Genomic DNA, 144,179 nt, shown 5'->3' with positions numbered 1-144,179 from the left:
AACACCTCCGCAACCTGGAGGAGGTGCTACGCCGATTGGAACGGGTAGGCCTGTGACTGAAAAAGGCCAAGTACGTGTTTTTGGCCCCAGAGGTCGAGTTCCTGGGCAGGAGGGTTGCCGCAGATGGGATCCGGCCTATTGAATCAAAAACTGAGGCGATTCGCCGGGCGCCCAGGCCCGGCAACACGTCGGAGTTGCGGTCATTCCTGGGACTCTTGAACTATTTTGGGAACTTCCTGCCGAACTTAAGCACATTGTTGGAACCATTACACATGCTCCTCTGTAAAGGTTGTGAATGGTCTTGGGGGGATTGTCAAGAACGGGCTTTCACTAAGGCGAGGAACCTGCTGTGTTCCAACAAACTGTTGACTTTGTATGACCCCTGTAAAAAACTGGTTTTAACATGCAATGCGTCATCCTACGGGGTTGGGTGTGTTTTGCAGCAGGGTAACGATGACGGCCGATTCCAACCGGTGGTTTATGCCTCTAGGTCGCTCTCCCAGGCAGAGCGTGGATACGTCGAGAAGGAGGCACTGGCGTGTGTGTACGGTGTGAAAAAGATGCACCAGTACCTTTTCGGTAGACGGTTCGAGCTAGAGACGGACCACAAGCCGTTAACATCCCTGTTGTCCGACAGCAAGGCTGTCAACGCTAATGTGTCAGCTCGCATACAGCGATGGGCCTTCATGCTGGCTGCGTATGACTACACCATACGGCACCGGCCAGGCACCGAAAATTGCGCTGATGGGCTCAGCAGGCTCCGACTGGCCACCACCGAGGGGGCGTCGGAGCAGAGCGCTGAGATGGTCATGGCCGTTGAGGCGTTTGACACTGCGGGCTCCCCCATTACAGCCCGTCAAATCAAACTCTGGACCAACAGGGACCCCCTCCTATCCATGATAAAGAAATGTGTCCTGACCGGGGACTGGACGCCCGCACACAGGGCGTGCCCCAAGGAAGTCAGGCCGTTTCAGAGATGGATGGATGAACTCTCCATCCAAGCCAACTGCCTGTTATGGGGCAGCCGGGTAGTCATGCCCCAGAAAGGAAGGGAAGCGTTCATCAGGGAACTCCACAGCGAGCACCCTGGCATCGTGTTAATGAAGGCCATTGCCCGGTCACATGTGTGGTGGCCGGGGATTGACTCAGACCTGGAACACTGGGTTCGCAGGTACACGACGTGTGCCCAGCTGGGCAATGCCCCCAGGGAGGCCCCACTCAGCCCGTGGCCCTGGCCCATCAGGCTATGGTCACATATTCACGTGGACTATGCGGGCCCGTTCATGGGAAAATGTTCCTGATCATTGTCGATGCATACTCGAAGTGGATCAAGTGCATCATATTAAACTCGTGCACGACATCCATCACTGTGGAGAGTCTGCGTACGGTTTTCGTGACCCACAGCTTACCGGACATCCTGGTCAGCGATAATAGCCCGTGTTTTACCAGCCGTGAATTCCAGGAGTTTATGTCGGGCAATGGAATCAAGCACGTCCGGACAGCGCCATTCAAGCCGGCCTTCAATGGCCAGGTGGAACGGGCGGTCCAAGTCATAAAGCAGGGTATGCTACGCATCCAAGGACCCTCCCTTCAGTACCGCCTATCGCGTCTCCTGCTGGCCTGCAGGTCCCGGCCGCACTCGCTCACGTGAGTCCCGCCAGCGGAACTCATGAAACGCACGCTCAAGATGCAGCTGTCCCTCATTCACCCAGCCCTGGCAGACATTGTTGAGGGCATGCGCCAGTCCCAAACCGAGCTCCATGATCGAGGCTCAAGGGGGAGGTGGAAAGAAATAGATGACCTGGTATTTATTCTTAACCATGCTTCGGGACCTAAATGGCTTGAGGGCACCATAATTGGCAAAGAAGGAAACAGGATCATGGTGGTCAGACTAAACAATGGGCAGATATGCCGCAAACACTTGGACCAAGTAAAGGCAAGGTTCAGTGCAGACACGGAGGAACCTGAAGAAGAGCATGATGAGATAGCACCCACACCACTGCCAGCGCATGAGCAACAAAGACAGCCCTCAGCATGCACAGTCCTTGCGACAAGCCCGGACAGGCCGAAATCACCTCAAGTGACAGAGACGCGTGCTGAGGCTCAGCCATCAGAGCCACAACTGCGGTGCTCCACAAGAGAGCGCTGACCACCCGATAGACTTAACCTCTGAAACTAAAAGACCTAAGGGGGAGGTGATGTCATGTATTTCACCATCTTGCAATGACTGTAAGTATGTAACTGTAACTCATGCATACTGTACCTGTACCCTTGTAATGCACCCCCTGACCACAGGGAGTGAGCTCCTCACCTGGGCTTCCAGGTATAAAAGGGGAGGTCCCACCCAGGATCAACACTCTTCAGTCCTGGAAATAAAGTGAAGGTCACAGAGTGACCGTGTCTGATATATCCATGCCTCGCGTGAGTTTGTAACAGGTGCAGAGACACTACAAGTTCCATCTGTACATGTCCACACCAATAATAGGCGACAAAGTGTGCGTTCAACCGTGAGTGCCTGAACATTGCATGTACTTTCATGTCATGAGCGTCGCTGACACCAGAGATGAGTATAACCTTACCATGCGGTAGCACCGGATCTGCATCAATGTCTGTGGCTGCACGGTGGCGGTCATCCACCACTGTCAATGCACGCTCCTCCAGCCTGGTCATTTCAACCACCTCTTCTGGGCCCCCTCCAGTCACACTCTTGATTGGCTGCTTGTTCTTGCTGCACAAAGAAACATTGCAGCCTTTAGCCCCTTTGTTTATGCCCCCCACACACACTCACACACACACATGTGGCGCACAATGTTTTTTGCCTTGGAGAGGAAGGGGGCAAATAAATTTGTACTAACTCTAGCTACCGCCAGCAAATCGTTCCAACATTTGCGTCATTGGTCCCCATCCCGCTCAACGTTGCCCATTGCAGTCACCATCTCACCCATGTCCATCTAAAGACGTTGGTATTGGGCTGGTGGAAGCTTGCCACGACCATCCTGGGTGAGGTCGTTGTACCTGCGCTCCACCTCCATTACTAGCTCCTCCAATTCCTGTTTATTGAACCACGGAGCTCTGGGCATGGTTTTGGCAGTCTTCATTGAAGATTTCTGGTCACTCATCCTCAATGATGAGAGAAATGGCTGCTGAAGAATTTGTGGGTTTAAATTTCTCACACTGCCCCCTCTGCAACTCAGACTGCCCCCTCTCCAATGCCATCTCTCTGCTCTCTAATCTCCAACTCTGTCCTCTGTAATGCCACCTCTCTGCTTTCTAACCTACAACTCTGTCCTCTATAATGCCACCTCTCTGCTCTCTAACCACCAACTCTCTCCTCTCCTCTCTCACACTCACAGGTGGAATAAAGTGCGCATTCCCCAATCAGCCTCCAAGGGCCAAGAAAGGACTACACGTTGGATCAAGAAATCTACAAAAAAAACAAAATCCGAAATCTCGTGCATGCACAGTGGAGGTCCTCTGAAGATCCCTGAGAGCAGAGGCCTCCAACTGACGAACAATAGTGACCTTGGCCGTCGAGTCCTGCTCCCAGCCACCGACTGCCGTCGACTGTCGCTCCCGCTGCCGCCCACACAACGGGGCCAAAAATGGCTCCTGACAGGAACCGGCAGCAGTGGGCGGCAAAATGAAACTTCCGCCCAGGGGCCGCCAAGAAATCGGCGGACCGTAGCCAGGACCAAATTCAAGCCCTATGATTTTATATCATAGGCAGTCCCTCGGAATCGAGGAAGACTTGCTTCCACTCCTGAAGTGAGTTCTTTGGTGGCTGAATAGTTCAATACAAGAGCCACAGACTCTGTTAACAAGTGGGACAGACATTCGCCGAGGGAAGGGTTGGGTGGGACTGGTTTGCCGCACGCTCCTTCCGCTGCCTGCGCTTGACCTCTTCATGCTCTCGGCGTTGAGATTCGAAGACCTCAACGCCCTCCCGGGTGCACTTTCTCCACCTCGGGCGGTCTTCGGCCAGGGACTCCCAAGTGTCAGTGGTGATGTCGCACTTTACCAGGGAGGCTTTGAGGGTGTCCTTGTAATATTTCCGCTGCCTACCTTTTGCTCGTTTGCCATGAAAGAGCTCCGCATAGAGCATTTGCTTAGGGAGTCTCGTGTCTGGCATGCGAACCATGTGGCCTGCTCAGTGAAGCTGATCAAGTGTGGCCAATGCTTCAATGCTCGGGATGTTAGCCTGGACGAGAACACAAATGTTGGTGCGCCTGTCCTCCCAGGTGATTTGCAGGATCTTGCGGAGATATCATTGGTGATATATCTCCAGCGACTTGAGGTGTCTTCTATCATCGTCCATGTCTCTGATCCATACAGGAGGGCGGGTATTACTACAGCCCTGTAGACCATAAGCTTGGTGATAGATTTGAGGGCCTGGTCTTCGAACATCCTTTTCCTCAGGCAGCCAAAAGCTGCACTGGCACACTGGAGACGATGTTGAATCTCCGCATCAAAGTCTGCTTTTGTTGACAAGAGGCTCCTGAGGTATGGGAAATGGTCCACGCTGTCGGGGGCCGCGCCGTGAATCTTGATGACTGGGGGACAGTGCTGTGCGGAGAGTACAGGCTGGTGGGGGACCTTTGTCTTATGGATGTTAAGCATAAGGCCCATGCTTTCATATCCCTCGGTGAATGCATCGACTATATCCTGGAGTTCAGCCTCAGAATGTGCGCAGACGCATGCGTCGTCCGCGTACTGCACCTCAACGACAGAGGTTGAGCCATGGTGAGACCGCACCTGGAGTATTGTGTACAGTTTTGGTCTCCTTACCTAAGGAAGGATATACTTGCCATCGAGGGAGTGCAATGAAGGTTCACCAGGCTGATTCCTGGGATGGGGGGATTGTCCTATGAGGAGAGATTGAGTAGACTAGGCCTATATGCCCTAGAGTTTAAAAGAATTGAAACATACGAAATTCTTACAGGGCTTGACAGGGTAAATGCAGGGAGGATGTTTCCTCTGTTTAGGGAGTCTAGAACCAGGGGTCACAGTCTCAGAATAAGGTGTCAGCCATTTAGGACTGAGATGAGGAGAAACTTTTTCGCTCAGGGGGTGGTGAATCTTCGGAATTCTCTACCCCAGAGGGCATGGAGGCTCAGTCTTTGTGTATAATCAAGACAGAGATCGATAGATTTTTGAATATTAAAGGAATCAAGGGATATAGGGACAGTGCAGGAAAGTGGAGTTGAGGTAGAAGATCAGCCATAATCTTGTTGAATGGCGGAGAAGGCTCAAGGGGCCGAATGGCCTACTCCTGCTCCAATTCTTATTTTCTTATGTAATGTAGAATGGATGCAGCTTTGTGGTTCTGTGATACACTATGAATTTCACTGTAACCATCCTGAGGCCTGAGCCATTTTATGGCACTGGCCTCATTTACATGCAGCCAGCGAGTTGCACACATCAAACCAGTGTTCAGAGGCAGCTCACTGGATGGAGAGAAAAAGACTCGCATTTATATAGTGCTTTCCACAACCAAAGCACTTTACAGCCAATGAAGTACTTTTTGAAGTGTAGTCACTGTTGTAATGTAGGAAATATGGCAGCCAATTTGCGCACAGCAGCGTCCCACAACCAGCAAATTGATAAATACTAGATGATCTGTTTTTAATGATGTTGGTTGAGGGATAAATATTGGCCAGGACACCGGGCAGAACTGCCCTGCTCCTCCTCTAATAGTGCCATAGGATCTTTTACAACCATAGAGTCTCGGCTTAAAGTTTCATCCAAAAGTTGACACCTTCGACAGTGGAGCACTCTCTCATTAGGACCTCAAAAGTAGTAATCTCAGGATTGCTACCAGTGCCACGTGCTAGTCAGAGTAGGAATCGCAGGATAGCTGAGATGAATACGTGACTTGAGGAGTGGTGCACAAGGGAGGGATTCAAATTCCTGGTACATTGGAAGCAGTTTTGGGGGAGGTGGGACCAGTACAAACCGGACGGTCTGCACCTGGGCAGGACCGGAACCAATGTCCTAAGGGGAGTGTTTTCTAGTGCTGTTGGGGAGGAGTTAAACTAATATGGCAGGGGGATGGGAACCTATGCAGGGAGACAGAGGGAAGTAGAATGGGGGCAGAAGCAAAAGATAGAAAGAAGAAAAGTAAAAGTGGAGGGCAGAGAAACCAAAGGCAAAAAGCAAAAAAGGCCACATTACACTAAAATTCTAAAGGGGCAAAGTGTGTTTAAAAAGACAAGCCTGAAGGCTCTGTGCCTCAATGCGAGGAGTATTTGGAATAAGGTGGACGAATTAACTGCGCAGATAGCAGTTAATGGGTATGATGTAATTGGCATCACGGAGACATGGCTCCAGGGTGACCAAGGCTGGGAACTCAACATCCAGGGGTATTCAACATTTAGGAAGGATCGACAGAAAGGAAAAGGAGGTGGGGTGGCATTGCTGGGGTTAAAGAGGAAATTTAATGCAATAGTAAGAAAGAACATCAGCTTGGATGATGTGGAATTGGTATGGGTGGAGCTATGGAATACCAAGGGGCAGAAAACGCGAGTGGGAGTTGTGTACAGACCACCAAACAGTAGTAGTAAGGTTGGGAACAGCATCAAACAAGAAATTAGGGATGTATGCAAGAAAGGTACAGCAGTTATCATGGGTGACTTTAATCTACATATTGATTGGGCTATCAAACTGGTAGCAATGCGGTGGAGGAGGATTTCCTGGAGTGTATTAGGGATGGTTTTCTCGACCAATATGTTGAGGAGCCAACTAGGGAGCTGGCCATCCTAGACTGGGTGATATGTAATGAAAAACAACTAATTAGCAATCTTGTTGTGCAAGGGCCCTTGGGGAAGAGTGACCATAACATGGTAGAATTCTTTATTAAGATGGAGAGTGGCAGTTAATTCAGAAACTAGGGTCCTGAACTTAAGGAAAGGTAACTTCGATAGTTTGAGGCATGAATTGGCTAGAATAGACTGACAAATGATACTTTAAAGGGTTGACAGTGGATAGGCAATGGCAAATATTTAAAGATCACATGGATGAACTTCAGCAATTATACATCCCTGTCTGGAGTAAAAATAAAATGGGGAAGGTGGCTCAACCGTGGCTAACAAGGAAAATTAAGGATAGTGTTAAATCGAAGGAAGAGGCATATAAATTGGCCGGTAAAAGCAACAAACTGGAGGACTGGGAGAAATTTAGAATTCAGCAGAGGAGGACAAAGGGTTTAATTAAGAGGGGGAAAATAGAGTACGAGAAGAAGCTTGCTGGGAACATAAAAACTGACTGCAAAAGCTTCTATGGATAAGTGAAGAGAAAAAGATTAGTGAAGACAAACGTAGGTCCCTTGCAGTCGGATTTAGATGAATTTATAATGGGGAACAAAGAAATGGCAGACCAATTGAACAAATACTTTGGTTCTGTCTTCACGAAGGAAGACACAAATAACCTTCCGGAAGTACGAGGGGACCGAGGGTCTAGTGAGAAGGAGGAACTGAAGGATATCCTTATTAGGCGGGAAATTGTGTTAGGGAAATTGATGGGATTGAAGGCTAATAAATTCCTGCATCCCAGAGTACTTAAGGAAGTGGCCCTAGAAATAGTGGATGCATTGGTGATCATTTTCCAACAGTCTATTGACTCTGGATCAGTTCCTATGGACTGGAGGGTAGCTAATGTAACACCACTTTTTAAAAAGGGAGGGAGAGAGAAAGCGGGTAATTATAGACCGGTTAGCCTGACATCAGTAGAGGGGAAAATGTTGGAATCAATTATTAAGGATGAAATAGCAGCGCATTTGGAAAGCAGTGACAGGATCGGTCCAAGTCAGCATGGATTTATGAATTTTATGAGGATATAACTAGTAGAGCGGACAAGGGAGAACCAGTGGATGTGGTGTATTTGGACTTTCAAAAGGCTTTGGACAAGGTCCCACACAAGAGGTTGGTGTGCAAAATCAAAGCACATGGTATTGGGGGTAATATACTGACGTGGATAGAGAACTGGTTGGCAGACAGGAAGCAGAGAGTCAGGATAAACTGGTCCTTTTCAGAATGACAGGCAGTGACTAGTGGAGTGCCACAGGGCTCAGTGCTGTGACCCCAACTCTTTACAATATACATCAATGATTTGGATGAAGTAATTGAGTGTAATATCTCCAAGTTTGCAGCTGACACTAAACTGGGTGGCGGTGTGAGCTGTGAGGAGGATGCTAAGAGACTGCAGGGTGATTTGGACAGGTTAGATGAGTGGGCAAATGCATGGCAGATGCAGTACAATGTGGATAAATGTAAGGTTATCCACTTTGGGGGCAAAAACACGAAGACAGTATATTATCTGAATGGCAGCAGATTAGGAAAAGGGGTGGTGCAACAAGATCTGGGTGTCATGGTTCATCAGTATTTGAAAGTTGGCATACAGGTACAGCAGGCGGTGAAGAAGGCAAATGGTATAGAAACATAGAAATAGGATTCAGGAGTAGGCCATTCGGCCATTCGAGCCTGCACCACCATTCGATAAGATCATGGCTGATCATTCCTTCAGTACCCCTTTCCTACTTTCTCTCCAGACCCCTTGATCCCTTTAGTCGTAAGGGCCATATCTAACTCACTCTTGAATATATCCAATGAACTGGCATTAAGAACTCTCTGCGGCAGGGAGTTCCACAGGTTAACAACTCTCTGAGTGAAGAAGTTTCTCCTCATCTCAGTCTCAAATGGCCTGCCCCTTATCCAAAGATTGTGTCCCCTGGTTCTGGACTTCCCCAACATCGGGAACATTCTTCCCGCATCTGATCTGTCCAGTTCCGTCAGAATCTTATACGTTTCTATGAGATCCCCTCTCATCTTTCTAAACTCCAGTGTATAAAGGCCCAGTTGATCCAGTCTCTCCTCAAATGTCAGCTCAGCCATCCCTGAAATCAGTCTGGTGAACCTTCGCTGCACTCCCTCAATAGCAAGAATGTCCTTCCTCAGATTAGGAGACAAAAACTGAACACAATATTCCAGGTGAGGCCTCACCAAGGCCCTGTACAACTGCAGTAAGACCTCCCTGCTGCTATACTCAAATCCCCTAGCTATGAAGGCCAACACACCATTTGCTTTCTTCACCGCCTGCTGTACCTGCATGCCAACTTTCAATGACTGATGAACCATGACACCCAGGTCTCGTTGCACCTCCCCTTTTCCTAATCTGCCACCATTCAGATAATATTCTGCCTTCATTGCCCCCAAAGTGGATAACCTCACATTTATTCACATTATACTGCACCTGCCATGCATTTGCCCACTCACCTAACCTGTCCAAGTCACCCTGCAGCCTCTTAGCGTCCTCCTCACAGCTCACACCGCCACCTAGTTTAGTGTCATCTGCAAACCTGGAGATATTACACTCAATTCCTTCATCTAAATCATTAATGTATATTGTAAATAGCTGGGGTCACAGCACTGAGCCTGCGGCACCCCACTAGTCACTCCCTGCCATTCTGAAAAGGACCCGTTTATCCCAACTCTCTGCTTCCTGTCTGCCAACCAGTTCTCTATCCACGTCAGTACATAACCCCCAATACCATGTACTTTGATTTTGCACACCAATACCAAAGTCAATGCATGCCACACCCACTCTATCCAAACAATAATATATGATGGAAGATTTCTAAAATTGTCCTATAAATAATGCTGGCCTAATGAAAATCATTGCAATGCAGAATGTGTTGATGGTCATGAAATGTGATGTCTGTGATGATTTTGATAGCGGTGGTACTTTTGTCGTGCATATGCTGTGTATATTCCAGGTGGGGCCTCACTGGTAAATGATACTTAAAGGGTTGACGGTGGATAGGCAATGGCAAACCTTTAAAGATCATATGGACGAACTTCAACAATTGTACATCCCTGTCTGGAGTAAAAATAAAACGGGGATGGTGGCTCAACCGTGGCTAACAAGGGAAATTAAGGATAGTGTTAAATCTAAGAAAGATACATACAAATTAGCCAGAAAAAGCAGTAAATCGGAGGACTGGGATAAATTTAGAATTCAGCAGAGGAGGACAAAGGGTTCAATTAAGATGGGGAAAATAGAATATGAGAGGAAGCTTGCCGGAAACATAAAAACTGACTGCAAAAGCTTCTATAGATATGTGAAGAGAAAAAGATTAGTGAGGACAAACGTAGGTCCCTTGCAGTTGGATTTGGGTGAATTTCATAGCTAGGGGATTTGAGTATAGGAGCAGGAGGTCTTACTGCAGTTGTTCAGGGCCTTGATGAGGCCTCACCTGGAATATTGTGTTCAGTTTTGGTCTCCTAATCTGAGGAAGGACGTTCTTGCTATTGAGGGAGTGCAGCGAAGGTTCACCAGACTGATTCCTGGGATGGCAGGAATGATATGAGGAGAGACTGGATCAACTGGGCCTTTATACATTGGAGTTTAGAAGGATGAGAGGGGATCTCATAGAAACATATAAGATTCTGACGGGACGGGACAGGTTAGATGCAGGTAGAATGTTCCCGATGTTGGGGAAGTCCAGAACCAGGGGACACAGTCTTAGGATAAGGGGTAGGCCATTTAGGACTGAGATGAGGAGAAACTTCTTCACTCAGAGAGTTGTTAACCTGTGGAATTCCCTGCCGCAGAGAGTTGTTGATGCCAGTTCATTAGATATATTCAAAAGGGAGTTAGATATGGCCCTTACGGCTAAGGGGATCAAGGGGTATGGAGAGAAAGCAGGAAAGGGGTACTGAGGGAATGATCAGCCATGATCTTATTGAATGGTGCTGCAGGCTCGAAGGGCCGAATGGCCTACTCCTGCACCTATTTTCTATGTTTCTATGGAGCGTGAACCTAGATTAGGTGCTCAAATCTCTGGAGTTGGGCTTGAACCAACAACCTTGGGAATCAATGGCTCCTACGTGAAGGCAGTCGACTAGTTCCACATAGCTTCACCAAAATCAAAGTACTTTTTTTTTAAACAGTCCCCCATGGCCCCTTTCAGAACCGCTGCTTAGACTGTGCAACATGTCACAGGGTCCCGACATGCATCTTAAAAGTGGCCTCCCACCTGAAATAATCAGATGCTCTGGCTGCCTTTCTCAGGACCCTATTCAAGGATGCCAGAGTGCCAGCATAAACAAAGTGACTCGATGCCATTTTCAGACTGCTACCGACCCATTTACAGTGGTCAGAGTCAGTTAAAATTGTGTCCCTGGTTCTGGACTTTTTGACCATTTTTCCATGGAAAAGATCTAGATAAGAGTTATTTTAAAAGATGCTTTTTAATTTAATGCTTGCTTTAACGAGGTTAAATTCACAGAGCATCAGGGTTAGTATTAGGTTTCAGATGGGGCATCTGAACCAAAATCTTGAAGATAATGAAAGATAATTTGAAATTCCAGCGACCATTCACACTCATTAATGGTGTGACCATCCTATTAATTTGAACTCAGCAGGTATCATTACCAAATTAGGTTGGTGGACTTCCCTCTTGGCAGGAGGGTAGTCATTTTTGATTAAAAGCTAACACTGCAGTCAGGCTTTAAAAAAAAGAAACCAACACCAAAAATTGTTTGGCTTTTGGAATCAGAATGCTGCAGAGGTAGTCAAGCAGCAAATGGCTGCAAAGAGAGAATATTCTGCCCTGGAACTATTGAACAGAATGTTTAAGTTTAGTAAGACAACCCACTGAGGTGGGATAGTATCCTGCATTCATTTTTCTTTTCATGTCATTACGCAAAGTCATATTGATCGAACTAAGTGACTAATTATACCTACTCTGTTCATTTTGCCTTGCCTTACTGTGGAATAAAGCAACTTACAATTCAAACCAAATGTTGCCTCATCTAGTGTTAACTCAGTCTGCCTTTGGTAACATTGAAGAGATAGATGTGCAAAGTACATGATTATCTGATATAGATCAAAGAGGGATGCTATTGTTACATCCCTAGGTTATGTTATCATAAAAGTCAATATAGGGTAGTCACCCCCATAAAAGTAAATCATAGAATAGTACAGCATAGAAGGCCATTTGGCCCATCAAGTCTGTGCTAGCTCTTTTGAAGAGCAATCTGGTTAGTTCCACTCCCTTACTCTTTCCCAGATCCCTGCAATTTGTTTTTCCTTCAAGTGTTTATCCAATTCCTTTTGAAACCTACTACTGAATCTGTATCCCCCACCCTATCAGTCATACCACTTAAAGGAGTGACTAAACCTGAGAAGGTACTGATGGCAGACCTGAACTCATAACATCTGGATACACAGGAGAATGATCTGAAACATGCAGAGATTGGAGATACATATGTGCATGGGTTGTGGTGTTTAGCAACAATTATGAGAGTGGGTGCTAGGCTTTTGTAATGTTAGGGAGCAGTTCTTGCATGTAGTTGCATTGTAGGGGGAACATGGGACTAGATTTTCTACTTTACTTGCATGCTTAACGCTCGTTTAGCGTCCATTTTACTGCTGAAATGACGTAAAAAGCCCATATATCGCCCATTTGGCCACAAAATGGAAAGTGACGGGCATTTTTAGGAAACTTATCGTCGAGGATTACTTTCCCCATGTGCTTAACGCTGGGAAAAAATAATATCGCCCTCCCACTTTTTTTGGACGGAATCATCAGAATGTGCGAAATCAACGCCCATAATATCGCCCAGCGTTAGTTTCCGCTCGGAATTATCGCCGAGAATCAGTAATACCGCCCGCCTACTTTTTTTTGTCGTAAAGATCACATTTGCCAAAAATAACAGCCGTGAGATCGCCCAGCATCACTTTCACCACCTCGCACACATATCGCCCACAATATCGCTCGCCCAAGAAACTGCCCGGAAAAAGTGAAACTAACCGGAACTAATCACAGCATTATGGCCGCCATGTTCCTTTAAAAGGCTGCTGTGCTTCAACCTCGGGGGAGTTCGGATGTACTCTGGAGGTCTTTGGAGGTGATGTGAACATCTGTACAAACATCTTTACCCTACTGTGACCGATTGGAATTGAATAGGTGTCTTCGTTGGGACATTCATTGTTTGTGATCAATTAGTGGAAAACAGAGAACTATTGCAATGGGGCCTGTCCTTTCTCACCCTCTCTTGATGACCAATTACATGCTGCAGACTCGAGATGGCCGAAGGTATGCTCCACAGCATTCTGTGCCCAATGTAAGACATGCCAGACTGATGAGGAGGACCAGCCGTTACACCCCCTGCAAGTACAGGGACAAGCGGTCTTACCTCGACTTGTCCAACACCACCTGCCTTCGGAGACATCACTTCCACAAAGAGGTTATCACTGAGGTATGTCAGCTCATAAGGGGAGATCTGCAGCCTACCAGCACTATCAGTACTGCACTGTCCGTCGAGGTCAAAGTCACTGCGGCACTGTCGTTCTACGCATCGGGTTCTTTTCAGGCCTCTGCTGGCGACATTTGCAGTCTGTTGCAGCATGCCATACATTGCTGCATTAGACAGGTCACTGAAGCCCTGTACACATGCAGGAGGGACTTGATCAGCTTCCCTATGACCAGGGAGGCACAGAGTGAGAGGGCTCTAGGATTCTCCAGAATTGCAAACTTCCCCAAGGTGCAGGGAGCAATAGACTGTACGCACATCGCGATGCGGGCACTTTTTCAGGATGCAGAGGTTTTCAGGAACCGCAAGGGATTCCACTCCTTGAATGTCCAACTCGTTGTCGACAACCAGAAAATTATAATGGCAGTGAATGCTAAATTTCCGGGCGGCATCCATGATGCTCACATCCTGCGTGAGAGCACTGTATCTGATTTGTTTAACAATCAATGCTGGATGCTTGGTGACAAAGGATATGGCCTCGCCACCTGGCTGATGGCCCCCCTATGTGACACCCACACCCGAAGCCGAGAGGTGATACAACGAGAGCCACGGAGCCACTCGCAATATCGTGGAGAAAATCATTGGAGTGCTTAAGCAGTGCTTTAAATGCCTGGACCACTCAGGAGTTGACCTCCAATACCACCGTGAGCAGGTAGCTCAATACGTGGTGGTGTGCTCCATGCTGCACAACTTGGCTATCAGGAGGGGACAAGAATTGCCTGAAGCGTCTGACAGTCCACCTCACCACAGAGAGGAAGAGGAGGACGAGGAGGTGGATGCTGACATCGGCCCAGACAATCAGGCTGAGGCTGAAGCCATGACCCCGCCCCCCCTGTAGACCACATGAAAGGGCCTGTGGTGGCATGATAGCTGCAAGAGCCTTTTGTCAGGAGCTCATCAATGATCGCTTTGCCTGAAAGAACGTTGGTGGTATTTACAAGGCTGACACACTGCTGGGTGTGCAGGTCATACATCAATGGTGGGCATCACCTTGGTGACAGTTAAAGTTTAAGTTGATTGAAGTTAAGTGTCATTATACCCTTTGATGTTAAGGAATCACCAGCATGTAACGGTGAAGCTATCTGAGCCAAAGCGCAACAAGGTTTTGTTAAATAAAAACCATTTAAACCGAACATTTGTCTGAAATCATCAATATTTCTGTAAAAACCAACAACCGCACCCCCCCCAACCGCTTCTTCTCCCCACCGCTACTCCTCCCCCTTCCCCTCCTGACTCCAAGCTGCCTGGCCAAGAAGCTCCTCAGGCGATGCTTCATTGGGGGGGGGGATGGGGTGGGGCGGTGACGGCCGAACCGCTACTTGGACGGATACGGGAGATGACCCTGTCCCGAGGTGGGAATGTGCTCTGAGCCAGAAGCAAGATATTGCTCCTGGCTGTCGTGTGGTTGGCAATAGGGATGCGCACCTTGGGGTGCAGTGCCGCACTCCATGACCACTGGGAGCCCACTGCCACCAGTGTTCCTGGCTTCCAACTCCATGGCCTCCACCATCCCTTCCATGTTATATCTTATTTGTTGGACAAAAACTCGTTGCCAACTATGTTCTTGTTGCTTAGTAGGCTTTTTCCTGCTGGTGAATCTCCCTCATGCCTCCCACAACAGCCAAACAAGCACATGCCACAGCCACAAACGCTTTCAGTCCCTCTCAGCTCCCTCTCTCTGTCTGTCTCCTCTTCTGCGCATGTCATGATGACCCTTCTGAATCGCGGGAACCGAGCATTGCCATGCCACTGCTAAGGACGGCGACACTTTATTGCAGAAGGTCAGAGAGATTTAAGGCTACCACCCATTTCATATCGCTCGTGGTAATGCCCAATTTCAAAAATGGAGACTGGGTGCTTTGAGAATGGGTGAGAAGCCGGCGATCTGAAAACCCATTTTTACCGCCCACGCCGGAAATAACGCCCGTTTTGGGGCGAACTGCGCAAAAGTATAAAATCTAGCCCCATGGTTTCGTAGCACAGCAGGGTGTTATTTGGGGTTTGAGGTTATTGGTAATTCATGGGATCTGATAATGTTGGAGTTTGCCAGGGTTTGGCAGCATTGGGCAGTTGTCATGAGTCAAAACAGTATTGTGGGAAGAGGTCCCGTGTCCTGGGAGCATTGAGGAAAGTAATGGAGTCTGGCATCATGTGGAGGATCCAAGATATAGAAGCATTAGGGAGGGTGCTAGAATCTGGAGCACTGAGCGTGATCCTAAAAGTGCACTGGAAGATAATGCTGGATGCTGGGAGCACTGGGACAGAGTTCCTGGGCTCAGCAACATAGGAATCCCCAAAATCAGATAGCACCAGCAAGGAAGTAGGCTTATCCAAGAGAATGTGATCTTTCAACCCTAATCTGCTATTCCTGACCATTGCCCCCTCTTCCCCCCTCCCTCACTGCCCCCCATGTTCTGGCTATTATCCCAAGGTTCTAGTCTGAAGAGAGGTTTAAAATGTACTTCACTTTAATAGACGAAGGGTCATCGACCCAAAATGTTAACTCTGCTTCCTCTCCACAGATGCTGGCTGATCTGCTGAGATTTCTGGCATTTTCTTTTTTTAATTTCACTTTTAATACTTTATTTGCTGTCTGTGCTTAGTTATCAAATACAGTATTAAGACATGAAGACTGGTAAAAGCCACCCCTGTCTCTCTTTCTAAAGCATTGTTGCCATTAGTTAGAATGTTTACATGTTTAACAATTAACAAAATGCAACTGATCAAAGCTTTACCTAAGATCAAAGCTTTACCAAAGATCATACCTATATAAGGTATTGGTGAGGCCACACCTGGAATACTGCACGCAGTTTTGGTTACCATATTTACGAAAGGATATACTTGCTTTGGAGGCAGTTCAGAGAAAGTTCACTAGGTTGATTTCGGGGATGAAGGAGTTGACTTATGAGGAAAGGTTGAGTAGGTTGGGCCTCTACTCATTGGAATTCAGAAGAATGAGAGGTGATCTTATCGAAAGGTATAAGATTATGAGATGGCTTGACAAGGTGGATGCAGAGAGGATGTTTCCACTGATGGGGGAGACTAGAATTAGAGGGCACGATCTTAAAATAAGGGGCCACCCATTTAAAACAGAGATGAGGAGAAATTTCTTCTCCCAGAGGGTTGTAAAGCTATGGAATTCACTGCCTCAGAGACAATGCTGGGACATTGAATAAATTTAAGACAGAAATAGATAGTTTCTTAAACGATAAAGGGATAAGGGGTTATGGAGAGCGGGTGGGGAAGTGGAGCTGAGTTCATAATCAGATCAGCCATGATCTTATTGAATGGCGGAGCAGGCTCGAGGGGCCGTTTGGCCTACTCCTGTTCATATTTCTTATGTTCTTTTGGTTATGGTTATGTTTTTTCAGTTCACCTGGGGACCTTGTTGTTTTGGAAAAAGAACATTTAAATTAGGGTAAGCCATTTAGGACTGAGATGAGGAGAAACTTATTCACTCAGAGAGTTGTTAACCTGTGGTATTCCCTACCGCAGAGAGTTGTTGATGCCAGTTCATTGGATATATTCAAGAGAGAGTTAGATATGGCCCTTATGGCTAAAGGGATCAAGGGGTATGGAGAGAAAGCAGGAATGGCCTACTCCTGCACATATTTTCTATGTTTCTATGATTCTATGTTTCTATGAGACCTCCAAACAGTAGTAGTGATGTTGGGGAGGGCATCAAACAGGAAATTAGGGGTGCATGCAATAAAGGTGCAGCAGTTATAATGGGTGACTTTAATATGCACATAGATTGGGCTAGCCAAACTGGAAGCAATACGGTGGAGGAGGATTTCCTAGAGTGCATACGGGATGGTTTTCTCGACCAATATGTCGAGGAACCAACTAGGGGGGAGGCCATCTTAGACTGGATGCTGTGCAATGAGAGAGGATTAATTAGCAATCTCGTTGTGCGAGGCCCTTGGGGAAGAGTGACCATAATATGGTGGAATTCTGCATTAGGATGGAGAATGAAACAGTTAATTCAGAGACCATGGTCCAGAACTTAAAGAAGGGTAACTTTGAAGGTATGAGGCGTGAATTGGCTAGGATAGATTGGCGAATGATACTTAAGGGGTTGACTGTGGATGGGCAATGGCAGACATTTAGAGACCGCATGGATGAACCACAACAATTGTACATTCCTGTCTGGCGTAAAAATAAAAAAGGGAAGGTGGCTCAACCGTGGCTATCAAGGGAAATCAGGGATAGTATTAAAGCCAAGGAAGTGGCATACAAATTGGCCAGAAATAGCAGCGAACCCGGGGACTGGGAAAAATTTAGAACTCAGCAGAGGAGGACAAAGGGTTTGATTAGGGCAGGGAAAATGGAGTACGAGAAGAAGCTTGCAGGGAACATTAAGACGGATTGCAAAAGTTTCTATAGATATGTAAAGAGAAAAAGGTTAGTAAGACAAACGTAGGTCCCCTGCAGTCAGAATCAGGGGAAGTCATAACGGGGAACAAAGAAATGGCAGACCAATTGAACAAGTACTTTGGTTCGGTATTCACTAAGGAGGACACAAACAACCTTCCGGATATAAAAGGGGTCAGAGGGTCTAGTAAGGAGCAGGAACTGAGGGAAATCCTTATTAGTCGGGAAATTGTGTTGGGGAAATTGATGGGATTGAAGGCCGATAAATCCCCAGGGCCTGATGGACTGCATCCCAGAGTACTTAAGGAGGTGCCCTTGGAAATAGCGGATGCATTGATAGTCATTTTCCAACATTCCATTGATTCTGGATCAGTTCCTATGGAGTGGAGGGTAGCCAATGTAACCCCACTTTTTAAAAAAGGAGGGAGAGAGAAAACAGGGATTTAAAGACCGGTCAGCCTGACCTCAGTAGTGGGTAAAATGATGGAATTAATTATTAAGGATGTCATAGCAGCGCATTTGGAAAGAGGTGACATGATAGGTCCAAGTCAGCATGGATTTGTGAAAGGGAAATCATGCTTGACAAATCTTCTGGAATTTTTTGAGGATGTTTCCAGTAGAGTGCACAAGAGAGAACCAGTTGATGTGGTATATTTGGACTTTCAGAAGGCTTTCGACAAGGTCCCACACAAGAGATTGATGTGCAAAGTTAAAGCACATGGGATTGGGGGTAGTGTGCTGACGTGGATTGAGAACTGGTTGTCAGACAGGAAGCAAAGAGTAGGAGTAAATGGGTACTTTTCAGAATGGCAGGCAGTGACTAGTGGGATATCGCAAGGTTCTGTGCTGGGGCCCCAGCTGTTTACACTGTACATTAATGATTTAGACGAGGGGATTAAATGTAGTATCTCCAAATTTGCGGATGACACTAAGTTGAGGCTGCAGAGTGACTTGGATAGGTTAGGTGAATGGGCAAATGCATGGCAGATGAAGTATAATGTGGATAAATGTGAGGTTATCCACTTTGGTGGTAAAAACAGAGAGACAGACTATTATCTGAATGGTGGCAGATTAGGAAAAGGGGAGGTGCAATGAGACCTGAGTGGCATGGTACATCAGTCATTGAAGGTTGGCATGCAGGTACAGCAGGCGGTTAAGAAAGCAAATGGCATGTTGGCCTTCATAGCGAGGGGATTTGAGTACAGGGGCAGGGAGGTGTTACTACAGTTGGAGTATTGTGTACAGTTTTAGTCTCCTTACTTGAGGAAGGACATTCTTGCTATTGAGGGAGTGCAGCGAAGGTTCACCAGACTGATTCCCGGGATGGTGGGACTGACCTATCAAGAAAGACTGGATCAACTGGGCTTGTATTCACTGGAGTTCAAAAGAATGAGAGGGGACCTCATAGAAACGTTTCAAATTCTGACGGGTTTAGACAGGTTAGATGCAGGAAGAATGTTCCCAATGTTGGGGAAGTCCAGAACCAGGGGTCACAGTCTAAAGATAAGGGGTAAGCCATTTAGGACCGAGATGAGGAGAAACTTCTTCACCCAGAGAGTGGTGAACCTGTGGAATTCTCTACCACAGAAAGTTGTTGAGGCCAATTCACTAAATATATTCAAGAGGGAGTTCGATGAAGTCCTTATTACTAGGGGGATCAAGGGGTATGGCGAGAAAGCAGGAATGGAGTACTGAAGTTACATGTTCAGCCATGAACTCATTGAATGGCGGTGCAGGCTAGAAGGGCCGAATGGCCTACTCCTGCACCTATTTTCTATGTTTCTATGTTTCTATGTAAGTTACCACTTCTCCCTCTTTAGGCTGTCATCCATGGCTCAGTTGGTACCACTCTCGTCTCTGAGTCAGTAAGTTGTGTGTTCGAGTCCCACTACAGAGATTAGAGCACAAAAATCTAGACTGACACTCCAGCACAGTACTGAGGGACTGCTGCACTGTCAGAGGTGGATGAGACATTAAACTAAGGCCATACTTGCTCTCTCAGGTGGACATAAAAGATCTCATGGCACTCCCCAAAGTCATGGCCAATACTTATCCTAAATCAACATCACTAAAAGCAGGTCTGGTTATTATCATATTGCCATCTGTGTGAGCTTGCTGTGTGCAAATTGACTGCCATATTACCACTGTAAAGCACTTTGGGACATCCTGAGGTCATGAAAGGCGCTATGTAAATGCAAGTCTTTCTTTCTGGCCATCTCTGAGTTATATTGTCTTCAACAGTTTATAAAATATGAAAAAAATCATTCTATCTTTTTGTTATGTATTTAACCCCTTTTAACCTGTATTACATTACCACCAGAGGGCCTACCTGTTGGAGTCCCAAGGGATCCCAGCGTCCCTTGGGAGCATGGTATATAAGCAGGCCACCCATGAGGTATCTGCACTCTGGAGTCTTATTAAAGAAGTTAAGGTCACACTTGCTCATTGTAAACAGTACTCAGTTGCACCCTTTATTGTGAGTGAACCAATTGGCGACGAGGTAACGAACAACTGCTCAAAAATGCAAAGAACAGTTGGTATCCTGGAGAAGTTCTCAGAAGGGGATGATTGGGAGGCCTTCATGGAGAGACTCGACCAATACTTCGTGGCCAACGAGCTAGAAGGGAATGAGAACGCTGCCAAACGAAGGGCGATCCTCCTAACTGTCTGGGAGGCAACAACCTATCGCCTCATGAAGAATCTCCTAACTCTGGCAAAACCAACAGAGAAATCCTTTGAAGAATTGTGTACACTGGTCTGGGAGCACCTAAATCCTAAGGAAAGCATTTTGATGGCGAGATATCGGTTCTACACGTGTCAACGATCGGAGGGCCAGGAAGTGGCAAGCTATGTCGCCGAACTAAGGCGCCTCGCAGGACATTGTGAATTTGAGGGATTCCTAGAACAAATGCTCACAGACTTTTTTGTACTGGGCATTGGCCATGAGACAATCCTTCACAAACTGTTGACTGTAGAAACTCCGAATCTAAGTAAAGCCATAACGATAGCCCAGGCATTTATGTCCACCAGCGACAACATCAAAAAAGATTTTGCAGAGTAAAGAGGTTTCGGCCAGTACTGTGCATAAAGTAACGCCGGTTTCGAGCAGAAATATACATGGCAGAACGTACACGCCGGCTGTTGCTGCCCGACCTCAGATGACCCAGAGTCCGCCATCAATCGCTAATGCGAGGCAGTTAACACCTTGTTGGGGCTGTGGAAGTGATCATCGGCCCCATCAATGCCGCTTCAAGCACTATGGGACACCTCCAGCGAATGTACAGGCGAGCTGCAAACCCTGCAAACCACCATGTTGCAGAGGAAAATCGATCCACTGTGGATCAGGCTGAATTGGAGACTCGTACGGGGTACACACATTCACTACGAAATGTCCACCAATAATGTTGAAAGTTGAACTGAATGGAATTCCAGTATCTATGGAACTGGGCACAGGGCACAGGTGCAAGTCAGTCCATAATGAATAAAAAAGCCTTCGACAGGATGTGGGGCAAAAAGGCACACAGGCCCAAGCTCAGCCCCATTCACACCAAACTAAGGACTTACACCAAGGAACTCATCCCTGTAATTGGCAGTGCAGAAGTCAAAGTCTCCTATGACGGAGCAGAACACGAACTCCTGCTGTGGATTGTGCCAGGGGATGACCCCACATTGTTTGGCAGAAGCTGGCTGAGAAAAATCCACTGGAACTGGGACGACATCTGAGCGCTCTCATCCGTCGACGACGCCTCATGTGCCCAGGTTCTGAGCAAGTTCCCATCGTTATTCGAGCCAGGCATTGGAAGCTTCTCGAGGGCAAAAGTGCAGATCCATTTGGTTCCCGGTCCTCGACCCATCCGCCACAAGGCACGGGTGCTACCGTACATGATGCGTGAGAAAGTGGAAATTGATCTGGACAGGCTGCAGCGAGAAGGCATCATCGCGCCGGTGGAATTCAATGAGGGGGCTAGTCCGATTGTCCCGGTACTTAAAGAGGATGGCACGGTTAGAATTTGTGGGGACTATAAAGTAATGATTCACCATTTTTCGCGACAGGACCAGTACCTGCTACCCAAGGCAGACGACCTATTCGCGACCCTGGCTGGAGAGAAGACGTTCACCAAGCTGGACCTGACCTCGGCCTACATGTCGCAGGAGCCGGAGGAGTCTTCGAAAGGCCTCACCTGCATCAACACGCACAAAGGTCTGTTCATCTATAACCGGTGCCCGTTCAGGATTCGGTCGACCACGGCAATCTTCCAGCGGAACATGGAGAGCCTGTTAAAGTCAGTTCCTCGCACCGTAGTTTTCCAGGACAACATACTGGTCACAGGTCAGGACACTATTGAGCACTTGAAGAATCTGGAAGAGGTTCTTAGTCGTTTGGATCGCATGGGGCTCAGGTTGAAACGCTCCAAGTGTGTTTTCCTGGCCCAGGAGGTCGAGTTCTTGGGAAGAAGAATCGAGGCAGACGGCATCAGACCCACCGACGCCAAGGCGGAGGCCATCAAGAACGCGCCGAGACCACAGAATGTGATGGAGCTGCGGTTGTTCCTGGGACTCCTTAACTATTTCGGTAATTTCCTACCTGGGTTAAGCACCCTGCTAGAACCTCTACATGTGCCACTACGCAAGGGAGACAACTGGGTGTGGGGGAATTCACAAGAGGCTGCCTTTAAGAAAGCCAGAAATCTGTTGTGTTCAAACAAACTGCTTTTGCTGTATAACCCTTGTAAAAGATTAGTGCTAGCTTGCGATGCATCGTCATACAGGGTCGGGTGTGTGTTACAACAGGCTAACGAATCGGGGATCTTGCAACCAGTCGCTTATGCATCCAGGAGTTTGTCTAAGGCCAAAAGGGCCGACAGCATGATTGAAAAAGAGGCTCTGGCGTGCGTTTACAGGGTAAAAAAAATGCACCAGTACTTCACTTTCGAAAGCTTCAACAGCCATGACCATCTCAGCAGCATGCTGTATAGCCCCCTCAGTGGTGGCTAGTGGGAGCCTACTGAGTGCATCGGCGCAGTTTTCGGTGCCCAGTCTGTGCCGAATTGTATAGTCATAGACGTCTAACGTGAGTGCCCACCTCTGTATGCGGGCCGATGCGTTAGCATTTATGGCCTTGTTGTCGGCCAAAAGGGACGTAAGGGGTTCGTGATCTGTCTCCAGCTCAAATTTCCTGCCAAACAGGTACTGGTGCATTTTTTTTTACTGCATATACACATGCAAGTGCTTCCTTTTCTACCATCCCGTAGCCCCTTTCTGCCTGGGACAGATTCTGGAGGCATAAGCTACCGGCTATAACTGACCCTTGGCATTAACATGCTGCAACACACACCCGACACCATAGGACGACGCATCGCACGTTAAAACAAGTTTCTTACATGGGTCATATAGCGTTAACAGATTGTTGGAGCATAACAAATTGCTTGCTCTATCAAAAGCCCTTTCCTGGCTGTCCCCCCAGACCCATTCGCGACCTTTGCGTAGGAGCACGTGTAGCAGCTCTATCAGCGTGCTCAATTTGGGAAGAAAGTTACCAAAATAGCTCAGGAGCCCCAGGAACGAACGCAGCTCCGTCGTGTTACGGGGTCTGGGTGCTCTCTGGATCGCTTCCGTCTTGGACGCAGTAGGTCTGATCCCGTCTGCTGCTACCCTCACCCCCAGGAATTCTACCTCTGGAGCTAGGAAGACGCACTTCGCCTTTTTCAGTCGCAGCCCTACCCGGTCCAATCTGCGTAGCACCTCCTCCAGGTTGTGGAGGTGTTCTTCAGTATCGCGACCCGTGATGAGGATGTTGTCTTGAAAAACCACAGTCCCTGGAGTCAATTTGAGGAGGCTTTCCATAATTCATTGAAAGATCGCGGCGGCCGAACGAATCCCGAACAGGCATCTGTTGTACTTAAACAACCTCTTGTGTGTCGTGATGGTGGTCAGCTTCTTCGACTCACTCACCAGCTCCTGGGTCATGTAAGCTGAGGCCAGGTCCAATTTTGAAAAAAGTTTGCCACCGGATAGTGTCGCAAAGAGGTCCTCCGCTCTCGGTAGCGGGTACAGGTCTTGGAGTGACACCCGATTGATGATCCCACCCTCATCGCCAATAATATGTCCTTATTATACAGTATGAATGCACACGAAGTCAATGCTTGAGAGAAGGTCTCTCTGTGACTAGTAGCCTTTATTTGCTAGCACTCAAGTGATGAAGGTGGGTGGAGCTTCCCCTTTTATATCTGAAAGTCCAGGTTAGGAGTGTCTCCCACAAGTTCACCACCTAGTGGTCATTGTTCTCACAGTGTATAACTTAGGTCAGTTTATACATGGGTTACAATGATAGTTGACTACATGACAGTAAGTTTGGCTTCGTGGTCAACCATGATGTCAGTTGCCACTTGTGTGTGTGTTGGAGAGTCAAAGTTGGTGGTGTCTTCTTCGGGTTGTTCGTAGCTGTTGGTGAACCGCAATTTGATTTGGTCCAAATGTTTTCTGTACGTTTGTCCATTGGCCAATTTGACCCGAAACACCCTACTCCCCTCTTTGGCTGTGACCGTGCCAGTGAGCCATTTGGGACCATGTCCATAATTGAGCACAAACACAGGATCATTGATTTCAATATCTTGTGACAAATTTGCGCGGTCATGGTACACACTTTGTTGATGCCGCTTGCCCTCCACATGATCATGGAGATCAGGGTGGACAAGAGAGAGCTTTGTTTTTAGCGCCCTTTTCACGAGCAGCTCGGCTGGGGGAACCCTGATGAGTGAATGGGGTCTGGTGTGGTAGCTGAGCAGCACTCGGGACAGCTGGATCTGCAGGGAGCCTTCTGACACACGTTTCAAGCTTTGCTTGATGGTCTGAACTGCCCGTTCTGCCTTGCTTTTGGATGCGGGCTTGAACGGGGCAGATGTGACGTATTTTATCCCATTGTGGGTCATGAATTCCTTGAATTCAGCACTGGTGAAACACGGCCCATTGTCGCTGACTGGGACATCAGGCAAGCTGTGTGTGGCAAACATGGCTCGTAGGCTTTCAATAGTATCCATGGACGTGCTTACAGATATTATCGCACATTCAATCCATTTTGAGTAAGCGTCCACGACAACCAAAAACATTTTGCCTAGAAATGGGCCCGCATAGTCCACGTGGCTCCTCGGCCACGGTTTGGCGGGCCACAAACACAAACTTAGCGGTGCCTCTCTGGGTGCATTGCTCAGTTGAGAACAAGTGTTGCACTGGTGCACGCATGATTCTAAATCTGAATCGATGCCGGGCCACCACACATGGGATCTGGCTATGACTTTCATCATTACAATGCCTGGGTGGGTGCAGTGCAGTTCACATATGAACGTATCTCTGCCTTTCTTGGGCACGACCACGCGACTGCCCCACAACAGACAGTACGCCTGCAGGGACATTTCGTCTTTGCGCCTGTGGATCGGCTTAATCACCTCCTGCATCTCCGCTGGGACACTGGACCAGCTCCCATGGAGGGCACAGATTTTTATCAAGGACAGTAAAGGACCTGGCTGGTCCAGGTTCTGATCTGGCGGGCTGTAATGGGGGACTTTTCGTTCTCGAATGCCTCCATGACCATGAGCAAGTCCGCTGGCTGTACCATTTCAACCCCGGTGGTGGGCAATGGCAGCCGACTGAGAGCATCTGCGCAGTTCTCTGTGCCCTGTCTGTGGCAGATTACATAGTTGTATGCCGACTGCGTGAGCGCCCATCCTTGGATGCGGGCAGAGGCATTGGTGTTAATCCCTTTGCTCTCAGAGAACAGCGATATGAGCAGCTTGTGATCAGTTTCAAGCTCAAACTTGAGGCCAAATAAGGCTCACCCGTGACAGCCCATCAGATTAAAGTCTGGACAAATAGAGACCCGTTACTGTCTTTAGTCAAGAAATGTGTCCTGAATGGGGACTGGGCAGCCACGTACGGGGCATGCCCTGAGTAATTTAAACCATTTCACAGGCGCAGGGATGAACTCTCGATTCAGGCCGATTGCCTACTATGGGGAAACCGTGTAGTCATGCCCCAGATAGGCAGAGAAGTGTTCATCAGAGAACTCCACAATGAGCACCCGGGCATTGTCATGATGAAGGCAATTGCCAGGTCACATGTTTGGTGGCCAGGGATAGATGCAGACCTGGAACTTTGTGTTCGCAGGTGCAACACCTGTGCCCAACTGGGCAATGCGCCGAGGGAAGCCCCCCTTAGCCCCTGGTCCTGGCCCGCCAAGCCATGGTCACACATCCATGTGAACTACGTAGCTCCTTTCATGGGAGAAATGTTGTTGGTTGTCGTAGACCCCTACTCCAGATGGATCGAGTGTGACATTTTAAATTCAAGCACATCCTCGGCCACGGTAGAAAGTCTACGGGCAATGTTCGTCGCCCATGGTCTACCGGATGTCTTGGTCAGTGACAATGGCCCGTGTTTCACAAGCACTGAATTCCAGAACTTCATGGCAGGCAATGGAATTAACCATGTCAGAACAGCACCGTTCAAACCGGCCTCAAACGGCCAGGCGGAACGAACAGTGCAGATAATCAAACAGGGGATGCTCAGAATCCAAGGGGGTTCCCTACAAAGCCGCTTATCACGGCTCCTGTTGGCCTACAAATCCCGACCACACTCAATCACAGGGGTTCCACCCGCAGAGTTGCTAATGAAAAGGACGCTCAAAACCTGGTTATCCCTTATACACCCCACCATGAAAGAAATTGTCGAGAGCAGGCATCAGTCACAATGTGACTACCATGACAGGAAGGCGAGGGCGTGAGATATCGATGTCAATGACCCTGTATTTGTCCTCAACTATGCTGCAGGACCCAAATGGCTCGCAGGCACTGTGATTGCCAAAGAGGGGAGTAGGATTCTGGTAGTTAAACTTACCAATGGACAAATCTGCCACAAACATGTGGATCAAACAAAAAAGAGGTTCAGCAATCCCATAGAAGAAGCAGAGGAAGAACACGATGTAGAGTTCACTCCACCACAGGTGACCGAACACCGGAACCAAGTGGAGGAGAGCCCAATTACTGTGGGCAGTCCGGACAGGCCTGAGGCACCGCAAACAACAGACACTCAGGCAAGCGCCCAACAACCGGAACCCCAACTCAGGCGCTCTACAAGGGAGCGTAAACCGCCAGAGAGACTCAACCTGTGATCCCATTAAGACTTTGGGGGGGAGGTGATGTCATGTATTGAACCATGTATGAACTGACCTAAGTTATACACTGTGAGAACAATGACTACTAGGTGGTGAACTTGTGGGAGACACTCCTAACCTGGACTTTCACCCAACTTCATCACTTGAGTGCTAGCAAATAAAGATTACTGGTCACAGAGTGACCTTCTCTCAAGCATGGGCCTCGTGTGCATTTATACTGTATAGTAAGGACATATTACTCACCATCCCCAGCAGCCCAGCAGCTCAGTGAAGAACTAACCAACTCACCCACACCTGCATTTGTACCGAGACGATCGACAATGGAACGAAAAGCCCCAGATCGTCTCACCTTGTAAATAAGAGTACTGTTGACTTCACGGGGGAGTGATGTTATGTATTTAACCCCTTGTAACCTGTATTACACTATCACCAGAGGGCCTACCTGTTGGAGTCCCAAGGGATCCCAGCATCCCTTGGGAGCACGGTATATAAGCAGGTCACCCACGAGGTACCTGCAATCTGGAATCTTATTAAAGGAGCTATGGTCACACTTGCTCATTGTACACAGTACTCAGTTTCACCTTTTATTGTGAGTGTACCACTTTTGATATGTACTAACAAGCTGTGATTAATTAGAAGAATTCCATTTTCTAACCATCAGCAAAACACAGGTGATAGTAATCATAGCCTTTGTATGTACCAGAAAAGTCTTCAAAGTTTAATTTGTGGAGTGACAGAAACCTCTTATAAGGAAGAGTCCCAAGTCCCCAAAGGTCCTGAATGAATCCATTGGATGAAAAACCTTCTGAAGAGATGTTTGCGAAAGTGCCCGTATGAACTTATGGTTGTGAGTGGATTTAATTAGGATTTCTCAGTGTTGATCATGAACCCTAGGGCTGTACTGAATGAACAGACTGTCTCAGCAGCAGACTTCCTGCAGGGAGTTTGCATGCACCAGTCCACCAGCTGCAGATGTTCATGAAGATGATGGTGCCTGAGATACGCTGTAACGCTGTAATGGTTAATTGGCACATTGTGAATGTCCTTGGTACTGCTGACAGGCCAAATGGATAGCTGTGTCCTCCAAAACTGAATTGAAAAAACTTCTGGTGGCATGGTTGAATCATCACATGTAGGTATGCTTCTTTCAGCAGTATGACTGCCAGTCAATGCCCCAGGCATACAGCCTGAATTATGTGTAGGTATGAACAATTTTAACCTTTCTCGTTTTATGCAACATTTCAAGCCCTGAGATCCAAGATCTGTTGAACTCTCCTTCCAATTTCTTAAGAACCACAAAATATCTGAAATGAAAATCCACTTGGTGATCCTAGGGGCAAATTGTCTCTACTAAACTGTTTGCATCCTGTCCAGATAGTGCTGTTTTCATGATTAAATTCTGGGGATGGTCTGATTTGATCACAAGCTAGATTTCCATGGGTTAGTTTACAACATGAAGGAAGTCACCCTCTTTGACAGTTTCTAGAATACACATATCCCATTTGATAACTGACCACAGTTATCTGAGAATCCACAAAGAGGGGAAATTTGAGAACTTGAGCCTTGGGTAGTGCCCTGTCAGAAGCTTCCTGAAGAAGCAAAAGGATCAGGTGTTTGGATGATTTGGAGCATGAGATTATTTAAATCCAACTGGCACCATGACAGGGCTGTTGCTACAAGAGTAACTGTCAGTATCTGTCTATGTACTATGAAGCACCCCTGACAGGAGCCCTAACTCTAATTGTCATTTTTGACTTGGTCAGTAGGTTTTGCTAATGTTCCATGAAGGATCCCAGCAATGCATCCACCTGACCATTAAAAACAATTCTGTAGTAATTGTTGATGTAGTTTCTTCAGGAAGTCATGCCAAACCCAAAAATGCTAATCTGAGAAGTGCAATACCAAAGATCATAAGTCTGGGCCTTGAGTCATTGCCACAGATGGCTAAGATATGGCATCTTGAAACTGAACAAGCTGAAGTGCTCTCGCAGAGAGTTGGCATGGGCTTTATGGGCCGAATGGCCTCCTCCTATGCTGTAACCATTCAATGGGCTAGATTTTACACTTTTGTGCAGATCGCCCAAAAATGGGCGATATTTCCGGCGTGGGCGGTAAAAAAGGGTTTTCAGATCGCCGGCTTCTCGCCCATTCTTAAAGCACCTAGGCTCCATTTTTGAAATTGGCCGTTACTGCCTGCGATATGAAATGGGTGGTCATGTTAAATCTCGCTGATCTTCTGCCGTAAAGTGTCTCCATCCTTAACAATTGCATGGCAACGCTCGAAACCCACGATTCAGGAGGTCAAGGGTCATCATGACATGCACAGAAGAGGAAACGGACAGATAGGGAGCTGAGAGGGACAGAAAGCATGTGTGGCTGTGGCGTGTGCTTGTTTGGCTATTGTGAGAGGCACAAGGGAGATTCACCAGCAGCAAAAAGCCTCCTAAGCACCAAGAACGTAGTTGGCACCGAATTTTTGTCCAACAAATAATATATAACATGGAATGGATGGTGGAGGCCATGGAGCTGGTAGCCAGGAACACTGGTGGCAGAGTGCTCCCAGTGGTTCCGGAGTGCGGCACTGCACTCCAAGGTGCGGCGCCCCCATTGCCAACCACACATGGTCTTGCTTCTGGCTTGGAGCACGTTCCTACTTCGGGACCGTCCTCTCCCGTATCCATCCAAGCAGCAGTTCGGCCGTCATTTCCAGGGTTGCGATGGGGATGACGCTCCTAGCTCTGGGGCGATGGGGATCCTCCTCCTTCCCTTCCTCAGGTGGTACTGCTGGCTCGACCTCTAGCGGCTGTCCCCTCATAATGGTCAGGTTGTGCAGCATGCAGCAGACCACAACCATTATGTAGACCCGTTGAGGAGAGTTCTGCAAGATGCCACCAAGCAGCCCAGGCACAGGAACCTCTGCTTAAGGATGCCTATGCACTGCTCGCTGCTGCACCTACTGGCACAATGAGCTTCATTGTATGCATGCCCTGGCGCTGTCCTGGGGTTCTGCAGTGGAGTAAGAAGCCAACTGGACAGGGGATATCCCTTGTCCTCAAGGAGCTAACCGCAATCCTGATTTGGACTGGTGAAGACGGTGGGTACACTGATCTGGCGCAGAATGAACGAATCATGGCTGCTGCCACCCTTGCCCGTTGCCTCTCTGCACGGTGCTGACGGCGACGCCTTCTCCTGCGTGCCGCCCTGTGTCTGACCAGGTGTACCCTCCAACACTGATCCCATCCTCAGGGTGCACCCTGCCAAGCAGGTCTCTAGAGCCCAGAATGAAGTCTACAGGCCTCCACTAAAGAGTCAGACCTGAAAGTGCTCCAAAAGTCTCTCAAAACCTCTGAGCAGCATTCAGCAGGTTCAAAGGAGGCAAAAAAAAAAATCCACTCCTTTATCATTATACCTGCAACTACCAGGATAGTAGAAGTCAAAATAGATGGATGTTAGTCTTTTTTTTCAAACAATTCCTATGGGCTCAATTTTCCCCAGTCATTTGCGGCGTTTTTTTGGTGCGAGCCGTATTTTTTTGGCATATTTTTTTTTCCCAAGTTTCCCTCTGCGATCTGCGCCGACATAACTGACTTAGTTACAATTTTTCTAGGCCAGTTTTTTTTTTACGTCAAGGGGGGGGGGGGGGATTCCCTCATGTCTGCACCATTTTTTTCAATTTTTCGCACTTTGGCCAACATTTTTTCCTCCTAGGTCGTTGTTGCGTATGCAATAACTCAATAAGCTTAGTCCTGTGAACTCAATCAGGTGCGACCTGACTCTACTTTATTAGCTCTCAAAATGAAGATTAAACATGGAGGCTTTTTTTATATACAAGGGCTGCACGTGTGTGTCTGTGGCCCAATGACCTCCAACGGTTGCTCCCCCTGGTGGCAGATAAACCCAGGCATAAATACATTCCATCATTCTCCCCAAGATCTTGGTATCAGTCCTATTTAAAAATTGAGACGGTCCGGGGCTTTCCGCTCCCTAGTTGATGGTCTCAGTTCAATTCCAGATCTGGGTGAGCTCTCCGAGTCATTCATGACTTGAGGCTGGGTAGCCGATCTAATGGGAGTGGCAGTGTCCATGTCAGGGATTGAAGGTCCAAATTCATTGACAACAGCAGGGTCTTCTGATGGCTGAATATGAATCGGTTGGTCATTGATGGTGTCTTCTTCAAACTGTTTAGGTTCGTCTGTGTGCCGCAATTTTGTCTGATCAATGTGCCTCCTGCATGTTTGCCCATTAGTGAGCCTGACAATAAGCACCCTGTTACCCTCCTTGGCCGTAACAGTGCCAGTGACCCACTTGGGGCCTTGACCATAATTTAGCACATACACAGGATCATTAATAGAGTTGTCGCGTGACATGGCAGTGCGATCATGATACCATTGCTGATGTTGACGTCTGTTTTCGACGTGATCATTAAGATCAGGGTGGACAAGCGAGAGCCTGGTCTTGTGACCTCGCTTCATCAACAGTTCAGCAGGGGGGATCCTGGTAAGCGTGTGGGGTCTTGTCCTGTAACTAAGCAGTATGTGTGACAAGCGAGTCTGCAAAGAACCGTGAGTTATGTGTTTCAGGCTCTGCTTGATGGTTTGGACGGCCTGCTCCGCTTGACCATTGGACGCGGGTTTGAATGGTTCTGATCTTATGTGCTTGATACCATTGAGTCTCATAAACTCTTGAAACTCCAAACACGTGAAGTGCGATCCGTGGTCGCTCACAACGATGTCGGGCAGACCATGAGTGGCGAACATGGCATGAGGCTCTCAATGGTGGCTGTGGATGTGCTGGATGACAGGATTACACATTCTATCCATTTGGAATACGCATCCACCACCACCAAAAACATTTTGCCCAGGAAAGGACCCGCATAGACGATGTGGATCCTCGACCATGGTTTGGATGGCCACGACCACAGACTTAGCGGAGATTCCACTGATGCATTGCTTAACTGCATGCAAGTGTTGCACTGATTCACACGACTCCAAATCAGAGTCAATGCCAGGCCACCAAACGTGAGACCTGGCAATGGCCTTCATCATCATAATACCGGGATTGGTACAGTGTAAATCCCATACAAATCTCTCCCTGCCTTTCTTACCCCATAGCAATCAATCAGATTGAATGGATAGTTTGTCTTTGCGATGATTGTAAGGTTTGGTCTCATCACACACTTCCCTGGGAATGGCCGATCAATCACCACTAAGGACACAATGTTTTACAACCAATAAGATCGGATCCTGGCTGGTCCAGGTCCTAACTTGTTGAGCAGTGAAAGGCAACCCTTCACTGTCAAAGGCATCCATGATCTGTGGGCTGTGGCGTTTCCACCTCTGGCGTGGGCAACAGTAAACGGCTCAATGCATTGGCAAAATTCTATGGTGAATTACATAATCATAGGCAGATAATGTCAACACCCACCTCTGGATGTGGGAAGACATGTTGGTATTGATACCTCTATGCTCTGAAACCAAAGATATGAGCGGCTTGTGATCGGTTTCAAGCTTAAAAGGAAGCCCAAACAGATACTGGTGCATCTTTTTAACCCCATATACGCAGGCTAAAGCTTCTTTCTCTACCATGCCATAGGCTCTTTCCGCTTTAGACATGCTTCTCGACGCGTACACACCGGGTTGTAGTTTGCCCGACTCATTGGATTGTTGGAGTAAGCAACCAATCCCATGTGATGAAGCATCACAGGCCAATACAAACTCTTGCACGGGTCATAATGTATCAGCAATTTGTTGGAACAAAGCAGATTTCTAGCCTTCTCGAAGGCCCTGTCTTGAGATACATCCCAAACCCAGTTGTCGCCTTTTCTGAGCAGCATGTGCAGTGGCTCTAATAATGTGCTCAATTCAGGTAAGAAATTACCGAAATAGTTGAGAAGACCAAGGAACGAATGCAGCTCCATCACATTCTGGGGTCTAGGTGCATTTTTGATGGCGTCTGTTTTTGAGTCAGTAGTCCTGATGCCGTCTGCAGCAATCTTCCTTCCCAGGAATTCGACTTCCTGTGCCATAAAGATGCACTTTGAGCGTTTCAGCCTGAGCCCCACTTTGTCCAGATGATGTAGAATCTCTTCCAGGTTGTGCAGGTATTCAGCAGTGTCACGACCTGTGACCAGAATGTCATCTTGGAACATCACAGTTCTAGGGACGGACTTCAGTAAACTCTCCATGTTACTCTGAAATATGTCTGCAGCCGAGCGAATTCTGAAAGGACACCTGTTGTAAATGAACAACCCTCTATGCGTATTGATGCACATAAGTTTCTTCAACGATTCGACAAACTCCTGTGTCATATAGGCTGAAGCAGATCCAATTTGGTGAATGACTTTACCCTGGCTAGCGTTGCAAACAGGTCATCAGCCTTTGGTAACGGGCACTGATCCTGTTTTGAACTTTGTTGATCGTAACCTTGTAGAAACATAGAAACATAGAAAATAGGTGCAGGCCATTTGGCCCTTCGAGCCTGCACCACAATTCAATAAGATCATGGCTGATCATTCACCTCAGTACCCCTTTCCTGCTTTCTCTCCATACCCCTTTAGCCACAAGGGCCATATCTAAGTCTCTCTTGAATATATCTAATGAACTGGCATCAACAACTGTCTGCAGTAGAGAATTCCACAGGTTAACAACTCTCTGAGTGAAGAAGTTTCTCCTCATCTCGGTCCTAAATGGCTTACCCTTTATCCTTAGACTGTGACCCCTGGTTCTGGACTTCCCCAACATCAGGAACATTCTTCCTGCATCTAACCTGTCCAGTCCCGTCAGAATTCTATATGTTTCTATGAGATCTCCTCTCATTCTTCTAAACTCCAGTGAATACAGGCCCAGTCGATCCAGTCTCTTCTCATATGTCAGTCCTGCCATCCCGGGAATCAGTCTGGTGAACCTTTGCTGCACTCCCTCAATAGCAAGAACATCCTTCCTCAGATTAGGAGACCAAAACTGAACACAATATTCCAGGTGAGGCCTCACCAAAGCCCTGTACAACTGCAGTAAGACCTCCCTGCTCCTGTACTCAAATCCCCTAGCTATGAAGGACAACATGCCTTCTTCACTGCCTGCTGTACCTGCATGCCAACTTTCAATGACTGATGTACCATGACACCCAGGTCTCGTTGCACCTTTTCCTAATCTGCCGCCATTGAGATAATATTCTGCCTTCATGGTTTTGCCACCAAAGTGGATAACCTCACATTTATCCACATTATATTGCATCTGCCATGCAGTTGCCCACTCACCAAATCTGTCCAAGTCACCCTGCAGCCTCTTAGCATTCTCCTCACAGCTCACACCGCCACCCAGCTTAGTGTCATCTGCAAACTTGCAGATACTACATTCAATTCCTTTGTCCAAATCATTAATGTATATTGTAAATATCTGGGGTCCCAGCACTGAGCCCTGCGGCACCTCACTAATCACTGCCTGCCATTCTGAAAAGGACCCATTTATCCCGACTCTCTGCTTCCTGTCTGCCAACCAGTTCTCTATCCACGTCAATACATTACCCCCAATACCATGTGCTTTAATTTTGCACACCAATCTCTTGTGTGGGACCTTGTCAAAAGCCTTTTGAGAGTCGAAATACACCACATCCACTGGTTCTCCCTTGTCCACTCTACTAGTTACATCCTCAAAAAATTCCAGAAGATTTGTCAAGCATGATTTCCCTTTCATAAATCCACGCTGACTTGGACCGATCCTGTCACTGCTTTCCAAATGTGCTGCTATTTCATCTTTAATAATTGATTCCAACATTTTCCCCACTACTGATGTCAGGCTAACTGGTCTATAATTCCCTGTTTTCTCTCTCCCTCCTTTTCTAAAAAGTGGTGTTACATTCGCTACCCTCCAGTCCATAGGAACTGATCCAGAGTCGATAGACTGTTGGAAAATGATCACCAATGCATCCACTATTTCTAGGGCCACTTCCTTAAGTACTCTGGGAAGTAGACTATCAGGCCCTAGGGATTTATCGGCCTTCAATCCCATCAATTTCCCAAGCACAATTTCCTGACTAATAAGGATTTCCTTCAGTTCCTCCTTCTCGCTAGACCCTCGGTCCCCTAGTATTTCCAGAAGGGCATTTGTGTCTTCCTTCATGAAGACAGAACCAAAGTATTTGTTCAATTGACCTGCCATTTCTTTGTTCCCCATTATAAATTCACCTGATTCTGACTGCAAGGGACCTACGTTTGTCTTCACTAATCTTTTTCTCTTCACATATCTGTAGAAGCTTATGCAGTCAGTTTTTATGTTCCCAACAAGCTTCCCCTCATACTCTATTTTCCCCCTCCTAATTAAACCCTTTTTCCTCCTCTGCTGAATTCTAAATTTCTCCCAGTCCTCAGGTTTGCTGCTTTTTCTGGCCAATTTATATGCCTCTTCCTTGGATTTAACACTATCCCTAATTCCCCTTGTTAGCCACTAATCCTGACAGTGCCATCACTCTTCAGCACTGGAACAATGGGCCTACCCCATTCGTTAAATTCGACCGGTGAAATGACCCCTTCAAGATGGAGACTGTCCAGTTTAATTTCGACCGTCTCCCTCATCATGTATGGGACTGCCCTGGCTTTGTGATGGATGGGTCTTGCATCCGAGTCCAGGTGGATTTGCATCTTGGCTCCCGTGAAGTTGCCGATGCCCGGTTCAAACAGTGAGGGAAATTTGCTCAGCACTTGAGCACATGAAGCATCATCCACTGATGACAAAGCTTTAATATCGTTCCAGTTCCACTTTATTTTTTCGAGCCAACTCCTGCCAAACAGCGTTGGACCATTGTCTGGAACGATCCATAGTGATAGATCATGAACCGCCCCATTGTACGACACCTTGACTGCTGCATTGCCAATCACTGGTATGAGCTCTTTGGTGTAGGTACGCAATTTTGCATTTACTGGACTCAGCTTGGGTTTCACGAACTTGGTGTCCCACAGCTTTTCGAAAGTCCTCTGGCTCATAATTGACTGACTCACACCCGTGTCGAATTCCACAGATACCAGCATGCCGTTCAATTTTACTTCAATCATTATCAGTTGGCTCTTTGTTAGGAACAAATGTACACGATACACTTCCTCCTCGGGTATCTTGGGTTGCATTGCCGCATCCGCTCCGGATCAGTCATCATCATCCACGTGGTGTGTCGCAGCACGCTTGCTGAGCTGCAGACACATCTGCTGAAGGTGCCCCATTTTCGCACAGCCTCTACAAATATACTGTCTGAAACGGCACTGATGAAGCCGATGATTACCCCCACAACGCCAACTGGGTGAAATCAGATTCGTGCCCAATGATGGACTTCGAGTAGCTACAGGTTTCGCAAGCACAGTTGGTAGCTCCTGCCAGGTGCAGTTCTGCCAACCGATGAGACAATCTCGTGCACAGTGCTTGCCATGGAGTTCCGACTCTGCGAGGATACCTGCTTTGTACTATCGACCGTGGTCAGGCAAGCCTAGGCGATCGTGATGGCCCTACTCAGATCCAGCGTTTCCGCAGCCAGCAGCTTCTGCAGGATCACCTTGTGGTTTATGCCTATTAGAAAAACATCGCGCAGCATGTCATCCAACGCGGTTCCAAACATACATGGCCAAGCGAAATTCGGCAACAAATTCTGCCACGTCCTGGCCCTCAAAACGAGCATGCTTGTAAAAGCGATATCTCGAGATAATGATGCCTTCTTTAGGTTTGAGATGGTCCCGAATTAGAGCGCACAATTCCTCATAGGTCTTTTCCGTTGGACGTGCAGGTGAGAGCAGATCCTTTATGAGGCCATAGATTTTTGGACCACAACGGGGAATTATAGACCGGTTAGCCTGACATCAGTAGTGGTGAAATTGTTGGAATCAATTATTAAAGATTAAATAGCAGCGCATTTGGAAAGCAGTGACAGGATCGGTCCAAGTCAGCATGGATTTATGAAAGGGAAATCATGCTTGACAAATCTTCTAGAATTTTTTGAGGATGTAACTGGTAGAGTGGACAAGGGAGAACCAGTGGATGTGGTGTATTTGGACTTTCAAAAGGCTTTTGACAAGGTACCTCACAAGAGATTGGTGTGCAAAATTAAAGCACATGGTATTGGGGGTAATGTACTGATGTGGATAGAGAACTGGTTGGCAGATAGGAAGCAGAGAGTTGGGATAAATGGGTTCTTTTCAGAATGGCAGGCAGTGACTAGTGGGGTGCCGCAGGGCCCAGTGCTGGGTCCCCAGCTATTTACAATATACATCAATGATTTAGAGGAAGGAATTGAGTGTAATATCTCCAGGTTTGCAGATGACACTATGCTGGGTGGCGGTGTGAGCTGTGAGGAGGATGCTAAGAGGCTGCAGGATGACTTGGACAGGTTAGGTGAGTGGGCAAATGCATGGCAGAAGCAGTATAATGTGGATAAATATGAAGTTATCCACTTCGGTGGCAAAAACACGAAGGCAGCATATTATCTGAATGGCGGCAGAATAGGAAAAGGGGAGGTGCAATGAGACCTGGGTGTCATGGTACATCAGTCATTGAAAGTTGGCATGCAGGTACAACAGGCGGTGAAGAAGGCAAATGGCATGTTGGCCTTCATAGCTAGGGGATTTGAATATAGGAGCAGGGAGGTCTTACTGCAGTTGTACAGGGCCTTGGTGAGGTCTCATCTGGAATATTGTGTTCAGTTTTGGTCTCCTAATCTGAGGAAGGATGTTCTTGCTATTGAGGAAGCGCAGCGAAGATTCACCAGACTGATTCCCGGGATGGCAGGACTGACACATGAGGAGAGACTGGATCGACTGGGCCTGTATTCACTGGAGTTTAGAAGAATGAGAGGGGATCTCATAGAAACAAATAAAATTCTGACGGGACTGGATCGGTTAGATGCAGGAAGAATGTTCCTGATGTTGGGGAAGTCCAGAACTATAGGACACAGTCTAAGGATAAGGGATAAGCCATTTAGGACTGAGATGAGGAGAAACTTCTTCACTCAGAGAGTTGTTAACCTGTGGAATTCTCTACCGCAGAGAGTTGTTGATGCCAGTTCGTTGGATATATTCAAGAGGGAGTTAGATATGGCCCTTACGGCTAAAGGGATCAAGGGGTATGGAGAGAAAGCGGGAAAGGGGTACTGAGGTGAATGATCAGCCATGATCTTATTGAATGGTGGTGCAAGCTCGAAGGGCCGAATGGCCTAATCCTGCACCTATTTTCTATGTTTCCACCATTTAATAAGATCATGGCTGATCTGATCTTGGGCTCAGCTCCACTTCCCTGCCCGCTCCCCATAACCCTTCACTCCCTTATCGATCAAAAATCTGTCTCTCCTATCTCCACCTTAAATATATTCAATGGCCCAGCTTCCATAGCTCTCTGGGGCAGAGAATTCCGCAGATTTACAACTCTCTGAGAGATGAAATTTCTCCTCATCTCAGTTCTAAATGGGCTACCCTTTATTCTCGAAGGACCGAATGGCCTACTCCTGCACCTATTTTCTATGTTTCTATGTTTCTATGTAAACCGTGAGGAAAACCACCCTGCGCCTAACTGCATCAGCGTCTTCATCCATCTTGTTGGCCACGAAGTACTGGTCGAGGCGATCTGTAAAATACTCCCAGTCTTCTCCCTCCAGAATCACTCCAGGACTCATTTTTTTTTTGTGTTTGAAAGTTCCTATTGTGCCTTGTCGCCAAATGTTGCAAATGCAATAACTCACAAGGCTTAGTACCGTGAACTCAATCAGGTGTGACCTGACTCTACTTTATTAGCTCTCAAAATGAGGATTAAACATGGGGGCTTTCTTTATATACAAGGGCTGCACGTGTGTGTCTGTGGCCCAATGACCTCCAACGGTCGCTCCCCTGGTGGCAGATAAACCCAGGCATAAATACATTCAATCATTTCCCCCCAAGATCTTGGTATCAGTCCTATTTAAAAATTGAGACGGTCCGGGGCTTTCCGCTCCCTAGTTGATGGTCTCAGTTCAATTCCAGATCTGGGTGAGCTCTCCGAGTCATTCATGACTTGAGGCTGGGTAGCCGATCTAATGGGAGTGGCAGTGTCCATGTCAGGGATTGAAGGTCCAAATTCATTGACAACAGCAGGGTCTTCTGATGGCTGAATATGAATCGGTTGGTCATTGATGGTGTCTTCAAACTGTTCAGGTTCGTCTGTGTGCCGCAATTTTGTCTAATCAATGTGCCTCCTGCATGTTTGCCCATTAGTGAGCCTGACAATAAACACCCTGTTACCCTCCTTGGCCGTAACAGTGCCAGTGACCCACTTGGGGCCTTGACCATAATTTAGCACATACACAGGATCATTAATAGAGTTGTCGCGTGACATGGCAGTGCGATCATGATACCATTGCTGATGTTGACGTCTGTTTTCGACGTGATCATTAAGATCAGAGTGGACAAGCGAGAGCCTGGTCTTGTGTCCTCACTTCATCAACAGTTCAGCAGGGAGGATCCTGGTAAGCGTGTGGGGTCTTGTCCTGTAACTAAGCAGTATGTGTGACAAGCGAGTCTATAAAGAACCGTGAGTTACGTGCTTCAGGCTCTGCTTGATGGTTTGGACGGCCCGCTCTGCTTGACCATTGGACGCGGGTTTGAATGGTTCTGACCTTACGTGCTTGATACTATTGAGTCTCATAAACTCTTGAAACTCCAAACTCGTGAAGCGCGATTTGTTTCTGTTTTTCGCACTTTGGCCAACATTTTTTCCTCCTAGGTCGTTGTTGCATATGCAATAATTCAATAAGCTTAGTACTGTGCACTCAATCAGGTGCGACCTGACTCTACTTTATTAGCTCTCAAAATGAGGATTAAACATGGAAGCTTTCTTTATATACAAGGGCTGCACGTGTGTGTCTGTGGCCCAATGACCTCCAACGGTCGCTCCCCCTGGTGGCGGGAAAACCCAGGCATACATACATTACAGTCGGCATATCTAACCACTCCCGAAAAACCTTCTGGGCACTTAAGAAAACCAGTGCACATTCACAAATCGTCGCTGAAAGACGCCATTGTTTTTAAATCGAAGATTTTGGAGGGATCAATAACAAAGTTCAACTTTTTTTTTTACCTGTCAAGTGTAAATTTGTTGCATTTCAATAGTTTTCTCATTTTCTTACTCACTCACATGCCACCACCGAACGTCTTGAAGCAGGGCTGGAGGGTCATTGTTTTGGCCGGCAGAATCGGCCCCGCACCCGGACACAGCAGCTCGGGGCTCGGCTACAAAACAAGCCGTGGGGGCGGGGGAGGAGAGCGAGAGCGAGGTGCTGATCGGAAGGCTTCTGCACTGAAGACTACAATGAGTGGGCGGGGGGGGGGGGGGGTGGGGGGTGCGTAGGGAGGGAGAGAGAGAAGGGGGGAAGGCACAAGACTACAATTAGTTAAGGGGCTGGGGGAGGGCGGGGTGTGGAGAGAGGAGAAGTCACAACACCTTTGTGTGTGGTCCAGCCATACAGACCTTGGGGAGAGAGAGAACTGCAAACCTGTCCTGCCTGCCTGCTTTCCTGCCGTGTTGAGCTTCTTTCAAAGCCTAAATTTAAGTAAGGGGACAATACTGACAATGCCATACCTTGTGCGAGCCTTCTGCATCATGGTGCTACGTAGGGGACAACTGATTTGACCTCATCGCACCAGGAACATCAGAGCTCGTAGGGTGCTGGGCAGGAGGCCTTACCCACCTCGGGTATATCGAGGCAGGCGTTCGTACCTCCACCTGAATGATGCAGACTGTGTCAGAAGGCTGCGTTTCCGCAAAGAAGTTGTAAGTGAGATCTGTGAGTTGGTCAAAGCCGACCTGCAACCTAGGAGCATCAAGAGGACTGCTTTGTCAGTTGAAGTGAAGATTACAGCTGCACTTTCATTCTATGCATCCGGCTCGTTTCAAGCTACAACTGGGGATGTGTGCACCATCTCTCAACATGCAACACATTTCTGCATTCACCAGGTGATGGCTGCACACATCCCCATGACCGCCCAAGCAATCCATGACAGAGCTGTGGGCTTCTCCAGGATTGCTGGCTTCCCAAAGGTACAGGGCTGCATTGATTGTACCTACATCGCCTTGCAAGCACCTTTGGAGGATTCAGAGATGTACAGGAACAGAAAAGACTTCCGCTCCATTAATGTACAGCTCATGTGTGACAACATGCATCATATCATGTCAGCCGATGCAAGATAAACTGGGAGCACCCATAATGCGTTCATACTATGCGACAGCGTTATATCTGCCATGTTTCAGCAGCAGCCAGAAGGGCAGAGCTGGCTACTGGGAAACAAAGGGTATGGCCTCACCACCTGGCTCATGATGCCCCTACACGTAACCCAGATGGAAGCTGACCGTGAATACAACATGTCGCACATTATGATGTGCAGCATCATAGAGAGGACCATTGGCATCTTGAAACAGCGTTTCCGATGCCTGGACCATTCCGGAGGCTACTTGCTGTACTCACCTGAGATTGTCGTTCAGTTCACTGTTGTGTACTGCATGCTGCATAACTGAGCCATCATGAGGCAGCAGCACCTGATAGTGGAAGACCCACTTGCGGTGAGAGTGGCTGAAGATAATGATGTGGAAGATGCAGGTGATGAGCAGGAGGAGGAGGACGACGAGGATGAGGAAGCCAGGCAAGTGCCTGAGGCTGGAGTACAACAGCGGAGGAGGGCGGGCCATCATGTCCCTTTAATGATTGCTCGAGCCTTGTGCCAGCAGCTCATCTGTGAACGCTTTACTGATGCCTGAGGGCTCAGCGACAACTATTCCACATGGACATGTTTACTGTTTGGAGTTGTTCCATAATGTTGTATTGTGTTAATGGAACATGATTCAGTTTTAATGTAAAATATATTTTATTCAAAAGTTTACAATGTACTTAACTTTAATAAAATTATTCTTGTATCAAACTTTACTTTAAGTTCACTTAAAAACTTTAAGATCACTTATAAACTTGTAAATTTACATAACTTACAAAAAACTTTTAATTTGAGAACAGTTACAACTGTAACAATAATAATAACAACAACAGCAAAGAAAGTCTGCCCCCGTCTCTCCTCCCCCTTATTCTAAGACTGCTTGCTGCGCTTGGTCTTGCACACTCCACCACTCCTGTTCGCAGGTGGTGGCGCAATGTTTCTGAGCTTTGTACCAAGCTTATTCTTTCTAACATTTTGGGTTTTGCGCACCTCTTGAGGGCGGGATGGGGGGGGGGCGCGGTGGTGGGCTGGGGTGGGGGGGGTGCGCATCGTCGTCAGGCGGCAAGTTGGAGAGCCCAGCGGCAAGTTGGAGGGCTCAGGCGGCGTGTTGGAGGGCCCGGCTTTGGACTCTTCAGAGGCTGGTGTGGGGATTGGAGTGGGAGTGACAGTTGCTTCTGTCAATGGGCGCGGGGTCTGGGCGTGTTCCCTTACTGCAGCAGCTAACTCTAACATGCCGTCCCTCATGCGCCCTGACAGTGTCTCAACGATCTGCAACATTCCCTCCCTTATTTTGAGCAAAACTGTCTGAACTAACAGCAACATTCCCTCCCTCATGGTCAATGATATGGCTTGCACTATCTCTGACATTCCCTCCCTCATGGCTACTATTCCCTCACTGATGGTCCCGGATATCATTCCCATTTCTCGTGTCATTGCTGTTACTTCTCCCGACAGTCCCGCTACCTCATCATTCACCCCACTGATGGCATCCAGGAGTGATTGGGTAAGGTCAATGCTCTCCGCACTCAATTACATCATCTGAACCACATCTGTTAGATCCTGCGCCTCAGGAGAGCGCGATCGAGCTCTCTTTCCCCTTCTCCCCATGGGTGTGCCTCATTGCACCCCACCACAGGGACCCGCAGCTTCAGAAGGTGGGGCCCTGGGTGTGCCCTGCTGCACCACACCACTGGGACCCGCAACCTCGGAAGGTGTAAAACCATGGAATGTCCCACCAGCACTTAAACCACTAGTCACGGAAGGGGCTGTCAGCTCCGTGAGCGGCACCTCCTCCAACATCAGTACAACAGTGGGAACTTCATCCAGCTCCATCCCCTCCCCCTCCCCCTCCCCTTCACACCCATGTTGGTCTGGAGGGTTGGATTGGAAGATGTTCTCCTCTTCAGGCTCAGTCGTGTCTGAATCTTCTTCTGCATTGCCAGGGTTGGCCTCAAGTTCTGCAAAATATAACAGAACAGTCAAATGGTTAACAGCAGAGGAGGGGGCAGGGTGGGTGGCATGAGTATGCTCACACATCGCAGGCCAGGCAGCTGGCTGATTTGAAAGACCACGATGAATTTGCAGGACTTACCCTCTTCCCTCGAGTGTGGGCCCTGCTTGTGCAGTACTGATTGCTTTATTCCAGGCAGGACCCATCAAAGCAGCGACCCTCTTTTCCAAGGGTGTCAGTGGGTGCAGATTTGCTGGGCCTCCTCCTGTTCGAGTTCTTTCCCTTTTATTATGTGCCACCTTCCTCTGCAAAGATATGAAAACTTAACTTTTTAACCAGGGTCTTTCTACTGTATGGGATGGTCACATTTACAATTGCAATTGCATTGAATAAATGAAAATATTACTTACACTAACTACTTGACCAAGGTCCTGCCACTTTTTACACAGGCCTTCAGATCTTGTGGTGGTCACCATTGCACAGTAATCTTCTGCAACTTGGTTCCAGCGTTTCTTCATTTCTTTGGGCAGAACTTTTATGTGACCTCTGCTGGTGTCCAGCTCCTGTCATCCGTTCTCAATCACAGTAACTAGTGCCTCCACTTCTTCCTGTAAGAAATCTTGGTCCTTGTACTGCGTTGCATCTTGTACTGCTGCAGCTACGATTTTTCCAATGGTCTCACACAGCACTCAACGTTCTCACACACACAACTAGCTCTTTAAAAATGTCCGATTGCCAAATCCGAGCTGTACTGAGCATACACATCCATTGCAACAACGTCAAAAACGTAAATTTTTTACCGCGCATGCGCAGAAGGTGCGGCATAGTTTTTCAGCGCAGACAGCAGGCTCCACCCCCTCCCCCAAGGTGACTGGACACGCTGCGCGGTGCCAAATTCGAATTATACATCAGGGAAACTTTGGAAAATTATTTCTGGCGCATTTCTGGCCTAGAAAAACGGGCGTAACTCTGGCAATATGCCAGAAAACATTTTTTTGAGAGAATTGAGCCCTATGTTTCTAAAGCATTTTGCCTACTCTCTCCCGTCATTCTTTTCGTGATGATCTTAAATTTGTGCCTTACAATAAATAACTCACAGACCAGTGGAAATATTTTTTTCCTAGTTTACCGCTGGAATCCCTCTCGAGTTGAATATGGCTCAGGAAGGAAAAAACAACCAAACATGGTGGCCGTTCGATTTTTTCAATTGGCCGCCCAATCCCCGCGGTAACTGTTCCTTCAGGGACAATGAACTTCGGCCCCAAATTGTTTACATAAGGCTGATGGGTACGCTGATAATAATAAATCTAAAACAATGATACCGATACCAGAAAATTATGAAAAGGAGGAGAATGACAAGATGGAAGAGACTAGATTGCAGGCAGTTAGAGTGAGACATCACAGTAGACATTTGTTCCCTACACAAAAACCCATTCACTAAGGTTTACAGACCAAGAAAGTCGATGATATTTTGAACGGTCACTGTCTCAGATGACTGTGCTTTCCCCCAGAGGCTATTGGGGAAATATGTCAATTGCTCACTTTCACCGGGTGAACAGCATTATCTTTACCAGTCAAGGTCACCACTACTTTCAATTTATTTGACACTGGGTCCTTCCAAGCAGCATCTGGTGACCTTTGTCACATTAATCAGATAGCTGTTCACCACCACGTCAAGAAGGTCATCACTGCTTATTCAATAGGAAGATACAATTTATATCCTTCGGAATGGAACCAGAGAAACAAAGCTACCCTGTTCCAAACACTGGCAGGATTACCACAGGTGCAAGGAACAATTGACTGAACACATGTGGCACTGAAATCCCTTCAATTTTATGAATAGGAAAGGCAGTTTTCAACCTAACTGGTAGCAATGCGGTGGAGGAGGGTTTCCTGGAGTGTATTAGGGATGGTTTTCTAGAGCAATGTGTCGAGGAACCAACCAGAGAGCTGGCCATCCTCGACTGGGTGGTGTGTAATGAGAAGGGACCAATGAGCAATCTTGTTGTGCAAGGCCTCTTGGGGAAGAGTGACCATAATATGGTAGAATTCTTTATTAAGATGGAGAGTGACAAAGTTAATTCAGAAACTAGGGTCCTGAACTTAAGGAAAGGTAACGTTGATGGTATGAGGCGCGAATTGGCTAGATTAGACTGGCAAATTATACTTAAAGGGTTGACGGTGGATAGGCAATGGCAAATCTTTAAAGATCGTATGGATGAACTTCAACAATTATACATCCCTGTCTGGAGTAAATAAAACGGGGAAGGTGGCTCAACCGTGGTTAACAAGGGAAATTAAGGATAGTGTTAAATCCAAGGGAGACATACAAATTAGCCAGAAAAAGTAGTAAGCCGGAGGACTGGGACAAATTTAGAATACAGCAGAGGAGGACAAAGGGGTTAATTAGGAGGGGAAAATAGAGTACGAGAGGATGCTTGCCGGAAACATAAAAATGACTGCAAAAGCTTCTATAGATATGTGAAGAGAAAAAGATTAGTGAAGACAAACGTTGGTCTCTTGCAGTCGGATTCGGGTGAATTTATAATGGAGAACAAAGAAATGGCAGACGAATTGAACAAGTACTTTGGTTCAGTCTTCACAAAGGAAGACACAAATAACCTTTTCAATGTACAAGGGGTCTGAAGGTCTAGTGAGAAGGAGGGACTGAAGGATATCGTTATTAGGCGGGAAATTGTGTTAGGGAAATTGATGGGATTGAAGGCCGATAAATCCCCAGGGCCTGATAGTCTACATCCCAGAGTACTTAAGGAAGTGGCCCAAGAAATAGTGAATGCATTGGTGATAATTTTCCAACAGTCTATCGACTCTAGATCAGTTCCTATGGACTGGAAGGTTGCTAACGTAACGCCACTTTTTAAAAAAGGAGGGAGAGAGAAAACGGGTAATTATAGACCAGTTAGCCTGACATCAGTAGTGGGGAAGATGTTGGAATCAATCATTAAGGATGAAATAGCAGCACATTTGGAAAGCAGTGATAGGATCGGTCCAAGTCAGCATGGATTTATGAAGGGTAAATCATGCTTGACAAATCTTCTGAAATTTTTTGAGGATGTAACTAGTAGAGTGGACAAGGGAGAACCAGTGGATGTGGTGTATTTGGACTTTCAAAAGGCTTTTGACAAGGTCCCACACAAGAGATTGGTGTGCAAAATCAAAGCACATGGTATTGGGGGTAATGTACTGATGTGGATAGAGAACTGGTTGGCAGACAGGAAGCAGAGAGTTGGGATTAACAGGTCCTTTTCAGAATGGCAGGAAGTGACTAATGGAATGCCGCAGGGCTCAGTGCTGGGACCCCAGCTCTTAACAATATATATTAATGATTTGGATGATGGAATTGAGTGTAATATCTTCAAGTTTGCAGATGACACTAAACTGGGTGGCGGTGTGAGCTGTGAAGAGGACACCAAGAGGCTGCAGGGTGCTTTGGACAGGTTAGCCTACTCCTGCACCTATTTTCTATGTTTCTAAGTGGTGGAGGGTACGCTGACTACTACTGCAAGCTCCCTCCATATAACCTGAAGCCCCTTATGAGGCCTCCTGCCTTCAGTGCCCAACAGTCGATTCCTTCTTGCTCTGACTTCAACCAGCGACACCTCCACGATGCATCAGGGAATCATGGAGCCCTCTCTATTCTCCCTGAGTCTTCAGCTCCTTCCAACATCACTCTTTGCTGCTCAATAAGTGACGTTATCCATAAACTGGCTTCAGCCTTTTAAAGGCTGCACCTGAATTGTATTTCCCGCTATAAGGGAGTAAACACTGTTAGGAGCGTAGGAAGTCAATTGAGCAGGCGGTAGTCCATCTCCACCTTCAATTACCAACAGGAGGAGAATCCAGCCCTTTCTGTTAAAGAATTTATAGTGACTCTAAAAAAGACACCAGATGATTATGTAAGGAGTGTCAAATATCATTTCTTAAAAACATTGCTTAGGCTAGGAAAATATGTGGAAAATTTTCCTCCTTACAAATCTAAACTAATACCTCCTTTATACTATATTTTGATACGTTGTTGCATATACCCAAACAGTAATTTCCTTCTTTTGAAATATGAATATAGTGATTTATTTGTGAAGTATTTAATTTTAGCCTCAAGAATATGAAATGATTGCAAAAACCACAATATACAATGCAAAACTTTGTTTTTTGTAGATTTTTCTTCATTTAAAAAAATGTAAAACAGAGAGAATTTTATCCTTCCCCTTTTGTGATCGTTTTGTGCCACGCACCATCTATGGTCAAGAAGGGGACTCCCACAGCTACCTCGCATCCTGTAAGGACTCCATTCCATTCCCAGTTTCTCTGTCTCCGTCGCATCTGCTCCGATGATGCCACCTTTCACACTACTGCCTCTGACATGTCTTCCTTTTTCCTCAACAGAGGATTCCCCTCCGCCGTGGTTAACATGGCCCTTAACCGTGTCTGTTCTATTTCCCACACCTCTGCTCTTAACCCTTCCCCTCCGTCTCAGAACCATGACAGGGTTCCCCTTGTCCACACCTTTCACCACATCAGCCTCCACGTTCAATGGATCATCCTCCGCCATTTTCGCCACCTCCAGCGTGATCCCACACCAATTATATCTTCCCCGCCCCTCCCTCTCAGCATTCCGAAGAGATTGCTCCCTCCGCGACACCCTGGTCAATTCTGCAGTCACCCCCAGCACTCCCTCCCCTTCCCACAGCACCTTTCCGTACAAGTGCAGGAGATGCAACACCTGCCCTTTTACCTCCTCCCTTCCCACTTATCCAGGACCCCAAATACTCCTTCCAGATAAAACAGCGATTTACTTGTACTTTTTTCAATTTAGTATACTGTATTCGCTGCTCACGATGAGGGTCTCCTCTACACTGGGGAGATCAAGCATAGATTGTAGATTGGATGACCGCTTTGCGGAGCACCTCCATTCAGTCCGCAAGTGTAACTCCGAGCTTCCAGTCATCTGTCACTTTAATTCTCCACTCCATTCCCATTCTGACCTCTCTGTCCTCGGTCTCCAACGAAGCTCGACGCAAACTCGAAGAACAGCACCTCATCTTTCATTTAGGCACTTTACAGCCTTCTGGACTCAACATCAAGTTCAAAAATTTCAGAGCGTAGCCGCTGCCGATCTTTGGCTCCCTTCACCAGCCCCCACCCCCGCCCCCCTCAGAGCCTGTTTCTTTCTTTCTTTTTTGCTCCTTGTCTCTAATGGTAGTTGGTCATTATCCCATCATTCACACCCTATCTTGACTAATGTTTTTCTAACTCCTGGCATTACCATTTGAATTTGGCCCATCATCCCTTTTGTTTCTCTAATCTCTCCTGTTTTCCAACCTAACACAGACCTTTTCTTTCCTTCTTTCTTCCCCTCCCCCTTTCAGTGCTTGTTAAGAATCTGTTCTTTCTGAACATTCTCCAGTTCTGACGAAGGGTCATTGACCCGAAACATTAACTCGGCTTCCTCTTCACATATACTGCCTGACCTGCTGAGATTTCCAGCATTTTCTGTTTTTATTCCAGATTCCAGCATCCGCAATATTTTGCTTTTGTGTCAGTGTTTAATTCACTGCCACTTCTCTTCTAGGAATGCCAACCTTGAAGAAGTTCTGCTCTTCCCTCAGACAGGATTTCCGTTTGTCTCTTTTAACTTGTTCATCTTCTTTGCTTTCTGTTTCCCTTCTCATGTTTGAGCAAGTATCTGCCAAGACTCGTTTCACAGCCACATCTCTTTCCTCAGCAACTGTCTCTGCCTTGGACTTAATCCACGTGGATTCCAACTGAAATTCCACCCTTCATATTTTGGATCCACCCAGGATTACAGATATCTCCAAGATATTCAGCGTTCCTCAAACCACTGCTCTCGCCGCATCCTGGGATCCACACTCAACGCTATGCGCTGCCACATGCACGCTCTCGACCTCTCTCTTCAGCAGCACCGACTCATTCTATCTCTCAGCTGTCCTGGTCTGCAGTTCCATTTCATCCCTCGCCTCATCCAGCGCTTTAACCAAAAATGTTTTTCCTTCCTTTCAGGTGTCAAGGATCGTAAACGTCAACAACTCTTGGACACCAACGCCCCTCCGGAACCTTCTTCTCCCACACTTCCCTCTGATCCCATCCCTTCTTCCAATCTCACCCCCTCCCATGTTTGCACTATCCCCTCTGACCTTCCCTTCTCTGACCCCGAACGACCAGTCCTCAGCAAAGGCCTGAGCTTCATCCCCTTACGCCCCCACCTTAATGGATTTTGAGCTCGGCACGATGCTGAGCTCTTTTTCCACCGCCTTCGCCTCTGTGCTCACTTCTTCGATCAGGACTCTTCCCCCCGCACAGCTGACCCTTTCTCCCGTTTTCAGAATTATCACTCTACTTGAACCCTCCCTCTGGTCTCTTACCCTCTCTAGACCTCTTCATTGCAAACTGCCGCCGGGACATCGGCCGTCTCAATTTCTCTGCTCCCCTCACTCACTCCAACCTACCTCCCTCTGAACTTGCAGCATTCCGCTCGCTCAGATCCAACCCTAACCTTGTCATCAAACCTGCTGACAAAGGTGACGCTGTTGTTGTTTGGCGAACCGACCACTACCTTGCAGAGGTTGATCGCCAACTCTCTGACACCTCCTCCTACCTCCTCCTGGACCATGACCCCACTACTGAACATCAAGCCATAATTTCTCAGACCATCATTGACCTCATCTCCTCTGGAGATCTTCCCTCCACAGCCACCAACCTCATAGTTCCCCAACCCCGCACAGCCCGCTTCTACCTCCTGCCCAAGATCCAAAAACAGGACTGCCCGGTAGACCCAACGTTTCAGCTTGTTCTTGCCCCACAGAACTTATTTCTTCCTATCTCGACTCTATTTTTTCTCCCGTTGTCCACTCTCTTCCCACCTACATCTACGACTCCTCCGACACCCTCCGTCACTTTAAGTTTCCAGTTTCTTGGCCCCAACCGCCTCCTTTTCACCATGGACGTCGAATCCCTCTACACTCCCATGCCCCACCAGGATGGCCTGAGGACATTCTGCTTCTTCCTTGAGCAGAGGCCCAACCAGTTCCCATCCACCATCACCCTCCTCCGTCTGGCTGAACTTGTTCTCACATTGAACAAATTCTCCTTTAACTCCACTCACTTCCTCCAAATTAAAGGCGTTGCTATGGGAACCCACATGGGTCCTAGCTGCTACATATGCATACTATAGATATACTCTCGGCATAGTCACTGTATGATTGCATAAGATGGAGACTTGTTTACCGGAGGTACCATCAACAAGGTTCACACTGTATACACTATGCTGGCACCACCAGAGGGTGCAACTGGTGGAGGCCCAGGGATCACCTGCACACCACAGGTACCCAGGTATAAAAGGGAGTCCACCATGTGGTATCCTCACTCTGGAGTTATATTAAATGGACTAAGGTCACTACAGTTCAAGTGCAATACTTTGCCTCGTGGAGTCATTATCAGAGCATCTAAAGACATAACAATTGGCGATGAGATTACGGACTTTCACACGAAAATGGCTAACTTTGGTACGTTGCAGCAGTTCGCCGATGGAGATGATTGGGACGCCTTTGTGGAGAGGCTTGACCATTTCTTCACAGCAAACGACCTGGCAGGTGATGATCCAGCCTCGATGGCTGATAAGCGCAGAGCTATCCTACTAACCAGTTGTGGGCCCAACGTCTATGGCCTCGTCAGGGACTTGCTGGCACCAGCGAAGACAACGACCAAGACAAACAAGGAGCTTGTAACGCTGATCCTAGAACAACTCAAGCCCAAAGAGAGCATCCTCACAGCCAGACACCGGTTTTACACCCACTGACAGCCCGTAGGCCAGGAAATCGCGAAATATGCTGCAGACCTCAGGAGGCTGGCGGCAACCTCACCGAAGTGCTGCGGGATATCGTTGTCATCGGAATCGGCCATGAGGGCCTTCTTCACAGGCTACTATCTGTGGACACCACAGTCACACTGCAGAAGGCCATCACCATGAGCCAGGCATTCATGACCTCGACCTGCGGCTCTAGGTGGATGACTCATCCTTCGGACTCAAACCCGGCAAGTACTGTACACAGACTGGCACATTTTAGAGGCTGGACTGTAGAACGTGAATCTCCTCAGGGGAGAGCGAACAGGCCCCCGAATCCCTTAAATCTGAGTCCGCTGAGGGGGGCTAATTGGTTAGCACCATGCTGGCGTTGCGGAGGAAATCACCAGGCTCACCAGTGCCGTTTTAAGGACTATGTGTGCAAAGGGTACAGCACAAAGGGCCACCTCCAGCGAATGTGTAAAAGAAGTAGGACTCACCGTGTTGATGAAGAGTCTGCAGAGGGCCATGAATCCAGTGCGGATTATGAAGAGGTGGTCAGAAAGACAGCTCAGCCCCACGATGAGGTGTACGGAATGTTTACCTGCACCACAGAATGTTTCCCGTTGAGAATGGAAGTCGAGATAAACGGTGCTCCAGTCTTCATGGAGGTGGACACGGGGGCGAGTCAGTCAGTAATGAATCAAGAAGCCTTTGAGAGGCTATGGGACAATCAAACTGAATGACCCAAGTTGGTCCTGGTTCAAGCAAAGCTGCCCACCTACGCCAGTCGCTGGTAGTGCAAATGTTAAGGTACTCCATGATGGCACGGTGCACAAGTTACCACTGTGGATTGTTGCAGGTGATGGACCAACGCTACTTGGAAGAAGGTGGATGGAGAAGATCCATTGGAGCTGGGAAGATTTCATCTCTTCAGCAATTGACGTCCCCCGTGCTCAGAGGCAAAGCAAGCCCCCACCTGAGGTTGGATCCGGCACCAGAGAGCAGACCAGTACAGCACTCGAGCCACAGACTGCTCAGCATGACTGCGCGGAGATGATCCAGCTGGGACGACCCGAACACACCTTCCAGGCTCCAGTGGCAGGACTCCGGAGGAAGAAAATCAGATCAAAAGGCAACTTCCCAGCTTCGGTGGCAGAACCCGGGGAGGAGAGGATCACAGCAGCCGACATCGTGGATGGAAGAAAGATGGCGCCCAGACCACGAGGTGAAGCGCTGAAGGAGCAACACGTGGTACGAAGCGAAGAAGAGGATTGGGGTAAAGATAGCAAGGCTCTCTTAAAGGAGGCCAGCAACCCACCACTCTTAAAGGGACAGTCTCACATTCTCACACAATGTATTAACAACTGTGAGCTAAATGTAAAGCTTGTAATTGATGATCAGAGTTTTATACATGTAATAAGCAAAGAAAAGTCGGGCGATTGCGATCGGAGCTACAGTTGATCTACAATAAGCAATGAAACGTTGTGCGATGCAGGATTTCAACTGTATTCTGATTATGTAGTGGGTAAACATCATCAGAAGCACACAGGTCCAGCGGGCTACCCGATGCAGTAGCCTGCGCCCCTGGGACCAGGGTGATGCACCACGGAGTGTGGCCACAAGCAGCTAAAATAGACAAGCTGCAGGTCAAGTGATCTCAGAAGGCACCGGTATCGATACCCTGCCCCCGATCGGCTCCAGCTCTCAGGCCATGAGCCTGAAAGAGCAAACTGCGCTAAGTCGCAGCCCCCAGACCCCATTGCCACCAAGGCTACGCTCGGGAGCGAGGGGTCATCTGTGGCGGTCCTCCCAATTGGGACCGGGACCAGCCAGGATCCCAAACCAAATAACACCCAGGCAAGCAAGTTAGCAGGCATCTGTGAACCTGCCTGATGCTAGGAGCAATGGCAAAGGCCCCGAGAGCGGGAAACTCGAGTCAACCGGGCTCCCACTGCCAGCACCGGGCAACGCGCCGCTACCAGGCTGCCTGGACACCATCCACGAGCTCTGCAATTAGCCTGTCCTCACGCACCGGTGCTGACCCCAGCACTGATCCCAAAGATGTACCATCAATGTATCTTACCAGTCAAATGTATTTGCCTCACAACTGTACCACAAATGCAATGATGTAAATGCAGATTTCCTTTTCTGGACTTGAATGTATGTGAATGTATATGAATGTGATGAGCCACTGGCACGATCTACATGTGGGGGGAAAATGGATGTATGTAGCCATGGACACTCACACGGATCACACCCAGAACCCACAGAAGTCCCACTGCATCATCGAACCATCCCAACTGATAACCACTACCCAACGTTGTGGCAATAAGGACTTGGGGATTAACAGGGAGAGAGCCAAGCCAAAGCATAGCCAAGGTGCAAAAGCTATTGGCACTTAAGTCTGGGAAGAGCCAAGCCAGAGCACATAGTGCAAAGATATTGGCACAAAAGACTTGGGGGAGAGTGATGTTATATATGTATACTATAGATATACTCTCACTGTAGTCACTGTATAGTTGCATAAGATGGAGACTTGTTTATCGGAGGTACCATCAACGAGGTTCACACTGTATACACTATGCTGGCACCACCAGAGGGTGCAACTAGTGGAGGCCCAGGGGTCACCTGTACACCACAGGTACCCAGGTATAAAAGGGAGTCCACCATGTAGTAGCCTCACTCTGGAGTTATATTAAACGGACTAAGGTCACTACAGTTCAGGTGCAAAACTTTGCCTCGTGGAGTCATTATCAGAGCATCTAAAGACATAACACCAGCTATGCCTGCCTTTTCGTGGGATATGTGGAACATTCTTTGTTTCAGTCCTACTCGGGTCCCCTCCCTCACCTCTTTTTCTGGTACGTTGATAACTGTATTGGTGCTGTTTCCATCTCTCGTGTTGAACTTGAAAATTTCATTCACTTTGCATCCAATTGACACCCTTCCCTCGCCTTCACATAGTCCATCTCCGACTCTTCCCTTCCCTTCCTCGACTTCTCCGTCTCCAACTCTGGGGATAGGCTTTCGAGCAGTATCCACTATAAGCCCACTGATTCCCACAGCTACCTGGAGTACACTTCCTCCCACCCTGAATCCTGTAAGGACTCCATTCCATTCACCCAGTTTCTCCATCTCCGTCGCATCTGCTCTGACAATGCCACCTTTCACACTAGTGCCTCTGACATGTCTTTGAATAAATTTAAGACAGAGATTGACAGTTTCTTAATCGATAAGGGACTAAGGGGTTATGGCGAGCAGGCAGGGAAATGGACCTGAGTCCATGATCAGATCAGCCATGATCATATTAAATGGCAGAGCAGGCTCGAGGGGCCATATGACCTACTCCTGCTCCTATTTCTTATGTTCTTATGTCTTCCTTTTTCCTCAATAGAGGATTCCCCTCCGCCCTCGGCCGTGACTGTTCTATTTCCCGCACCTCTGCTTTCACCCCTTCCCCTCCCTCCCAGAACCATGACAGGATTTCCCTTGTCCTCAGTAAGATAATGGGACTAAAGGCAGATAAATCCCCTGGACTGATGGCTTGCATCATAGGGTCTTAAGAGAAGTAGCAGCAGGGACTGCGGATGCATTGGCTGTAATTTACCAAAATTTTCTGGATTCTGGGGAGGTCCCAGCAGATTAGAAAACTGTAAATGTAACGCCCCTATTTTTAAAAAGGAGGCAGACAAAAAGCAGGGAACTATAGACCAGTTAGCCTAACATCTGTGGTTGGGAAAATGTTGGAGTCCATTATTAAAGAAGCAGTAGCAGGACATTTGGAAAAGCAACATTCGGTCAGGCAGAGTCAGCATGGATTTATGAAGGGGAAGTCATGTTTGACAAATTTGCTGGAGTTTTTTGAGGATGTAATGAACAGGGTGAATAAATGGGAACCAGTGGATGTGGTGTATTTGGACTTCCAGAAGGCATTTGACAAGGTGCCACATAAAAGGTTACTGCACAAGATAAAAGTTCACGGGGTTGGGGGTAATATATTAGCATGGATGGAGGATTGGCTAACTAATAGAAAACAGAGAGTCAGGATAAATGGTTCTTCTCGGGTTGGCAATCAGTAACCAGTGGGGTGCTGCAGGGATCAGTGCTGGGACTTCAACTATTTACAATCTATATTAACGACTTGAAAGAAGGGACCGAGTGTAACATAGCCAAATTTGCTGATGATCCAAAGATGGGAGGAAAAGCAATGTGTGAGGAGGACACACAAAATCTGCAAAAGAACATAGACAGGCTAAGTGAGTGGGCAAAAATTTGGCAGATAGAGTATAATGTTGGAAACTGTGAGGTCATGCACTTTGGCAGAAAAAATTAAAGAGCAAGTTATTATTTAAATGTAGAAAGATTCCAAAGTGCTGCAGTACAGCAGGACCTGGGGGTACTTGTGCATGAAACACAAAAGGTTAGTATGCAGGTACAGCAAGTGATCAGGAAGGCCAATGGAATCGTTTAGCGAGTTGGTCTTACCGCAGGAAAAGGGTACAAAGCCAGATAGGGAATGGATGACGAACAGGAAGAGCAGTGCAAGGAAGGTAGTGCAGGGATCCCCGGCGGTCATCCCTCTGCAAAACAGATACACCGCTTTGAGTACTGTTGAGGGGGATGACTCATCAGGGGGGAGCAGCAGCAGCCATGTTCATGGCACCGTGGGTGGCTCTGCTGCACAGGATGGCAGGAAAAAGAGTGGGAGAGCGATAGTGGTAGGGGATTAAATTGTAAGGGGAATAGACAGACGATTCTGCGGCCACAACCGATACTCCAGGATGGTATGTTGCCTCCCTGGTGCAAGGGTCAAGGATTTCTCAGAGCGGGTGCAGGACATTCTAAAAAGGGAGGGTGAACAGCCAGTTGTTGTGGTACATATAGGTACCAACGATATAGGTAAAAAATGGGATGAGGTCCTACGAGACAAATTTAGGGAGCTAGGAGTTAAATTAAAAAGTAGGATCTCAAAAGTAGTAATCTCAGGATTGCTACCAGTGCCACGTGCTAGACAGAGTGGGAATCGCAGGATAGCTCAGATAAATACGTGGCTTGAGGAGTGGTACAGAAAGGAGGGATTCAAATTCCTGGGGCATTGGAACCAGTTCTGGGGGAGGTGGGACCAGTAGAAACCTGACGGTCTGCACCTGGGCAGGACCAGAACCAATGTCCTAGGGGGAGTGTTTGCTAGTGCCATTTGGGAGGAGTTAAACCATTATGGCAGGGGGATGGGAACCTATGCAGGGAGACAGAGGGAAATAAAATGGAGACAGAAGCAAAAGATAGAAAGGAGAATAATAAAAGTGGAGGGCAGAGAAACCCAAGGCAAAAATCAAAAGGGGCCACTTTAAAGCAAAATTCTAAAGGGTCAAAGTATGTTAAAAAGACAAGCCTGATGGCTCTGTGCCTCAATGCGAGGAGTATTCGGAATAAGGTGGACAAATTAACTGCGCAGATAGCAGTTAATGGATACGATGTGATTGGCATCACGGAAACATAGCTCCAGGATGAACAAGGCTGGGAACTCAACATTCAAGGGTATTCAACATTTAGGAAGGATAGACAAAAAGGAAAAGGAGACGGGGTGGCGTTGCTGGTTAAAGAGGAAATTAATGCAATTGTAAGGAAGGACATTAGCTTGGATAATGTGGAATCAGTATAGGTGGAACTACGGAATACCAAAGGGAAGAAAACGCTAGTGGGAGTTGTGTACAGACCACCAAACAGTAGTAGTGAGGTTGGGGACAGCATCAAACAAGAAATAAGGTACAGCAGTTATCATGGGCGACTTTAATCTACATATTGATTGGGCTTACCAAACTGGTAGCAATGCGGAGGAGGAGGATTTCCTGGAGTGTATTAGGGATGGTTTTCGAGACCAATATGTCGAGGAACCAACTAGAGAGTTGGCCATCCTAGACTGGGTGATGTGTAATGAGAAGGGACTAATTTGCGAGGCTCCTTGGGGAAGAGTGACCGTAATATGGTAGAATTCTTTATTAAGATGGAGAGTGACAAAGTTAATTCAGAAACTAGGGTCCTGAATTAAGGAAAGGTAACTTTGACGGTATGAGGCATGAATTGACTAGATTAGACTGGCAAATGATACTTAAAGGGTTGACGGTGGATAGGCAATGGCAAACCTTTAAAGATCATATGGATGAACTTCAGCAATTGTACATCCCTGTCTGGAGTAAAAATAAAACGGGGAAGGTGGCTCAACCGTGGCTAACAAGGGAAATTAAGGATAGTGTTAAATCCAAGGAAGAGGCATACAAATTAGCCAGAAAAAGCAGCAAACCGGAGGACTGGGAGAAATTTATAATTCAGCAGAGGAGTACAAAGGGTTTAATTAGGAGGGGGAAAATAGAGTACGAGAGGAAGCTTGCTGGAAACGTAAAAACTGACTGCAAAAGCTTCTATAGATATGTGAAGAGAAAAAGATTAGTGAAGACAAACGTTGGTCCCTTGCAGTCATAATCAGGTGAATTAATAATGGGGAACAAAGAAATGGCAGACCAATTCAACAAGTACTTCGGTTCTGTCTTCACAAAGGAAGACACAAATAACCTTCCGGATGTACTAGGGGACCAAGGGTCCAGTGAGAAGGAGGAACTGAAGGATATCCTTATTAGGCGGGAAATTATGTTAGGGAAATTGACGGGATTGAAGGCCGATAAATCCCCAGGGCCTGATCGTTTACATCCCAGAGTACTTAAGGAAGTGGCCCTAGAAATAGTGGATGCATTGGTGATAATTTTCCAGCAGTCTATCGACTCAGGATCATTTCCTATGGACTGGAGGGTTGCTAATGTAACACCACTTTTCAAAAAAGGAGGTAGAGAGAAAACGGGTAATTATAGACCAGTTAGCCTGACATCAGTAGTGGGGACAATGTTGGAATCAATCATTAAGGATGAAATAGCAGCGCATTTGGAAAGCAGTGGTAGGATCTGTCCAAGTCAGCATGGATTTATGAAAGGGAAATCATGCTTGACAAATATTCTGGAATTTTTTGAGGATGTAACTAGTAGAGTGGACAAGGGAGAACCAGTGGATGTGGTGTATTTGGACTTTCAAAAGGCTTTTGACAAGGTCCCACACAAGAGATTGATGTGCAAAATCAAAGCACATGGCATTGGGGGTAATGTACTGATGTTGGTAGAGAACTGGTTGGCAGATAGGAAGCAGAGAGTCGGGATAAACGGGTCCTTTTCAGAATGGCAGGCAGTGACTAGTGGAGTGCTGCAGGGCTCAGTGCCAGGACCCCAGCTCTTTACAATATATATTAATGATTTAGATGATAGAATTGAGCGTAATATCTCCAAGTTTGCTGATGACACTAAACTGGGTGGCGTTGTGAGCTGTGAGGAGGACGCTAAGGGGCTGCAGGTTGACTTGGACAGGTTAGACATGACAGATGCCGTATAATGTGGATAAATGTGAGGTTATCCACTTTGTGGGCAAAAACAAGAAGGCAGAATATTATCTGAATGGCGGCAGATTAGGAAAAGGGGAGATGCAACGAGACCTGGGTGTCATGGTTCATCAGTCACTGAAAGTGGGCATGCAGGTACAGCAGGCGGTGAAGAAGGCAAATGGTATGTTGGCCTTCATAGCTAGGGGATTTGAATACAGGAGCAGGGAGGTCTTACTGCAGTTGTACAAGGCCTTAGTGAGGCCTCACCTGGAATATTGTGTTAAGTTTTGATCTCCTAATCTGAAGAAGGACATTCTTGCTATTGAGGGAGTGCAGCGAAGGTTCACCAAACAGATTCCAGGGATGGCTGGGCTGTCATATGAGAAGAGGCTGGATCAATTGGGCCTTTATTCACTGGAGTTTAGAAGAATGAGAGGGGATCTCATAGAAACGTAAACGATTCTGACTGGATAGGTTAGATGCGGGAAGAATGTTCCCGATGTTAGGGAAGTCCAGACCAGGAGACATAGTCTTACGATAAGGGGTAGGCCATTTAGGACTGAGATGAGGAGAAACTTCTTCACTCAGAGAGTTGTTAATTCCCTGCCGCAGAGAGTTGTTGATGCCAGTTCATTGGAGATATTCAAGAGGGAGTCAGATGTGGCCCTTACGGCTAAAGGGATCAAGAGGTATGGAGAGAAAGCAGGAAAGGGGTACTGAGGTTATGATCAGCCATGATCTTATTGAATGGCGGTGCAGGCTCGAAGGGCCGAATGGCCTACTCCTGCACCTATTTTCTATGTTTCTATGTTTCTATGTTATTGCAAAGGGGATGGAGTATAAAAGCAGGGAAGTCTTGCTGCAGTTGTACAGGGTATTGGTGAGGCCACACCTGGAATACCTCTCATTCTTCTGAATTCCAATGAGTAGAGGCGCAATCTACTCAACCTTTCCTCATAAGTCAACCCTCTCATCCCTGGAATCAACCTAGTGAATCTTCGCTGAACTGCCTCCAAAGCAAGTATATCCTTTCGTAAATATGGAAACCAAAACTGCACGCAGTATTCTGAGTGTGGCCTCACCAGTCCCTTTATAGCTGGAGCAAGACTTCCCTGCTTTTATACTCCATCCCCTTTGCAATAAAGGCCAAGATACCATTGGCCTTCCTGATAACTTGCTGTACCTGCATACTATCCTTTTGTGTGCCTTGGCTATGTTATATTCAGTCCCTTCTTCCAAGTCGTTTATATAGATTGTAAATAGTTGGGGTCCCAGCACTGATCCCTGTGGCACCCCACTAGTTACCAACCAAGGTGCCAACCAGAAGAATGAACCATTTATCCCGATTCTCTGTTTTCTGTTAGTTAGCCAATCCTCTATCCATGTTAATATATTACCCCAACCCATGAACTTTTATCTTGTGCTGTAACCTTTTATGTGGCACCTTGCTAAATGCCTTTATTGAAGTCCAAATACACCACATCCACTGGTTCCCCTTTATCCACCCTGTTCATTACACCCTGAAAGAACTCCAGCAAATTTGTCAAACATGACTTCCCCTTCATAAATCCATGCTGACTCTGCTGACTGAATTTTGCTTTTCCAAATGTCCTGCTATTGCTTCTTTAATAATGGACTCCAACATTTTCTCAACCACAGATGTTAGTCTAACTGGTCTATAGTTTCCTGCTTTTTGTCTGCCTCCTTTTTTAAATAGGGGTGTTACATTTGCAGTTTTCCAATCTGCTGGGACCTCCCCAGAATCCAGGGAATTTTGATAAATTACAATCAATGCATCCACAATCCCTGCTGCTACTTCTCTTAAGACGCTAGAATGCAACCATCAAGTCCAGGGGATTTATCTGCCTTTAGTCCCATTATCTTACTGAGTACCTCCTCCTTAGTGATTGTGATTGTGTTAAGTTGCCCCCCCCATATAGCCCCTAGACTATCCACTGTTGGAATATTGTTAGTGTCCTCTACCGTAAAGACTGATACAAAAATTTTTGTTCAGAGTTTCTGCCATCTCCATGTTCCCCATTACTAATTCCCTGGTCACATCCTCTAAGGGACCAACATTTACTTTAGCCACCCTTTTCCTTTATATATACCAATAGAAACTCTTGCTATCTGTTTTTATATTTTGTGCCAGTTTACTTTCATAGTCTATCTTCCCTTTCTTAATCATTTTTTAGTCGTTCTTTGTTGGCTTTTAAAAGCTTCCCAGTCTTCTGTCCTCCCATTAGCTTTGGCCACTTTGTATGCCCTTGTTTTTAATTCTTAACATAGTATATGTGGATTAGGAGAACTGTTTCTTCAAACTTGATCTATCACACTCTTTATTCCAGATAAAGTAGAGATTTATACTTGATTTGTAGATACTCCCTTACAGTTGTAAAATTCCTTCTCCCTGTTTACTTTATGTCATATAATCTTAACAATTAGGGACATATTTTCTTCTGTCCAATAAATTTAGTGAAAAGTAGTTGTAAGTCTAAAAGTGGTTCTCTGCTTTATACTCATTTCCATTTTTCACTAAAATTAGTGTTGGGAAGAATGCAAGTCTAACTAAAGTAGTTAACCATGGTTATTGAAAGCTAAACATCATTCGGAGACAGACAATTTAACAAATGCAATCAAATAATATTTTTTCTAGCTTGCAAGACTCTACAACCTGATCCTTGTAACATCTTCTATCAAGCTATGACAGTATTGTGAGTCCTTATTAAAGTGATCACAAGGAGTCTAGCACAAAGGGACATAGATACAAGATTAAAGGTAAGAGGTTTAGGACAGAGAGTGGGAGAAACTTTTTTTATACAGAGAGTGTGAGGCTGTGGAATGCACTACCAGATTAATAATTGAAGCAGAGACTATTTCAGCTTTTAAGAATAAATTAGATAGTTGGAAGTAAAAGGGGAACAAAGGGACATGGGATTAGGACTGCTGCTCGAGTAGAGAAATAACACCAAAATAGACTGGTTGGGCCAAACGGCCTGGTTCTTTGCTGTAATTTCTATGTAATTCTATGTAATTTTTGGACTATAACAAAGCTTAAATACTGAAGTTTGTTTTATATGTTTCTTTTGGAAAAAACATATTTTTGTTTGCAATGATAGCACCCCAAAGAAATATAAGGTACATATATCTGGACAAATAAATGAATTGTCCGTTTTGTGCAGCTGAATTTCCGTGGTTCTTTTTTGTTTACGGCAATAGAATTAATTTTTGTTCCACAATTGATTCACGTAAATATTTAGCTGTACAAGTTTCTATTTTCTTTGAATACAGGTCAAAAGAACCACATTATTTCTACTTTTGAACGCATTTTGGTTTCTATAAATCCCAATATTATATAAATGACTTGGATGAAGGGACCGACTTTAATGTAACCAAGTTTGCTGATGATACAAAGATGGGTGGGAAAGCAAATTGTGAGGAGGACACAAAAAATCTGCAAAGGGATATGGGGCTAGATTTTATATTATTTTTGCATGCATAACACCTACTTAACATCCATTTTACCACTGAAATGAGGTATAATGCCCAGATATCGGCCATTTAGCCACAAAATGGAAACTGACACCCATTTTTCAGACACTTCTCGCCGAGCATTACTTTAGCAATATATATAACGCCGGGAAAAAATAATACCACCTGCCCAATTTTAATTTGGGTGGAATCATTAGAATGGGCGAAACCAATGCCCATAATATAGGCCAGTGTTACTTTCCGCACGTAATTAACGCCGAGATTCAATAATACCGCCCGCCCACTTTTTTTTGTCGTAAAGATCACATTTGCCGAAACTAACGCCCAGGAGATCACCCAGCATCACTTTCACCACCTCACACACATCTCGCCCACAATATCGCTCGCTCAAAACACCGCTCTGAAAAAGTGGAACTGTTCTGAACTAATCACAGCGGTGTGGACGCCATTTTTCAAATCGCAGGTCGCTTCATTGAAAATGCTGCCTCAACTTCGGGGGAGTTTGGATTTACTCTTGAGTTCTTCTCAGGTAAAGAACTCTGGACGATTGGATTTTACTGTAGGTGTCTTTTAGTGTGGAAGTTATTGCTTCTGATCAATCGCTATTATACTTTCATTGCAATGGGGCCAGCCATTTCTCAGCCTGTATCGATTAATACGCAGATGCTGCAGAGTGCAAATGGCACAACGTCTAATGCACATCATTATGTGCCTAATCTAAGACATACCAGAATGAGGAGGAGGTCCAGACCATACACACCCCGCACTTACAGGAAGAAGAGGTCATAACTCGACGTGTCCGAGCACACCTGCCTTCGGAGACTGCGCTTCCACAAGGTGGTGATCACTGAAATATGCCAGCTCATCAGGCCAGATATGCAGCCTGCCATCAGAACATCAGTGTCGGTCGAGGTCAAGGTCACCGCAGCACTGTCTTTCTACATGTCTGGTTCCTTTCGGGTCTCCGTGGTCGAGATTTGCCCTCTGTCTCACCATGCCACACATCGCTGCATTAGACAGGTCACGGAAGCCCTGTATGCGCGTAGGATGGACTTTATCAGCTTCCCCATGACCACGGAGGCTCAGAGTGACAGGGCTGGAGCATTCTACTACATTGCTAAGTTCCCCAGGGTGCAGGGAGCAATACAGTGCACTCACATCGCCATGCGGACACCTTCTCAGGACCCAGAGCTTTTTCATAACAGAAAAGGATTTCACTCCTTGAAGGTCCGACTAGTTGTCGACCACAACCAAATAATAATGGCAGTGAATGCCAAATGTCAGGGCAGCTTCGATGAGGCTCACATCCTGCGTGAGAGCGCTGTCTCTGACATCTTTAAGAGTCAGCCACAAGGACAATGCTGGATGCTTGGTGATAACCGATATGGCCTAGCTACCTGGCTGATGACCCCCCTGCGTGACACCCACACCAAGGCCGAGAAGCGATATAACCAGAGCCACAGAGACACATGCATTGTGGTCCAGAAAATAATAACTGTGCTTAAGCAGCACTTTAGATGCCTGGAACACTCAGGTGGTTGCACGGGTACGGGAGCAGGGGCTGCTGAGGTGGGAACATTCTTGGATCCAGAAGCAGGATATTGGTCCTGCCTCTCATGTGTTGTTGGCACTAGTGGTGGGGAACCTAGGGGTGGAGTGCCGCGCTCCGGGACCACGGGGAGGCCTGTGCCAGCAGTGTTCCTGGCTATCGCTTCCAGGGCCTCCGCCATCCGCGGAACGTACTCAGTCATGGTGGCCAGCAGTCGGGATATGCCCCCCAATGCATCAAGGAGCACTAGATGGCCTTGGGGTGGAACGTCTTCTGGAGTGTGGCGATGCAGGTTCCTCGAAGTCCGCACTCTGATCCGTAGAGAACAGACACAGCAGATTGACGGGTAAGAATCGGAGCTCCTCAGCACTAGATGTAGGATCGACTGGCGAGTCCGGCCCGCGCCCGCACTTTCTGGCCTCTGTGGTCTTGCCTTGGGACGCGCTGCAGGCTGAGCTGCAAAACACAAATGAGGTTATTAGAGGAGAAGTGGGTGCTAGGGTCACAAGGTGGGTTCAGTGCTACACACAACATATGCATGACAAAAGTACCACTGCTATCAAAATCATCACAGACATCACATTTCATGACTATCAACACATTCTGCATTGCAATGATTTTCATTAGGCCAGCATTATTTATTGGACAATTTTAGAAATCTTCTATCATATATTATTGTTTGGATAGAGTGGGTGTGGCATGCATTGACGTTAGAGATTGGTGTGCAAAATCAAAGTACATGGTATTGGGGGTAATGTACTGACGTGGATAGAGAACTGGTTGGCAGACAGGAAGCAGAAGTCGGGATAAACGGGTCCTTTTCAGAATGGCAGGCAGTGACTAGTGGGGTGCCGCAGGGCTCAGTGCTGTGACCCCAGCTCTTTACAATATACATTAATGATTTAGATGAAGGAATAGAGTGTAATATCTCCAGATTTGCAGATGACACTAAACTGGGTGGCAGTGTGAGCTGTGAGGAGGATGCTAAGAGGCTGCAGGGTGATTTGGACAGGTTAGGTGAGTGGGCAAATGCATGGTAGGTGCAGTATAATGTGGATAAATGTGAGGTTATCCACTTTGGGGGCAATGAAGGCAGAATATTATCTGAATGGTGGCGGATTAGGAAAAGGGGAGGTGTAACGAGACCTGGGTGTCATGGTTCATCAGTCATTGAAAGTTGGCATGCAGGTACAGCAGGTGGTGAACAAAGCAAATGGTATGTTGGCCTTCATAGCTAGGGGATTTGAGTATAGCAGCAGGGAGGTCTGACTGCAGTTATACAGGGCCTTGGTGAGGCCTCACCTGGAATATTGTGTTCAGTTTTGGTCTGCTAATCTGAGGAAGGACGTTCTTGCTATTGAGGGAGTGCAGCGAAGGTTTACCAGACTGATTCCCGGGATGGCTGGACTGATATATGAGGAGAGACTGGATCAACTAGGCCTTTGTGCACTGGAGTTTCGAAGGTTGAGAGGGGATCTCATAGAAATATATAAAATTCTGATGGGACTGGACAGGTTATGTGGTGTCCCTGCACCGTACTACAAACTCACACGAGGCATGTACTGCAGACACAGTCACTACGTGACCTTAACCTTTATTCCCAGGCCCAAGGAGTGCTGACCCTGGGTGGGACCTCCCCTTTTATACCTGGAAACCCAGGTGAGGAGTGTCTCCCACAAGTTCACCCCCTGTGGTCAGGGTGTGCATTTCTAGGGTATAAGTACAGTGTACAGGAGTTGCATGAAGGTTACAGTTACATGAAGATTACCGTTGCATGATGGTTGCATACATGACAGGTTAGATGCGGGAAGAATGTTCCCGATGTTGGGGAAGTCCAGAACCAGGGGACACAGTCTTAGGATAAGGGGTAGGCCATTTAGGATGGCGATGAGGAGAAACTTCTTCACTTAGAGAGTTGTTAACCTGTGGTATTCCCTACCACAGAGAGTTGTTGATGCCAGTTCATTGGATATATTCAAGAGGGAGTTAGATATGGCCCTTACGGCTAAGGGTATCAAGAGGTTATGGAGAGAAAGCAGGAAAGGGGTACTGAGGGAATCATCAGCCATGATCTTAGTGAATGGTGGTGCAGGCTCAAAGGGCCGAATGGTCTACTCCTGCACCTACTTTCTATGTTTCTATGTTACACCACGTAATGGTGTATATTTTACTCACGTGGCATCACTTCAGAGTCTGCAGCTGCTTGCATGGTCATCCGGGGGTGCTTCCCCACAAGTGCAAGCACCCGCTCCTCCATGTCAGTGATGTCGCTAGTGATTGGTGGCCCCCACCCGTTTGCCTCTGCTCAGACCTATTTGTCAATAGCTTCTTCTGTAAAAGGTAACAGGAAGACATGGCATGAGATTATTGTGTGATATCATTGCTAGGTACTGTCACAGAGACTGATACAACACATAACCGACAGATGTAATCATGATTATTATGATAATTATCATTCTTTATCTAAAGACATACACCATGACCGCAGGCTTTGAGTACAACATTCCCAGTAAAAGTGAAAGATCTCACATATGACGATAGTCACTCATGACTCTTACAAATCAAATTATATAAATACATAACTACATTTAAATAAATGTAATACTTACTCTTGCGGATCCAACAAGGTCGTTCCATCGTTTGCGGCATTGGGTGCCCTCACGCTCCTCGTTGGTTGCCGATGAGACCACTTCTGCTATCTCGGCCCATATCTTCTGGTAGGCCTTTGGGGTGGGTTCCCCACGCCCTCCCTGGGTCAAATCACCACAGCGTAACTCGAACTTCTGCAGGAGGGAGGCATTTGCCTCATCCGAGAACCTCCTTGCTTTTTGCACCCTCCAATGTGCTCCTCTCCTGGCTCACTGCTCTCGCCAGCGTCAGTCTCCACAACGTGCTATGTCGCCTCCTCCTCTCCCTCCATTATGGGCACCAAATACGGGCAAATATCTGGCTGGTAACAGCTAATTTTTTTCCCAATTTGCTCTAAAGGTCTAATTTCTCCCTCCTTCTTCCCAGAGCCACTGCCACTGGATAAAGGCCAAGCTTTTTCAAGCCCGTGTGGTGGCTGATGTGGAACGGTCACCACATGTTAAAAAAAAGTACGCACAGGCATCTTCCACTCCTTCAATTGGAGTTCAGGACTGCAATATTGGGTCCTTCAGTGAAACATCTGTGAACCCATGTGGAAGCAAGTCATCCTCGTTCGAGGGACTGCCTATGATGATGATGTTACCCACAAACACAATTACAGTTAAAGTTATAATTCAGTCCTACAATCACTGGCACGTCGACTAAGTTCATACATTTCCAGCAAAAATGATGCAGACAAAGAAAACAGACATTATACAAAAAGCTGGTTTAACATCTAATCAACAGGTCATGGAGCTGGAACCTCCACTTTTGAGTTTATCGCCCAAAAATGGGCGTTATTTCCGGCGTGGGCGTTAAAAAAGGGTTTTCAGATCGCCGGCTTCTCGCCCATTCTCAAAACACCTAGTTTACATTTTTGAAAATGGGCGTTACCGTGAGCGATATCAAATGGGTGGTAGCATTACATTTTTCTGACCTTCTGCCGTAAAGTGTGGCCGTCTTTAGCAACTGCATGGCAATGCTCGATTCCCGCGATTCAGGATGTCAAGGTTCATCATGACATGAGCAGAAGAGGAGACAGAGAGAGAGCGAGCTCAGAGGCACTGAAAGCGTGTGTGGCTGTGGTGTGTGCTTGTCTGGCTGTTATGGGAGGCACGAGGGAGATTCACCAGGAGCAAAAAGCCTACTAAGCACCAAGAACCTAGTTGGCACCGAGTTTTTGTCGAACAAATAAGATATAACATGGAAGGTGTAATGTCCTTACTCAATGGCACAAAACCCACAGGAGGCACATTCTATGGACAAGGTTACTCTATGACCTGAACCTTTATTCACAGGACCAAGAAGTGATGACCCTGCGTGTGACCTCCCTTTATATACCTGGATGACCAGGTGAGGAGTGTCTCCCACAAGCTCACATTGCCTAAGTATATACAGTATTGCAGTGGTGTTACAGAGGTTACATATATGACATCACCTCCCCCCCAAAGTCTTATTGGGATCAGAGGTTAAGTCTTTCAGGTGGTCTATGCTCCCTCGTGGAGCGCCGCAGTTGGGGCTCTGGTTGTTGAGCCTTGGCATGAGTGTCTGTCACCTGTGGTGATTCTGGCCTGTCCGGGCTGACTGCCAGGACTGTGCATGCTGCTGAATGTTCTTGTTGCTCGTTCACTGGCGGTAGTGTAAGCACCATCTTATGATCTTCCTCGGGTTCCTCAGTGTCCATGCTGAACCTTTTTTTTACTTGGTCCAGATGTTTACGGCATATCTGCCCATTGTTAAGTTTAACCACGATGACCCTGTTCCCCTCTTTGTCTATTACAGTGCCCGCAAGCCATTTGGGCCCCACGGTGTGATTGAGGACAAATACTGGAAAGTCCTATCCCCTCAGTACAGATTCACACGAGGCATGTAGTGAAGTCAAGGTCACTCTGGACCTGCACCTTTATTTCACAGCTCTGGAATACTGCACTTGCCTGAGACCTGTCCTTATATACCTGTCTCTTGCAAGTGCACCCCTGGTGGTAAGGTATGCTGGTGGTTACAGGTCATATCTTATTACAGTCATGTATAGCATATTAGGATACAGTTATATATAATAATGTAAGATACATGACAATACGGGGTCATTCATTTCATTGCATGACATCACCCTCCCCCAAGGTCTTATTGTCTTTATAGGTTCAGTCTCTCAGGTGGTCTACGCTCTCATGTGGAGCGTCTGAGTTGTGGTTCAGTTGTTTGCCTTGGTCTCTGTTTTTCTTTGGGTGTGGTTGCTGGTATCTCGCCTGGGCTGTCTGTTTCGATTGGTTGATTGTTGTTGACTCGCCTGGGCTGTCTGTTGGGATTGCCCTTTCCTCAGGTTGTTCCCTCTGTCTGTCCACCAGGTGTGGTATGAGTTCCACATTGTAGTCTGCCTCTGGTTCCGCAGTGTTGTTGGTAAATCTGCTTTTGACTTGGTCTACATGCCTCCGGCAGGTTTGCCATTGACCATTTGTACTACCAGTAGCCTGTTTCCTTCCTTGCCCGTTACTGTCCCTGCAAGCCATTTGGGATCCCTGCCATAGTTTAGTACAAACACTTTGTCCCCTATCTCATTCCATCTCCCCCTTGAATTTCTGTCATGGTAGTCAGTCAGCTTTCGGCGCTTTGCCTCAACGATTTCGTGCATGTCTGGGAGGATTAATGAGAGCCTTGTTTTTAAAGTCCTTTTCATCAACAGTTGCGTGGGGGGATCCCAGTCATTGAATGCGGACGAGATCTGTATGCCAGCAGCAGTTGCGACAGGCGATCCTGCAGCGTGGGACCTTGGATTTTAAGCATGCCTTGTTCAATGATTTGCACTGCTCTCTCCGCCTGGCCGTTGGAGGCCGGCTTGAATGGTGCCGTCTTGACGTGATTTATGCCGTGGTCAATTATAAAATCTTGGAATTCTGCGCTGGTGAAGCACGGACCATTGTCACTGACAAATATGTCAGGGATTCCGTGCGTTGCAAACATGGTTGCGAGGCTCTCCACAGTGGTGGAGGTTGTGCTCGAGTTTAAAATGGTGCATTCGATCCACTTTGAAAATGCATCTACAACTACGAGGAACATTTTGCCCATGAATGGGCCCGCATAGTCTACGTGCACCCGCGACCACGGTTTGGTAGGCCAGGGCCAGGGGCTCAGTGGAGCCTCCCTGGGGGCATTGTTGAGTTGGGCACAAATGGTGCACCTTCGGACGCAGAGCTCCAAGTCCGCGTCAATACCAGGCCACCAGACGTGGGATCTGGCTATGGCCTTCATGAGAATGATCCCCGGGTGCTCGCGGTGGAGCTCCCGGACAACTGCCTCTCTGCTTTGCAGAGGCATGGCTACTCGGCTGCCCCACCTCAGGCAGTCTGCTTGTAGTGATAGCTCATGCATGCGCCTGTGAAAGGGTTTTAATTCCTCGGGGCAGGCATCGCGAGCCTCTGCCCAGTCACCGGTTAGGACACATATTTTTACTAAGGATAACGTGGGGTCGCTGGCCATCCAGGCTCTGATTTGGCGAGCTGTCATGGGCGAACCTGTGAACTCAAAGGCATTGATTGCCATGACTATCTCACAGTCCTGTTCGTCAGACCCTTCCGTGGTCGCCAGGGGTAGCCTGCTGAGCGCGTCGGCACAGTTGTCTGTGCCTGGTCTGTGCCTTATGGTATAGCCGTAGGATGCCAGCATGAGTGCCCACCGTTGGATTCGCGCTGAGGCGTTGCCGTTTATTGCCTTGCTCTCAGATAGGAGGGATGTGAGGGGCTTGTGGTCGGTTTCTAACGCGAACTTGGCCCCGAAAAAGGTATTGGTGCATCTTTTTGACACCGTACACGCACGAGAGCGCCTCCTTCTCTACCATTCCATACCCGCGCTCCGCCCGCGAAAGTGACCTGGAGACATAAGCTATGGGTTGTAATTTGCCCGCACTATTGACATGTTGCAAAACGCACCCGACCCCATACGCTGATGCATCGCATGTGAGAACTAGCTTTTTACCTGGGTCAAAGAAAGTCAAAACACTGTTGGAACACAGAAGGTTGCGTGCCTTATTGAAGGCACGTTCCTGGGCATCCCCCCAAAACCAATCGCACCCCTTCCTGAGTAGCACGTGGAGAGGCTCCAGCAGCGTGCTTAAGTTCTGCATAAAGTTCCCAAAGTAATTGAGTAGCCCGAGAAAGGTGCGCAGTTCTGAGACATTCCGGGGCCTGGGTGCCAGGCGAATTGTTTCTGTTTTGGACTCTGTTGGGCGGATTCCATCAGCGGCAAGCCTTCTGCCCAAAAATTCAACCTGGGGTGCGAGAAACAGGCACTTGGATTTCTTGACTCGTAGGCCTACCCGATCCAACCGCTTTAGTACTTCCTCCCGGTGTCCTTGCCCGTGATAAGTATGTCGTCTTGAAATACAACCGTCCCCGGGATGGACTTGAGCAGACTCTCCATGTTGCGCTGGAATATGGCAGCTGCCGACCTGATGCCGAATGGGCATCGATTGTACATGAAAAGGCCTCGATATGTGTTGATGGTGGTGAGTAGCTTGGATTCCTCGGTCAATTCTTGCGTCATATACGCAGATGTGAGGTCTAGTTTTGAGAAAAGTTTACCTCCAGCCAATGTGGCAAATAAGTCCTCCGCTCTGGGCAGCGGGTACTAGTCCTGTAGGGAGACTCTGTTTATGGTAGATTTGTCGTCCCCACAGATTCGTACGGATCCATCAGGCTTCATGACTGGGACGATGGGACTTGCCCAGTCGCTAAATTCCACAGGTGATATAATGCCTTCCCGCAGAAGCCTGTCGAGTTCGTGTTCAATCTTTTCCCTCATCACATAGGGTACAGCTCTGGCCTTGTGATGGACCAGTCTAGCATCCTGTTTGATGTAGATTTTGACTTTGGCCCTTTTGAAAGTGCCCACACCTGGCTGAAAGAGATGTTCAAATTGCTTTATAACTGTTGAGCAGGAGGTCCGTTCCTCAAATGACATGGCATTAACATCATCCCATTTCCAGTTTAGTTTTGCCAGCCAACTTCTCCCCAACAGTGCTGGGGGGTTCTCCGGGGACAATCAACAGGGGAAGTCGGTTCACTGTCCCTTTGTGTGTGACAGAGAGCATGGCGCTGCCGAGGACTGGTATAATTTCTTTGGTATAGGTCCTTAGTTTGGTGTCGATCCTTGTGAGTTTTAGTCTGTCTCTTTTATGCGGCCACAGTTGTTCAAATTGTTGAGCGCCTATGAGAGATTGACTCGCTCCTGTATCCAGCTCCATGTTGACAGATATCCCATTGAGTAGGACCCTCATCATTATAGGAGGCATCCTGTTGTAGGAGCAGCGGCCATTGATCGTGTTGACCCGCTGTACATCGGTGTCCCGTGTACTGTCCCCACCATCTTCTGGTCCGCTTTCCGACCCATCCGATTCGTATACCAGCCGAGCTGCCGTTTTTTTGCACATGCGGACCAAATGCCCTGTATATTCACAATTTCTGCAAACAGCCTGCTGAAATCGACATCCCCTTGATGAGTGCCCACTCCCACACCTCCAGCACAGACCTGTTCCATTGTTCAAAGTGTTCCCAAAGAATGAGCTGCGTCTGGCTGATCTCTCTTGAGCTTCTCTCAGTTTGTAGTTGATTGCTCGCATTGTGGGTTGATGAGGTGTGAACGGCCGTTCCTGTGGTCCTCTTCTGCCTGCTGTCGAGAGCCTGTTCTCCCGCTTTTGTCTGTGTGTGGGGGTAGCAGCTTGTTTAGTGCTGTGAACTTTTTGTTCCAATATTTCGTTAGTTGTCGTACCTGCATTGTAAATCAACCTCGTTTCTTCTTCCAGTACCAAGAATGTCTGTGCAAGCAGTGCTGCTTCCTCTAAGGTCTCTATGAGCTTTCGGAATATGCCTGCGTGGCCTATTCCTTCAGTTCATCGGAGAACTCACATAAACTAGCCAACCTCCGAAGTTCCGCCACGAAGTCGGGTATGCTCTGGCCCACACAGCGTCTGTAGTTGTAGAACCTGTGTCTGGCCATGTGTAGGCTGCTCGCTGGCTTCAGGTGGTCTCTTACCAGTGTGCTCAATTCTTCAAACGACTTGCTTGCTGGTTTCTCGGGTGCCAACAGATCCTTCATTAAAGCGTATGTTTTCGAGCTACAGCTGGTCAAGAGATAGACTCTTCTCTTGTCTGCCTTATCGTCGCCTAACCAGTCTTTGGTTACAAAGCTTTGCTGGAGCCTTTCTATAAAGTCCTCCCAATTGTCTCCCGCATTGTACTTTTCATCTGATCCGTTGTTCGCCATTCTGTGGATTCTGTAATCCCGTAACTCGTCGCCACTGTAAAGTCCTGTCCCCTCAGTACAGATTCACACGAGGCATGTAGTGAAGTCAAGGTCACTCTGGACCTGCACCTTTATTTCACAGCTCTGGAATGCTGCACTTGCCTGAGACCTGTCCTTATATACCTGTCTCTTGCAAGTGCACGCCTGGTGGTAAGGTATGCTGGTGGTTACAGGTCATATCTTATTACAGTCATGTATAGCACGTTAGGATACAGTTGTATAAAATAATGTAAGATACATGACAAATACGGGGTGATTCATTTCTATACATCTCCCCCTTGAATTTCGGTCATAGTACTCGTTTTGGGACTGGCGCTTGCCCTCAACTATGTCGGTCAGGTCTGGGTGGATGAGGGACAACCGAGTTTTGAGTGTTCGTTTCATAAGTAGCTCAACGGGCGGGACCCCCGTGAGCAAGTGCGGTCGGGACCTATAGGCCAGCAGGAGGCGCGATAGGCAGCATTGAAGGAGGGTCCTTGAATCCTGAGCATGCCTTGTTTTATGATTTGGACCGCACGTTCCGCCTGGCCATTGGAGACTAGCTTGAACGGTGTTGTCCTGACATGTTTGATGCCATTACCTGACATAAACTCCCGGAATTCGTAGTTCGTGAAACATGGGCCATTATCGCTAACAAGGATGTCCAGCAAGCCGTGGATTGCAAAGATCGCACATAGACTCTCCATAGTGGTGGATGTCGTGCACGAATTCAAAATGATGCACCCGATCCATTTCGAGTACGCATCTACCACAATGAGAAAAATTCTTTCCATGAACGGGCCCGCGTAGTCTATATGATTATGTGACCAAGGCCTGGTGGGCCAGGGCCACGGGCTGAGCGGGGCCTCCCTGGGGGCATTACGCAGCTGGGCACACGTCGTGCACCTGCGAACATAAGAACATAAGAACATAAGAATTACGAACAGGAGTAGGCCATCTAGCCCCTCGAGCCTGCTCCACCATTCAACAAGATCATGGCTGATCTGGCCGTGGACTCAGCTCCACTTACCCGCCCGCTCCCCGTAACCCTTAATTCCCTTATTGGTTATAAATCTATCTATCTGTGATTTGAATACATTCAATGAGCTAGCCTCAACTGCTTCCTTGGGCAGAGAATTCCACAGATTCACAACCCTCTGGGAGAAGAAATTCCTTCTCAACTCGGTTTTAAATTGGCTCCCCAGTATTTTGAGGCTGTGCCCCCTAGTTCTAGTCTCCCCGACCAATGGAAACAACCACTCTGCCTCTATCTTGTCTATCCCTTTCATTATTTTAAATGTTTCTATAAGATCACCCCTCATCCTTCTGAATTCCAACGAGTAAAGACCCAGTCTACTCAATCTATTATCATAAGGTATCCCCCTCATCTCCAGAATCAGCCTAGTGAATCTTCTCTGTACCCCCTCCAAAGCTAGTATATCCTTCCTTAAGAAAAGTGACCAAAACTGCAAGCAGTACTCCAGGTGCGGCCTCACCAATACCCTATATAGTTGCAGCAGGATCTCCCTGCTTTTGTACTCCATCCCTCTCGCAATGAAAGCCAACATTCCATTCGCCTTCCTGATTACCTCCACACCTGCAAAATAACTTTTTGGGATTCATGCACAAGGACCCCCAGGTCCCTCTGTACCGCAGCATGTTGTAATTTCTCCCCATTCAAATAATATTCCCTTTTACTGTTTTTTTTTCCAAGGTGGATGACCTCACATTTTCCGACATTGTATTCCATCTGCCAAACCTTAGCCCATTCGCTTAACCTATCTAAATCTCTTTGCAGCCTCTCTGTGTCCTCTACACAACCCGCTTTCCCACTAATCTTTGTGTCATCTGCAAATTTTGTTACACTACACTCTGTCCCCTCTTCCAGGTCATCGATGTATATTGTAAACAGTTGTGGTCCCAGGACCGACCCCTGTGGCACACCACTAACCACTGATTTCCAACCCGAAAAGGACCCATTTATCCCAACTCTCTGCTTTCTGTTAGCTAGCCAATTCTCGATCCATGCTAATACATTTCCTCTGACTCCGCGTACCTTTATCTTCTGCAGTAACCTTTTGTGTGGCACCTTATCGAATGTCTTTTGGAAATCTAAATACACCACATCCATCGGTACACCTCTATCCACTATGCTCGTTATATCCTCAAAGAATTCCAGTAAATTAGTTACACATGATTTCCCCTTCATGAATTCATGTTGCGTCTGCTTGATTGCACTATTCCTATCTAGATGTCCCGCTATTTCTTCCTTAATGATAGCTTCAAGCATTTTCCCCACTACAGATGTTAAACTAACCGGCCAATAGTTACCTGCCTTTTGTCTGCCCCCTTTTTTAAACAGAGGCGTTACATTAACTGCTTTCCAATCCGCTGGTACCTCCCCAGAGTCCAGAGAATTTTGGTAGATTATAACGAATGCATCTGCTATAACTTCCGCCATCTCTTTTAATACCCTGGGATGCATTTCATCAGGACCAGGGGACTTGTCTACCTTGAGTCCCATTAGCCTTACCAGCACTACCTCCCTAGTGATCCAGGTCTGAATCAATTCCCGGCCACCAAACATGTGACCGAGCAATGGCCTTCATCAGCATGATGCCTGGATGCTTGCTGTGGTGTTCCCTGATGAATGCCTCCCTGCCCCTCTGGGGCATGACTACCCGGCTGCCCCATAGTAGGCAGTCAGCTTGGATGGAGAGCTCATCCATCCGCCTGTGAAACGGTCTGACCTCCTCAGGGCATGCTCAGTGTGCGGGCGCCCAATCCCCAGTCAGGATACATTTCTTTATCAGAGATAGGAGGGGATCTCTGTTGTCCAGATTTTGATCTGGTGGGCTGTGATGGGGGAGCCTGCGCATCAATGGCCATGACCATCTCAGCGCTTTGCTCCGCTGCCCCCTCAGTGGTGGCCAGTGGAAGCCTGCTGAGCGCGTCAGCGCAATTTTCGGTGCCAAGCCGGTGCCGGATGGAGTAATCATAAGCAGCCAGTATGAGAGCCCATCGCTGTATGCGAGCTGACGCGTTTGCATTGACGGCCTTGCTGTCTGACAACAGGGATGTTAACGACTTGTGGTCCGTTTCCAATTCAAACCTCCTGACCAGGAACTCAACCTCAGGAGCCAAAAACATACATTTAGACTTCTTGAGTCGCAGGCCTACCCGGTCCAGTCGGCGTAGCACCTCCTCCAGGTTGTAGAAGTGTTCCTCCGTGTCACGACCCGTGATGAGGATGTCATCCTGAAATACAATTGTTCCAGGAATGGATTTGAGCAGGCTTTCCATGTTTCTTTGAAAAATCGCAGCCGTTGATCAAATGCCAAACGGGCACCTGTTGTAAACGAACAGTCCCTTGTGTGTAGTGATGGTGGTCAGTAACTTAGATTCATCGGCCAGTTCTTGGGTCATGTAGGCTGAAGTGAGATCCAACTTGGTAAACAGCTTGCCACTTGCCAGCGTGGCGAAAAGATCCTCCGCTCGCGGGATTGAGTATTGGTCTTGTAGGGACACCCGATTGATAGTGGCTTTGTAGTCGCCACAGATCCCGACAGAACCATCCGCTTTTAGGACGGGAATGATGGGGCTCGCCCAGACGCTGAATTCAATGGGTGAGATGATGCCCTCTCTCAGCAAACTATCCAATTCGCTCTCAATTTTCTCCCACATCGCATACGGCACCACTCTGGCTTTGTGGTGCACTGGTCTGGCGTCCGGGGTGATGCGTATCACTACTTTTGTACCTTTGAACGTCTCGACGCCAGGTTGGAATAGTGACTCAAATTGTTGTAGGATTGTGAGCACGAACTTCGTTCCACAGATGACATTGCGTGCACATCCCCCCATTTCCAGTTCATCTCAGCTAACCAGCTCCTCCCCAACAGTGCGAGACCATTGCCCGGGACAATCCAGAGAGACAACCGGTTCACTGATCCATTGTGTGTGACCGCCAACATTGCACTGCCTAGTACTGGAATGATTTCTTTGGTATACGTCCGTAGTTGTGTCTCAATGCGCTCTAGTTTGGGTCTACTGGCTTTGAGTGGCCATAGTTGTTCGAATTGTTGAATGCTCATGAGTGACTGGCTGGCCCCCGTGTCCAGCTCCATGCGTACAGGGATGCCGTTTAATAAAACCTTCATCATCATTGGTGGCGTTTTGGTATATGAGCTGTGAATGATTGCCACATGAACCCACTGAACTTCAGCGTCCATTGATTTGCCCCAAGACTCATCCTGCCTCACAGAATCCTCTTCTGGTCCATCCACCTCGTAAATTAGCCTGGTTACAGGTTTCCTGTACATTCGAGCTAAATGGCCACTTCAGTTGCAATTTCTGCAGACAAATTGTTGAAACCTGCAAGTCCTGGCAGAGTGTTTGCCCCCACACCTCCAGCATGAGCTGAGATTCCCATTGTTGTGAACAAAGGAGCTATGATCCAGCATTCCTTGTTGATTGTCCCTTTGACTGCTCTTGAGTACCCTGTTAGTGGGTGTCAATGGCCCCATCCTGGATCGCATTGTCCACTGTGATGGCATAAATGCTCGTTCAGCCTGCTATTGTCTCTGTTGAAAACCTACTCTGGGGTCTATTGCTGCCTGGGGTGTGTCGAACTGCCCTTGCCTGCCTGCGGGGCTCTGAGTTGCATTTATGATATTGACTGCCTGATCCCCCGCCGCGTTGGAGGCAGAATTGCGCGCGTATATTATTTTGGTTTCCTCCTCCCCTGCTATGAAAGTCTGAGCCATCAACACCGCCACTTCCAAAGTCAAGTCCTTGGTCTCAATTAACTTTCGGAAAATACCTGCATGGCCGATGCCCTCAATAAAGAAGTCCCTTAACATCTCCCCCCTCCAGGCGTCTGTGAACTTACAGAGGCTGGCCAAAAGCCGGAGGTCCGCAATGAAGTCCGGAATGCTCTGTCCTTCACGACGTCGGTGGGTATTGAATCTGTGTCGGGCCATATGTATGCTGCTCGCCGGTTTGAGGTGCTCACCGATTAGTTTGCTGAGCTCTTCAAAGGTTTTGTCCGCCGGCCTTTCGGGTGCTAGTAGGTCCTTCATGAGTGCGTAAGTCTTAGGTCCGCAGCTGGTCAGCAGATGGGCCCTTTGCTTGTCGGCCGCTGCATCTCCCAGCCATTCTTTCATGACAAAGCTTTGCTGGAGCCTCTCAATGAAATCGTCCCAGTCCTCACCAACACAATACCGTTCCTCTGTGCTACCCGGTGGCCATTCTCGTGAGTCGTTGATTCCCGTTTCTCGTCGCCAATGTAATGTCCTTACTCAATTGCACAAAACCCACACAAGGCACATTCTATGGACAAGGTCACTCTATAACCTGAACCTTCATTCACAGGACCAAGAAGTGATGACCCTGCGTGGAACCTCCCTTTATATACCTGGATGACCAGGTAAGGAGTTTCTCCCACAAGTTCACCCCCTGTGGTCAAGGTGTGCATTGCTTAAGTATATACAGTATTGCAGTGGTGTTACATAGAGGTTACATACATGACAGAAGGGATGGAGGAGGCCCTGGAGTTGTTAGCCAGGAAGAGGGCTCCCAGTGGTCCCGGAGTGCCGCATTGCATCCCAAGGTGCCGGACCCCCATTGCCAACCACACATGAGAACCAGCAGCAACATCTTGCTTCTGGCTAGGAGCACATTCCCACCTTGGGACCTTCCTCTCCCGTATCCGTCCAAGCAGCGGTTCAGCCGCCATCCGCCCCCCCCCACCGAGCCAATGAAGCATCGCCTGAGGAGCTCCTCGGCCAGGCGGCTTGGAGTCAGGAGGGGAAGGGGAAAGGGTAGAGGTGGGGAAGAGAAGTGGTGGAGGGGTGGGGGGAATGGTTAGTTTGTACAGAAATACTGATGATTTCAGACTAATGTTTGGTTTAAATGTTTTTTATTTAACAAATCTTGTAGTGCATTGGCTCCGATAGCTGCACCGTTACATGCTGGTGATTCCTTAACATCAAAGGGTATAATGACACTTAACTTCAATCAACTTAAACTTTAACTGTCACCAAGGTGATGCCCACCATAGATGTATCATCTGCACACCCAACAGTGTGTCAGCCTTGTAAATAACACCAACGTTCTTTCAGGCAAAGCGATCATTGATGAGCTCCTGACGTAAGGCTCTTGCAGCTATCATGCCACCATGGGTCCTTTCATGTGGTCTTCAGGCAGGCGGGAGCATGGCTTCAGTGTCAGCCTGAATGTCTGGACCGATGTCTGTGTCTGCCTCCTCGTCCCCTCTTCCTCTCTCTAGTGAGGTGGACAGTCAGACTCATCAGGCAATTCTTGTCCCCTCAGGATAGCCAAGTTGTGGAGCATGGAGCACACCACCACGAATTGAGCTACCTGCTCAGGGTGGTATTGGAGCTCGCCTCCTGAGTGGTGCAGGCATCTAAAGCGCTGCTTCAGCACTCCAATGGTTTTCTCCACAATATTGCGAGTTGCTCTGTGGCTCTCGGTGTATCGCCTCTCGGCTTCGGTGTGGGTGTCATGCAATGGAGTCATCAGCCAGGTGGCGAGGCCATATCCTTTGTCACCAAGCATCCACCATTGACCTTGTGGCTGATTGTTAGATACATTGCTCTCACGCAGGATGTGAGCATCATGGATGCTGCTCGGAAATTCACTGCCAGTATAATTTGCTGGTGGTCGTCAACGAGTTGGACATTCAGGGGATGGAATGCCTTGTGGTTCCTGAAAACCTCAGCATCCTGAAAAGGTGCCCACGTCGCGATGTGCGTACAGTCTATTGCTCCCTGCACCTTGGGGAAGTTTGCAATTCTGGAGAATCCTAGAGCCCTTTCACTCTGTGCCTCCCTGGTCATTGGAAAGCTGATCAAGTCCCTCCTGCATGCATACAGGGATTCAGTGACCTGTCTAACGCAGCGATATGTGGCATGCTGAGAAAGTCTGCAAATGTCTCCAGCTGTGGCCTGAAAAGAACCCGAGGCGTAGAACGATAGTGCTGCGGTGACGTTGACCTCGACGGACAGTGCAGTACTGATGGTGCTGGCAGGCTGCAGATCTCCCCTTATGAGCTGGCATACCTCAGTGATAACCTCTTTGTGGAAGCGCAGTCTCCGAAGGCAGGTGTTATCGGACAAGTCGAGGTAAGAATGCTTCTCCTTGTACTTGCGGGGGGTGTAACGTCTGGTCCTCCTCATCAGTCTATCACGTCTTACATTGGGCACATAATGCAGTGGAGCATTCCTTCGGCAATCTCAAGTTTGCTGCATGTAATTGGTCACTAAGAGAGGGTAAGAAAGGACAGGCCCTATTGCAGTAGCTCTCTATTTTCCACCGATTGGTCACAAACAAGGAATGTCTCGAAAAGATACCTATTCATTTCCAATTCACAGTATGGTCAAGATGTTTGTAGAGATGTTCACATCAGAATACATCTGAACTCCGCCGAGGTTGAAGCACAGCAGCCTTTTAAAGGACGCGACATGTGATCTAGAACATGGCGTCCATAACGTTGTGATTAGTTCCGGTTAGTTCCACTTTTTCTGGGCGTTTTTTTGGGCGAGCGATATTGTGGGCAATATGTGTGCGAGGTGGTGAAATAGACGCTGGGCGATCTCATGGCCGCTAGTGCCGGTAAATATGCTTTTTACGACAAAAAAAAGTTGGCGGGCGGTATTATTAAATCTTGGCGTTAATTCCATGCGGAAATTAACGCTGGGCGATATTATGGGCGTTGATTTCGCCCATTCTGATAATTGTGCCCAAAAAAAGTGGCCGCGCGGTAATATTTTTTCCCGGCATTAAGCACATGGGGAAAGTAACGCTCGGCGATAAGTTTCCTAAAAATGCCCGTCAGTTTCCATTTAGTGCCAAAATTGGCAATATCTGGGCATTATGCATCATTTCAGCAGTAAAATGGACATTAAATGGGCATTAAGCATACAAAAAAAGTAGAGGTTCTAGCCCAAAATCTTAGAATAAGGGGTCGCCCATTTAAAACTGAGATGAGGCGAAATTTCTTCTCTCAGAGGGTTGTAAATCTATGAAATTCCCCAGAGAGCTGTGGAGGCGGGGTCATTGAATATATATTTAAGGCGGAGATAGACAGATTTTTGAACGATAAGGGAGTAAAGCGTTATGGGGAGCGGGCAGGGGAGTTTATGATCAGATCAGCCATGATCTTATTGAATGGTGGAGCAGGCTTGAGGGGCCAAATGGCCTTCTCCTGCTCCTATTTCTTATGTTCTTATAATAACCACCCTGATTACATATGCGCTCTACAACGTAAGTAGCATTCGGCTTTGATGCCGTGAAACAACTTTTTTCCTAAGGCACCACTTAATTCTTCATTCTACTTAAGTAATAATCTTCTGTTTCTTTTTCAGGAGCTTTTCTGTCATGTATGACAACTGCTCTGTGCTCTTAATTCATTCTTCATAAGAGCTCAGTTTCTTAGCCTTTGTAATCAACTTAACTAAGACTTGAACGGCTTATATTTTTCACTTCTTTCAGTTATTTCCTTTTTATTTCTCTTCACATTCTTCCAAACCTGGATGTTCCCCATCTTACCCCTCCCCCATTTTAATAATTTATTTTCTCCTTCTTTCCCCAACTTTAGGTTCTCCATGACACTCACCAGTTCCTTCACTGAGAGGGATGGTAGGAAAGTTATCCCCAGGCCTTCCACATTCCAACCAGCCAATAGAAGATACATAAATATGGCCTAAATTGTTTTCCCTTTTATTTTTTTCTTAAGGAAAGTACCTTGCCTTCATTCAACATCTTTCCCAGATAATCCAGTCAACATCAGGAACTCAACACAAGAATATAAGAAATAGGAGCTGGAGTTGGCCATTTGGCTATTTGAGCCTGCCCCGCCATTCAACAAGGTTATGGCTGATCTTCTACCTCAACTCCACCTTCCCGCACTATCCCCATATCCCTTAATTCCCTTAGTTCCCCAAAATGTATCTGTCATGTATTCAACCAGCATTGTAACCCATGTATAAACTGACCTAAGTTGTACACCGTGAGAACACTGACCACTAGGTGGGAGACACTCCTAACCTGGACCTTCAGGTATAAAAGGGGAAGCTCCACCCACCTTCATCACTTGAGTGCTAAGGAATAAAGGACAGGTCACAGACTGACCTTCTCTCAAGCATGGGCCTCGTGTGCATTTATACTGTATAGTAAGGACGTATCAGTATCGACCTCTGTCGTGAATATACTCAACAAATGAGTATCCACAGCTCTCTGGAGTAGATAATTCCAAAGATTCATAACCCTTTGATCAAAGAAATTTCTCCTCATCTCAGTCCTAATTGACCAATCCCTTATTCTGAGACTGTGACTCCGTGTTCTTGATTCCCAAGCCAGGGAAACATTTTCTCAGCATTAATTCTGTCAAGCCGCTTAAGAATTTTATATGTTTCAATGAGATCACCTCTCATTCTTCTAAACTCTAGGGAATATTGGCCTAGTCTACTCAATCTCTCTTCATAGGGCAATCCTCTCATCCCAGGAACCAATCAAGTGAAACTTCATTGCACTCCCTCTAAGGCAAGCATGTATTTCCTTAGGTAGGGAGACCAGAACTGTACACAGTTCTCCAGGTGTGGCCTCACCAATGCCCTGTATAACTGTAGTGAGACTTCTTTACTCTTATCCCTTTGTAACAAAAGCTAATATACTATTTGCTTTTCTAATTGCTTGCTGTACCTACAAAAGAACATAAGAACATAAGAAATAGGAGCAGGAGTATGCCATTTGGCCCCTCGCGTTTGCTCCACCATTCAGTAAGATTATGGCTGATCTAATCTTGGCCTCAACTCCATCATCATCATAGGCAGTCCCTCGGAGTCGAGGATGATTTGCTTCAACACTAAAAATGAATATTCAGGTGACTGATGAACTAATTTTAAATGGTGGAAAATACCTGTATATGAATTTTTTAAACGTGGGGATGGTGGCCATTGCACATCAGCCACCACATGGGCTTCATGGAGCATGGTCTTGGTCCAGTGGCAAGGGGATCCAAGACAACTGGAGACCAGGCTCCGCTGCATGTGCCAATACATACACACAAACTCAAACATACTCCTACTGTCCTCCTTCCTTCCTCCTTCTACAGGACCTCTCTCTACGTGGAATTCATAGTATACAATGTGCGTCTTCCCTTGGTCTTGTCCACGTTGTTCCACCTCTGGGCTCCGACCTCTCCACTCCTCCGTTCCTCATCCATCCTCTCCTCTCCGCTTCCGATCTCCGGACCTCGTTGGTCCCGAACTCTGGTCCTCGCCCGCCCCAACCTCCGGATCTCGCTGTTCCCTCCCTCCGGACCTTGCCTGTCCCGACATCCTCTCCTCGTCGGTCCCTCCCTCCGCTCCTCCCCGATTCCGACCTCCGCTCCACGCTGCTTCCGACCTCTGCTCCACGCCATTTCCGACCTCCATTCCTCACCACTTCCGACCTCTGCTCCTCGTCACTTCCGACCTCCGCTCCTCGCTGTTTCCAACCCCCGGTCCTCGCCGCTTCCGTTCTCTGCGTTGTTGATTCTGCTGCTGCGGTGGCTAGCTTTTTTTGATTTGCCCACAGCTCCAGCCTCGCATTCCAAACTTCTCTTCTGTCCTCATTTCCCTGCCCGCTCCCCATAACTCTTGACTCCCTTATCGTTCAAAAATCTGTCTTTCTCCACCTTAAATATATGCAATGACCCAGCTTCCCCAGCTCCTTTGGCTAGAGAATTCCAAGGATTCACGACCCTCTGAGAGAAGAAATTCATCCTAATTTCCATTTTAAATAGGCGACCCCTTATTCTGACCCCTTGCAATAAAGGCCAACATTATGAAATCATTAATTAATCCAGTCTCATTACACATTACCGAATCTAAAATAGTCTGCTCCCTGGTTGGTTCCACAACGTATTGTTCTAAGAAACCATCCCGAATACACTCTATGAACTCTTCCTCAAGGCTACATTTGCCAATTTGTTTTGTCCAATCAATATGAAGATTAAAATTTCCCATGATTATTACAGTACCTGATATGTTCTTACTATACAGTACAAATGCACATGAGGCCCATACTTGAGAGAAGGTCACTCTGTGACCAGTTATCTTTATTCCAGCACTGAAGTGGCAACCTGTTCTCCGAATCTTTGTGGGTCACGACTATCGTGGCGCTGCCTAGCACCGGAATTATCTCCTTTGTATATGTCCGTAGCTCTGCGTCAATCGGCAATAATTTTGGCCTCCTGGCCTTGGACGCCCACAACTTGTCGAATTGTTTGATACTCATCAGGGACTGGCTGGCCCCCGTGTCTAGCTCCATTGATACTGGGATGCCATTGAGAAGCACTTTCATCATTATCGCTGGCGTCCTGGTGTACAAACTGTATATGTGCTCCACATGAACTCGCTGAACTTCAGCTCCCAGCGATTTCCCCCAGTGTCCATTTGGCCGCATAGGGCTTACATCGGGCCCGTCCTCCTCATACATCAACCTGGCTGCAGGCTTCCTGCACATAAGCGCCAAGTGACCGCTGCCGTTGCAATTTTTGCAGCAAATATTGCTGATACCTGCAAGCTCTGGCTGTGTGTTTGCCTCCACACCTCCAACATGAGCTGTTGTTGGAAACAAAAGGTCCATTACCAGTCGATCGTCTCTGACTGTCTCTGTAACTGTCCTTAAACGGACTAGTGACAGGTGTTGATCGCCCCATTACTGGCCGCATTGTCCCTTGCGATGGCATGAATCACCGTTCAGCTAGCCATTGTCTCTGTTGAATTCCCCCTTTGGGTTCGGCTACATGCTCGGGCATGTCCGATTGCCCTGGAGAACTGTGTGCCGCGTTAACAATGTTGACTCCCTGTACATTTGCTGCATTTAAACCAAGATTTTTGTCAAACATCATTCTGGTCTCTTCCTCCCCTGAGATGAATGTCTGGGCCATCAAAGCCACCGTTTCCAGGGTCAAGTCTTTGGTCTCAATCAGTTTCCTGAAAACCCCAGCGTGCCTGATGCCCTCAATAAAAAAGTCTTGCAGCATCTCCGCTCTGCATGCATCTGGGAACTTACATAGGCTCGCCAGTCGCTGGAGGTCAGCCACGAAGTCTGGAACGCTTTGCCCTTCTCGCCGCCGGTGCGTGTAAAACTGGTGTCTCACCATGTGCATGCTGCTCGCCGGTTTAAAGTGTTCCCTGATCAACTTACTGAGCTCTTCAAAAGTCTCATCCGCCGGCTTCTCTGGCGCTAGAAGGTCCTTCATCAGGGAGTACGTCCTGGATCCACAAACCGTCAGATGAGCCCTGCGTCCCAGCCATTCCTTAGTGACGAAACTTTGCTGTAGTCTCTCAATAAAATCGTCTCAATCATCACCAACACAGTACCTCTCGTCTGTGCTGCTAGTGGCCATGCTCGCATGGTTTAAATCCCAGTTTCTCATCACCAATGATATGTCCTTACTATACAGTACAAATGCACATGAGGCCCATACTTGAGAGAAGGTCACTCTGTGACGAGTAACCTTTATTCCAGCACTGAAGTGATGAAGTTGGGTGGAGCTTCCCCTTTTATACCTGAAAGTCCAGGTTAGGAGTGTTTCCCACAAGTTCATCACCTAGTGGTCAGTGTTCTCACGGTGTACAACTGAGGTCAGTTTATACATGGATTACAATGACAGTTGAATACATGACAGTAACTTTCTTACAAGCCTCCATTATCTCTTGATTTATACTCTATCCTACAGTGTAGCTACTGTTAGGGGGCCTAAAGATTACTCCCACCAGTAACTTCTTTCTCTTATTATTATTTATCTCCAACTAAACTGATTCTACATCTTGATCTTCTGAGTCAATATCATTTCTCACTACTGCACTGAACTCATCCTTTATTAACTGGCCTGCATCTTAACTTCCTGTGATTTATGTACAAGGACACCAGGTCCCTCTGAATGCAAACATTTCCCAGTCTCTCACCATGAAATGTATCCCAGGCTGTTAAGAGAAGCAAAAAAGGAAACAGCAGAGGCTCTGACCATCATTTTCCAATCATCTCTGGCTGCAGGTGTGGTGCCAGAGAACTGCAGGACTGCTAATTTTGTACCATTGTTTAAAAAGGGAGAAAGGGAGAGACAGAGTAATTTCAGGCCAATCAGCCTAAATTCAGTGGTGGGAAAATGAGGGACAGGATAAATCTTCATTTGGAAAGACATGGATTAACCAAGGACAGCCAGCATGGATTTGTTAAGGGTAGGTCATGTCTGACTAACTTGAGGTAACAAGGAGGGTCGATGAGAGTAGTGCATGTGATGTAGTGTATATAGATTTAAGCAAGGCTTTTGATAAGGTCCCATATGGCAGTTTGGTAACGAAAGTAAAAGCCCATGGGATCCAGGGCGAAGTGCCAAGTTGGATCCAAAATTGGCTCAGAGGCAGGAAGCATAGGGTAAGGTTCATGGGTGTTTTTGTGACTGGAAGGCTATTTCCAATGGGGTTCTGCGGAGTTCAGTACTAGGTACCTTGCTTTTTATGGTACATGTTGAGTGTCCAAAATTCGGAGTTCCAGAATCCGGAATGTTCCGGAATCCGGACTCCGGACTCCGGACCGATTGATGGCAGGGTCGTCTGGAATCCATAAAATGTTCTGGAATCCAGACCCACTGACCCTGCCGACCTCAGGGCCTCGCCGTTGCCCGACCTCGGACCTCACCTCGCCCCACTCGCCTCACCGCCGCTGCCCAACCTTGGGCCTCGCCTCCGCTTGCCTCGCCCCGCTCGCCTCACCGCTACTGCCCCTACCTCGGGCCTCACCTTGCCACCGCTGACCTTACCCCGTTCGCCATCGCTGCCTTTACCTTGGAGCCTCCTCGCCGGCCTGCCCCAACACCTCCTCTGCGACACGGCCCACTGGCCCGAACACTTCCTTGGCAGCAGGGCCAGTCCAAGCACCTCCACCTCGGCAGGACCCGCCCGAACAGCTCCACCTCAGCGGAGCCCGCCGGCCCGAACATTTCCTTGGCGGCAGGGCCCGTCCAAGCACCTCCACCTTGATGGGCCTCGCCCGAACACCTACACCTCGGCAGGGCCCGCCCGAACACCTCCACTTCGGCAGGGCCCGCCCGAACACCTCCACCTCGGCAGGGCCCGCCTGAGCAGCTCCACCTCGGTGGGCCCTGCCCGAACATCACCACGGCAGCAGGGCCCGCCCGACGAACTCCTAGACGGGGTAGGCGACCCGAACAGCTCCTCGGCGAGCATCCCTCCCCCCCCCGCCCCCCCGCCCCCCCCTTTCTGACGTTCTGAAATCCGGACATACCCGAACTTGGGCTTGGGTGTTTCTGGATTCATGGCATCAGAAAGACATTCCAAAGTCCGGAAAAGTGCAAAATCCGGAACGGCCTCCATCCCGAGTGTTCCGGATTTGGGACGCTGCACTGTATATATCAATGATTTAGACTCGAATGTAGGGGGTATGATTAAGAAGTTTGCAGATGATACTAAAATCGGCTGTGTGGATGACAATGAAGAAGAAAGCTGTCGACTGCAAGAAGATATCAATGGACTGGTCAGGTGGGCAGAGCACTAGCAAATGGAATTCAATCCGGAGAAATGTGAGGTAATGCATTTGGGGAATGCATTTGCAAACAAGACAAGGGAATACACATTAAATGGTAGGACACTGAGAAGCGTAGAGGAACAAAAGGACCTTGGAGTGCATGTCCACAGATCCCTGAAGGTAGCAGGCCAGGTAGATAAGGTGATTAAGAAAGCATACAGAATACTTGCCTTTATTAGCCGAGGCATAGAATACAAGAGCAGGAGGTTATGCTTGAAATATATAAAACAGTAGTTAGGCCACAGCTAGAGTACTGCGTGCAGTTCTGGTTACCACATTACAGGAACGATGTGATTACACTAGAGAGGGTACAGAGAAGATTTACGAGGATGTTGCTTGGATGAGAATTTTAGCTATGAGGAAAGATTGGATAGGCTGGGTTTTTTTTCTTTGGAAGAGGAGGCTGAGGGGAGACATTATTGAGGCGTATATAACTATGAGGGGCCTAGATAGAGTGGATAGGAAGGACCTATTTCCCTAAACAGAGGGATCAACAACCAGGGGGCATAAATGTAAAGTAATTGTTGTAAAGTTTAGAGGGGATTTGAGGAGAAATTTCTTCACCCAGAGGGTGCTGGAGGTCTGGAACTCACTGCCTGAAAGGGTGATAGAGGCAGAAACCCTCATCACATTTAGGGATACAGACCAAGAGCTGGATAGTGGGATTACACTGGATAGCTCTTTGTAGGCTGCTGCGGACACAATGGGCCTCAATAGACTCCTTCCGTGCTGTAAATTTCGAGGATTCTGTGGAACCATATTCTGCATTTTTGTTGTTCCTACCGTAGTGGATAACTTCACACTTCCCCACATTGTATTTCATTTGCCATATTCTTGCCCACTCAGTCAAGTTGTCTACATCTCTCTGCAGCCTCTTTGCATCCTCCTCACAGCTTACTTTCCCACCTAATTTTGTATCATCGGCAAACTTGATATGTTACACTCAGTCTCTTCATCTAAGTCATTAATATAGAGTGTAAATAACTGAGGCCCAAGCACAGATCCTTGTGGTACCCCGCTAGTTACAGCCTGCTAAGTTGAAAAAGTCCAGTTTATTCCTACTCTCTGTTTTCAATCCATTAACCAATCCTCAATCCATGCCGATATATTACCCCCAATCCCATGAGTCCAAATTTTGTATAATAACCTCTTGTGTGGCAACTTATCGAATGCTTTTTGAAAATCCAAATACACCACATCCATTAGTTCCCCCTTATCCATCCTACTAGTTACATCTTCAAAAATTTGTCAAACATGATTTCCCTTTCAGAAAACCATGTTGACTCTGCCTAATCATATTATGATTTTCTAAGTGCCCTGTTACCATGTCCCTAAAAATAGATTCTAGCATTTTTCGCACTACTACCAGGCTGTCTGACTGATAGTCCCCATTTTTCTCTTCCTCCTTTCTTAAATAGCGGGGTTATATTTGCTACTTTCAATCCTTGGAGACTGTTCTAGAATCTAGGGAATTCTGGAAGATTAATACCGGTGCACCCACTATCTCTGCAGCTATCTCTTTTAAAACCTTAGGATGCAAGTCGTTTGGTCCAGGGCATTTGTTGCCACTTAGTCCCATTATTTTCTCTCTGGACCCTTGTTTCCCCATTATTTTCGTAATTTTTTTGTGTCTTCTACCGTGAAGACAGATACAAAGTATGTGTTTAATGTCTCTGCCATTTCCTTATTGCCCATTATAATTTCTCCTGTCTCTGCCTCTAATGGGCCATGCTTACTTTCACTAACCTTTTCCTATTTACATACCTATAGAAAGGCTTATAATTTGTTTTTATATCTCTTGCTAATTTACTCTCATTTTCAGCATGTAAAGAATTGTTGGTGAGTACCCATGGCCCGCCATTGTATAGAATAGCACTTTCTTAAAACAATGTTATCTCCCTCCTATTTTGTCCTCTTTAAATGAGGCTTGATGCTGCTCATGTTTAAATCTCACAATCTCTTGTGCTATTGTACTGTGTCCTTATTGTTTTCTGCAGCTATAATTAACGTCTTGCTATGGTAGAAACCGGACTTCATTGTGCCTGTTTTATGAGGCCCAATTTCACAGACCAATGTCCTTTGTCCCAATAACACTTGAAAAAGGTCCAACCCAAAACTGGGGAGGGCCATTTTCAGGTTTCTGGGACAGCCACCTAAGACAGGCGTTGGACCCCTTGCGTATGTTAATGAGGGGTGTAATGCTTGTTTTAGGAGCCCTGAGGGAAATTGGGCTGTTCTCAGCAGAGCAGGTGTTAGGCTTACTTTGCTTAGGCTTCCAGTGGCTGCCACCGAAAAGGGAAGTAAATTTAAAAATATTTGGAGCTAAGAAAAGCAGGAGTGCTCCTCCTGGTTTCATGGCACAAATGACGACTGTTGAGGGCTATGGTGGTCCCCTGTTCCATTGTCCTCCAATGCTCCTTTGGTACATTTCCAGAGATGGGTGAGTTGCTAGCCCCTTTCATACCTCTACAGCTTGTCCAAATTATTGAAATGAAGGCCAAAGCCCAATTTCAGGTCTCGTGGTTGGGGCACGTGCCGTTTGGGCAGCACAGATTTTGGACCTGAAAACAGGACAGAACAAATTTATATCCCGATATTTTCAAGGTAGTGCAGGAGATCAAGGCCCTGATAAAAGGGTGCAGAGTTCGGGAGGAGGAGCAGCAGTTCGGGAGATCAAGGCCCTGATAAAAGGGTGCAGAGTTCGGGAGGAGGAGCAGCAGTTCGGGAGATCGAGGCCGAAGAAAAAAAAGTAAAAAGAAATTGAAGTGTGAGGTCACAGCCAAGCGGGTAAGTGATTGGCTGGTGGATTGGTGAGTATTTAATCTTTTTCTTTTTCTTTTTATTTCCTTATCAGCAGGTAACCTTTGACATTGTTGCCAAATTAAGTTAATTTAAGGGTTAAGTCATGACAGGAGAGCCCAGACCTGTATCATGCTCCTCCTGTGCTATGTGGGAAGTCAGGGACACTTCCAGTGTCCCTGACTACTATGTCTGCAGCTCCTGACAGACCCCATTGCGGCACTGGAGCTGCGCATGGAACATCCGCAATGCTGAGGATGTCGTGAATAGCACGTTTAGTGAGTTGGTCACACCACAGGTAAAGGTTACTCAGGCAGATAGGGAATGGGTGACCATCAGGCAGAGCAGTGGAAGGAAGGTAGTGCAGGGGTCTCCTGCGGTCATCCCACTCCAAAACAGATACACTGTTTTGGGTACTGTTGGGGGAGATGACTCATCAGGGGAAGGCAGCAGCAGCCAAGCTCATGGCACCATGGGTGGCTCTGCTGCACAGGAGGGCAGGAAAAAGAGTGGGAGAGCTATAGTGATAGGGGATTCAATTGGAGGGGAATAGATAGGCAATCGAGACTCCAGGGTGGTATATTGCCTTCCTGGTGCAAGGGTTAAGGATGTCTCGGAGCGGCTGCAGGGCATTTTGGAGGGGGAGGGTGAACAGCTGGTTGTCGTGGTGCATATAGGTACCAATGATATGGGTAAAAAATGGGATGAGGTTCTACAAGCTGAATTTCGGGAGCGAGGAGTTAAATGAAAAAGTAGGACCGCAAAGGTAGTAATCTCAGGATTGCTACCACTGCCACGTGCTAGTCAGAGTAGAAATAGCAGGATAGTTAAGATGATTATGTGGCTTGAGGAATAGTGCAAGAGGGAGGGATTCAAATTCCTAGGACATTGAAACCGGTTCTGGGGGAAATGGGACCAGTACAAACTGGATGGTCTGCACCTGGGCAGGACCGGAACCAATGTCCTAGAGGGAGTGTTTGCTAGTGCAGTTGGGGAGGGTTTAAACTAATATGGCAGGGGGATGGGAATCTATGCAGGGAGACAGATGGAAGTAAAATGGGGGCAGAAGCAAAAGGTAGAAAGGAGATAAGGAAAGGTGGAGAGCAGAGAAATCTAAGGCAAAAATCAAAAAGGGCCACATTACATCATAATTCTAAAAGGAGAAAGAGTGTTAAAAAAACAAGCCTGAAAGATCTGTGTCTCAATGCGAGGAGCATTCGTAATAAGGTGGAAAGGTGGATGAATTAACTGCGCAGATAGTTGTTAACGGATATGATGTAATTGGGATTACGGAGACATGGCTCCAGGGTGACCAAGGCTGGGAACTCAACATCCAGGGGTATTCAATATTCAGGAAGGATAGACAGAAAGGAATGGAGGTGGGGTAGCGTTGTTGGTTAAAGAGGAGATTAAGGTAATAGTAAGGAATTACATTAGCTTGGATGATGTGGAATCTGTATGGGTAGAACTGCGGAATACCAAAGGGCAGAAAACGCTAGTAGGAGTTGTGTACAGGCCACCAAACAGTGGTATTGAGGTTGGGGATGGCATCAAACAGGAAATTAGGGATGCGTGCAATAAAGGTCCAGTAGTTATCATGGGTGACTTTAATCTACATATAAATTGGGCTAATCAAACTGGTAGCAATATGGTGGAGGAGGATTTTCTGGATTGTATAAGGGATTGTTTTCCAGACCAATATGTCGAGGAACCAACTAGACAGCAGGCCATCCTAGGCTGGGTCTTGTGTAATGAGAGAGGATTAATGGGCAATCTTGTTGTGCACGGCCCCTTGGGGAAACAGGGAAGAGTGACCATAATATAGTAGAATTCTTCATTAAGATGGAGAGTGACACAGTTAATTCAGAGACTAGGGTCCTGAACTTAAGGAAAGGTAACTTTGATGGTATGAGACGTGAATTGGCAAGGATAGACTGGCAAATGATCCTTAAAGGGTTGATGGTGGATAGGCAATGGCAGACATTTAAAGAGCACATGGATGAACTTCAACAATTGTACATCCCTGTTTGGCGTAAAAATAAAACGGGGAAGGTGACTCAACTATGACTAACAAGGGAAATTAGGAATAGTATTAAATCCAAGGAAGAGGCATAAAAATTGGCCAGAAAAAGCAGCAAATCTGAGAACTGGGAGAAATTTAGAATTCAGCAGAGGAGGACTAAGGGTTTAATTAGGAGGGGGAAAATAAAGTATGAGAGTAAGCTTGCAGTGAACATAAAAACTGTCTGCAAAAGTTCTATAGGTATGTGAAGAGAAAACGATTAGTGAAGACAAATGAAGGTCCCTTGCAGTCAGAATCAGGTGAATTTATAATGGGGAACAAAGAAATGGCAGACCAATTGAACAAATACTTTGGTTCCATCTTCACAGAGGAAGACACAAATAACTTTCCGGATATACTAGGGGACCGAGGGTCTAGCGAAAAGGAGGAACTAAAGGAAATCCTTATTAGTCAGGAAATTGTGTTAAGGAAATTGATGGGATTGAAGGCTGATAAATTCCTGGGGCCTGATAGTCTGCATCCCAGAGTACTTAAGGAAGTGGCCCTAGAAATAGTGGATGCATTGGTGGTCATTTTTCAACATTGTATAGATTCTGGATCAGGTCCTATGGATTGGAGGGTAGCTAATGTAACCCCACTTTCTAAAAATGGAGGGAGAGAGAAAACAGGAAATTATAGACCGGTTAGCCTGACATCCGTAGTGAGGAAAATGTTGGAATCAATTTTTAAAGACGTAATAGCAATGCATTTGGAAAGCAGTGTCAGGATCGGTCCAAGTCGGCATGGATTTATGAAAGGGAAATCATGCTTGTAAAATCTTCGAGAATTTTTTGAGGATGTAACTAGTAGAGTGGACAAGGGAGAACCAGCGAATGTGGTGTATTTGGACTTTCAAAAGGCTTTTGACAAGGTCCCACACAAAAGATTAGTATGCAAAATCAAAGCACATGGTATTGGGGGTAATAGACTGATGTGCATAGAGAACTGGTTGGCAGACAGGAAGCAGAGAGTCGGGATAAACGGGTCCTTTTCAGAATGGCAGGCAGTGACTAGTGGAGTGCCGCAGGGCTCAGTGCTGGGCCCCCAGCTATTTACAATATACATTAATGATTTGGATGAAGGATTTGAATGTAATATCTCCAAAATTGCAGATGACACTAAGCTTGGTGGCAGTGTGAGCTGTGAGGAGGATGAACAGTGATTTGGACAGGTTAAGTGAGTGGGCAAATGCATGGTAGATGCAGTATAATGTGGATAAATGTGAGGTTATCCACTTTGGTTTCAAAAACAGGGAGGCAGAATACTATCAGAATGGTGACAGATTAGAAAAAGGGGAGGTGCAACGAGACCTGGGTGTCATGGTACATCAGTCATTGAAAGTTGGCATGCAGGTACAGCAGGCGGTGAAGAAGGCAAATGGCATGTTGGCCTTCATAGCTAGGGGATTTGAGTATAGGAGCAGGGAGGTCTTACTGCAGTTGTACAGGGCCTTGGTGAGGCCATACCTTGAATATTGTGTATAGTTTTAGTCTCCTAATCTGAGGAAGGACATTCTTGCTATTGAGGGAGTGCAGGGAAGGTTCACCAGACTGATTCCCGGCTTAGCAGGACTGACATATGAAGAAAGACTGGATCGACTAGGCTTATATTCACTGGAATTTAGAAGAATGAGAGGGGATCTCATAGAAACATATAAAATTCTGACGGGATTGGACAGGTTAGATGCAGGAAGAATGTTCCTGTTGTTTGGGAAGTCCAGAACCAGGGGTCACAGTCTAAGCTAAGGGGTATGCCATTTAGGACAGAGATGAGGAGAAACTTCTTCACTCAGAGAATTGTGAACCAGTGGAATTCTCTACCAATTGTTGAGGCCAGTTCATTAGATATATTCAAAATGGAGTTAGTTGTGGCCCTTACGGCTAAAGGGATCAAAGGGTATGGAGAGAATGCAGGAATGGGGTACTGAAGTTGCATGATCAGCCATGATCATATTGAATGGTGCTGCAGGCTCGAAGAGGCGAATGACCTACTCCTGCACCTATTTTCTATGTTTCTATGTTTCTATGACTACATACATCCGTTTTATTCACCTTTCTTTTGAACCATCCATTTACCACTTAACTTCTGAAGCAGAAGTTTCCACTTATGTGGGAAACTAAAACTAGGATACATAGGGCTAGATTTTACACTTTTGTGCAGATTGCCCAAAAATGGACGTTATTTCCGGCGTGGGTAGTAAAAATGGGTTTGCAGATTGCCGGCTTGTCGCCCATTTTCAAAGGCCCTAGTCTCCGTTTTAAAAATTGGGCTTTACCGCGAGCGATCTGAAATGGGCGTTAGCGTTAAATCTCTCTGACCTTCTGCCATAATGTGTCGCAGGGCTCAGTGCTGGGCCCTTAGCAACAGCATGGCAATGGTTGATTTCCGCGATTCTGGAGGTCAAAGGTCATCATTACATGTGCATAAGAGGAGACAGAGAGAGAGGGAGCTGAGAGGGAGTGAAGGCGTGTGTGGGTGTGGTGTGGTTGCTTTGGGAGGAAGGAGGGAGAGTTTTGAGCTTTATAGCAAATTGTGCCAAAAAACATAGCTGTTACCAGCCAGATATTTTCCAGAATTTGGTGCCTATAACGGAGTGAGTGGAGGAGGTGACACAGCATGCTGTGGAGACTGGCACTGGCGAGAGTAGTGAGCTGGGAGAGGAGCACATTGGGGGACGCAAAAGAGTGAGGAGGTACTTGGACGAGGCTAATGCCGCCCTCATGCAGGAGGTCGCATCACGCTGGGGTGATTTGACACAGGGAAGGCGTGGGGAGCCCATCCCAAAGGCCTACCAGAGGATATGTGCCGAGCTAGCCGAGGTGGTCTCATCGGCGACCAACGAGGTGCGTGAGGGCAACCAATGCCGTAAGCGATGGAACAACCTTGTCAGATCCGCAATAGTAAGTATTACATTTATTTACACGTACTTATGTATTTATGTAATTTGATTTGTAAGAGTCATGAGTGACTATCATCAGATGTGAGGTCTTGCACTGTTACCGGGAATGTTGTACTCAAAGCTTGCGGTCACGGTGCACGTCTTTAGGTAAAGAATGATAATTATCTTAATAATCATGATTACATCTGTCGGTTATGTGTTGTATCAGTCTCTGTGACAGTACCTAGTAATGATATCACGCAATTTTCTCATGCCATGTTGTCCTGTTAACTTTTACAGAAAAAGCTATCGATGAATAGATCCGAGCAGAGGCGATCAGGTGGGGGGCCACCAATCATCAGCGACATCACTGATATTGAGGAACGGGTGCTCGCACTAGTGGGGAGCAACCCCCGGATGGCCATGAAGGTAGCTGCAGACCCTGAAGTGATGCCACGTGAGTAAAGTATACACCATTGCATGATGTAAAGTCAATAGATGTCACACCCACTCATGTCCGAACATTAATATATGATAGATGATTTCTAAAAGTGTCCTATAAATAATGCTGGCCTCATGAGAATCATTGCAATGCAGAATGTGTTGATGGTCATGAAATGTGATGTCTGTGATGATTTTGATAGCAGTGGTGCTTTTGTCGTGCATACGCTGTATGTAGTGCTAAATTCACCTCATGACCCTAGCACCCCCTTCTCCTCTAATAACCTCATTTGTGATTTGCAGCTCAGCCAGCAGCATGTCCCAAGGCCGGACTCACCGGATGATCCTACATCTGGTGCTGAGGAGGTCTGATTCTCGCCCGTCAATCAGCTGGGTCTGTTCTCCACGGATGAGAGCGCCGACTTTGAGGAGTCTGCATTGCCAAGCTCCAGAAGGCATCCCACCCCAAGGCCATCTAATGCTCCTGCGGCCATTCCCACCTCCACTCTGGAGGTACTGGGCCCAAGCACCTCACCACAGGGCTCCCCAGGATGGCGCCGACCCCGTGGAAGTTTCCTGGACACAGCAGGTCTGCTCCACAAGCGCCAGATGAGAGCGGAGAGATGTTACAGTTGTCCAGGAGGACTGTCAGATGACTAGATCCTACATGCGTTGGGGGGCATATTCCGACAGCTGGCCAGCATCTCCAGCACCATGATGTTCCGCAGATGGTGGAGGCCCTGGAGGTGATAGCCAGGAACACTCGTGGCACAGGCCTCCCGGTGGTCCCGAAGCATGGCACTCCATCTCTAGGTTCCGCACCACCAGTGCCAATGACACATGAGAGGCAGGAGCATGATCCTGCTTCTGGACCCGAGAATGTTCCCATCTCGGTACCCCCTGCTCCCGTATCCATGCGACAACCGGCTCTGCCTTCATCCCCCACAATGAGGCACCACCTGAGGAGCTCCTCGGCCAGGCAGCGTGGAGTGAGGAGGGGAAGGGGTAGAGGTGGGGAGAAGAAGGGGAGGGGGGGAAGGAAAGTGAGGCGCATGTCCGCAGGTGATGGCTTTGTTATATCTCCATCCCAGTGTACGCAATTTGTTGTAATGTATGGGGGGGAGGGGGCCACCCTGTTGGTTTGCATTTGTATTCTGTGTTGCTGGACATGTTGACCATATGATTGATGTCAATGTTCGAAAAAGTGGGGTGGGGGTGGGGTGTTTTTGCCTGTGATACTTATGATTTCAGACCAATGGTCGTATTAAATGTTTTTTATTCAACATAACCTTGTTGCGCATTGTCTCAGATAGCAGGACCGTTACACACTGGTGATTCCTTAACATGAAAGGGTACAATTACACTTAACTTGAATCAACTTAAACTTTAACTGGCGCCAAAGTGATGCCCAACATGGATGTTTGAGCTGCACACACAGCAGTGTGTCAGCTTTGTCAATAACAGCAACGTTCTTTCAGGCAAATCGTTCATTTATGAGCTGCTGACGTAAGAGCCTTGCAGCTATGTAGCCACCACAGGCCCTTTCCTGCAGTCTGGAGGGGGTCATGGGCATGCTTGCATAGTCTGCCTGATTGTCTGGCCCGAGGTCAGCTTCCAGCCCCTCGTCCTCCTCTTCCTCTCTCTCCTAAGGTGGACCATCAGTCCCTTCTGGCAATTCTTGTCCCCTCCTGATAGCCAGGATGGAGCACACAGCCACGAATTGAGCTACCTGGTCAGGGTTGTAATGTAGCTCTCCTCCTGAGTGCTCCAGGCATCTAAAGCGCTGCTTAAGCACACTAATTGTTTTCTGGACCACATTGCGTGTGGTTCTGTGGCTCTAGTTGTTTCGCTTCTCAGCTTCGGTGTGGGTGTCACGCAGGGGGGTCATCAGCCAGGTGGCTAGGCCATATCATTTGTCACCAGGCATCCAGCATTGACCTTGTGGCTGACTGGTAAACCTGTCAGAGACAGCAATATCATGCAGGGTGTGAGCCTCATCGAAGCTGCCCGGATATTTGGTATTCACTGCCATAATTATCTGGTTGTGGTCGACAACTAGTTGGACCGTCAGGGAGTGAAATCCTTTTCTGTTGCGAAAAACCTCTGGGTCCTGAGAAGGTGCCTGCATGGTGATGTGCTCCTGAACCTTGGGGAACTTAGCAATGCGGTAGAATGCTCCAGCCCTGTCAGTCTGAGCCTCCATGGTCATAGGGAAGCTGATAAAGTCCATCCGACGCGTGTACAGGGCCTCCGCGACCTGTTTAATGCAGCAACATGTGGCATGCTGAGACATAGGGAAAATGTTGACCGCGGAGGCCTGAAAGGAACCGGACGCGTGGAACAACAGTGCCGCAGTGACCTTGACCTCGACGGACAGTGCTGCAGATCTGCCCTGATGAGCTAGCATATTTCATTGATAACTACTTTGTGGAAGTGCAGTCTCCGAAGGCAGGTGTTCTCAGATAAGTCGAGGTAAAACCGCTTCTCCCTGTAAGTGCGGAGTGTGTATGGTCTGGACCTCCTCATCAGTCTGGCACATTTTAGATTGGGCACATACTGCTGTGGATTAGACGTTGTGCCATTTGCACTCTGCAGCATCTCTATTGTAATCGATGCAGGCTGAGAAATGGCCCCATTCCAATGAAAGTATAATGCCAATTGTTCACAAGCAATAAATTTCCACACTAAGACACCTACAGTAAAACCCAATCGTCCAGAGTCTGAAAAGATGTCTGTTCAGATGGTCATATCACCTGAGAAGAACTCCAGAGTAAATCCAAACTCCCCCGAAGTTGAAGCAGCCTTTTCAATGGCGTCCACACCGCTGCAATAATTCAGAACAGGTCAACTTTTCGAGAGTAGTGTTTTCGGCGAGCGATATTGTGGCCGAGATGTGTGCAAGGTGCTGAAAGTGAAGCTGGGCGAAAAACTGGGCACTAGTTTCGGCAAATGTGATCTTTATGATAAAAACAAGTGGGTGGTCGGTATTATCGAATCTCGGCATTAATTATGTGCCAAAAGTAATGCTGGCCGATATTATGGACATTGGGTTCGCCCATTCTGATGATGCCGCCCAACAAAAGTGGGCGGGCGGTACTATTTTTCCTGGCATTACGTACATGACGGAAGTAACGCTCGGCAATATGTTTCCGAAAAATGGGCGTCAGTTTCCATTTTTTGGCTAAATGGACTATATCTGGGCATCACTCCTCATTTCAGAGTTAAAATGGATGTTAAGTGGGCGTTATGCATGCAAAAATAATGGAAAATCTAGCCAATGGTCTCAGAATAAAGGGCTGCCCATTTAAAACTGAGATGAAGAGGAATTTCTTCTCCCAGAGGGTTGTAGAAACATAGAAACATAGAAAATAGGTGCAGGAGTAGACCATTCGGCCCTTCTAGCCTGCACCGCCATTCAATGAGTTCATGGCTGAACATGCAACTTCAGTACCCCATTCCTGCTTTCTCGCCATACCCCTTGATCCCCCTAGTAGTAAGGACTTCATCTAACTCCTTTTTGAATATATTTAGTGAATTGGCCTCAACAACTTTCTGTGGTAGAGAATTCCACAGGTTCACCACTCTCTGGGTGAAGAAGTTTCTCCTCATCTCGGTCCTAAATGGCTTACCCCTTATCCTTAGACTGTGTCCCCTGGTTCTGGACTTCTCAACATTGGGAACATTCTTCCTGCATCCAACCTGTCTAACCCCGTCAGAATTTTAAACGTTTCTATGAGGTCCCCTCTCATTCTTCTGAACTCCAGTGAATACAAGCCCAGTTGATCCAGTCTTTCTTGATAGGTCAGTCCCGCCATCCCGGGAATCAGTCTGGTGAACCTTCGCTGCACTCCCTCAATAGCAAGAATGTCCTTCCTCAGGTTAGGAGACCAAAACTGTACACAATACTCCAGTTGTGGCCTCACCAACGCCCTGTACAACTGTAGCAACACCTCCCTGCCCCTGTACTCAAATCCCCTCGCTATGAAGGCCAACATGCCATTTGCTTTCTTAACCGCCTGCTGTACCTGCATGCCAACCTTCAATGACCGATGTACCATGACACCCAGGTCTCTTTGCACCTCCCCTTTTCCTAATCTGTCACCATTCAGATAATAGTCTGTCTCTCTGTTTTTACCACCAAAGTGGATAACCTCACATTTATCCACATTATACTTCATCTGCCATGCATTTGCCCACTCACCTAACCTATCCAAGTCACTCTGCAGCCTCATAGCATCCTCCTCGCAGCTCACACTGCCGCCCAACTTAGTGTCATCCGCAAATTTGGAGATACTACATTTAATCCCCTCATCTAAATCATTAATGTACAGTGTAAACAGCTGGGGCCCCAGCTCAGAACCTTGCGGTATCCCACTAGTCACTGCCTGCCATTCTGAAAAGTCCCCATTTACTCCTACTCTTTGCTTCCTGTCTGCCAATCAGTTCTCAATCCATGTCAGCACACTACCCCCAATCCCATGTGCTTTAACTTTGTACATTAATCTCTTGTGTGGGATCTTGTCGAAAACCTTCTGAAAGTCCAAATACACCACATCAACTGGTTCTCCCTTGTCCACTCTACTGGAAACATCCTCAAAAAATTCCAGAAGATTTGTCAAGCATGATTTCCCTTTCACAAATCCATGCTGACTTGGACCTATCATGTCACCTCTTTCCAAATGCACTGCTATGACATCCTTAATAATTGATTCCATCATTTTACCCACTACCGATGTCAGGCTGACCGGTCTATAATTCCCTGTTATCTCTCTCCCTCCTTTTTTAAAAAGTGGGGTTACATTGGCTACCCTCCACTCGATAGGAACTGATCCAGAGTCAATGGAATGTTGGAAAATGACTGTCAATGCATCCGCTATTTCCAAGGCCACCTCCTTAAGTACTCTGGGATGCAGTCCATCAGGCCCTGGGGATTTATCGGCCTTCAATCCCATCAATTTCCCCAACACAATTTCCCGACTAATAAGGATTTCCCTCAGTTCCTCCCCCTTACTAGACCTTCTGAGCCATTTTATATCCGGAAGGTTGTTTGTGTCCTCCTCAGTGAATACCGAACCAAAGTACTTGTTCAATTGGTCCGCCATTTCTTTGTTCCCAGATATGACTTCCCCTGATTCTGACTGTAGGGGACCTACATTTGTCTTTACTAACCTTTTTCTCTTTACATATCTATAGAAACTTTTGCAATCCGTCTTAATGTTCCCTGAAAGCTTCTTCTCGTACTCCATTTTCCCTGCCCTAATCAAACCCTTTGTCCTCCTCTGCTGAGTTCTAAATATCTCCCAGTCCCCGGGTTCGCTGCTATTTCTGGCCAATTTGTATGCCACTTCCTTGGCTTTAATACTATCCCTGATTTCCCTTGATAGCCACGGTTGAGCCACCTTCCCTTTTTTATTTTTACGCCAGACAGGAATGTACAATTGTTATCGTTCATCCATGCGGTCTCTAAATGTCTGCCATTGCCCATCCACAGTCAACCCCTTCAGTATCATTCGCCAATCTATCCTAGCCAATTTACACCTCATACCTTCAAAGTTAACCTTCTTTAAGTTCTGGACCATGGTCTCTGAATTAACTGTTTCATTCTCCATCCTAATGCAGAATTCCACCATATTATGGTCACTCTTCCCCAAGGGGCCTCGCACAACGAGATTGCTAATTAATCCTCTCTCATTACACAACACCCAGTCTAAGATGGCCTCCCCCCTAGTTGGTTCCTCGACATATTGGTCTAGAAAACCATCCCTTATTCACTCCAGGAAATCCTCCTCCACCGTATTGCTTCCAGTTTGGTTAGCCCAATCTATGAGCATATTAAAGTCACCCATTATAACTGCTGCACCTTTATTGCATGCACCCCTAATTTCCTGTTTGATGCCCTCCCCAACATCACTACTACTGTTTGGAGGTCTGTACACAACTCCCACTAATGTTTTTTGCCCTTTGGTGTTCTGCAGCTCTACCCATATAGATTCCACATCATCCAAGCTAATGTCCTTCCTAACTATTGCATTAATCTCCTCCTTAACCAGCAATGCTACCCCACCTCCTTTTCCTTTTATTCTATCCTTCCTGAATGTTGAATACCCCTGGATGTTGAGTTCTCAGCCCTGATCATCCTGGAGCCACGTCTCTGTAATCCCAATCACATTATATTTGTTAACATCTATTTGCACAGTTAATTCATCCACCTTATTAGGATACTCCTTGCATTAAGACACAAAGCCTTCAGGCTTGTTTTTTTAACACTCTTTGTCCTTTTAGAATTTTGCTGTACAGTGGCCCTTTTTGTTCTTTGCCTTGGGTTTCTCTGCCCTCCACTTTTCCTCATCTTCTTTCTGTCTTTTGCTTTTGTCTCCTTTTTGTTTCCCTCTGTCTCCCTGCATTGGTTCCCATCCCCCTGCTATATTAGTTTAACTCCTCCCCAACAGCACTAGCAAACACTCCCCCTAGGACATTGGTTCCGGTCCAGCCCAGGTGCAGACCGTCCGGTTTGTACTGGTCCCACCTCCCCCAGAACCGGTTCCAATGCCCCAGGAATTTGAATCCCTCCCTGCTGCACCACTGCTCAAGCCACGTATTCATCTGTGCTATCCTGCGATTCCTACTCTGACTAGCACGTGGCACTGGTAGCAATCCCGAGATTACTACTTTTGAGGTCCTACTTTTTAATTTAGCTCCTAGCTCCTTAAATTCATTTTGTAGGACCTCATCCCTTTTTTTACCTATGTCGTTGGTACCAATGTGCACCACGACAACTGGCTGTTCTCCCTCCCTTTTTAGAATGTCCTGCACCCGCTCCAAGACATCCTTAACCCTTGCATCAGGGAGGCAACATACCATCCTGGAGTCTCGGTTGCGGCTGTAGAAACGCCTATCTATTCCCCTTACAATTGAATCCTCTATCACTATCGCTCTCCCACTCTTTTTCCTGCCCTCCTGTGCAACAGAGCCAGCCATGGTGCCAAGAACTTGGCTGCTGCTGCCCTCCCCTGATGAGTCATCCCCCACAACAGTACCCAAAGCAGTGTATCTGTTTTGCAGGGGGATGACCACAGGGGACCCCTGCACTACCTTCCTTGCACTGCTCTTCCTGCTGGTCTTCCATTCCCTATCTGGCTGTGGACCCTTTCCCTGCGGTACGACCAACTCGCTACATGTGCTACTCACGTCATTCTCAGCATCGTGGATGCTCCAGAGTGAATCCACCCTCAGCTCCAACTCTGCAATGTGGTCCGTCAGGAGCTGGAGGCAGATACACCTCCCGCACACGTAGTTGTCAGGAACACTGGTGTCGTCCCTGAGTTCCCACATGGTACAGGATGAGCATAACACGTGACCAAGCTGTCCTGCCATGACTTAACCCTTAGATAAGCAACAACAATGCTAAAGTTTACTCACTGTTATAGAAGAGAAAAAAGAAAAATGACTCACCAATCACCAGCCAATCACTTACCCCTTTAGCTGTGACATCACCTTTCTGTTTCTTTCTACTTCTTTTTTGCCTTCTCCCTGTAGCTGCATCGGCTCACCTTTTATAGGCCTCACCAACGGACCTCCTCGACGCTGCTCCCGACTGCCGCCGACGCTGGGCCCCGGACTCCCTGCTGTGCCTTTTATAGGCCTCACCAACGGACCTCCTTGACGCTGCTTCCGACTGCCGTCGACGCTGGGCCCCTATGGAATTATGTAAATCTATGGAATTCTCTGCCCCAGAGAGCTATAGAGGCTGGATCATTGAACATATTTAAGGCGGAGACAGACAGATTTTTGAGCGATAAGGGAGTAAAGGGAGCGGACAGGGAAGTGGAACTGAGTCCATGATCAGATCAGTCATAATCTTATTGAACGGCGGAGCAGGCTCGAGGGGCCAAATGGCCTATTCCTGCTCCTGTTTCTTATGTTCTTATGTTTGTTCAGCTGCCACATTCACATGACTAATCCTTCTAAAAATGGTCTCTGTATTCTGTAGACAACATGTTCTCAAAGCTGTTTTAGTAGAGTTAGTCAGTTCTCTTAAGAGTATGTCTTGAGTGCAGTGCTTATGTAATACTGTTGTAAACCTGTGTATAAACTATTGATGGGAACAGCACTAACTGCAATTTCCCCTCCAAGCTACACACCATCCTGACTTAGATCAAAATCCTGGAACTCCGTACCTAACAGCACTGTGAGAATACCTTCACCACAAAGACTGCAGCAGTTCATTGCTTTAACAAAAAAATCTATGCCCCCAGCGAGAATTTTAACCTGGTAGCTGTTATGTATGTCAACCTGTAAATACCATGTCTAACCACCAGAGGGCTTATCCCCTGGAGTCCCAAGGGATCCCACAATCTCTTGGGAGCACCTGTATATAAGGAGGCCTCACAGGCTCGAGAGGCACTCTGAGATCTGTAATAGAGGACTACGGTCTCACCTTATTTTGAGCTTGTAGTATCTCGTCTGACTCTTTATTCAAGACATAACAACTGGCAATGAGATACAAATGATGAACCTGACCGCAACAATGCAGAGAACCGTGGGCACCCTGGAGAAACTTTTGGAGGGAGATGATTGGGAAACCTTCGTAGAAACATAGAAAATAGGTGCAGGAGTAGGCCATTCGGCACTTCAAGCCTGCACCACCATTCAATAAGATCATGGCTGATCATTCCCTCGGTACTCCTTTCCTGCTTTCTCTCCATACCCACTGATCCCCTCAGCCGTAAGGGCCATGTCTAACTCCCTCTTGAATATATCCAATGAACTGGCATCAACAACTCTCTGCGGCAGGGAACTTCACAGGTTAACAACTCTCTGAGTGCAGAAGTTTCTCCTTATCTCAGTCCTAAATGGCCTACCCCTTAATCTAAGACTGTGTCCCCTGGTTCTGGACTTCCCCAACATCGGGAACATACTGCCCGCATCTAACCTGTCCCGTCCCGTCAGAATCTTATGTTTCTATGAGATCCCCTCTCATCCTTCGAAACTCCAATGTATAATCCAGTCTCTCCTCCTATGTCAGTCCAGCCATCCCTGGAATCAGTCTGGTGAACCTTCACTGCACTCCCTCAACAGCAAGAATGTCCTTCCTCAGATTAGGAGACCAAAACTGAACACAATATTCCAGGTGAGGCCTCACCAAGGCCCTGTACAACTGCAGTAAGATCTCCCAGCTCCTATACTCAAATCCCCTAGCTACGTAGGCCAACATACCATTTGCCTTCTTCACCGTCTGCTGTACCTGTATGCCAACTTTCAATGACTGATGAACCATGACACCCAGGTTTCGTTGCACCTCCCGTTTTCCTAATCTGCCGCCATTCAGATAATATTCTGTCTTTGCGTTTTGCCCCCAAAGTGGATAACCTCACATATATCCACATTATGCTGCATCTGCCATGCATTTGCCCACTCACCTAACCTGTCCAAGTCACCCTGCAGCCTCTTAGCCTCCCCCTCACAGCTCACACCGCCACCCAGTTTAGTGTCATCTGCAAACTTGGAGATATTACACTCAATTCCTTCATCTAAATCATTAATGTATATTGTAAAGAGCTGGGGTCCCAGCACTGAGCCCTGTGGCACTCCATTAGTCACTGCCTGCCATTCTGAAAAGGACCCGTTTATCCCGACTCTCTGCTTCCTGTCTGCCAAACAGTTCTCTATCCATGTCAGTATATTACCCCCAATACCATGTGCTTTGATTTTGCACACCAATCTCTTGTGTGGGACCTTGTCAAAAGCTTTTTGAAAGTCTAAATACACCACATCCACTGGTTCTCCCTTGTCCACTCTACTAGTTAATCCTCAAAATATTCACGAAGATTTGTCAAGCATGATTTCCCCTTCATAAATCCATGCTGACTTGGACCGATCCTGTCACTGCTTTCCAAATGCGCTGCTATTTCATCCTTAATAATTGATTCCAACATTTTCCCCACTGCTGGTTTATAATTACCCGCTTTCTCTCTCCCTCCCTTTTTAAAAAGTGGTGTTACATTAGCTACTCTCCAGTCCATAGGAACTGACCCAGAGTTGATAAGAGTTGGAAAATGATCACCAATGCATCCACTATTTCTAGGGCCACTTCCTTAAGTACTCTGGGATGCAGACTATCAGGCCCCAGGGATTTATTGGTCTTCAATCACATCAATTTCCCTAACACAATTTCCCACCTGATAAGGATATCCTTCAATACCTCCTTCTCACTAGACACTCGGTCGCCTAGTACATCCGGAAGGTTATTTGTGTTTTCCTTCGTGAAGACAGAACCAAAGTATTTGTTCAATTGGTCTGCCATTTCTTTGTTCCCCATTATAAATTCACCTGAATCTGACTGCAAGGGACCTACGTTTGTCTTCACTAATCTTTTTCTCTTCACATATCTATAGAAGCTTTTGCAGTCAGTTTTTATGTTCCCGGCAAGCTTCTTCTCGCACTCTATTTTCCCCTTCTTTATTAAACCCTTTGTCCTCCTCTGCTGAATTATAAATTTCTCCCATCCTCAGGTTTGCTGCTTTTTCTGGCCAATTTATATGCCTTTTCCTTGGATTTAACACTATCCTTAATTTCCTTTGTTAGCCATGGTTGAGCTACCTTCCCCGTTTTATTTTTACTACAAACAGGGATGTACAATTGCTGAAGTTCATCCATGTGATCTTTAAATGTTTGCCATTGCCTATCCACTGTTAGACCTTTAAGTATCATTTGCCAGTCTATTCTAGCCAATTCATACCTCAAACAATCAAAGTTACCTTTCCTTAAGTTCAGGACCTTAGTTTCTGAATTAACTGTGTCAGTCTCCATCTTTATAAAGAATTCTACCATGTATGGTCACTCTTCCCCAAGGGGCCTCGCACAACAAGTCCTTTCTCATTACACATCACCCAGTCTAGGATAGTCAGCTCCATGGTTGGTTCCTCGACATATTGGTCTAGAAAACCATCCCTAATACACTCCAGGAAATCCCGCTCAACCGCATTGCTACCAATTTGGTTTGCCCAATCAATATGTAGATTAAAGTCACCCATGATAACTGCTGTACCTTTATTGCACGCATCCCTAATTTCTTGTTTGATGCTGTCCCCAACCTCACTACTACTGTTTGGTGGTCTGTGCACAACTCCCACTAGCGTTTTCTGCTCTCTGGTATTCCGTAGCCCCACCCATACCGATTTCACATCATCCAAGCTAATGTCCTTTCTTATTATTGCATTAATTTCCTCTTTAACTAGCAATGCCACCCCGCCTCCTTTTCCTTTCTGTCTATTCTTCCTAAATGTTGAATACCCCTGGATGTTGAGTTCCCAGCCTTGGTCACCCTGGAGCCATGTCTCCATGATGCCAATTACATCACATCCGTTAACTGCTATCTGCGCAGTTAATTCGTCCACCTTATTCCGAATACTCTTCGCATTGAGGCACAGAGCCTTCAGGCTTGCCTTTTTAACACACTTTGCCCCTTTAGAATTTTATTGTAATGTGGCCCTTTTTGTTTTTTGCCTTGGGTTTCTCTGCCCTCCACTTTTACTATTCTCCTTTCTATCTTTTGCTTCTGCCCCCATTCTACTTCTCTCTGTCTCCCTGCATAGGTTCCCATCCCCCTGCCATATTAGTTTAACTCCTCTCCAACAGCACTAGCAAACACTCCCCCTGGGACATTCGTTCCGGTGCTGCCCAGGTGCAGACTGTCCAGTTTGTACTGGTCCCACCTCCCCCAGAACCGGTTTGAATGTCCCAGGAATGTGAATCCCTCCCTTCTGCACCACTCTTCAAGCCACGTATTCATCTGAGCTATTTTGCGATTCTTACTCTGACTAGCACGTGGCACTGGTAGCAATCCAGAGATTTCTACTTTTGAGGCCCTACTTGTTAATTTAGCTCCTAGCTCCCTAAATTCGTCTTGTCAGACCTCATCCCATTTTTTAGCTATATCGTTGGTACCTATATACACCACGACAACTGGCTGTTCACCCTCCCTTTTCAGAATGCCCTGTACCTGCTCCGCGACATCCTTGACCCTTGCAACAGGGAGGCAACATACCATCCTGGAGTCTTGGTTGCGGCCGCAGAAACGTTTATCTATTCCCCTTACAATTGAATCACCTATCACTGTAGCTCTCCCATTCTTTTTCCTGCCCTCCTGGCTGCTGTTGCCCTCCCCGGTGAGTCATCCCCCCAACAGTACCCAAAGCAGTGTATCTGTTTTGCAGGGGGATGACCGCAGGGGACCCCTGCACTACCTTCCTTGCACTGTTCTTCCTGTTGCTCACCCATCCCCTATGTGGCTGTGTAACCTTTACCTGCGCTAAAACCAGCTCACTAAACGTGCTATTCACGTCATTCTCAGTATCGTGGATGCGCCAGAATAAGCATCTCGACCAATACTTCGTGGAGCGACTCGACCAATACTTCGTGGCCAACGAGCTGGAAGGAGAAGCGAATGCTGCCAAACGAAGGACGATTCTCCTCACCATTTGCGGGGCACCAATGTATGGTCTCATGAAAAATCTGCTCGCTGTAGCGAAACCCTCAGACAAGTCGTACGATGAGTTGTGCACACTGGTCTGGGAGCATCTAAACCCTAAGGAAAGTGTTCCGATGGCAAGGTATCGGTTCTACATGCGCAAGAGGTCTGAAGGCCAGGAAGTGGTGAGCTACGTCACCGAGCTAAGGCGCCTTGCAGGACATTGCGAATTTGAAGGACACTTGGAGCACATGCTCAGGGACTTCTTTGTACTTGGCATTGGCCATGAAGTAATACTTTGCAAACTTTTGACTGTGGGGACCCCAACCTTGAGTAAAGCCATAGCGATAGCCCAGGCGTTTATCGCCACCAGTGACAATACCAAACAAATTTCTCAGCACACGAGTACTGCTGCAAGTATTGTGAACAAAGTAACGTTGTTTTCGAATTGAAATGTACAGGGCAGGACTTACACGCCTGTAGCTGCACATCCGCAGATGACTCAGAGTCCACCATCAAGGGTAATGAATACAAGGCCATTAACACCTTGTTGGCGCTCCGGGATGATCATCGTTTCCATTCATGCCGCTTCAAAAGATACGTTTGCAAGGGCTGTGGAACAATGGGACACCTCGAACGTATGTGCAGGTGAGCTGCAAACCTTGCTTATCCTGCAAACCATCTTGTTGCAGAGGAGGACAGATCCACGGTGGATCACGATGAACCAGAGCCTCAGACCGAGGAGGCAGAGGTATATGGGGTGCACACATTTCCCACAAAGTGTTCCCCGATAATGCTGAAGGTTGAATTAAATGGACTCCTGGTGTCCATGGAGCTGGGCACGGGCGCAAGCCAGTCCATAATGTACAAAAAGATTTTCGATAAATTGTGGTGCAGCAAGGCCTCAATAAACATAAGAACATAAGAATTAGGAACAGGAGTAGGCCATCTAGCCCCTCGAGCCTGCTCCGCCATTCACCAAGATCATGGCTGATCTGGCCGTGGACTCAGCTCCACTTACCCGCCCGCTCCCCATAACCATTAATTCCCTTATTGGTTAAAAATCTATCGATCTGTGACTTGAATACATTCAATGAGCTAACCTCAACTGCTTCCTTGGGCAGAGAATTCCACAGATTCACAACCCTCTGGGAGAAGAAATTCCTTCTCAACTCGGTTTTAAATTGGCTCCCCCGTATTTTGAGGCTGTGCCCCCTAGTTCTAGTCTCCCCGACCAGTGGAAACAACCTCTCTGCCTCTATCTTGTCTATCCCTTTCATGATTTTAAATGTTTCTATAAGATCACCCCTCATCCTTCTGAACTCCAACGAGTAAAGACCCAGTCTACTCAATGTATCATCATAAGGTAACCCCCTCATCTCCGGAATCAGCCCAGTGAATCGTCTCTGTACCCCCTCCAAAGCTAGTATATCCTTCCTTAAATAAGGTGACCAAAACTGCACGCAGTACTCAAGGTGCGGCCTCACCAATACCCTGTACAGTTGCAGCAGGACCTCCCTGCTTTTGTATTCCATCCCTCTCGCAATGAAGGCCAACATTCCATTCGCCTTCCTGATTACCTGCTGCACCTGCAAACTAACTTTTTGGGATTCATGCACAAGGACCCCCAGGTCCCTCTGCACCGCAGCATGTTGTAATTTCTCCCCATTCAAATAATATTCCCTTTTACTATTTTTTTTTCCAAGGTGGATGACCTCACACTTTCCGACATTGTATTCCATCTGCCAAACCTTAGCCCATTCACTTAACCTATCTAAATCTCTTTGCAGCCTCTCTGTGTCCTCTACACAACCCGCTTTCCCACTAATCTTTGTGTCATCTGCAAATTTTGTTACACTACACTCTGTCCCCTCTTCCAGGTCATCTATGTATATTGTAATCAGTTGTGGTCCCAGCACCGATCCCTGTGGCACATCACTAACCACCGATTTCCAACCCGAAAGGGACCCATTTATCCCGACTCTCTGCTTTCTGTTCGCCAGCCAATTCTCTATCCATGCTAATACATTTCCTCTGACTCCACGTACCTTTATCTTCTGCAGTAATCTTTTGTGTGGCACCTTATCGAATGCCTTTTGGAAATCTGGACATCCATCAGTACACCTCTATCCACCATGCACGTTATATCCTCAAAGAATTCCAGTAAATTAGTTAAACATGATTTCCCCTTCATGAATCCATGTTGCGTCTGCTTGATTGCAAGGCTAGTCCTGACTCCCATTCGCACTAAATTGAGAATGTACACAAAGTAACTGATTCCCGTAACTGGCAGTGCTACCGTAAAGGTCTCCTACAATGGAGCGGTGCACGAGTTACCACTCTGGGTGGTACCAGGCGATTGACCTACGCTGTTCAGCAGGAGCTGGCTGGGAAAGATATGCTGGAACTGGGACGACGTCCGAGCGCTTTCGTCCGTCGACGACCTCATGTGCCCAGGTCCTAAACAAGTTCCCCTCATTGTTCGAATCAGGCATCGGGTAGTTCCAAGGAGCAAAAGTGCAGATCCATTTGATTCCGGGGGTGCGACCCATCCCTCACAAGGCGAGAGCGTACATGATGAGAGAGAGGGTGGAGATTGAGCTGGACAGGCTGCAACGAGAAGGCATCATTTCACCAATCGAATTCAATGAGTGGGCCAGTCCGATTGTTGCAGTCCTCAAGGGAGATGGCACCGTCAGAATCTGTGGTGATTATAATGTAACTATCAATCGTTTCTCACTGCAGGATCAATACCCACTACCAAAGACAGACGACCTATTTGTGACGCTGGCGAGAGGGAAAACGTTCACGAAGCTGGACTTGACCTCAGCCTACATGACGTAGGAGCTGGAGGAATCATCGAAAGGCCTCACCTGTATCAATACGCACAATGGCCTCTTCAATTACAACAGATGCCTGTTTGGGATTCGATCGGCCGCAGCGATATTCCAGAGGAACATGGAAAGCTTGCTGAAGTCGGTCCCATGCACCGTGGTCTTCCAGGACGATGTCTTGGTTACAGGTCGGGACACCGTCGAGCAGCTGCAGAACCTGGAGGAGGTTCTTAGTCGGCTTAATCGTGTGGGGCTCAGGTTAAAACGCTCAAATTGCCTGAAGTGGAGTTCCTGGGGAGAAGAATCGTGGAGGACGGCATCAGGCCCACTGAATCGAAGATGGAGGCAATCAAAAATGCACCGAGGCCACAGAATGTGATGGCGCTGCGGTCATTTCTAGGACTCCTGAACTATTTTGGTAATTTCTTACCGGGTCTTGGCACATTGTTAGAACCCCTGCGTAAAGGAGATGAATGGGTATGGGGTAAAAGCCAAGAAAATGCCTTTGAGCTTGGTCACGTGATATGCTCCTCCTGTACCATGCGGGAACTTAGGGACACTTCCAGTGTCCCTGACGTCTACGTGTGCGGAAAGTGTATCCGCCTCCAGCTCCTGACCGTCCGTGTTGTGGAATTGGAGCTGAGGATGGATTCACTCTGGAGCATCCACGATGCTGAGAATGACGTGAGTAGCACGAGTAGCGAGTTGGTCGAACCGCAGGTGAAGGGTCCACAGCCAGCTAGGGAATGGAAGGCCAGCAGGAAGAGCAGTGCAAGGAAGGTAGTGCAGGGATCCCCTGCGGTCATAACCCTGCAAAACAGATACACCGCTTTGAGTACTGTTGACGGGGATGACTCATCAGGGAAGGGCAACAGCAGCCAAGTTCATGGCACCGTGGCTGGCACTGCGACACAGGAGGGCAGGAAAAAGAGTGGGAGCGCGATAGTGATAGAGGATTCAATTGTAAGGGGAATAGATAGGCGTTTCTGCGGCCGCAACCGGGACTACAGGATGGTATGTTGCCTCCCTGGTGCAAGGGTCAAAGATGTCTCGGAGCGGGTGCAGGACATTCTGAAAAGGGAGGGTGAACAGCCAGTTGTCGTGGTGCACATTGGTACCAACGATATAGGTAAAAAAAGGGATGAGGTCGTACGAGAAGAATTTAAGGAGCTAAATTAAAAAGTAGGACCTGAAAAGTAGTAATCTCGGGATTGCTACCAGTGCCACATGCTAGTCAGAGTAGGAATTGCAGGATAGCGCAGATGAATACGTGGCTTGAGCAGTGGTGCAGCAAGGAGGGATTCAAATTCCTGGGGCATTGGAACCGGTTCTGGGGGAGGTGGGACCAGTACAAACCGGACAGACTTCACCTGGGCAGGACCGGAACCAATGTCCTAGGGGGAGTGTTTGCTAGTGCTGTTGGGGAGGAGTTAAACTAATATGGCAAGGGGATGTGAACCAGTGCAGTGAGACAGAGGGAAACAAAATGGAGACAGAAGCAAAAGACAGAAAGGAGATGAGTAAAAGTGGAGGGCAGAGAAACCCAAGGCAAAAAACAAAGAGGGCCACTGTACAGCAAAATTCTAAAGGGTCAAAGTGTAATAAAAAGACAAGCATGAAAGCTCGGTGCCTCAATGCGAGGAGTATTTGGAACCCAGGAGAGGGCTCTGAGCTAGTTAAAGTGGGTGAGAGCTCAGATGAACAGGACCCCAAGAAAGAATGCAAAAGGCAGGAGGCAACATAGCAGAGTAGCACTGCGGTAAGTGAAAACCACAAGGTGATAGGAAGGGACAATATGTATGAATATAAAGGGGCTGCAGGAGGGGTCAAAACGAAAAATCATGGTTTCAAAACTAGTATTAAAACACTCTACCTAAATGCACGCAGAATTCGAAATAAAGTAAATGAGTTGATGGCACAAATCATTACAAATGTGTATGATTTGGTGGCCATTATAGAAACGTGGTTACAGGGTGGCCAAGACTGGGAATTAAACATACAGGGGTATCTGACAATTCGGAAAGATAGACAAGAAGGGAAAGGAGGTGGGGTAGCTCTGTTAATAAAGGATGGTATCAGGGCAGTTGTGAGAGAGGATATTGGCTCTAATGAACAAAATGTTGAATCATTGTGGATGGAGATTAAAGATAGTAAGAGGAAAAAGTCACTGGTGGGCATAGTTTATAGGCCCCCAAATAATAACTTCACGGTGGGGCGGACAATAATAAAGGGAATAATGGAGGCATGTGAAAAAGGAACGGCAGTAATCATGGGGGATTTTAACCTACATATCGATTGGTCAAATCAAATCGCACAGGGTAGCCTTGAGGAGGAATTCATAGAATGCATATGGGATTGTTTCTTAGAACAGTATGTTACAGAACCTACAAGGGAGCAAGCTATCTTAGATCTGGTCCTGTGTAATAAGACAGGAATAATAAACGATCTCCTAGTAAAAGATCCTCTCGGAATGAGTGATCACAGTATGGTTGAATTTATAATACAGATTGAGGGTGAGGAAGTAGTGTCTCAAATGATGGCTAAAGTAGACTGGGAACACAGACTAAACGGTGGCACAATTGAGGAACAGTGGAGGATTTTTAAGGAGCTCTTTCATAGTGCTCAACAAAAATATATTCCAGTGAAAAAGAAGGGTGGTAAGAGAAGGGATAACCAGCCGTGGATAACCAAGTAAATAAAGGAGAGTATCAAATTAAAAACCAATGCGTATAAGGTGGCCAAGGTTAGTGGGAAACTAGAAGATTGGGAAAATTTTAAACGACAGCAAAGAATGACTAAGCAAGCAATAAAGAAAGGAAAGATAGATTACGAAAGTAAACTTGCGCAAAACATAAAAACAAATAGTAAAAGCTTTTACCGATATATAAAACGGAAAAGAGTGAAAAAGTAAATGTTGGTCCTTTAGAAGATGAGAAGGGGGATTTAATAATGGGAAATGTGGAAATGGCTGAGACCTTAAACAATTATTTTGCTTCGGTCTTCACAGTGGAAGACACAAAAACCATGCCAAACATTGCTGGTCACGGGAATGTGGGAAGGGAGGACCTTGAGATAATCACTATCATTAGGGGGGTAGTACTGGACAGGCTAATGGGACTCAAGGTAGACAAGTCCCCTGGTCCTGATGAAATGCATCCCAGGGTATTAAAAGAGATTGCGGAAGTTATAGCAGATGCATTCGTTATAATCTATCAAAATTCTCTGGACTCTGGGGAGGTACCAGCGGATTGGAAAGCAGCTAATGTTTAAAAAAGGGGGCAGACAAAAGGCAGGTAACTATAGGCCGGTTAGTTTAACATCTGTAGTGGCGAAAATGCTTGAAGCTATCATTAAGGAAGAAATAGAGGGACATATGGATAGGAATAGTGCAATCAAGCAGACACAACATTGATTCATGAAGGGAAAATCATGTTGAACTAATTTACTGGAATTCTTTGAGGATATAACGAGCATGGTGGATAGAGGTGTACCGATGGATGTGGTATATTTAGATTTCCAAAAGGCATTCGATAAGGTGCCACACAAAAGGTTACTGCAGAAGATAAAGGTATGCGGAGTCAGAGGAAATGTATTAGCATGGATCGAGAATTGGCTGGCGAACAGAAAGCAGAGAGTCGGGATAAATGGGTCCTTTTCGGGTTGGAAATTGGTGGTTAGTGGTATGCCACAGGGATCGGTGCTGGGACCACAACTATTTACAATATACATAGATGACCTGGAAGAGGGGACAGAGTGTAGTGTAACAAAATTTGCAGATGACACAAAGATTAGTGGGAAAGCGGGTTGTGTAGAGGACACAGAGAGGCTGCAAAGAGATTTAGATAGGTTAAGTGAATGGGCTAAGGTTTGGCAGATGGAATACAATGTCGGAAAATGTGAGGTCATCCACCTTGGAAAAAAAACAGTAAAAGAGAATATTATTTGAATGGGGAGAAATTACAACATGCTGCGGTACAGAGGGACCTGGGGGTCCTTGTGCATGAATCCCAAAAAGTTAGTTTGCAGGTGCAGCAGGTAATCAGGACAGCGAATGGAATGTTGGCCTTCATTGCGAGAGGGATGGAGTATAAAAGCAGGGAGTCCTGCTGCAACTGTACAGGGTATTGGTGAGGCCGCACCTGGAGTACTGCGTGCAGTTTTGGTCACCTTACTTAAGGAAGGATATACTAGCTTTGGAGGGGGTAGAGACGATTCACTAGGCTGATTCCGGAGATGAGGGGGTTACCTTATGATGATAGATTGAGTAGACTGGGTCTTTACTCGTTGGAGTTCAGAAGGATGAGGGGTGATCTGATAGAAACATTTAAAATAATGAAAGGGATAGACAAGATAGAGGCAGAGAGGTTGTTTCCACTGGTCGGGGAGACTAGAACTAGGGGGCACAGCCTCAAAATACAGGGGAGCCAATTTAAAACCGAGTTGAGAAGGAATTTCTTCTCCCAGAGGGTTGTGAATCTGTGGAATTCTCTGGCCAAGGAAGTAGTTGAGGCTAGCTCATTGAATGTATTCAAATCACAGATCGATAGATTTTTAACCAATAAGTGAATAAGGGTTATGGGGAGCGGGCGGGTAAGTGGAGCTGAGTCCACGGCCAGATCAGCCATGATCTTGTTGAATGGTGGAGCAGGCTCGAGGGGCTAGATGGCCTACTCCTGTTCCTAATTCTTATGTTCTTATGAGAAAGCTGGGAAGCTGTTATGTTCAAACAAATTGCTTGTGTTATATGATCCATGTAAATGTTTGGTACTAGCATGTGATGTTTCATTGTACGGGGTCGGATGTGTATTGCAACAAGCTAATGAATTTTGGAAATTGCAATTGGTTGCTTATGCATCCAGAAGTCGGTCTAAGGCCGAGGGGGCCTACAGTATAATCGAAAAAGAAGCGTTAGCATGTGTTTACGGGGTAAATAAAATTCATCAATATCTGTTCGGGCTCAAATTTGAATTGGAAACTGACCATAAGCCGCTTATATCCCTCTTTTCTGAAAGCAAGGGCATAAATACGAATGCTTCGGCCCGCATCCACGATGGGCGCTCACGTTGTCCGTATACAACTATGCCATCCGCCACAGGCCAGGCACAGAAAACTGTGCCGATGCTCTCAGTAGGCTGCCATTGCCCGTCCACAGGGGTGGAGATGGCACAACCCGCAGAATTAGTCATGGTAATGGAAGCATTCAAGAGTGAGCAATCACCTGTTACCGCCCAACAGATTAGAACCTGGACGAGCCAGGACCCCTTACTGTCCTTAGTAAAAAAACTGTGTGCTCCCTGGGAGTTGGTCTAGTGTCCCATTAGAAATGCAGGAGGAAATAAACCCATACCAGCAGCGCAAAGATGAAATGTGTATACAAGCAGACTGCCTCCTATGGGGTAATTGGGTAGTAGTGCCAAAAAAGAGCAGGAACACTTTCATCAGTGATCTCCACAGCACCCACCCAGACATCGTAATGATGAAAGCAATAGCCAGATCCCACGTGTGGTGGCCCGGTATCGATGCAGACTTGTGTCCTGCATGCACAAATGTAATATATGTTCACAGTTAAGCAATGCACCCAGGGAGGTGCCATTAAGTTTATGGTTCTGGCCCTCCAAACCATGGTCCAGGGTCCAGGTTGACTATGCAGGCCCATTCTTGGGAAAAATATTCTTAGTGGTTGTAGATGCGTACTCCAAATGGATTGAATGCGTGATAATGTCGGCAAGCACGTCCACTGCCACCATTGAAAGCCTACGGGCCATGTTTGCCACGCATGGCTGCCTGATGTCCTTGTAAGTGACAATGGGCCGTGCTTTACTTATGGCAAATTCAAGGAGTTCATGACCCGCAATGGGATCAAACATGTCACATCTGCCCCATTTAAACCAGCGTCCAATGGTCAGGCAGAACGAGCAGTTCAAACAATCAAGCAGAGCTTGAAAAGGGTAACTGAAGGTTCACTGCAGACTCGCTTATCCCGAGTCCTGCTTAGTTACTGCACAAGATTCCAATCGCTCACTGGGGTCCCGCCCGCTGAACTGCTCATGAAAAGGTAACTTAAGACAAGGCACTCATTAGTACACCCTGATCTACACGAACAGTGGAGAGCAGACGGCTTTAACAGAATGCATATCATGTGTCACGAGAAATTGAGATAAATGATCCTGTATTTGTGTTGAACTATGGACAAGGTCCCAAGTGGCTTCCTGGCACTGTTTTAACCAAAGAGGGGAGTAGGGTGTTTGTGGTCAAACTCTCAAATGGACTCACCTGCAGGAAACACTTGGACCAAACCAAACTCAGATTTACGGACTATCCAGAACAACCCACAATAGACTCCACCTTTTTCGACCCTCCAACACACACACAAGTGGCAACCGACCCAGCGGTTGACCACGAAGCAGAACTCATCACCCGCAGCAGCCCAGCAGGATTCACCACCACCAGCAGCCCAGCAAGGCCAGCTGCGCAGCAGCCCAGCGAGGGCCCAACAAACGTCTCACCAAAACCAGCATTTGCACTGAGACGATCAATCAGGGAAAGGAAGGCCCCAGATCGACTCACATCGTAAATAGTTACACTAGTGACTTTGGGGGGGAATATTGTTATGTATGTCAACCTGTAAATACCATGTCTAACCACCAGAGGGCTTATCCCTTGGAGTCCCAAGGGATCCCACAATCTCTTGGGAGCACCTGTATTTAAGGAGGTCTCACAGGCTGGAGAGGCACTCTGAGATCTGTAATAAAGGACTACGGTCACACCTTACTTTGAGCTTGTAGTATCTAGTCTGACTCTTTATTCAAGACATAACAATAGGGCTTTGTCCATTTTCAATGGCCATTAACCCGATTTGCTGGTGACACCTGCAATTCTCGTGGCAGCCACAAATTTTCCCCCCAAAGTCTGTAGTCATCCAGGAAACTCTTGCTTTGGATACCCTTCCTTTCCCCTCGTGTGAATGTATCTAGTCTATATCCAAAGTATCACCTATGTGAAGGCTTTCCATTGCTCATTTGCTGTTTGACCTGCCAATCTTTGATTCCAATCCACCTGGGCCAGGTCCCTTTTCAATGCTCTTCTCCAGTTGAATATTTTCACGTTTGATTTTTCCTTTTCCTTTTCCATAACTACTCTAAATATAATGATTTTTTGATTACTGTTTCCCAAGTGCTCTCCTACTGAATCATGCTCCACTTGCCCTACTTCATTCCCCAGAACTAGATCTAGCACTGCATCCTTCCCCATTGGGCTGGAAACATACTGACAAAGAAAGTTCTCTTGTACATATTTCAGGAATTCCTCCCCCTCTTTGTCCTTTACTTTTCCAGTCTTTATTTGGATAATTGAAGTCCCTTTTCCTTTTAATAATGTACCTTAATTTTCATATCAAATCTTATTACCTTTTGAAAATTAATTCCGACGACATGTATTCTCATTTGTTCATTCTGTGATTTCCTTAAAATACTCAATGAATATATTTGTGAATTCAGCTAGAGCTATCTGGGATACTCCTTCATTTCCCAAGGTCGACTAGCAAGGCCATTTGCAGTGTCCCCCACTGAAAATTAGCAACCTTCCCACCATCCATGCTGCAGCCTGGTCCGGATTAACCCATAGGCTAATAAGCCTGTAGGCTTAGGCTCTCATATTTTTTAGGCCCTCGACTTTAGAAAAGATGCAAAGATACTGAGTGATGCAATGCATAATTTGGAGACTGGCATTTTGTGTGAAGTCTGGAGTGATATACTTCAACCATTCAACAGATGCAGTCTAAATTTGCAAAGTGCCCAAATTGACCTTTCCACTGCTGTAAATTTACTGAGGAGTCTTGGAACTGTTCTTCAACAAATACAGGACAGTTTTGATGAGTACGAGGCTCAGGGAGTTGCAAGGACAGCAAACCAGGAGTATAAATCAGCCAAACGCCGCAAAAGACAAAAGACATGTGATGACGCAGCTTCATACACATTCAGCGTCAAGGAAGCCTTTAGGTTTAATACATTCCTCACAATCATTGACAAACTGTAGAGTGCATTAGAATATCGAATTAAGGCCTATGCCGATATTGACAAGATCTTTAATGTCCTGGCAAATTGTTCACATAATATGTCAAGCTCCTAAGTCAGTGAAGGTATCAGATGCTTATGTCAGAAATATCCAGATGATCTCCCAGTAGATTTTACCAAAGAATTTCTCCAATTTGTTGAATTTTCAACCTTCTCAAATTATAGAAAGAAAAGAGGATGAGAGTAGGTCTATTTGGATGTACCGTGTAATCATTGAATCCATTGTGATGGAATGTTTCCCAAATGTAGAAACTGCATTACGGCTGTATTTGTCATTAATGGTCACTAATTGTAGTGGAGAACGTTCCTTCTCTCTTCTCAAAAGGATCAAAAATGTCTTACGATTCACCATGAATCAGGAGCATCTTACTGCTTTGTCTCTTTTGAGCATTGAGAGTGAAATTGTCAGGTCTTTAAATTTTGATGATATTATTCATGTCTATGCCACAACTAAGGCCAGGAAGAAACCAGTCTTTGTTTGAAGAGACGTACTCAGATATCGTAGTTTAAGCAAGGAAAAAACCAATCCTTGCTTGAACTGTATGCTGTTTTTTTTAATGTACATAGCTTTGATTTTTGTAATTTGTTTGCCACAGTCAAGGCCAGGAACTTACCAGTCTTTGTTTGAAAATATGTATTCAGAGATTTTTTTTGTTTGATATCACAGTTTAAAGCTAGGAAGAAACCATTCTCTGTTTGAATTGTATGCTGTTTTTTAATATACATAACTTTGATTTTTGTTAGTTGTTAAATTTGGATAAATATACAATTATATTTGCTTGATGATTTTATGAAATGTATGCAATAAAAAGTACATATATAGACCCTTCCCTCCGATTAGCCTTCGGCCCTCACAACCTTAATCTGGCACTGGCAAGCCACTGGGATAGCACTGCGTGTGTAGTGAAATATTTAAAATAAACACTCAAAACCAGGTCTGGGTTCGAAGATTCAAGTAATCTTTATTTTGCACCGGAGGGGAGCTTGCCTGCTCGTTGTCTGTATCCAGGCCTCTCCAATGATACAAAGTTCCAAGTAACCGTTTATATGCTTGCATCTGCGCAGATTCAGAGACTGAACTCCAAGTCAGAGTCAACATCTTCACTGAGGCATACGAAAGCATGGGCCTTACACTAAACATCAGACAAAGGTCCTCCACCAACCTAACCCCGCCACACAACAATGCCTCCCAGTCATCAAGATCCACGGCGTGGCCCTGGACAACGTGGACCACTTTCCATACCTCGGGATCTTATTATCAGCAAGGGCAGACATCGACGACAAGATTCAGTGCACCAGCGCAGCCTTCGGCTGCCTGCGGAAAAGAGTGTTCGAAGATCAGGCCCTCACATCTGCCACCAAGCTCATGGTCTACAGGCCTGTGGTGATACCTGCTCTCCTGTATGGCTCAGAGGTGTGGACCAAAAACAGTAGAAACCTCAAATCGCTGGAGAAATACCACCAACGATGTCTCCGCAATATCCTGCAAATCCCCTGGGAGGACAGATGCACCAATGTTAGCGTCCTCGATCAGGCCAACACCCGCAGCATCGAAGCACTGATCACACGCAACCAACTCCGTTGGGCGGGCCACATTGTTTGCATGCCTGACACAAGACTCCCAAAGCAAGCACTCTACACAGCAAGCGAGCCCAAGGTGGACAGAGGAAACGTTTCAAGGACACCCTCAAAGCCTCCATGATAAATTGCAACATCCCCACCGACACCTGGGAGTCCCTGGCCAAAGAACGCCCTAAGTGGAGGAAGTGCATCCGGGAGGGCGCTGAGCACCTCGAGTCTCGTCGCAGAGAGCATGCAGAAAACAAGCGCAGGCAGCGGTAGGAGCGTGTGGCAAACCAGTCCCATCCACCCTTTCCTTCAACGTCTGTCTGTCCCACCTGTGACAGAGACTGTAATTCCCGTATTGGACTGTTCAGTCACCTAAGAACTCACTTTTAGAGTGGAAGCAAGTCTTCCTTGATTTCGAGGGACTGCCTATAATGATGATATTTGCAATTGTCTTCAGGTTACACAGCTTGTAAAGTTGACCATTCCAAAAGCATATTTCAGCTCATTTTAGTTCCAAAATTCATTCTTAACCCTTTTGTTATGGATGTAAACCTGTAAATACCATGTCTAACCACCAGAGGGCTTATCCCCTGGAGTCCCAAGGGACCCCACAATTCCTTGGGAGCACCTGTATGTATGGAGGCCTCACAGGCTGGAGAGGCACTGTGAGATCTGTAATAAAGGACTACGGTCACACTTTACTTTGAGCTTGCAATATCTAGTCTGACTCTTTATTCAAGACATAACAACTGGCGACGAGATACAAATGACGAATCCCACCGCAACAATGCAGAGAACCTTGGGTATTCTGGAGAAATTTTTGGAGGGAGATGATTGGGAAACCTTCATGGACCGACTCAACCAATACTTCATGGCTAACGAGCTGGAAGAAGCAGCGAATGCTACCAAACGAAGGACGATCCTCCTCACCGTTTGCGGGGCACCAAAGTATGGCCTCACGAAAAATCTGCTTGCTCCAGCGAAACCCACAGACAAGTCATACGATGAGTTGTGCACACTGGTCCGGGAGCATCTAACCCCGAAGGAAAGCATTCTGATGGCGAGGTATCGGTTCTACACGTACAAGAGATCTGAAGGCCAGGAAGTGGCGAGCTACATCGCTGAGCTAAGGCACCTTGCAGGACATTGCGAATTTGAAGGACACTTGGAGCACATGCTCAGGGACTTCTTTGTACTTGGCATTGGCCATGAAGTAATACTTCGCAAACTTTTGACTGCAGCGACCCCAACCTTGAGTAAAGCCATAGCAATAGCCCAGGTGTTTATCGCCACCAGTGACAATACCAAACAAATTTCTCAGCACACGAGTGCTGCTGCAAGTATCGTGAACAAAGCAACGTTGTTTTCAAATCGAAATGTACAGGGCAGGACTTACACGCCTGCAGCTGCACATCCACAGATGACTCAGAGTCCACCATCAAGGGTGGTGAATGCAAGGCCATTAACACCTTATTGGCGCTGTGGAAGTGATCATTGTTTCCATTCATGCCCCTTCAAAGCATACATTTGCAAGGGCTGTGGAACAATGGGACACCTCCAACACATGTGCAGGTGAGCTGCAAACCCTGCTAATCCTGCAAACCACCATTTTGCAGAGGAAGACCGATCCACAGTGAATCACGACAAACCAGAGCCTCAGACCGAGGAGGCAGAGGTATATGGAGTGCACACATTTCCCACAAAGTATCCCCCGATAATGCTGAAGGTTGAATTAAATGGACCCCCAGTGTCCATGGAGCTGGACACGGGTACAAGCCAGTCCATAATGAGCAAAAAGACTTTCGGTAAATTGTGGTGCAGCAAGGCCTCAAGGCCAGTCCTGACTCCCATTCGGACTAAACTGAGAACGTACACAAAGTAACTGATTCCCGTAATCGGCAGTGCTACCGTAAAGGTCTCCTACGATAGAGCGGTGCACGAGTTGCCACTCTGGGTGGTACCGGGCGATGGCAACACGCTGTTTGGCAGAGAGCTGGCTGGGAAAGATACGCTGGAACTGGGACGACGTCCAAACGCTTTCGTCCATCGACAACACCTCGTGCCCAGGTCCTAAGCAAGTTCCTCTCGCTGTTCGAATCAGGCATCGGGAAGTTCCAAGGAGCAAAAGTGCAGATCCATTTGATTCCGGGGGCGCGACCCATCCATCACAAGGTGAGAGCGGTACCTGACATGATGAGAGAGATCGAATTCAATGAGTGGGCCAGTCCGATTGTTCCAGTCCTCAAGGGAGATGGCACCATCAGAATCGGTGGTGATAACAAAGTAACTATCAATCGTTTCTCACTGCAGGATCAATACCCGCTACCGAAGGCAGACGACCTACTTGCGATGTTGATGGGAGGGAAAACGTTCACAAAGCTGGACTTGACCTTGGCCTACATGACGCAGTAGCTGGAGGAATCATCGAAAGGCCTCACCTGCATCAACACGCACAAAGGTCTCTTCATTTGCAACTGATACCCGTTTGGGATTCCAGAGGCACATGGAAAGCTTGCTGAAGTTGGTCACGCACACCGTGGTCTTCCAGGACAGCATCTTGGTTACAGGTCGGGACACCATCGAGCACCTGCAGAACCTGGAGAAGGTTCTTAGTCGGCTTAATTGTGTGGGGCTCAGGCTAAAATGTTCGAAGTGCGTTTTCCTGGTGCCCGAAGTGGAGTTCCTGGGGAGAAGAATCGCGGCGGATGGCATCAGGCCCACCGATTCGAAGACGGAGGCAATCAAGAACGCACTGACATCACAGAACGTGATGGAGCTGCGGTCGTTTCTAGGACTCCTGAATTATTTTGGTAACTTCTTACCGGGTCATAGCACATTGTTAGAACCCGTGCACTCTTTACTGTGTAAAGGAGATGAATGGGTATGGGGTAAAAGCCAAGAAAATGCCTTTGAGAAAGCTAGGAAGATGTTATGTTCAAACAAATTGCTTGTGTTGTACGATCCATGTAAGCGTTTGGTACTAGCATGTGATGCGTCGTCGTACGGGGTCGGGTGTGTATTGCAACAAGCTAATGAATTTGGGAAATTGCAACCGGTTGCTTATGCATCCAGAAGTCTTGGAGGGGGTACAGAGACGATTCACTAGGCTGATTCCGGAGATGAGGGGGTTACCTTATGATAATAGATTGAGTAGACTGGGTCTTTACTCGTTGGAGTTCAGAAGGATGAGGGGTGATCTTATAGAAACATTTAAAATAATGAAAGGGATAGACAAGGTAGAGGCAGAGAGGTTGTTTCCACTGGTCGGGGAGACTAGAACTAAGGGGCACAGCCTCAAAATATGGGGGAGCTAATTTAAAACTGAGTTGAGAAGGAATTTCTTCTAGAGGGTTGTGAATCTGTGGAATTCTCTGCCCAAGGAAGCAGTTGAGGCTAGCTCATTGAATGTATTCAAATCACAGATAGATAGATTTTTAACCAATAAGGGAATTAAGGGTTACGGGGAGCGGGCGGGTAAGTGGAGCTGAGTCCACGGCCAGATCAGCCATGATCTTTTTGAATGGCGGAGCAGGCTCGAGGGGCTAGATGGCCTACTCCTGTTCCTAATTCTTATGTTCTTGTGTAAGTCGGTCAAAGGCCGAGAGGGCCTACAGAATGATCCAAAAAGAAGCGTTAGCGTGTGTTTACGGGGTAAAGAAAATGCATCAATATATGTTCGGGCTCAAATTTGAATTGGAAACCGACCATAGGTCGCTTTTACCCCTTTTTTCTGAAAACAAGGGGATAAATACGAATGCATCGGCCCGTATCCAGAGATGGGTGCTCACGTGGTCCGCATACAACTATGCCATCCGCCACAGGCCAGGCACAGAAAACTGTGCCGATGCTCTCAGTAGGCTGCCATTGCCCACCACAGGGGTGGAGATGGCACAGCCTGCAGATTTAGTTATGGTAATGGAAGCATTCGAGAGTGAGCAATCACCTGTTACCGCTCGACAGATTAGAACCTGGACGATCCAGGACCGCCTACTGTCCTTAATAAAAAAACTGTGTGCTCCACGGGAGTTGGTCTAGTGTCCCGGTAAAGATGCAGGAAGAAATAAAGCCGTACCAGCGGCGCAAAGATGAAATGTGTATACAAGCAGACTGCCTCCTGTGGGGTAATCAGGTAATGGTACCAAAAAAGGGCAGGGACACTTTCATCAGTGATCTCCACAGCACCCACCCAGGCATCGTAATGATGAAAGCAATAGTCAGATCCCACGTGTGGTGGCCCGGTATCGATGCAGACTTAGAATCCTGTGTGCACAAATGTAATACACATTCACAGTTAAGCAATGCACCCAGGGAAGCGCCATTTAGTTTATGGTCCTGGCCCTCCAAACTGTGGTCCAGGGTCCATGTTGACTATTACGGCCCATTCTTGGGAAAAATTTTCTTAGTGGTTGTAGATGCGTACTCCAAATGGATTGAAGGTGTGATAATGTCGGCAAGCACATCCGCTGCCACCATTGAAAGCCTACGGGCCATATTTGCCACGCACGGCCCGCCTGATGTCCTTGTAAGTGACAATGGCTCGTGCTTTACCAGTGCCGAGTTCATGGAGTTCATGACCTGCAATGGGATCAAACATGTCACATCTGCCCCGTTTAAACTGTCATGTATCTCACACGACTGTATATAACAGTATCTTACCATGCTATACATGACTGTAACTGGATATAACCTGTAACCACACACATACTTTACCACCAGGGGTGCACTTGCAGGAGACACGGCATACCTGTCCCACACAGGAATATAAAGGCAGGTTTCAGGCAAGTGTGGCATTCCAGAGCTGTGAAATAAAGGTGCAGGTCCTGAGTGACCTTGACTTCAGCATGTGCCTCGTGTGAGTCTGTACTGCAGGGTCAGGACTTCACAGTGGCGACGAGGATGGGACCACAGAATCCAACGGCTCAGATGAGAAATACAATGCTGGAGACAATTAGGAGGACTTTATAGAAAGGCTCCAGAAAAGCTTTGTAACCAAAGACTGGTTGGGCGACGATAAGGCAGATAAGAGAAGAGCCCATCTCTTGACCAGCTGTGGCTCGAAAACATACGCCTTAATGAAGGACCTGCTGGCACCCGAGAAACCAGCAAGCAAGTCGTTTGAAGAGTTGAGCACACTGGTGAGAGACCATCTGAAGCCAGCGAGCAGCCTACACATGGCCAGACACAGGTTTACAACTACAGACGCTGTGTGGGCCAGAGCATACCCGACTTTGTGGCGGAACTTCGGAGGCTGGCTAGTTTATGTGAGTTCTCCAATGAACTAAGGAGAGAAGTACTGAGAGACTTTTTTATTGAAGGAATAGGCCACGCAGGCATATTCTGAAAGCTCTTAGGGACCAAGTATTTGACCCTAGAGGCAGCAGCACTGGTCGCACAGACATTCTTGGCAGGAGAAGAAGAAACGAGGTTGATCTATACTGCGGGTACGATAACTAACGAAACATCGGAACAAGGGGTTCACAGCGTGAAACAAGCCGCTACCCCCACACATATACAAAGGCAGGAGAGCAGACCTTCAACAGCAGGCAGTGGCGCCAGAAGCCATCAAGGGCCACATGAACGGCCGTTCACACCTCATCAACCCACAATGCGAGCAATCAGCTACAAACTGAGAGAAGCTCAAGAGAGATCAGCCAGACGCAGCTCATCCTTCGGAAACAATGGAAGCGATCTGTGCTGGAGATGTGGGGGAAGGCACTCATCAAGGGGGTGTCGATTTCAGCATGCCGTTTGCAGAAAGTGCAGCTATACAGGGCATCTGGCCCGCATGTGCAGAAAAACAACAGCTCGGCTGGTATACGAATCGGAAGGGTCGGAAAGCGGACCAGAAGACAGTGGGGACAGTGCCCGGGACACCGAGGTACAGTGGGTCAACACGATCAATGTCCACTGTTCTTACAACAAGACGCCTCCAATAATGATGAGAGTCCTACTCAATGGGATATCCGTCAACATGGAACTGGACACGGGAGCGAGTCAATCTCTCATGAGCGTCCAACAATTTGAACAGCTGTGGCCGCACAAAAGCAACAGACCAAAACTCACAAGGGTCGACACCAAGCTAAGGACCTTATACCAAAGAATTCGTCCCAGTCCTTGGCAGTGCCATGCTCTCAGTCACACACAAAGGGATGGTGAACCAACTTCCCTTGTGGATTGTCCCCGGAGATCTCCCAGCACTGCTGGGGAGAAGCTGGCTGGCAAAACTAAATTGGAAATGGGATGATGTTCACGCCATATCGTCAGAGGAACGGACCTCCTGCTCAACAGTTCTAAGTCAATTTGAACATCCCTTTCAGCCAGGTGTGGGCACCTTCAAAGGGGCTAAAGTTAAAATCTACATTACACAGGATGCTAGACCGGTCCATCACAAGGCTAGAGCTGTGTCTTATGTGATGAGGGAAAAGATTGAACATGAACTGGACCGGCTTCTGTGGGAAGGCATTATCTCACCCATGGAATTTAGCGACTGGGCAAGTCCCATCGTCCCCGTCATGAAGCCTGATGGATCTGTACGATTCTGTGGGGATTACAAATCTACCATAAACAGAGTCTCCCTACAGGACCAATACCCACTGCCCAGAGCAGAGGACTTATTTGCCACATTGGCTGGAGGAAAACTTTTCTCAAAACTAGATCTCACATCTGCGTATATGACGCAAGAACTGACAGAAGAGTCTCAGTTACTCACCACCATCAACACACATCAAGGCCTTTTCATGTACAATCGATGCCCATTCGGCATCAGGTCGGCAGCTGCTATATTCCAGCGCAACATGGAGAGTCTGCTCAAGTCCATCCCGGGGACGGTTGTGTTTCACGACGACATACTCATCACGGGCAGGGACACCGACTCCCATTACCGCAATTTGGAGGAAGTACTAAAGCGATTGGATCGGGTAGGCCTAAGAGTTAAGAAATCCAAGTGTCTGTTTCTCGCGCCCGAGGTTGAATTTTTGGACAGAAGGATTGCCGCTGATGGAATCCGCCCAACAGAGTCCAAAACCGATGCAATTCGCCTGGCACCCAGGCCCCGGAATGTCTCAGAACTGCACGCCTTTCTCGGGCTACTCAATTACTTTGGGAACTTTATGCAGAACTTGAGCACACTGCTGGAGCCTCTCCATGTGCTGCTCAGAAAGGGGTGCGATTGGTTTTGGGGGGACGCCCAAGAATGAGCCTTCAATAAGGCACGCAACCTTCTATGTTCCAACAGTGTTTTGACTTTTTTTGACCCAGGTAAAAAGCTAGTTCTTACATGTGATGCATCAGCATACGGGGTCAGGTGCGTTTTACAGCATGTCAATGGTGCGGTTAAATTACAACCCATTGCTTATGCCTCCAGGTCACTTTCGCGGGCAGAGCGCAGGTACGGTATGGTGGAGAAGGAGGCGCTCGCGTGTGTGTACCGTGTCAAAAAGATGCACCAATACCTTTTCGGGACCAAGTTCGCATTAGAAACCAACCACAAGCCCCTCACGTCCCTGCTATTTGAGAGCAAGGCAATAAACGCCAACGCCTCGGCGCGCATTCAATGGTGGGCACTCATACTGGCGTTTTACGACTACACAATACGGCACAGACCAGGCACAGACAACTGTGCTGACGCGCTTAGCAGGCTACCCCTAGCGACCATGGAAGGGTCCGACGAACAGGACTGTGAGATGGTCATGGCAATCAATGCCTTTGAGTCCACAGGTTCGCCCATGACGGCTCGCCAAATCAGAGCCTGGACGATGAGCGACCCCATGTTATCCTCAGTCAAAAGATATGTTTTAACTGGTGACTGGGCAGAGGCTCGCAATGCCTGCCCCGAGGAGATCAAACCTTTCCATGGGCGCATGCATTAACTATCACTACAGGCAGACTGCCTGATGTGGGGCAGCCGAGTAGTCATGCCTTTGCGAGGCAGAGAGGCGTTTGTCCGGGAGCTCAACCGCGAGCACCCGGGGATCGTTCTCATGAAGGCCATAGTCAGATCTCACGTCTGGTGGCCTGGCATTGACGCGCACTTGGAGCTCTGCGTCCGACGGCGCACCATTTGTGCCCAACTCAGCAATGCCCCCAGGGAGGCCCCCCTGAGTCCCTGGCCCTGGCCCACCAAACCGTGGTCGCGGGTGCACGTAGACTATGCGGGCCCATTTATGGGCAAAATGTTCCTCGTAGTCGTCGATGCATTTTCAAAGTGGATCGAATGCACCATTTTAAACTCGAGCACCACCTCCACCACTGTGGAGAGCCATAAAACCATGTTTACAACGCACGGAATTCCTGACATATTGGTCAGTGATAATGATCCGTGCTTCACCAGCGCAGAATTCCAAGATTTTATAGTTGACCACGGCATAAATCACGTTAAGACGGCACCGTTCAAGCCGGCCTCCAATGGCCAGGCGGAGCGAGCAGTGTATATCGTTAAACAAGGCATGCTTAAAATCCAAGCTCCCACACTGCAGAGCCGCCTGCCGCGACTCCTGCAGGCATACAGATCTCGTCCGCATTCGTTGACTGGGGTTGCCCCCGCGCAACTATTGATGAAACGGACCTTCAAGACTAGTCTCTCGTTAATCCTCCCAGACGTGCATGAAATTGTTGAGGCAAAGCGCCGGAAGCTAACTGAGTACCATGACCGAAATTCGAGGGGGAGGTGGAATGAGATAGGGGACAATGTGTTTGTGCTAAACTATGGCAGGGGTCCAAAATGGCTTGCAGGGACAGTTAACAGGCAAGGAAGGAAACAGGCTACTGGTTGTACAAATGGACAATGGCCAAACCTGCCGGAGGCATGTAGACCAAGTAAAAAGTAGATTCACCAACAACACTGCAGAACCAGAGGCAGACTACAATGTGGAACTCACACCACACCTGGTGGACAGAAGGAGGGAACAACCTGAAGAAAGGGCAGTCTCAACACACAGCCCATGCGAGATACCAGCAATCATACTGAACGAAACAGACAGCCCAGGCGAGATACCAGCAATCACACCGGAAGAAAAACAGGCACCAAAGCAAACAACTGAACCACAACTAAAACGCTCCACGTGAGAGCGTCGACCACCTGAGAGACTGAATCTATAAAGGCAATAAGACCTTGGGGGAGGGTGATGTCATGTATCTCACACCACTGTATATAACTGTATCTTACCATGCTATACATGACTGTAACTAGATATGACCTGTAACCACAAGCATACTTTACCACCAGTCCTGCACAGTTACCGCACAAGACCCCACATGCTCACTGGGGTCCCTCCCACTGAACTGCTCATGTAAAGAGCACTTAAAACAAAGCTCTCGTTAGGCCACCCTGATGTACACGAACAGGTAGAGAACAGGCGGCTTCAACAGAAAACATAGCATGATCGCGCAAATGTGCCATGCGAAATTGAGATAAATGATCCTGTATTTATGTTGAACTATGGACAAGGTCCCAAGTGGATTCCTGGCACTGTTTTGGCCAAAGAGGGGAGTAGTGTGTTCATGGTCAAACTCTCAAATGGACTCACCTGCAGGAAACACTTGGACCAAACCAAACTCGGATTTACAGACTATCCAGAACAACCCACAATAGACTCCACCTTTTTCGACTCTCCAACACACACATAAGTGACAACCGACCGAGCGGTTGACCACGAAGCAGAATCCATCACCCGCAGCAGCCCAGCAGGACTCACCACGCCCAGCAAGGCCAGCTGCGCAGCAGCCCAGCGAGGGCCCAACAAACGATTCACCAAAACCAGCATTTGCATCGAGATGATCAACCAGGGAAAGGAAGGCCCCAGATCGACTCACATTGTAAATAGTTACACTGTTGACTTTGTGGCGGGGGGGGGGAGTGTTCTTATGTATGTATACCTGTAAATACCATGACTAACCACCAGAGGGCTTATCCCCTGGAGTCCCAAGGGATCCCACAATCCCTTGAGTACACCTGTATATAAGGAGGCCTCACAGGCTGAAGAGGCACTCTGAGATCTGTAATAAAGGACTACGGTCACACCTTACTTTGAGCCTGCAGTATCTAATTTGACTCTTTATTCAAGACATAACACCTTTAATTATAGATGAGCTTGAAAGCCCCACTTCAGCGTGATATCAGTAGGATAGGCAAAGGCACAGACAAGACACTCACTAAGACAATGGGGAAATTAAATTGATGAGTCAACTTTTGTCACTTGCATAGATTCCTCGCTGGTCAATTACAGAGCAGCATTTGAAAAGACTAATTGCAGGTGGCTGTTTGCTTTTACGGTTTGAGAAAGAAAATACAGAAAGTATAAATGGTGAGGTGACGCCTCTCCCGTCCAAAGAAATATTTCAAATTCACCAAAAATATTTTAATCATACCACAGACACGTTGAATTTGAAATAAAGGTTTGTCTCCGCTGAGAGCAAGCTGGTACTTGTACTTTACGACTAAATGACTTTGTTTAAAATTCTCTTCTGTAATAATAAAACAGTTATGTTATAAAAGGCAAGTTGGGACTACCTTTCATTTAATTACATTCAAGTTAAAGAATTTCTGGGCACATGCTACTCTACAAATTACAGTGCTGTGGAAAGAGTATTGTTGGAGTAATTAGCATTGTCTGCAATAACAGTCTCCTTGCCCAATCTCTTAACTCTGAGGGCTAGACTTTCGCCTTCATTTTCGGCGGTTTTCTCGGCGGTACAACTGTTTTTTTTAATGAAAAACTACCCGGTGAAAGTTTCCTCTTTATTTTTTGAAGAGTTCCGCCCACATTTTGAAAATACTGCTGGGCAGCAAACCGCCCACGTGCATCCGCGTGCACCACCAAGAAAACAGTCAGGATCTAAGTTTTGCCTCAACTGGGACCCACACACACCGCCGAGAAAACCGTCCATGAAAAGCTGCCTGAAACAGGACGGTAGGTGAGTACCCTGCAAAGAAAGGTAAGTTAAAGGTGTTGTATAATTATTTTTAACATTCTAAAACGGCAATTACATTAAAAAGTGTCTTGAGAATGTTTTACAACTTTTTATTTTTTGTTTAAGTGAAAAAATATTGTTTGAGTTTTCTTCCTACTCTAGGCAGTTGGCGAGGTGGGAGCAGTGTCGGAGCGGCCTATAAAGGTCCAGCGGGAGCTCGAGAGTCAGCGGCAGTTGGCGAGAGGCGGGAGCAGTGTCGGAGCAGCCTATAAAGGCCCAGCGGGAGCTCGAGAGTCAGCGGCAGTTGGCGAGAGGCGGGAGCAGTGTCGGAACGGCCTATAAAAGGCCCCAGGGAGCTCGAGAGTCAGCGGCAGTTGGCGAGAGGTGGGAGCAGTGTCGGAGCGGCCTATAAAAGGCCCAGCGGGAGCTCGAGAGTCAGCGGCAGTTGGCGAGAGGTGGGAGCAGTATAGGAGCGGTCTATAAAAGGCCCAGCGGGAGCTCGAGGGTCAGCGGCAGTTGGCGAGAGGTGGGAGCAGTGTCGGAGCAGTCTATAAAAGGCGTACTTGTGCAGCTACAGCGGGAGAGAAAGCAAAAAAGAAGTAGAAAGGAATCAAAAGGTGACGTCACAGCCAATGGGGTAAGTGATTGGCTGGTGATTGGTGAGTAGCTTTTCTTTTTATTTTTATATCAGTAAGTAAACTGTAACATTGTTATTACCAATTTAAGGGTATCTAAGGGTTAAGGCATGGCAGGAGAGATCGGTCACGTGATATGCTCCTCCTGTGCCATGTGGGAACTCAGGGACGCTTCCGGTGTCCCTGACGACTACATGTGTAAGAAGTGTATCCGCCTCCATCTCCTGATGGACCGCGTTGCGGAATTGGAGCTGAGGGTGGATTCACTCTGGAGCATCCACGATGCTGAGAATGACATAAGTGGCACGTGTAGTGAGTTGGTCTTACCGCATGAGAAGGATCCACAGCCAGCTAGGGAGTTGAAGACCAGCAGGAAGATTAGTACAAAGAAGGTAGTGCAGGGGTCCCATCTGGTCATCCCCCTGCAAAACTGATACACTGTTTTGAGTGCTGTTGAGGGAGATGACTCATTAGGGGAGAGCAACAGCAGCCAAGTTCATGGCACCGTGGCTGGCTCTGTTGTACAGGAGGGCTTAAAAAAGAGTGGGAGAGCGATAGTGATAGGGGATTCAATAATAAGGGGAATAGATAGGCGTTTCTGCGGCCGCAATGGAGACTCCAGGATGGTATGTTGCCTTCCTGGTGCAAGGGTCAAGGATGTCTCCGAGCGAGTGCAGGACATTCTGAAAAGGGAGGGAGAACAGCCAGTTGTCGTGGTGCACATTGGTACCAACGACATAGGTAAAAAAAGGGATAAGGTCCTACGAGACGAATTTAAGAAGCTAGGAGTTAAATTAAAAAGTAGGACCTCAAAAGTAGTAATCTCAGGATTGCTACCAGTGCCACGTGCTAGTCAGAGTAGGAATCGCAGGATAGCACAGATGAATACGTGGCTTGAGCAGTGGTGCAGCAGGGAGGGATTCAAATTCATGGGGCATTGGAATAGGTTCTGGGGGAGGTGGGACCAGTACAAACCAGACGGTCTGCACTTGGGAGTGTTTGCTAGTTGGTGAGGAGTTAAACTAATATGGCAGGGGGATGGGAACCAATACAGGGAGACAGAGGGAAACAAAAAGGAGACAAAAACAAAAGACAGAAAAGAGATGAGTAAAAGTGGAGGGCAGAGAAACCAAAGGCAAGAAACAAAAGGGCCACTGAATATAAAAGGGCTGCAGGAGGGGTAAAAACTAAAAATCATGGTTTAAAAACTAGGATGAAAACACTCTACCTAAATGCACGCAGCATTAGAAATAAAGTAAATGAGTTGACGGCACAAATCATTACAAATGGGTATGATTTGGTGGCCATTACAGAGACATGGTTGCAAGGTGGCCAGGACTGGGAATTAAACGTACAGGGGTATCTGACGATTCGGAAAGATAGGCAGGAAGGGAAGGGAGGTGGGGTAGCTCTGTTAATAAGGGATGATATCAGGGCAGTTGTGAGGGAATAATGGAGGCATGTGAAAAAGGAACGGCAGTAGTTATGGGGGATTTTAACCTACATATCGATTGGTCAAATCAAATCGCAGGGGGTAGCCTGGAGGAGGAATTCATAGAATGCATACGGGATTGTTTCTTAGAACAGTATGTAACAGAGCCTACAAGGGAGCAAGCCATTTTGGATCTGGTCCTGTGTAACGAGACAGGAAAAATAAACGATCTCCTCGTAAAAGATCCTCTCGGAATGAGTGATCACAATATGGTTGAATTTGTAATACGAATTGAGGATGAGGAAGTTGTGTCAGAAACGAGCATACTATGCTTAAACAAAGGGGACTACAGTGGGATGAGGACAGAGTTGGCTAAAGTAGACTGGAAACAAGGACTAAACGGTGGCACAATTGAGGAACAGTGGAGGACTTTTAAGGAGCTCTTTCATAATGCGCAACAAAAATATATTCCAGTGAAAAAGAAGGGCGGCAAGAGACGAGATAACCAGCCGTGGATAACCAAGGAAATAAAGGAAAGTATCAAATCAAAGACCAATGCGTATAAGGTGGCCAAGGTTAGTGGGAAACTAGAGGATTGGGAAGATTTTAAGCAACAGCAAAGAATGACTAAAAAAGCAATAAAGAAAGGGAAGATAGATTACGAAGGTAAACTTGCGCAAAGCATAAAAACAGATAGTAAAAGCTTTTACAGATATATAAAACGGAAAAGAGTGACTAAAGTAAATGTTGGTCCCTTAGAAGATGAAAAGGGGGATTTAATAATGGGAAATGTGGAAATGGCTGAGACCGTAAACAATTATTTTGCTTCGGTCTTCACAGTGGAAGACACAAAAACCATGCCAAAAATTGCTGGTCTTAGGAATGTGGGAAGGGAGGACCTTGAGATGATCACTATCACTAGGGAGGTAGTGCTGGACAGACTAATGGGACTGAAGGTAGACAAGTCCCCTGGTCCTGATGAAATGCATCCCAGGGTATTAAAAGAGATAGCGGAAGTTATAGCAGATGCATTTGTTATAATCTACCAAAATTCTCTGGACTCTGGGGAGGTACCAGCGGATTGGAAAGCAGCTAATGTAACGCCTCTGTTTAAAAAAGGGGGCAGGCAAAAGGCAGGTAACTATAGGCCGGTTAGTTTAACATCTGTAGTGGGGAAAATGCTTGAAACCATCATTAAGGAAGAAATAGCGGGACATCTGGATAGGAATAGTGCAATCAAGCAGACACAGCATGGATTCATGAAAGGGAAATCATGTTTAACTAACTTACTGGAATTGTTTGAGGATATAACGAGCATGGTGGATAGGGGTGTACCGATGGATGTGCTGTATTTAGATTTCCAAAAGTCATTCGATAAGGTGCCACACAAAAGGTTACTGCAGAAGATAAAGGTACGCGGAGTCAGAGGAAATGTATTAGCATGGATAGACAATTGGCTGGCGAACAGAAAGCAGAGAGTCGGGATAAATGGGTCCTTTTCCGGTTGGAAATCAGTGGTTAGTGGTGTGCCACAGGGATCGGTGCTGGGACCACAACTGTTTACAATATACATAGATGACCTAGAGGAGGGGACAGAGTGTAGTGCAACAAAATTTGCAGATGACACTAAGATTAGTGGGAAAGCGGGTTGTGTAGAGGACTCAGAGAGGCTTCAAGGAGATTTGGATAGGTTAAGCGAATGGGCTAAGGTTTGGCAGATGGAATACAATGTCGGAAAGTGTGAGGTCATCCACCTTGGGAAAAAAAACAGTAAAAGGGAATATTATTTGAATGGGGAGAAATTACAACATGCTGTGGTGCAGAGGGACCTGGGGGTCCTTGTGCATGAATCCCAAAAGGTTAGTTTGCAGGTGCAGCAGGTAATCAGGAAGGCGAATGGAATGTTGGCCTTCATTGCGAAAGGGATGGAGTACAAAGGCAGGGAGGTGTTGCTGCAACTGTATAAGGTATTGGTAAGGCCGCACCTGGAGTACTGCGTGCAGTTTTGGTCACCTTACTTAAGGAAGGATATACTAGCTTTGGAAGGGGTACAGAGACGATTCACTAGGCTGATTCGAGAAATGAGGGGGTTACCTTATGATGATAGATTGAGTAGACTGGGTCTTTACTTCTTGGAGTTCAGAAGGATGAGGGGTGATCTTATAGAAACATTTAAAATCATGAAAGGGATAGACAAGAAAGAGGCAGAGAGGTTGTTTCCATTGGTGGGGGAGACTAGAACTAGGGGGCACAGCCTCAAAATACGGAGGAGCCAATTTAAAACCGAGTTGAGAAGGAATTTCTTCTCCCAGAGGGTTGTGGAATTCTCTGCCCAAGGAAGCAGCTGAGGCTGGCTCATTGAATGTTTTCAAGTCAAAGATAGATAGATTTTTAACCAATAAGGGAATTAAGGGTTACGGGGAGAGGGCGGGTAAGTGGAGCTGAGTCCACGACCAGATCAGCCATGATCTTATTGAATGGCGGAGCAGGCTCGAGGGGCTAGATGGCCTACTCCTGTTCCTAATTCTTATGTTCTTATGTTCATCCGCAGCCTTGGACTAAATTTTAAGTACTTACCGTCCATTCGGCTAAAAACCGTCCGTTTCACCCAGTTTCGCCTTTAACTGCCATGAAAACGTCGAGAATCTTGGTGCAAGATCCATTTTGTTGCCGGGCGATAGTTTTTGCCTTTATTATGGAAATTTTCACCAGCGTTAGTTGCAGAATGTTAGTGGTGTTTCTGGGCGATAATCGGACGGTGAAGGGCTTTAGGGAAAGTCTAGCCGTGAGTATTAGTTGTCCCAGTTAACTAAAAACCTGTTTTTAAATTTGATCCCAAATTTCAGTTTAGAATTTGGCTTCTGCATTAGGTTTAATTGTAGTCTTCAGTGCAATGCAGAAAATTATTTTTTCACTTTGATTTGATTTGAAAAAAGTGATCAGAAAGATAGTAATAATTTGTACTGTAACAATTTCATTTTGAGCAGATTATCTGAAATTCCGAGGACTGCTGTTGGCATTAAACCACAGGCAAAATTTAACAATTAACTGGTGTCTTGAGTGAAAACATGTAAAATCTTTTCAGATGGCATCAAATCCAACCTATGGCAAGCAAGCTCATCCTGTAACTATCTAGATTTATGCATTGATGTTTCAACTTGAAATTTCCTGTTTATTATTAGGCTGAGCATCATGAATACCTGTAGTATTCTGGAGAATGTCTTGTTTTGACTTCTCCTTGGATTCTAATCCTAAATACCAATTGTGTAAATTCAAGTAAACGTGTAGATCAATCAAGCACAATTGTTTACTATGATGCAAAAGTATTTTGTTAAGGCTTGATGAATTAAAGTAGGCTGATATCAGCATTCTGAATAAAAACTGTCTTCTATCGAGCAGCATAGTAATTATCTGTAGGATTTCTTTGATCATAATGAGTGTTCTCTTTTGATTTAATTTGTAACCAGTGATCAGTCTCCTGGATAGATTCCTGGCAGAATGTTAATAAGACTGCTTATTTGAACCACTCCTTTGAGACAAGCTTGTTTAAAGGGCACTTAGAATGGGTCTATAACTTGCTGTAGGGACCAAAAAAGTAAGATTAAAAACTGCAAGTACACCAAACATGATGTATATAATTTCTATTTTCGGAGCACAACAGAACATTTATCTCACTAACAAAATATTGCATTGGAGGAAAATTATTCTTCACTCCTGCGGTGATTTGCGCCGTTTTTTTGCCGCGCGCCGCTTTTTCTGGCCTAAACTTTAAAATCCAAGTTTCCCCAATCTTTGTGCGCCAGCAAAACTCAGTTAGTTACGATTTTTTAGGTTAGTTTTTTTTTTGCGTCATACGGGGCGTAACCTGATGTCTGCGCCAGTTTTTCACAATTATGGAAGTTTGGCCAATTTAAATTTATCCAAGAATGGCGTATGTGACCACTCCCTAAAAACCTTCTGGGCACTTAAGAAAAACAAGTGCACATTAAAAAATCGGCACAGAAAGACGCCATTGTTTTTATGCAAAGTTTTGGAGGGAGTCAAGAACACATAAATAATCAAGCTTAAAGTTTTAAAACTTAAAATGCAGGAAATGGAAGTTTATTGGAATTCTTTAAGTTTTCATTTTTCAAAAACTGACACACCACCACCGAACGTCGCCCAGTAGAATTGGTCCCTCACCCAGACACAGGAGCTCGGAGCTCAGCTTCAAAAGAAGCCCAGGGGTGCGTGGGGGGCTGTAGAAGGTGAACGGAAGGCATGAGAAGCCAACACTATGCATCAAATGAAGCCCAGGGACAGGGGGGGGGGGGGGGGGACGGGAGCGCGGGGGAACGGGTGCTGTGGAAGGCGAATGGAAGGCATGAGAAGCCTACATCACGCATCAAATGAACCTGGGTTGGGGGGTGGGGGGCGCGGGGGTGATGGTTCCCGATCATTGCACCTGCTCAGACCTGGGTGTGTTCCAGACTAGGGCGTCGACCTTGGGGAGAGAGAACAAAGAACCTTGTCCTGCCTGCCATTTTGAGTTTCTTGCAAAGGTACAATTTAATCATGGAGGCAATACTGACAATGCCATACCCTGTGCAAGCCTTCTGCATGATGGTGCTGCGGAGGAAACAATTGATTCGACGTCATCGCATGAGGAAAATCAGAGCACGTAGGGTGATGGGCAGGAGGCCTTACTCACGTCGGGTATATCGAGACAGGTGTTCGTACCTGCACCTGAGTGATGCAGACTGTCAGAAGGCTGCGTTTCCGCAAAGAAGTTGTAACTGAGATCTGTGAGTTATTAGCAGCTAAAAGCGTTAGGAGAACTGCTTTGTCAGTTGAAGTGAAGGTTACAGCATGACTTTCATTCTATGCATCTGGATATGTGCTCCATTTCTCAACATGCAACATATATCTGCATTCGGCAGGTGACTGTTGCACCATCGGAGCAGGCCGGGCAGCGGAAGGAGCAGTGTGGCGACATACCACTCCAGGGAGCAGTACGTGCTGGAGCAGGAGAGTAACGGCAGTGAAAAGGGACGTCACCAAGATCGGGGTCGGTGATTGGAGCGTGGGCAAATACAGCAGGAGCGGCGAGGTCGGGGCGAAGGAGTGGCAAGTGACTGTGGAGAGATGTGATGGGGACCCAATGGCGGTGAGGACCCAAGTGCAGCACGGGCCAGCCCACACTGCGATATGTGTGCGCACTAGGTCCGTGCAGCAGAGCAGGTCTCCAGTCGTCTTGGGTAATCCTTGCCACTGGACCAAGACCTAGCTTTGTCAAGCCCGTGTGGTGGCTGATGTGCAACGGCCACCATACGTTAAAAAATCCACGCACAGGCATCTTCCACCCTTCAACATGTAGTTCGGGACCTGGAATATTAGGTCCTTCATTGAAACACTTTTTGACGTGGAAGCAAGTCATCCTCGACTCGAGGGACTGCCTATGATGATGATGCCTGGAGGAATGACTACATAAAATTCCCCATGACCACCAAGGCAATGCATGAAAGGGCTGTAGGCTTCTCCAGGATTGCTCGCTTCCCAAAGGTACAGGGCTGCATTGATCGTACCCACATCGCCTTGCGAGCACGTTTGGAAGATTCCGAGATGTACAGGAACAGAAAAGGCTTCTATTCCATTAGCTCATGTGTGACAACATGCATCGCATCCTGTCAGTTGATGCAAGATACCCTGGGAGCACACATGATGCAATCATCCTACGTGAGAGTGGTACATCTGCCATGTTTCAGTAGAAGCTAGAAGGGAGGAGCTGGTTTCTGGGAGACAAAGGGTACGGCCTCGCCACCTGGCTTATGACACCCCTACGTGTAACCTGGATGGAAGCTGACTGGGAATACAACATGTCGCACATTGTGACGTGCAGCATAATAGAGAGGACCATTGGCATCTTGAAACAGCATTTCTGATGCCTGGACCATTCTGGAGGCTACCTGTAATACTCCCCTGAGATTGTCAGTTAGTTCACTGTTGTGTGCTGCATGCTGCATAACTTAGCCATCATGAGGCAGCAGCAGCTGGTGGTAGAAGACCCACCTGCGGTGAGAGTGGCTGATGATGATGAGGAAGATGCAGATGACGAGGAGGAGGATGAAGACGAGGACGCCATGCAACTACCTGAACCCGGAGCACAATGGCGGAGGTGGGCGGGCCATTGTGTCCCTTTAATGATTGCTCGAGCATTGCACCAGCAACTCATTCGTGAACGCTTTGCTGCCTGAAGGCTCAGCGGCAACTTTTCCAAATGGACCATGTTTACTGTTTGGACTTGTTCCATAATGTGTTAATAATAGAACAAATAATGGAAATGATTCTTCATTGGTTCAAAATGTTGTGTTAGTAATGGAATAAATAATGTAAATGATTCAGTTATACTGTAAAATATATTTTATTCAAAAGTTTAACAAACATTTGTTTGTACTTAACTTTAATAAAAATATTTTGTATCAAACTTTGAAGTTTTAAGTTAAGATCACTTACAAACTTTCAGATCACTTACAAACTCTAAGATCACTTACAAACTTCTAAACTTGAAAATTTACATAACTTACAAAGAACATTTAAGTTGAGAATAGTTACAACAGTAACAACAACAGCAGCAAACAAAGGCTGCACCCATCTCTGCTTCACCTTATTCTAAGACCACCATCTGCACTTGGCCTTGGTGACTCCATCATCCTTGACATTCCCTCCTCATGTGCCCTGACAGTGTATCAACTACCTGCAACATTCCCTCCCTCATGTTCACTGACAGTGTTTGAACTACCTGAAACATTCCATCCCTCATGTTCACTGACAGCTTATCAGCTACGTGTGACATTCCCTCACTCGTGTGCACCAACATTGTTTCAGCTAACTGAGACATTCCCTCCCTCATGTTCCCAGACAGTGTTCCCATTTCTTGAGAGAGAGTGTTGTTACTTCTCCTGACAGTCCCAATACCTCATCACCCATCCCACTGATCGTGTCCAGGAGTGATCTTGTAAGGTCAATGCTCTCCGCACTCATTGCCATCATCTGAACCACATCTGTTAGATTCTGCACCTCAGGAGAGTGTGGTTGAGCTCTCCTTCCCCTCCTCACTCTGGGTGTGGCTCGCTGCATCCCACTGGGATCCGCAGCCTCGGACGATGGGACCCTGGGTGTGCCTCACTGCACCCCACTGAAAACCCCAGCCTCGGACAGTGGGAAACCATGGAATGTCCCACCGACACTCATACCACTTAGGGAAGGGGCTGTCACCTCAATGGGTGGCACCTGCACCTCCTCCAGAGTGAGTACAACAATGGGGGATTCATCCATCCCCTCCCCCTCCACCTCACCCCCATTCTCTTGGTCTGGAAGATGGGATTGAAATATGTTCTCCTCTTCAGGCTCGTCCGCGTCTGAATCTTCTTCTGCATCGTCAGGATTGGCTTCAAGTTCTGCAAAATAAAACAGAACAAATGGTTAGCAGCAGAGGAGGGGGCAGGGTGGCATGAGTAGGCTCACACAGTGCAGGCAGCAGGCTGATTTGAAGGACCACGATGAATGATAGTACATTGCATCAACTGGAGCGTAGCTGATGGCGACATCCCCATGAACCGAAGCATGGCTAGCCTGCGCAGTACTTAACATTTAGCAAAGCCAGACTGTGGAATTTGCAGGACTTACCCTCTTCCTCGAGTGTGGGTCAAGCTTGTGCAGTGGTGGTTGCTTTTCTCCAGGCAGAACCCATCAAAGCAGCAACCCTCTCTTCCAAGAGTGTCAGTGGCTGCAGATTTGCCGGGCCTCCTCCTGTTCGAGTTCTTTCTCATTTGTTGGGCGCAAATTTCGGCTGGAGTTGCTTCTATTTGTTGGAGCAACTAGTTTAGTTTGGAGTTGCAGTATATGTAGGCATCTTTAGTAATGACTCCATGAGGCAGGGTATGATACTTAAACTGTGCAGACCTGCAGTCCTTTATTTGCAGCTCCTGAGTGCAGACAACAAGCTGTGTGTTCCTTTTTACACTGGGTTACCTGCAGTGTGCAGGTAACCCTTAGGTCTCCAGCAGCAGCACCCTCTGGTTTACAGGCAAGGTGTGTACAGTGTAAGGGTACATTTAGTGTTGCATAACAGTGTTACAGACATCACACAGTAAACAGGCATGCATACACAACAACACTTCCCCCCCCCTAAGCATTTTTCATATCCTTATTGTCATGCCCAGGGGAGGTGATCAGTGGTGGGCTATGGGAGGTTGTGGTGAGGGTTGTGTGATTGCCAGGTGTGACCCCTGTGCTTGAGGCTGGCCTCGTACGTTTCCCCTCCCTGACACACAGATAATGTGGGTGTTACTGTTGTGGGATACCTCGGGGGGGTAGCCACGGCAGCAGTGGGTGGTGTGATGTGCCACAAGACTGGGTGGGCGCCTTGTCCACTGTTGTTGTGGGGTGTGGGCAGGGCCACAAGACTGGGTGAGCTCCTTGTCCACCAATTGGGATGAGGTTCAGGTCATCCCAGGGTTTGCCAGGGAAGCTGGAGGGTATTGGCCTCATGCTTCTGGTGTTGGCCCTGGTGGCCAGGGATTGTAGGGCTGATCTGGTGCAGGTTGCCATTGGTGGTGGCTGGGCTGTCCATTGGCCACTGTCCCTGTAGTGGGTCTGCTCCTACTGGCTATGTGTGTCCTGCAAGGAGCATCACATTCGTTCCAAAGGTCCAGGCTACATGGTCAGGTAGCCTGCTGGACCTGGGGGTCTCCCACAGGGGGATTCCATTGGCATCAGCATGGTCCCTGTAGGACACAATGTCCTTTGACAGTGTCCTACCGGTATATATGACACCTTGGCTCTGATCACACATAGTCGAGCCTGCATTATACATTCTAGCATTTGCATCACTTTTGGGTGTCCTGGTTTCAACAGACATGCTTACATTAGGCATTTCACATTCTTTATCATTATTGTTAAGCATAATAAACTTGTTCTTAACCTTACTGACACCTGCATTCATCTCATTAGCCACATTAGTTAAACCAGCATCACAATTCATGGCTACATTGCATACATTTTCATACTTGCACCCTTTAATTGCATCTTTAGCTTTAAAGTCCACGTACTCAAATAGTTGAAACTTCCCCTTTTTTTGGTTACCGGTCTCCTTGAAGGGAGCCTTCAAATCCGATTGGCCGCTCGATGTCACATGATGCTCCTCCATGTTCACTTGTGGCATGGCGGAGGCCATTTTGATTACAGGTTCTGCTGCTTGTGGTGCTGCAGCCATTTTCTGGTCTTGCTGCAGGTAGGCTATGGTGCTCTTTTCTTTCACAGGTTCGATCCTGGATGTTGGGAATCCATTTCTTTCGTCGATGTTCACCTATTGGAGTGCTGCCCCCACCCGGAAAGTGGAGTTTGGATCCTCGGTCTCGGAGATTTTGCCGGGGTGCTGTGGGCAGTTGAGCTGGACAGTGGAATCTCCAGATGCTGCGATGGATCCATGTTCGAGGTCGATTGCCGGAGCCCGGAGGCTTGGGAGCAGCTTTGCTTGGACAGGATGCCGTTGTGATCGATTGGCGGGATTCATCCAAAGTTCTTCAAAGGTCGCTTGGTTCATCACAGACTGGCTCGCCCCTGTGTCGCTCTCTATAGAAACTGGGACCCCGTCGACGTCTACTTTCATCGCCCATGGAGAACTTTCGGTGGAGCAGGTATGAGTTCCATACTCTTCTTCCAGGGGTTGAGCAACTTCACCTTCCTCTGTGTTGGAGCTCCGGTGATCAGCCAATTCATCAGAGACGCGGTGAGTAAAGTTTTTTCTGCACATCCTTTGAAGGTGCCTTTTCTCTTTGCATGCATAGTCTTTGTAGCGGCGCTGGTGGGCCCTGTGGTTTCCTCCACAGCGCCAGCACGGGGCCATCCGGTTTGCCCCATGTGGCGGACTCAGGGTTGCGGGACTCGGGGCAGCATTTCTGCCTTTAGAAGTACCAATGCGGTGCACTGCTCTCGTCAGTTTAGAGTCCCTTAGTGCTTCATTTAGGTGGTCGCCAAAGTCGCACGGTGCAGCCAGTCTCCTTAAGTGTTCCAATCTCTCTACAAAAGTGTCCCAATCTTCCCCAACGGTAAATTACTGAAAGTTGCTGAGATTCGACATGCTGAGCGTGTGGTTCATGACCTCGTATTCCCTTCGCCAGTTGTAGTATATGTAGGCACCTTTAGTAATAACTCCATGAGGCAGGGTATGATACTTAAACTGTGCAGACCTGCAGTCCTTTATTTGCAGCTCCTGAGTGCAGACAACAAGCTGTGTGTTCCTTTTTATACTGGGTCACCTGCAGTGTGCAGGTAATCCTTAGGTCTCCAGCAGCAGCACCTTCTAGTGTACAGACAAGGTGTGTACAGTGTAAAGGTACATTTAGTGTTGCATAACAGTGTTACAGACATCACACAGTAAACAGGCATGCATACACAACAGGAGTATCTTAGAAATCGCAATTCTCGACATTTAGTTTGCTCCAGTTCGAGTGAGTTAGTTTAGTTTAGTTTTCGTTAATTTTTTTTCAAAAGGGGGTGTTACCAGCCACTTACGCCTGTTTTGCAAGTTTAGGCAGTGAAAGGTTACTCCAAACTAACTTAGAATGGAGTAAGTGTCGACTTTTGTACACTCAGAAAAACCTTGCGTACACTTTAGCATTAGGCGCAGGTAGTCAGAGATAGGGGAGGGAGGAAGGGAAGTTAGAGGTAAGTTAGGGGATTTTACAAAGCATTAAACATTTCACTTTTACCAATAAAGAGCCATCATCAATAATAAATGATAAATAAATCAATAAATAAAAAATTAAATTTTCCTACCTTGCCATCGAAGCAACGGCAGCAAGCACCGAGCTGCGGTCTTTCGGCTGTTTGGCCAGGGGATGGGGTGACCTGAAAAACACCGGAAGGGAGGGCGACGTCCACAGAGCCCGTCCACAGAGCAGAGCCCCACCACAGAGCCCGTCCACAGAGCAGAGCCCCACCACAGAGCCCGTCCACAGAGCAGAGCCCCAGCACGCAGGCAGCAAACCGAGCTGCGATCTTTCGGCCAGGGGACAGGGGAGGCCTGAAAAACACTGGGAGGGAGAGCTGGCCAGCCAGCCAGCCAGCCAGCACGCACCTTTGAAAGTTTAACTTCAAGTATGGGTGCTGCATTATCAACGGCTCGGGTTATGCAATGGTTCTCCATCAATTCGCTACATAGGAAATGTTACGTATACAATAAAGGTTAAAAGTGAGTACTGTTTAAGTAAACAAGGTATGACCTTGCCTGTGCTTTA

The sequence above is a fragment of the Pristiophorus japonicus genome, chromosome 3, assembly GCF_044704955.1.
Source record: "Pristiophorus japonicus isolate sPriJap1 chromosome 3, sPriJap1.hap1, whole genome shotgun sequence".
NCBI classification, from domain to species: Eukaryota; Metazoa; Chordata; class Chondrichthyes; family Pristiophoridae; genus Pristiophorus; species Pristiophorus japonicus.
Note: the sequence above shows the minus strand (reverse complement) of the source record.